At 38.6% G+C, this 144179-nt stretch overlaps 1 protein-coding gene across 2 annotated transcripts; it reads left to right on the top strand.

Moving 5' to 3' along the window:
- The first annotated feature begins 49871 nt into the window (after window positions 1-49871).
- Window positions 49872-119591, top strand: insyn2ab (inhibitory synaptic factor 2Ab). 2 transcript variants are annotated; one of them, XR_010544392.2, is made up of 5 exons: window positions 49872-50286; window positions 69229-70345; window positions 95340-95411; window positions 116816-117290; window positions 117396-119591. XR_010544392.2 is itself a non-coding variant. In XM_065288387.2 (4 exons), the coding sequence occupies exons 2-4, from the start codon at window positions 69234-69236 to the stop codon at window positions 116997-116999; spliced, it is 1368 nt and encodes a 455-aa protein (XP_065144459.1). In that variant the 5' UTR covers window positions 49872-50286; window positions 69229-69233; the 3' UTR covers window positions 117000-119591. The 2 variants fall into 2 exon arrangements, 1 of the variants encoding a protein (XP_065144459.1); XM_065288387.2 differs by having other exon boundaries at window positions 116816-119591.
- The last annotated feature ends 24588 nt before the right edge of the window (window positions 119592-144179 follow it).

Here is a 144179-nt window from a genome sequence, read left to right as displayed (position 1 = left end):
TAATATAGTATAGTTTTATGAATATATAATAATTCATATGCATTCCTATGGGGAGGGGTCATGTAAAACTGTCACTACATTATTTCTATCATCAGATGACCTTAAAATATGAAAACTACATTCTGAGAGCTTTCTAGTGATATATAGTTTGTCATGATTTTTTAGGTTTAGAGTAGGGTTTTAGTGTTATAAATATGTAAAAACAAATTAGACCTACCTGTGGGCCCAAGACCTTTTAGAAACTGACTCTCATTTTGTCATTCCTTTACCAAAATGGTGATGATAAATCAAAACTACATTATTACATTTTTCAAACAATATATAGTTTGTCATGATGGATAAGAATTCACATGAAAAACACTGAATAAATGTAGGCATCCCACTGGCGGGACAGTGACATTTCCCAGGATATAAATGTTTTGAGGAGCACTCAATTACTCTCATTACATAATTTATTTTATAAAACACTGTTGAAATATGTAGGCTTAGACATTTCCAACAGTTTGTTGTGATAGACATAAAATTTACATGAAAAATATTGAAGTAAACTTAGGTGTCTCGCTCACGGGACAGCCCCACTTAATGGGTTAATACATTATATTTTCATTCAAATCAAATGTATCTTTATTATATTAAACCAATGTGTTTTTGTACAACATGGAAAATGTATATTTCTCAAAAGAAACAAAACATCTATTTATTAATGTATAATATTTTAATTGACCTGAAAAGGACAATTTATAATCAAAGAAATGCCAATGGATTTAAGGCACAAACTCAAATTTCACTTATAAATCCAAGCTCCTCACTCATTACATTGTACACCCTGGAAATTTTACATTTATCAAAAAAAATGTTCTGAATGTATAATAGTTTGACCTACAATGAACATTTTATGTCCATCTAATGATGGGCCATAAGCATTTTTTTGAGTGTATATTTAGGCATTTAGCAAATGCTTTTATCCAATTAAAGCAAGGACAACTAACTTTCACATATAATTGAACTTCTGATATGTCCAAAAATTTCTTATTTATTGTTATATGATGCCAATCAAGGTGTGACTTAATGATCATCATTACAATCACGTATTTATGTGTGTAGACTAGAGAGAAGCATGGTGAGATGAGGGCCAGTGGAAGATCATTCACATCTATAATTATAATTATGTGTCTCATTGAGTGGGAGGAAAGCTTGCTGTGATTATATAATTATAAATCAACCATGTCCATAACCCAGGTAGACTGGAAACCAAATAATTTCCTAAAGGAGGTCGCACACCGGGTGAGAAGCACCGTGTCACGCCACGTATCTAAAAATCAAACACATTATTTACTAAGAATGTAAATACTCTGGCGGTGTCTGATGGCGGCTTTCCGCTGTGACTCTAGACGCTTCTTAAATCCCTGCCGCGCCACAGAGTACCACTCACATAGTTTAACAATAAATAACATCTTATTTGTCTCAAATATAACATGCTGCTATCACATTACGTGGTGTGCGACCTCCTTATGTGTTTCTTAAAAGTGATGCCAGTCTTTTGCTGTCATAGTTATATTCAAATCCAAGACCACTGACGGTCATACACATACAAGACATGTAAAAAGTGTCAAAATTATATTATCATACAGATATAATTCACGTTTTATTGTAAATTACCTTTTTTTTTATCAGGCTATATGTTTAGATTCAGTAATTTCACTTGATTTTGTATGGCAGCAGCACAAGGTCCTTTAGCCGTCCTTATAAACCTTACAAGCACCCTGCTGGCAGTCTTTCGCATGTGGGCAATACTACTGACTTATAGTAGTAGATATGAGTCTTTGACAGCCATAAAAATATTAATAAAACTCATTCCCTTCTAAACGACTGCCAACATCCATTTAAAACTTACCATGGCCAGTTTTTATTACAGTCATCTTTCAAAATCGTTAAAAGAAAATCTGTCGAGTCATCTGGTTGCTTTGTGACGATGATAGTTAGAAACATCCAAAACAACCTCTTTGACAAGATGTCTGGCCTGCAGGAGTTCATTTGGGCTGGCAACCCAATCCTTGTGTTCACTGCCCAGCCATGCCCATCCACCCCAAAGAGATTTCGTTCATGTATTGGGTGCTTTGGCTATCAGCCTCGGATGCTTCAGCAAGATCAATATGCTTCTCTCCCTCTGCAAAGTGGAAACCGGTTCAGTTTACTGATTTAGAGCCTGGTTGGTCCCCAAACGCACACACATGCACACATCGGCTCCCTTGGCTCCCTGTTGTTTAGAGATAGTCCTGAAACAACCTCTTTGTGACCCGCTGTCAAGGGCTTTCAGAAGGTGGGGTGCCACCCATTTTCACAGACGAGACTCTAATTACAAAACCTGGGTGCTGAACTCATGGTGCTCAAGTGAATAATAGCCACAATTTGTCTCAATAAATGCCCCTCTGTAATTTGATAACACTGTGTGGGGTGGAAGCAAGAGGAGATATGAAGTGATATTTAGCTCGGATTGAGAGATTGTGATTCTTCACTGTTATTTCACAGTGCAGATCAATCATAAGCACTTAAACTGTTATTATTAGACGCATGTCTCAGAAAAGGTTTCTTTCTGTTATGTTCCTTGTCAAATAGTAACATAGGACTTTTTGAATTGGCTTAAAAAATGATATTAATGTTTCAAATAATAAAAATGCCTGAGAGGGAGAGAGATTTTTTTTGAACCACAAAAATATTTGAAATGAGATGTGCAAAATTTGCCATATTTCTGGTGAGTTCATGTCACATTTCTATTCAGAAAAAATAATTATTTTTAATAAAACGCACTCAATGACCCTTGAATTTAATATTTCAACAATTAATACAACACTTCTGTTGTTTTCCCTCAGTTTTGTCACTTTTGATATATTTATTTATTATTTCTTAACACTATTCCAGCATCTATCTTTATATTCATGGCAAGAAACGGTTAATCTCACAGAAAAACCTCAACACCTAGCTGAAGCTAAATGAATACATGCATGCTAATTTCATCACAATATTGGGGTATTTTTTTATCTTTAACTCTTTCCCCGCCATTGACGAGTTATCTCGTCAATTAAGAGAAAACATTTGCATAAAAAACGTGTTCCTGATGAATTTTTATGTTTATCAGCAATACCGCGATAATTGGTAGAAGGCGCACTTACCCAATTTATAAAAAACCTGAAGCCAAAACATTATTTATTAATTTTAAACTCTGTATGTTTTGATAATCGTTCTATATCTGATCTCTAACAAAATTCCTTAAAAATTGCATTTATTTCAGCTTTTGCTATTTTTTTTATTATTATTGCTAATTATTTTTAAGAAAATATCAATATTTAAGTGTATTTTTATATATCTAAAAATATATAAACATATAAATATATCAAATGAATACTATTAGTAGAGAAAAAATATAGTTTTGTTTGTTTGTTTGTTTGAAAGCAGATGGTCTGTTCCTTCATTTGATATATTTGTATGTTTATATATTTTGAGAAGAAAATTTTCCAGGAAGGCATTTGGGAAACTTCTGTGAAAATCACAAAAAATGGCTGGCGGGGATAAGTTAAATTTGTATTGTGCAGTATACACTCACCTAAAGGATTATTAGGAACACCACACTAATACTGTGTTTGATCCTCTTTTACCTTAAGAACTGCCTTAATTCTACATGGCACTGATTCAACAAGATGCTGAAAGCATTCTTTAGAAATGTTGGCCCATATTGATAGGATAGCATCTTGCAGTTGATGGAGATTTGTGGGATGCACATCCAGGGCACGAAGCTCCCGTTCCACCACATCCCAAAGATGCGCTATTGGGTTGAGATCTGTTGACTGTGGGGGCCATTTTAGTACAGTGAACTCATTGTCATGTTCAAGAAACCAATTTGAAATGATTTGAGCTTTGAGACATGGTGGATTATCCTGCTTGAAGTGGCCATCAGAGGATGGGTACATGGTGGTCATAAAGGGATGGACATGGTCAGAAACAATGCTCAGGTAGGCTGTGGCATGTAAACAATGCCCAATTGCCACTAAGGGGCCTAAAGTGTGCCAAGAATACATCCCCCACACCATTACACCACTACCACCAGCCTGCACAGTAGTAACAAGGCATGATGAATCCACGTTCTCATTCTGTTTACGACAAATTCTGACTCTACCATCTGAATGTTTCAACAGAAATCAGGCAACATTTTTCCAGTCTTCAACTTTCCAATTTTGGTGAGCTCGTGCAAATTGTAGCCTCTTTTTCCTATTTGTAGTGGAGATGTGTGGTACCCGGTGGTGTCTTCTGCTGTTGTAGCCCATCCGCCTCAATGTTGTGCGTGTTGTGGCTTCACAAATGCTTTGCTGCATACCTCGGTTGTAACGAGTGGTTATTTCAGTAAAAAAGTTGCTCTTCTATCAGCTTGAATCAGTCGGCCCATTCTCCTCTGACCTCTAGCATCAACAAGGCATTTTTGCCCACAGGACTGCCGCATACTGGATGTTTTTGCCTTTTCACACCATTCTTTGTAAACCCTAGAAATGGTTGTGCGTGAAAATCCCAGTAACTGAGCAGATTGTGAAATACTCAGACTGGCCCGTCTGGCACCAACAACCATGCCACGCTCAAAATTGCTTAAATCACCTTTCTTTACCATTCTGACATTCAGTTTGGAGTTCAGGAGATTGTCTTGACCAGGACCACACCCCTTAATGCATTGAAGCAACTGGTTGATTAGAAAATTGCATTAATGAGAAATTGAACAGGTGTTCCTAATAATCCTCTAGGTGAGTGTATATTTAAATAAATAATACCCTTTGTGTATTTTGAATGCACCCTCATTTGTCATTTTGGATGAAAGCATGCACTAAATAACAACATGTAAATATATAATAAAAGGAAAATATTTGATTTATGCCAGTGATATTGTACACCCAACACCACAAAATCTGTCCTAATTAATAAAGATTATTAAGTTTCAACACTTTGACCTTGACTGTTCTGATGACCTAATTCATGAGTTCACATAACTGGCAGCTCAAAAAAAAAAAAAAAAAAATTACCAGCATGCATCTGACTCCTGTTGCACTTATGCATGCAGACTTTAATGAGTCATGATATCGGAGTACACAAAGTGTGGGAATTTTTACCCACCTCTCATGCTCCACGGGAATGGCACGCGCTGTATCTGCCATGGTGAAGGAGAACAAGATGAATAATAAGTGGCATCTCTTAATGAGGCCACTGATTACACACAAAGCGCATCATCAATCAACAGGAGCGTTTCTGCTTTAATGGAGCCAGACAAATTCAAAAGGGCTAAAATCAAGAGCTGCTCGACCAAAGGCCCACCCAGCTTTTATTAGCCTCTCTGCAATGTTAATATGAGTTATTTTTGCCATTATACATCCAAATAATTTCAGCAAGAGGAAAAAATTTATAAGCACCAGATTTAGAGAAAATATGCTGAATCTCACAGCAATTCATAACTCATGTGGGATGTGGCTATTAAGTAGGAATTTGTACAATCTAGTTCAGTTTAGTACCATGAAGTTGGGTTTAGGGGTGGGACTTATTAATTATTAATTGTAATACAAATTAGCCATCTTGTAAAATAGTTATGAATTCCTGTGAGATCAGGCTGAAATGTATAGGCTATACAACGGAATACAATACGATACAATGCAATGCAACACAATGCAGTGCAGTGCATGCAATGCAATACAATGCAGTGCAATGCAATGCAATCAATGCAACACACAACATAATAAAATGCACTATAATATAATAACATTTATAAAATGTTACACAATAATTGGATATCTAGTCCAACAAATAAAAAAATAACTATGTGGTGATTTACTACAGCTTTTATTTCTTAAAGTTAACACATTTCTCCTTAAGCTTCTTACAGCTATGGCTGGGACTTAAAAATGTTTCGGGTTCGAAGTGTTACTGTTTGTGTGGATAACAGCACATGCTGGTAATAAACAAGGATGAAAAAGAGATTTGGATAAGTCTTCCATGATCCTTTTTATACGAGGCATTCGATTTCTAATCCTCCGGTACTATTATGCGATATCTGAAAGAAGTAGAAAACACTTCAGCATTGCTCTGGCAACAGTCTCCACGGAGAGCATGGTCTTTAAGTAGCCATTCCTATTCAGTGGATTTAATCTCAATAAGAAGACCTCTGAAAGAACAGCACTGTGGGTTTACATGTACAGCATATGTCTTTAAAGATAACAGCACTAATTAGTATCCATTATACTGAGGCCATTCTCCTTGAATGTAATGATTCACAGAATTCAAGGTTTGTAGGTTTGGTGTTTGTTTTTGAAGTCATATTTCTTTGCTCAGCATGTTAGATATGTTTCTTTATTCACATATAAAAAAGGAAAATATTAGCTTGAAACAAAATCCAATGCCACGTCGAAATTTAGTAAGTTATACAGCTTACTAAACTGTATGAATAGGAAATTGCTGCATGCTGGAGTTTTTTGTCCTGATGCTTGGGTATACGGCTTGACATAACTTAAGGTTGAGACTGACTGACAGTGCATCGATGGCAAGGTATGGGAAATGTTCCTGGGTACTGGTCAGTACATCACAGTATTGATCACTGTGCTGTTTATGGGGATAAGAAACTCAGGGAAGAAGACGCTTAGTCAGCCAGAACATATACAAAAAAAATGAGGTGAAAATGCAGGATGAAACGGTGCACAAAATGTGCATATGGATGCTTTCGCTGCAGTTTAAGGTGTTCTAAGTTAAACAAAGGTAAAGGTATAACAATTCAAATTACACAGACTATATCCCCTCCATGGTCATGTATTACAAATATGTATTTTTAAAATATGTGACCCAGTCTAAATCCAGGTTTAAGGGGATAGTTCGGCCAAAAATGATATTAAACCCATGATTTACTCACCCCCAAGCTTTCCGAGTTGCATATGTCCATTGTTTTTCAGACAAACACATTTTCGGATAATTTAGAAAATGTTTTAGATCTTTCAGTTGATTAAATGTAATGTTACGGGGTCCACCCATAGTCCACGACCTTCAAGTCCAAAAAAGTGCGTCCATCCTTCACAAATTAAATCCAAACGGCTCCAGGATGATAAACAAAGGTCTTCTGAGGGTAATCCACACGGTGTTGTTGTAGAAATATCCATATTTAAAACTTTTTTAATGAAAATAAATACCTTCCGGTAGCCCCGCCATCTTAGTCGCGTCCGCATTCAGGATGAGAGCTTACGCAGCCTACTGAGGCTACTCTGCTGCTGCTCTGTGCCCCCCGCCCTCCGAATTTGTCATACGTCCCTAAGAAAAGTGCGTACACTACGCTAATACTCTCTCCTGAATACAGAGGAGTCTAAGATGGCGGCGCTACCGGAAGGTATTTATTTTCGTTAATAAAGTTTTAAATATGGATATTTCTACAACAACACCGCGCGGATTACCCACAGAAGACCTTTGCTTATCATCCTGGAGCCGTTTGGATTTAATTTGTGAAGGATGGACGCACTTTTTTTGGACTTGAAAGTCATGGACTATGAGTGGACCCCGTAACATTACATTTAATCAACTGAAAGATCTAAAACATTTTATAAAATATCCGAAAATGTGTTTGTCTGAAAAACGATGGACATATGCAACTCGGACAGCTTGGGGGTGAGTAAATCATGGGTTTATTATCATTTTCTGATTGGCTACAAGTGTGTTGTGGTACTCGCCCCGACTTTTTAAAAATCATGCACCACGCCTTTAACTGGGTTTTTACAGACTGGGTCACATACTGGCCACAGCTATTGGGCAGAAAAATATTGGCAGCTGTTCTTCAGTACTGCAGCATATTGCAATGCATAAGACTTTCCAAGTACCTTTATGCATTTGTTTATGTGTTCACAGGAAGAAGAGATATTAAAACGAATGGGAGTTCTCGGAGGATGTCTTTCATAGGAATTGTCATTCTGTAGCCAAGAAAACTTTGTATATCATATCCACTTAGTGGTTCAATAAACAACATTCAGACATAGACACTTTCTCTTCCCCTTCTCTCTCACTCTTTTCATCTATAATGAGGTTTTTCCGATTAAAGCACGGTCCAGTAAAGCTTTCAGGACACTGTAAGTGCATCCAAGGAATAAGAAGCTTATTAAAATGTGATAATGACAATATTCTGCTGGTCACACTGTACTGGAATTTGATGGGTTGATACTTGGTGAAACAAATAAATTAAACCACAGTGAATCACCACTGTTTCTTACATCTTCTTATGTTAATACTTCAAGAAACATTACTAGACTATTGCATTGTAGTTGAATGCATGAAAACATTTTTACTAACATGTGGCTCTGTGTTTATCTTTGAAAACCATTACTCTTTTTTCATATTTGGATGACTGTCATTGGATTGTTAGACCAAGCCTTCTGACAGGAAATGAAACTTTGAGAAGGTTGAACTTAACTTGACCCGCGTCTGTCTCCATGGTGATGAATTCGTACCCTTCCATGGTAACTGAGTTTCCTCAGAGTTTGGAAGTCTTCGGTTGATCCAGAATGGAGATTTACACTCCTGTTTATTTTTCAGTTCAGTACTTTTGTCATCTCACACCATTTTCAGTCTTTATTCTTAAGGTTCCAGTCTTTGGTTTTTCTGGGTCTAGAATAACCCAAGACAGTCATTCAGTAGCATTTATTTTCATTGGCAGACAAACTGCATATCTGCCGCATGACAGCTTGAAAATATGCAGGTCGTAATTCACCATCTTTCCTTTTGGCTCCAAGATGTTTTAAGCCAATCATCTAAGCGGTAAATCCCATGTGACTAATCATTCTAGAGACGCAATGGTTAAAATTTTCAATATGATTAAGGAACTTAAGTGTTCAGATAGTGATCACTTTGGGCCCTATCTTACACCCGGTGCAATGTGATCCCAGGCGCGACTAAAGTGTTTCTTGCTACTTTCAGCACGACGTATTTATCAATGCCATATAGTTTAAATAGCACATGCACATGCTTCCATGTATAAGCGCCCATAGGCGCGCTAGTCAGTAAACCAGGTGTGTTCAGCCGCATTGTTGGTGCGTTGCTATTTTGAGGCAACTGAAACTAAAACCCGGATCAATAGCGCAGTGTTTTTTAGCGCATATTACAAAATAATAGATTACAATGTAAAAGATAATTTTTTGTAATAGTCATTGCATGTATCAGAATTACCTATTTAAAGTAATGACGAATGCAGATCCGTTTCCTCTCTGGAGAAGCGCAACTGTCTTTTAAAGGGAATGGGAGATGAGGCTTTGAATGGTTTATTACACTTTATGCTAAAAACATAGCCATGACTTATTAAGAGAATAGGTGCAAACCTTTTGGACCATGCGCTTGGTGCACAGACTGTTTCTTTCATTTTAGCAAAAGTAAATTTGGACGTACTATGAGTGCACCTGTGCCATGCGCAGGGCCGGCGCTAGCTATAGGCAGAGTAGGCAAATGCCTAGGGCCTCAAGCTTGGAAGGGGGGCCTCCATAACTGCTAAGTCCATGTGTGCTGGTTCGAAAATCACTACTGACAGCATTAAATAAAGTTTTAAGGTGAGTTCAACTTTATGCGGCGCCGCCACTGCAAGAATTAAGTTTGTATTAAAAAAAGTTTGTATTTAAAGTCGAACAGCAAACAAAACTGGCGTTACCTAAAGTAAACTGTCTGTATATCTTGTAAGTCCTCTACACTTTATTTTAGTTGAAAGTAGTTTGTCTGTTTAACTTTCAGTGGCAGCTGATTTGTATGGATATTTAAGGTAGTTTATAAAAAGGTATTGCAATAGTCTGATAGATAACTTTATACTGTATATTGGTTAAGTAAGAGGGAAATTCCTCTTTATACCAAGTTAAAATAAAAAACAATAAAAGTTTTCTAGGAGGTGTTCACCTATAATTTTTTTAAGGTTATGGTCTTTGCAATGTACTGTTGTCTTTTTAATTTTACCTTTTGGAGAAAGCAAAACTGTTATCCTGTGTTATCCCAAAAAGGTGGTGTTTTAAATAAATGTGACTGCCTTAAAATTTTTACCACATGTGGTTTTGCATAATTTATAATTACATTTTAGCATAAAGTAATCAATTTGTTGATAAAACTTAATAAAAAGTAAAAGTAATGGGGAAAAACATGTATATTAGTAATGCTCATCTGATTTCTTACGCAGTAGAAAAACACATTCTCACATTATTCTGAAAATTAGAGGGGTGTGAGGGTAGCCTGGCTCCGCCCTCCTACGTGCTTCCGCTTAATTTTCATTTCGCTTCAGCAGTACGTCTGGGATTTCTCTATAGAGTTTCGTTTTCTGCTGCAAAAATCTGCAGGACCAATCAGCGAACAGATGGGGGTGGCGAGAACGATGACGTTGAGGTCGTGCGTCAGTTTGAGTTGTATTTCAGTAATGGCAGCGGAGAAAGACGTGAGAAAAGCTAATCGGTCCATTGTTGCAAAACTGCAAAAATATACAGAAGTTAAAGCCGGAGCAAGTTTGCTAAGTTTTGTTTGTCTGATTATTCTGACTTGTTGTTTCCGTCCGGTTTCGGTGCATGATATACGTCATGACCACACGTTAGCGATTGGCTTTGGCAGATTCTGAGTGACTCTGGGCAGATCCAATTGTTTTAAACTTCAACAGAGGACCCTCCTTAACGGAAGTAACGCTTTGCAATGGAGTGTGGCCAGACTCTCTGTACAGATGAAATGAATGTACGAGAGTCTGGTTGGACCAGGCTAGTGTGAGGGGCCTCCAACATAAATTTTGCCTAGGGCCTCCAAATATTTAGAACTGGCCCTGGCCATGCGCTTCAGACTGTATGCTTAGATTTTTTAAATAGGGCCCTTTGAGTCCATTTAAGCAAATAAAATTCCTCTAATAGTCAAAGTTCCTAGCCTGGGTGCCAGCCGATCTTAGCCCCGCCCACCACGATTTGAAATACGGGGAAGATCGGTCTGGGGATTCACCGTTGAGGAGCTACTATGCGAATACCAAAACAGGCCGACGAATCAAATTGTGAGGGCGGGCTTTATACGATGATGGACAGATGATCAACAGTAACGTATCAACCACGTCACCAAAGAGCGCGTGTGTTCAATCTGTTTACAATGAAATGGCTGCCGCTGGTGAATTCAGATGTGTGGATTCTGACATTGAGTCTGTTCTAAAAGATATCGACAGAGCATTGATTTAAAAAGAGGAACAGAGAAACGCGAAGGCATTTGTTTATGTTTTCGCCGTCCTTCCTATGGAGGACAAAGTTAAAGAAGCAACTGAAATGGGTATCACAGCGATGCAACTCGGCGTGCACGACGAGATGGATATAATTAGCGGTCGTTGCCAGCTTCTTTTCGGAAGCCTGGAATCGTGACTGCTGAATAAGTGGAGGGACATGCTAGGCTCCGATATTTTTCAAGCCAATGTAATGGGTAGCTATCGCTGGGATGAAGTTCAAATGGTAAGAGATAGTCTTACTGTATGACTTAGTAAATACTTAATGTTGTGATATAAATGAAATGTTGTAAACATAGTAGGTGTTGATGTACCTTCGCTAACTCAGACTTAGTATAATTACAATGATTTAAGTATCATTGTAGCGAAATTACTAGCAGTTCGGTCAGGCTGCTAAAGACGCCATTTCAACATCACACACTCTGTTGCTCTGATTGGTCGTATGTCTATCCAATTGAGTGCAGAGGCATTTTTCGGTTGAGACACGCCTCATAATTTTAGCTCAATGGAGCGGTATCAGACTCAAATTCTGACTAGAATTGAGTATGACAACGTCAGGCTACAAAGTTCCTATATGTCATAAGTAAATATATGCAGAAGAAACTTTTTAAGTATTAATCATGTGTTAAAGCCTGCAGAACAAATGTTAGCATTGCATGGCAATGTTTAAAGTCAAAATAAAATTTGAGAATATTGTGTTTTTTTTTTTTTTACAACAAATGACTTATCTTCGAGCTTCATAGTTTTTCTAAATTCATGTGCCTTCATAATCTTTAATCAAAAATGCAAATTCCTCTCTGCAAAAAATTACTTTCTTACTTTGATTAAGTTTTCAGTAAAAAAATCTAAAAATTCTTAAATTAAGATGTATTTTCTTGATGAGCAAAATGACATAGGAAAACAAGTCTAGTTTTATGACAAATATATAAACTTTAAGTAAATTAGTGCTTAAAAAAAGCAAAAAAAAAAAAAAAAAAAAAAATGGGGTGAGAAAAAATCTAAAAAGAAGTTTTCTTTTTTCTTAAACACTTAATTTAAGCTAAAATTTCTCACCACATTGGCAGATAATTTTGCTTGTTTTAAGCACAAATTCACTTAAAGGGATACTTCACCGATTTAGCATTCAGCTTTGTATCTGTAGAAACCCAGCAGTATTACTGAATGACCATGTTTCCCTCCCTCATTTCCCCCTGAGAGGAGAGATATCTGCATTTTGGTTCTGCAAAAAAGTCCTCCGATGATGTAATATGACGATTTTTGCATCATCGGAGGACTTTTTTGCAGAACCAAAATGCAGATATCTCTCCTCTCAGGGGGAAATGATGGAGGGAAACATGGTCATTCAGTAATACTGCCGGGTTTCTACAGATACAAAGCTGAATGCTAAATCGGTGAAGTATCCCTTTAAATTGTATAGTTATGCCTAAAAACTAGACATATTTTCTTAGGTCATTTTGCTCATCAAGAAAATACATCTTGATTTAAGAATTTTTAGATATTTCTACTGAGAACAAGACAAAAATACTACTCAATTTTTGCAGCGACACCTCACCATGGGGAAAAATAAGACAATCGCTACTTCCATTTCATGGCGAATTTAAGAGTTCTTTTTTGTCAACGCTAACCATAGTGTTGCCATTTGTGTCATTTTCCAAGTATTAGGAATTGGAATGTCTCTGTGGTTGGAAGTCTGAGATATTAAGATGCTGTATAAAAGCAGAGGGAATGGAGAAGCATGCAACAAAGATGACAGGTGTGTGGGAACATTGTGGACCAGGACATGATTGTGTTAAGACCAGAGATGAAACTGGAGATTTGTGTGGGAGTCTGCCAAGAACAAAGACAACATGCATTAAAACAGAAAACTTACGGCTGATGCACACACACACTCACACGTTTGATTTAAAAGCTTGTTTCCTCAAAATGTCCCCACAACGTCAAACATTTACTAGTATTCCTATCTGTGGTATCCCCAAAATGTGATGATTACCAGGTACACATGCTGTCTCATTTCAGAAGGCTGCATCCTTTGCGTCCTCTGGAGGTTGCATCCTCTGAAGAATGCGATATACGAGGAGTCCTCAACCTGGAATTAAATGAGACATCCTTCGTAGGACATACTGACAGAAAAGGTCCACTTGGAAATTGCCGTCATGTTTCTATAGTAGCCCGCGTTTTGTTACTACGTTGTCTCAGACGATCACGTGTTTGTCCTGTGGCGTCTACTGTAGCTTCTCTATGCGTTTCGAAAAGGAGGGGTGAGCTGTGGACTGAGCCAGTGGTTGCAATTCACAGTCTGACCGCTAGATGTCGCTGAAAGTCCCACATTGCACCTTTAATGCAAAAACAAATGTTAACAAATATAATCTCAAAGTAAAATATTAACATTAATACTGCGTGCCATTTATGTTTAATCCAAGCTTAACTTGGAAGTCTGTCAGCCATATGAATAATTTCAGAAGGGAAAATTCTCAATTCATGCTGACGGTTTGCTAAATAAAATAATAAGAGGATTCTAATAAAAACAAGTCAGCATACAGTATGAGGCCCAATATGATCTATATGGCCAGGAAAAGCAAGAAGCATACAGGAATAAAATCACCAAGTTCCTTGATAAAGTTTCAAGAACATGATTGAAAGTGTGCCTTTTCATACAAGTGACTGTATAAAAAGAGTAGCCTGTGTTTAATATTCCAGGTCTGTATGACTCCACACCTTTCCTTCCGCTCTGTTGAGTGCCCATTTCTTATTATGCATATCATTTTGCATCTGAATCCTCTGCCTTTATTAGTATCCTGGGGATAGGACACATCAAAAATACCCTTGCGTCCATCCTCATCAAATATTAGCTCCGAAATAGGACTCAGGACCCTCCAAGGCAGCAACGGCTAGCACCTAACATGAATATTTTTATACTGTATGTAGCACTGTTAGTAATGTACACCTTTGAAACAGGAACTTGTTGAAAAAATGATATGAGTGCTTGCTTTCATCTGTTAATAAAGCTAATTATGAAAAATACCATAACAAAATGATAGCTTTAATGGTCTATTAGGATGATCCATCTCCACTGTAATACCACAGTGTTAGTTATGGGTGATGGGTCATAATGTAGCCTTTTCACTTGTTAACATCTGCTAAAGATAATTATAACGCGCCATCAGACGATGTGCTTGGCTAAGTCAAATATTTCATATACTACTGTATATAATGTATAGCATTTTTTCCTGTTTCTGTGAAGACCTAAATCCCTTAACAGCTGCTTCCATAACAAAATGTTTGCAAAACATCAGATTTGAGCAGCTATGTAATCCATCTAGTTCTCTGGCACTCAGTATGGATGGACCCTGTAGCCAGTATAGCTGTTTGTCTTTCCCTCTGCCACAGTGCGCACGGTTCATTTACTGCCAGCCACCGATCTCACAACCTCACCTTGCATGTGTGGTGTGCAGTGAGCATTTCCATCAGTTTTAACAAAGCTATGTAATGATTTTACCATGTGAGAGCGATTCATACTGGGGTAAATGTATCGAATCTCTCTGTGGGCATACTGACTGCATATTCATTTCATTGTGTGTTAGGGAGATAATTGGCAATTGACTTTGCATTTACTCCTTGGAGCATGGTCTGCAAATAACAATGCCGAGCTTAACCATCCGTAAACACAGAACTTACAAGTAAAAGGCACATTTTATCTCACATGTTTATTTGGCACTGGGTCTTACAGGCTTTTCAGGATTTATGTTAGTTACATTAACTAGCCAACTAGCTAACTAACTAACTAGATCAGGTAGTTCTTTTACACTGATATTAATGTACTGGCTCAAATCTATCTGTCTGATCTCCCTACCTATTCAATCTAGTCAACCACCCACTCACTCACCCACCCACCCACCCAATCCATCCATTCATCATCATAGACATTGCAAGCTTTTTGGCTACTAAGCAACCACCTAGCAACCACAGTCTAACCAGCTAACTAGCTTAGTTAATTCTATTATCTATCTACCTACCTAATCCACCCACCCATACAGTACATCCATCCATCTATCATCCATCATACATAGTAAAAAAATCTAACTAACTAGATTAGGTAGTTCTATTATACTGATATTAATGTACTGGCTCAAATCTATCTGTCTGTCTGTCTGTCTATCTACCTACCTAGTCACCCACCCACCCAATCCATGCATCCATCCATTTATCCCTTCATCATCATAAACATTGCAAGCTCTTTGGCTACTAGGCAACCACCTAGCAACCACACTCTAACTAGCCAACTAGCTAACTAGCTTAGATAATTCTATAGTCTATCTACGCACCCACCGATCCATCCATCCACCCACCCACCCATACATCCATCCATCTATCCACCCACCTAAAAAACATTTTGAAATGAAAAACTATCTAACTAACTAGATTAGGTAGTTCTATTATACTGATGTTAATATCCTGGCTCAAATCTATCTATCTTTCTGTCTATCTATCTACCTATTTAATCACCCATGCATCCATCCATCCATTCATCATCATAGACATTGCAAGCTCTTTGGCTACTAAGCAAGCACCTAGCAACCACACTCTAACTAGCCAACTAGCTAACTAGGTTAGGTAATTCTATTATCTATCTACTTACCTAATCAACCACCCACCCATACATCCATATATCCATCCATCTAACTGACTAGATCAGGTAGTTCTATTATACTGATATTAATGTACTGGCTCAAATCTATCTGTCTGATCTACCTACCTATTCAACCTAGTCAACCACCCACCCAATCATCCATCCATCCATCCATCCATTTATCATCATAGACATTGCAGGCTACTAAGCAACCACCTAGAACCCCACTCAAACTAACCAACTAGCTAACTAGCTTAGGTAATTCTATTGTTCTATTGTAAATGTTTTTTTTTTTTATGAAAAACTATCTAACTTTCAAAACTATCTGTCTGCCTGTGTCTATCTACCTAGTAAACCAGAAATCCATCCATCCATCCATCCATCCATCATCATATACATTGCGAGCTCTTTGGCTAGTAAGCAACCACCTAACAACCACACTCTAACTAGCCAACTAGCTAACTAGATCAGGTACTTCTATTATCCATCTACCAACCTAATCTTTCTGCCTGTCTGTGTCTATCTACCTACCCAGCCAATCACCCACCCACTCAATCTATCCAGCCATTCAGCCATTATTATAGACATTGCAAGCTCTTTGACTACTAAGCGACCACCTACAGTAGCAGCCACACTCTAACTAGCCAACTACCCTGCTGAAAAAAACAGCGTCAAACCAGCATGGACCAGTATGGGAATTATACTGGTCTATGCTGGTTTGATGCTGGTTTAGCTGGTGGTCAGCAGGATACCAGCACCAAAACACAACATATGCTGGTCTTGCTGGTATGACCAGCATGGGATGCTGGTGCTAATGCTGGTTTGGTGCTGGTTTAGCTGGTGCTAATGCTGGTTTGGTGCTGGTTTAGCTGGTGCTAATGCTGGTTTGGTGCTGGGTTAGCTGGTGCTAATGCTGGTGCTTATGCTGGTTTAGCTGGTGTTCACTAGCAAACCAGCACCAAAACACAACATATCCTGGTCTTGCTGGTATGCTGTTTTTTTCAGCTGGGTAGCTAACTAGCTTAGATAATTTTATTATCTATCTACCTACCTAGTCAACTACCCACCCATCAATCCATCATACACTGTAAAAATGTTTTTCATCATCATATACATTGTGAGCTCTTTGGCTACTAAACAACCACCAAGCAACCAGACCACACATACACTCTGAAAACAAACGGTGCTATATAGCACCAAAAGTGGTTCTTTGCTCGTAATCATAGAAGAACCGTTTTTAGTGCCATATAGCACCGGTGAAACACCACTGAATTGTGTAGAACCAAATAGGGGCCATATAGCACCACATATGGTTCTACCAAGGGCGTAGGTTTGATTCTGGCATTGGTGGGGACATAAATAAAATGGTCGCATTGCAAAAACTGTTTATCACCGTTTACTTGACATAAACAACAGACTCAGTATGCACTTTACTCAGTGAGAAAATCACATTGTAACATATATGAATCCATATTTACTTTATAACAATGAAGAATATGCAATTAATATTTAATTCTTAATTTAATTTTGCCAAAAAAATCCCAGTGTTGAAGTTGGTATGTATATCATGCTGTTTCCTGAACAACGTTTATTAACGTTTCTGTAGTTCACATTAAATCTTCTTTTCATTAACAGACAGTTAATCAGTGTGAAAAAATTAGTTTTAAGTTTAAAATGCAACCTTACATTATGTCTACATCTGTGTGATGACCACATTGCAGTAATGTAAAGTATTCAGCAATCATGACATGAATTCATGTTTTTACCATGTTGAGGTTATTTTCTTTCATGGATTAGGGACCCCCTAAATAACCTTGCTACCCCATTTATAAAAGGTTGACACGCGTTTGCAACTCCTCAGGTTAACATGGGATTGTCGTGTATTGGTGAAAACACTGTCCTTGAATCATTATGTGACACAACTTGTTCCGTATTTTGTGAATGAAACAGTTACAGTGGGTATAATAATACTTTCTTCCTCACTTACCTGTTGCCCGAATAATCACGCGCGTCTTGAGTGAACTTTGGCGCGTTGTACAAAGTGAAACCATCCTATCACACGTAGCGAGTAAAGACAAGCCATAAAGTGATGTGATTTAGAGAGGCGGGACTCAAGAAATGCTAATCCAATCATATTAGCAATGTGAGTAGAGAGGCGGGACTAAAGAAATGCAAAGCCAATCATAATAGCGATGTGAGTTACGGAGGCGGGCATTGCAGAGAACGAAAGCTGTTAACCGTTTGTGTACCACATACAGCGTAATTTTTACAAAACGGGATTGCAAAAGATTTCTAATCTCATTTAAATGATTCCTGAAAAAAATATAATTAGTAAAAAATAGAAAACACAAGAATAAGACGGACATCAGTGGTTATATATAAATACAGATTAATTGTTTGGTCGAAATTATTGCTAGGGACAATTCAGTCTTCCCTGAATATTGCTAGGGACATGTCCCTAGCGTCCCACCCTAAATCTACGCCCATGGGTTCTACACAGGTGCTTCACTGGTGCTTCACCGGTGCTATATTGCACTAAAAATGGTTCTTCTATGATTACGAGCAAAGAACCACTTTTGGTGCTATATAGACGGTTTCAGCAGTAACAACATAAACAAGCGGCTGTCGTGGTCCGAACGTAACTTCCGGTAAACTCCGCTAAGAATAAATAACAACAAAGTAATTTAAACTTAGTTTATTTATATTACAAGCAAAAAAATAACACGCAGATTACAACGGAAACCAAAACATTTGTTATTTTCGACGAGGCATTTGTTCAAAAGATCAGTTTAGTAACATTAAAAAAAACGAAACCGGAAGTAATGTTCGGATCCTGACGTATATTGCGTCAGCACAAGTGCGTCTGATGAAACCGTCTATAGCACCGTTTGTTTTTAGAGTGTATACATCTATCTGTCTGTCTGTATTATATAATATCTATCTTTCTAGCTTTATTTGGGGTGGTGCTGGCGCAGTGGATAAGACAATTGCCTTTGGTGTGAGAGACCCGGGTTCGAATCCACTGTGTCACACCATTGTGTCCCTGAGCAAGACACTTAACCCCTAGTTGTTCCAGAGGTGTGTGACCTCGGACATATATAGAATTGTAAGTCGCTTTGGATAAAAGCGTCAGCTAAATGAATAAGTAAGTAAAAATTTGTACAGATTATGCAATTAAACATATCTCTCACTGATTCTTTAGTTTTAAGCAAATGAGACCTTTTATCTGAGGGATTAAAGGTCTGCATATATAGTAGACTATTGTCCTAATACATCAGCATGCGAAGACAGTCGTGAGAATGTTCATAGGTCTCAAATCGCAAGGCTGTTTAGATCCCGGGGTCTGTTGCAACAAAGCTGCCCCTATTAATGTTACTGACATTTCACAAGCTAGCCCATTAGACATGCTAATTGCTTTAGTAAATTAGTTCCTTAGATTTTATTCCCAGTCTTGTTTGCTAACATTCCTCATACACCACTCAATACAGCACAACATTAAATCCCAAATCAGAATCGGAAGATATCCTCTCTGTAAAATTGACAAAAATTTAACCAGCACAGATCTGAGACCATTTTATATGAAATCAATCAGATTGATGCTATACATTAAATCCACTGAAAGCAAGTAAAACACAATGACTCAGCCGAGTTAAGCAAACGATATGTCACATTGATTTCATTTTGAGTAAAGTTCAATTAAAACTGAACGATATTCTTCAGAAACCTTTTCAAATGACTTCTGTGATGCGACAGCAGCTCTGTACAGTTCATTTCTTTTTTCCCCTGGCTCCAAACAGACACAGTTAAAATGATTTGGGATTGTCATTATATGTTTTACCCCCCCCCCCACTTCCCTTCTGCAAACTACACACTGTGTCTCTTGTGAAATCACATTTGCACACATCCTACCTTGTAATTAATCAAACAGTGGTGATATTTATGTTACAACACATTTCTCTCATATACAGTGTGTGCCTGATAAGAAGGATGGATGGCAGGTATCTACAGTATATCTTAAGGAAAAGTGGCATGGTATGTCTTTTTAAATAGCCCGGGTAAAAATAAGCCTTGGAGGAATAACACATCATAATAGCTTTCATAAATAACAACGACAAACATTATGACATACATATTCTTTAACAGATCATTAGCTGATTAATATTCATATATATGTCATGAGACTTTGATTCATATGTTTTTATGTACATGAAGGATCTGTTAATGACTTTTATGTTGATAAAATATGTTGCCACACTTTGTTATCATAAGCTATTATTTGAAATGTCATTCTTGTTCACACAAAACGATGCCTTAGAGGAGTTATTCTTCACTATGCGTGCATGTTCTTATAAATGGTTTCACTCAGGGCGATTCAAACAGGCGACCTAAATGGCTCAGGTGCACTAACAAGATGGCTAAAGATCACAGCCTCTAGCATCAGCAATGTAAAAGCTCATGTTTGTCTCGAGGCCCGAAAATGTTTGAATCACACAAAGGCATAAATAGCTCCAAAATGCAATATCCATTCTTCAAACCTGCTTGTCCTCTGCAAAGTCATGGTAGGCTGGCTTCTATCTTCAGGGTACACTGTAAGCAATTGCCGTAAATTTACAGCCAATTTTCAACACTAAAATACTGTTTTCATGTTAAACAGTTTAGTACTGTAATTAGCAATGCATTGTGGGCTGCTTAAATTGGAGCAACAAGACAGAGGCCCTCAACAGTAAGTTGATGTTTTAAATTACAGGACAATACAGTATTTTCTCGAAAATGCATGTTGACTGGGGAATTTGGAGCACGGTCAGAAGCAATATTAGTTTTATAAATTGAGGCTAGCCTTTTGCTTTTGGTCAATTTTCTTTAAAAAAAATACAGAAGTAATTTGTCATTAACCCCTGGATGGAATTTCGGGAACCATTATTTGGATTGGAGATTTTCCAGAAGAGGACGTACAATTTAGGTGACGTGCTGCACATTCTCAAGTGTTCTTCATCAAATTCATCGGGTCTTGCATCTACAAATGAAACGGTAATTCAAATCTTATTCATATTGCCAAAAATGCTTGATATCAACTGATAGAAGCTTCTCTTGCTAGGGATTTAAACATGTCATTGAACAGTGAGGCTTAGATTTGAATAGCCAAAACAATATTACTTTTGAGTGGTATTTTGTTTAATTTTGGTAAAGTTAGCCGTAGGCTACTTCTGAATTTGAGAAACAACACTTATTAAAAAATTTACTTTATCCAAACCATAGGATTATTTGAACATCGACTATCCAAGATGGTTTTGGTGAGTTTTATTTTGTTTGTGTCGACTTTTAATGAAAAGTGTTTTACAAACAGTTAACAAGAAAATAAAGCTAATTGTAGTTTGGTTAAAGTTGAATAGTCAAGGCTTTGCATTTTTCTTTTTAAACGCCAAATTGGTGTGAAAATATTGTCCTTCTGGACTCTTTGTGAATGCAATGTGTGTACTAGTTTGTGGGAGTACTACTACATATGTAAAAAGAGAGGTGTAAATATTTTTTTGGCTCAAAGGAAGCTACATGTAAGCTACGTGTGACAACATGGAGTTAAAAAGATAAATTGTTACCCTTAAAATTTTGAATGTCAAATCTATTTAGAAGTTTGATTGTAGATACCTCGTTCACGTCTTGGTTACATTCCACCTAGTGTTTACTAATTATTGTCCTTTTTATAAATTTTCTTCTTAAAAATCTTATTATGGTAAGGATAATGTATTTGTTCCCTTCAGGTGTCTGCCACTGCAGCTGACGTTGAGACAACTCTCAGTCTTCCTGCAAGTCCTCGCCTGATACCTGGTAATATACATTTAATTTAGAATCATTGATAGACACATTGTATATTTTATCCATTCATCTTGAGTTTACAAATGTTTACACAAGGTAACAAGTATTTCCATGTTGTTAAGTTTCAAGTGCAACAAGGCAAGTCACAATTAAGGGTTGGATGATCACCTTTAAGGGCTCTGAGGGCATCACACCAACATTTGCAATTGGACTTGCTGCTATGTTTGCAACCTACTACATTTTCAGCCTTCAGTATCAAGATGAGACAGCCTGCCCTCTGGAATTCATTCAGAGGTAAACCCCTTCAATCCCTGCCATCATTATATAGATATATACAATTAAATGAATGTGTTTGTATTTTATGCATAAAATGGAATTAGTACTGTACATTTCAAGCCTCTACACACACACACACACACACACACACACACACACACACACACACAGGGTATAGACTTTATTATAATTCCATTTGATGTCATTAAAGGAATAGTCTACCCTTTTGCCATATTAAACTATGTTATTAATAATTGCTTTTGATTTAGGCACTGCAGTTAAATACACACGTGGCCATACTGAAGAATCTCCTTGACTTTTTAATGGAACTTCATAGATCGGTGAGTATATAATCTTTCTCTCATTTTTTTGACAATCTGGCATTGCAACAATTATACTGGTATTTTTTACTTCATAAGCATTCACTTGGAGTTTATACTTTACATTCGTGATTGTTTAGTTTATTTATGAGTATGATTGTTTTTTGTTCTTTGACAGTGGCAGCACTGGAATAATGCTGCAGAGAGGAACAGCGGCTACTAAAGGGATGATCGTCTCTTCTGGATCCACAAGAACTAAGATGTAAAAACACAAACCTACCTCACAGGACAATTTTAAGAGGTAACCTGCAAGTCTAGCTTGCAGTGGCACATGTGCCTATACGGTTTCATCCTAATTGTTTTTTATGCTCATTATTGATACATCCTGACAAAATGTTCTACTGTACTATAATAGTTTCAAAATGGCCTTAGGTATGTTTTCAAAAGTAAACTATAGGTTATGCCCTTCACATAGGGGCAGTCTCTGACGAGCAATTTAAGAACGTACGTTTATTGCCATAGTCTAAAGCAAGAAACTACTGTTTCTGTTTACTACTAGAAAGCTTTTTCAACATTGTCCAACAGGATTTATTTTCTTTCCTTTTTTGTATTCATGTTGACATTGACATTTCTCTTTGAAATAAAGGTGTTTGATTTGAAAGTTTTTGTTGCTTATTTTGCATAATATTCACAATAATGCATATCTTAAGCAGTTGTCTTTAGCCCTGGGAATTCATTGGGCAAGTTCATGGGAGACTGATATTTTAAATATCAATGAAGAATTTTTAGAGACTAAATTTATGTTATTTCAAAAATGCTGCATATTTCTGTGATTATTTGGAAATTACAATAATATTGTTTAGGTTGTTACTTTAAACCTAAACAATATTATTTTAGTTTCTAAATAAATCACAGAAAAATGCATTTATTTTTTACTGTATTAGACTGTGAAATTATTTAACAGTGTGACTACAGAAGTATTCTGTATTTCTGGTTTACAGACTACTACCGTAAATGAATTTTACATATGAATACTGTAAAAATAACGGTATACTGCTGGCGTCTCTGCTGCCAGCTCTTTACTGTAAATTATATAAATACAGAACAATACAGTTTTTCTGGTTTACAGACTACTACCGTAAAGTCATTTTACGTATAAATACCGTAAAAATAACAGTATACTGCTGGCGTCTCTGCTGCCAGCTCTTTACTGTTATTTTACAGGGAAATTTTTTACAGTGTACATCCTCGATAAATGGGCAGTCTATTGCAGTGCACACACACGCACACAGAAAACTGTCTTAACCAATCAGTTAAAATCAGTGTCTACTATAATTTTGCTACATGGTGACACTTGGTATGTTTTTTCTCCTTCTCTTTAAGTATTCAAGGGCGCATACCTTTATGTCATGACATCCCTAATGGTGTTTTACGTGAAAAAAAATGAAGTTCAAGTTGATAACTGTCAGTGAGGTTAATGTTGTATCTGTCCTCCTCTGTGCTCAGTGTGACAATGTGCTGATTGTAATTGCTAAGCACTAATAACAAGGAGGTGCGACTGTGTAGTATTAATTAACTCTGTGATGCAGATTACAAAGAGACTCTCTCTGCCCCATGAAGCCATTTCTAAGACATTTGTCATATAGCCAATATAACGCAAATGTATTACATTACCACAAATGTATTATATGACTCTCTGACAAACTTGATTCTGATTGGTTCAGAATCGGTGTTATCTGGTAAAAAAACAGATTATTATAGAAACCTGTTTTCATGGGTTTACATCAAGCGGTAACCTTCTGGTCTCTCTCTTTTTTAAACATGATGCGTCACTGGTATTGATATGAATAGGGGAACAGTCAGTATGATCGCTCTAGTCCCACCTTCCAGTAAAAAGAGCCAATCGTCAACATTAAAGGAACGTTCACGTTTTTTTTTTTGAAAATAGGCTCATTTTCCAGCTAGAGTTAAAGTAATAGTCTACCCTTTTGCCATATTAAACTATGTTATTACCTCAACTTAGACGAATTAATACATATCTATCTTTTTTCAACGTGTGCACTGTACAGCGCGTTGTGAATGTGTTAGCATTTAGCCTAGACCCATTTATTCCTATGGTACCAAACAGGGAAGCCACCAAACACTTCCGTGTTTTCCTTATTTAAAGACTGTTACATGAGGAGTTATACCAGTAAGTATAGTGCCACAAAATAAAACTTTTTTTGGTACCATAGGAATGATTGGGGCTAGGCTAAATGCTAACACATTCACAACGCGCTGTACAGTGCATGCATTGAAAAAAGATAGGTATGTATTAATTCATCTAGGTTAAGTTACCCTGCAACGGTACTTCTTCAGAAGCTAGATGCCACCCGAAGGTCAAGGTGGACAGAAGTAGTTCAGTCAATTGACTTCACCCACTCCAGCCGTAAGGCGTGGCGGACAATAAATCAGCTGACAGGTAGAACACCATTGACCTCCCGGTGCCCAATAACAGCAAATGCCATCGCATCCCAGCTCCTTAAGAACAGCTGTTTTCCTGATGCCGATAAGAACTTTGCCCGCACAACCTCACACCAGGTGACTTCCCTGTGTAGAGCAGCTAGTGTGGACGCCAACTTGTCAGGGGAATTCACAATAGCTGAACTCCAGACTGCCTTGAGTAAGACCAAACAAGGGAAAGCACCAGGCCATGATTACATCCACCCCAGGGGCGGATCTAGAAATTTTTTTATGGGGTGGCAAGGGGGTGGCATGAGAACTACAAGGGGTGGCAATAAAGTAAGCGTCCTTGCATGGTTGTCGTGGATACAAGAAATTATATACTGTATATACTATATTCGGTGTATACACTGGACCTCAAATTTTTATAACATAAAAAACGCAACAACAAATGTTCCTATAAGTACCCAAGCGGCTACCTTTAGCATCTCTACTGTAGCACCCTTTGTCTTAATACTAAGTTAATACATACATCTTACCATTATCTAAAAACACTGACTGTAACCATGATGGGCAAAGTTGAACAAAATGGTATAAACACTGTTATATAAATAAAAATAGGTTTGCCTAGTTTATATTAATGTTAAACATATTTGAAAGGCACACATCTCTTTCTCTCATAACCCTCTTCTCTAATCCTTTCACTCACTTGATGATGGATTTATGTCTTTTCACTTCTTTTTAGCTCTTTGCCATCCATATGTTTCTTTCTTTCATGACTTCATCTATTCCTTTCCCTTCCACAACATATTTTTCTGTTTTATTTGTCCCTTCCACTCCCATAGTATTTTATTTTTCTATTCTTTTAGGTTAGAAAAATGGATATCAGCCTTTCTTTTCATAGTATCCTGGAAAATGCAGCATTGAGTTTTGTCTTTCAAGCTTTCTAAACATACACAACACTGAATAGTTTTGTCTCCTTAATGAAGACAAACAAAAACATTAGGCAATATCATAACAAGCGATTTCATATGCACGTATGGAATATTTTGATGGCTGCAGTAGCTAATAAGACATGACGGGCTAACTCTAGAAAGAACTGCTTAAAAGATATTTACTGCTTACACAAACCTGCAGTTCGGTTGTTTTAACTACCAAGCAAGTACCTCAGGCAAGCAACAGTTTAATTTTGTATTTTTATCCTGATGCAACATTTATCTGTAAAATATGACCGTATTCAGTACTCTGATTTGCTGATGTGATGCTCAACTTAATCACTTTAAGACACTAAAGAGAAACCACTAATGTTTTGACAGCATGTGATGATGTTAGGTGCTTTATTAGATCAGAATTACTTTCTAAAGACGTCACGTGAAGAGACTCTTTCTTCATATGCATAAGTTGCACGTCCATAATCATTCTTGCCTTTCACCTCAATGATGGAAAAGTAACGTTTGTGCTTTTTATACTTTGTGTTTGCGCCCGCTACCTTTGTTTTGAGATCGTTGTACTTCCCATCGCTCTGTTGTTGCGGGTTTGTGCGACTCGGAAGGGATGGACTGCAGCGCGAGAACCGGGCTGCATGTGAGTGCCTTGGATGGGGCGATGCATCCTTTCACGACAGTTTCCAAAAGTCTCCAGCAACGCCAGAAAAGATCGCTAGATTTGTCCTAGTCGCTTTTTTAATAAAGTCGCTAAAGGGGTCTAAAAAGTTTGGCAAGTTGGCAAGACTGCGCGGACTTTTTTTACACTGTAAAAGACTTTCTGCTCGGACTGACTGTTCGTGTTGCTTGTGTATGAACTCTGCTGCCTCTGGTTGGCTAACGATTGAAATTAAGCCAATCATCATCATTGTCCCACCCCCTCTAAGACACACACACCAATCATCGTCAGATATGTGTCTCCCACCCCTAAACACACGCAAAGAAAAACTACATTGCCTTTCTGGTTAAAAGAGCCTTCTCGGGTATATATTATATATATTAGGATACAAGCGCTGGGGTGGCATATGGGGTGGCAATGCTTTTATTTAGGGTGGCAACTGCCACCCCGTGCCACCCCAGTAGATCCGCCCCTGATCCACCCTGAGTTTGTGATCCACCAGAGTGCAAGAACATCTGTATGGCTCTGCTCATTCTACTCGACATGCCTTCGGAGGTCCAAGCTCCCGAGGATATGGCGCCGCGCTGCTGTCATAGCCCTTCCAAAACCAAACAAGCCTGCTGAAGACCCCAAATCCTACCGACCCATATCACTGCTCTGCATCCCATTCAAAATCATGGAGAGACTGATCTATACTCGTATCGAGCCAATAGTGGACCCTCAACTCCCACGGGAACAAGCCGGCTTCCGGCGCGGTCGGTCAACGGTTGACCAGGTGACACTGCTCACCCAAGACATTGAGGACAGCTTTCAAGAAAAACAGAAGGCTGGAGTAGTGTTGCTTGATCTCACAGCTGCTTATGATACTGTCTGGCACCGCGGACTCCACCTAAAGCTATTAAAGATCATTCCCGACCGGCACATGGTGAAGTTCATCATTGAGATGGTGACGAACCGCAGCTTCACCTTAAAGACCAGTGACGGTCAATGCAGCAGGCTTAGAAGGCTGAGGAATGGTGTTCCGCAGGGTTCTGTCCTCGCACCGATGTTATTCAATATCTACATCCACGACTTACCAGAAACAACATCCCGGAAATATGGTTACGCTGACGACCTGCCCATTATGACGAGACGACAAACATGGGAGCAGATGCAGGCCAGCCTAAACCAGGACATGGACACCTTGGCAGCCTACCTGCGTGAGTGGCGTTTACAGCTCAGCATCGGCAAGACAGTTGCAGCAGCTTACCATTTGAACAACAGTGAGGCCAGACGGGAACTGGACATATTCGTGAATAACAAGCACCTTGAGTTCCAGCAAGCCCCACGGTACCTTGGCGTACGTCTGGATAGATCTTTAACATTCAAACAACACCTTGAAGAAGTGAAGGCCAAAGTGTCATCAAGGGTCGCAATAATTCGACGCCTCGCTGGTACTAGCTGGGGTGCAACTGCCAAGGTGCTTCGAATATCAACAGTAGCTCTCGTTTTCTCCACAGCTGAATACTGTGCTCCAGCCTGGTGCAGAAGCCCACACGTCAGGAAAGTCGACACTGCCATAAACACTGCCCTTCGGATCATAACTGGTTGTCTGAAATCCACCCCTGTTTACCATCTGCCAATACTAGCGGGAATTGCCCCGGCCGGCCTCCGACGAGAGGCTGCTACCCTCGCTCTTGCAAGGAAAGCCCAAAGATACAACTGGCATATCCTGCACAATACCACCATAACAGCATTGCCACCTCATAGACTGAAGTCCCGCCACCCGTACAACAAGGCGGCACAAGATCTGCTCAGGTCTATCCCTGAGGACCTGTCCACAGAGGCATGGCTCGCGGCAGCCTGGAAGCAGGAGTGGGAGTCAACAGGGCCCTCACGAATCCACCGTTATATCTTTGACCCTGGAGGCGGTCTTGAAGGAGAGGATCTGCCACGCCGGCAATGGACCCTGCTAAACTGCCTGCGAACTGGGGTTGGACGTTACAAAGCATCGATGAGGAAGTGGGGCCTGGAGGACAGTGCAGTGTGTGAGTGCGGGGAGCCAGAGCAGACCGCTGAGCACATAATCACCATCTGTCCATTGTATAAACCACCCTCGGAGGCCGGCCTCTTCGATGTGGGACCTGAGATGAGAACATGGCTGAGTTCTACTGAGCTGGACATTTGATGAGGACACACGAAAGAAGAAGAAGAACGAATCAATCAAAGTGCAGCTTCTCAATACAACCTTTATTTAATTACATTTATCAAACATATCACAGACATATTTGAAATGCAATGTAACATTTCAAACCATTTGTTGGTTTGTTTTGTTCTAAAATATATCAGAACAAGTTAATTAACTAATACTTGGCTACTTATTACTCAGGTACCTATCTAATCGTGCTACACTTTTGCAAGAGGGTACAACAATTCTGCCAGAACAACAATTTACCCATAATACACTGCAGCATCATCAGCCAATGATATGCAAGTCTGTATTGGTTTTATTAATCTGTTACTTTTACGCAACAATGTTATATTGGCTGAACAAATAATTTTGGAGTAAAGTTGACAAGACACAGTCTTTTGTTGAAATTACTAAGTTAAATTAATCATATGCCGTTACTTGTGTTTGTTAAGTAAAGTGAACAAGAAATTATTTAGTAAAACTGACTCCAACCAAGTTCATTTTTTTGAGTGTGTCCCTTTAAAGAATAAAATTCTTTCGGGGAGGGACTTGCGCATGCGCAGTAAAAGACAAGTCCTGGGATGTGTCCCAAATCGCCTACTTCCATACCTTATGTAGGCAAAAAACAGTAGGTCAGGTGAGTAGTCTTCAAAAAACAATAGGCGAAATGAACCTGGATGTCCTACTACTACTGGCAAGATCCCAAAGTGTTCATTTCGATGGACACTTGGCTATCCCGTGACCCCATGGATAGAAGTTATCCAACGAAGAAGAAGATGGAGTGGTGTTGTTTATTAAAAAAAATGCTCGAAAGTGGTAACGCGGCTCTATTAAAATGCCAATACATACTGTTAAACAGCTGTTCCTAGTGTTAAAATCACGCTTATTTAACGTCATTCCAGTTAAAGACTAACTTGTTATGACGATGTATGTCACGTAATGTATCAACATGGGCGGATGTAGTACATCCGAATTCATTTATACTACTATCCATATTAATACTATGTAATACTGTCAGTGGCGTGTTTACCCACCACGCAAACCACGCAATTGCGTGGGGCCTCGCGGGCTTGGGGGGCCCCTACTGGCCACAAGGTGTGGGAAAGTATGTCACGTTTATTCAGACCCCGAATCTAAGGTACGGACAAAGCACGCGTGAGCGAGAGACGTGCGAGTATGCACGTAGAATAATATTTGCGCTCATCCTCGCGAGGGCACATATAGGCTGCTTCATGAGCGAAACTCTATGGGAAAGCGCACCTCTGCTCATCGCGCACAAATGCAGCCACACAAGTGCTGGAATGAGCGCTCGCTCGACTCTCTCTGTGCTCTCGTAACTGCACAACATTCACTCGATGGTCAAGTTTACTTTAAAGACTTTGGGCTTCACCCTTGTGATTGGTGGTTTGGTTTGATGACACGCATCTTTTGTTCCACACTCGCACAGGTATAAACATGATAAAGACACCACGCAGGGGTTTAAATCATGTCGAAAATACATAAATCATATTCTATATCTCATCATTGTCATTAAAATATCATCTTTAGTGTATGTGTAGTCTATATGCTTGTTGTATCTCACAGTAAGTTTGTTTTTGCAATATGAACATAAGAGTTTTATGTGATTCCCATCCATAAATTCAAGCAATAACCAACTAACAATGTTGTTTGCTGGTGTTTGTTAGTTCAGTTTGTTAGATCAGTATGAATCTTAATCTAATGCTTCCTCTTTTTCCTCATTTAGTTTTTTTTTTGTAAGATTTCAGACACTGAAGTTGCAGTTTTAATTACATTGTTTTAAATACATCCTATAATACATTTGCAAGCAAAAGATATATCTGAGAGGGGCGTGAAACATTTTTTTAAACCAAGAATTTTTGTCCTACCAAACTAACAATTTAGTGTTCTTGTAAAAAAATAAACCAGGTTTATATATCTCACTTAAGTCTATATACTGAATATTATTGTTGTGCAATTCAAATGAAAACCCTTGGGCAATTCTGGGGCATGGGGGGCCCCGGTTCTTGGACTTTGCAAAGGGCCACCAAAATGGTAAACACGCCACTGAATACTGTCAATTATCGATCATTGAAAAGGTACTTGATTTTTATTGTTGACTAGTCATTCAAAATCCCTGTTCCAATCAGATTTTGCTTTAGCCGTTTATAACTTTCCCGATTAAACAAAACTGTTTTACGAGTTAACATGACTTTACACATTGACATTGTAAACATTGACTTCCATTAATATGCATGCAAATGCGTCAGACAAGTTCGTGCAGAGATATTTTGCATTTCGCTGCCTAGCAAAGTTCAAGTCTGGTAAACTCAGACCTGTGAATTCGTATAACGTGGAGACTTGTGACCAGTAGAAAACCGGTATGTCACGGTGTGACCTTTCGCTCTACTAAAAAGGTAAAGGTGGACTAAAGCTCCCAGACCAATTTTCACACAATGTCCAAAAAATATTTGCATGCTGAATAACAGTTACTGTGTACATATCACTTTGCAATCTTTCTTCTGACACAAAATAAATAAACACAAATTATTATTTTATTGTACTCATAAGCAATTTTCTAATAAGTGAGATATTGTACAGCCAGCTGGCCATTATTGCAAAACAAACACCTTAAGGGGGATACAGACCTATTCCAACATTTTTTTTTTGTAATTATAGTAGAAGATAAACAAACATAGTATTACATGCATCACCTGTTCAGATGAAATAATGAAGGCATGAAGTATTCCCTCAGCTCAGATCGTCTTTTGCATGAATAAGACAGGTGGGCTATAGAGCAAGCTTCCACCACAGTGCAAATGTTAGCTTTCTGCTCCACAGACACCAGACCAGCCATCAATGAAGATTAATGTTTCAGAATGTGGCCCCAGTCGAAGCTCCCATTACATTCTAGTTTGAAACCAGAATTCTCACTTCTGATAGTAGCAGCACTCATTAAAAAATCATGTGCGCTTCTTTAATTTGTAATCTAAAGCTGAGAAAGCTTCCACAACGTTGAGCCTTGTGACATTTATGTGGGTGTGCGGTGGGTGTTGTAGAAATCAAATTGTCCCTGGCGATGTCATTATGTGACAAGCCGAATCTCTCAGTCCACAAGGGTCAGTTCAGTTCGCTGTCGGGGGAATACGCTCAATGAAGCTGTTCGTTGACTCGTTAAATCTAATTTAAGGACCCGTAATTACGTTCTAACAGACCAGGCAGAAGAAGAACTCCAGGAAATTACCTTATATAAGCCATATTTTTTCCCAGGCAAATTTTTTTGGTAAACACAGGAAACGTGCAAATGAGGATTTCTGAGCTCTGTAATCACAATCTGTACTCCCATTTTCTCTGTAATGTAGTTTGTGTCAATATTGACATAGATTTCTACTGGTCTGTGTGTGTGTGTGTGTGTGTGTGTGTGTGTGTGTGTGTGTGTGTGTGTGTGTGTGTGTGTGTACAGTAGGTGTAGCTCCATACATGGCTCTCTAAAATGCTAGATTCTGATATATACATTTAAAATATAAATATGACTTTTAATGACATATCCGGCATTATATTTACATATGATTAAACCAAATATTTTTATCACGTTAGGTCCTGATCACACTTTCGGGGGTTATTTTTGCGATAACAACCTGCTGGCTATACATTATCCTTTACATAAAAACATGACATTTTGGGTAGTTCTTACTTTAAATAAAAAGACGAATAATCAACCAAGCCATATTTGGATTCGTATTAGTTTTTGAATTATTTGTTTTCGTATTCAAATTATTTGTAATCGTTTTGTCTATTTCCTTATTCGTATTTTAATTATCCCTATTCACATTTATGGTAATGTTGAAAGTCATATCGGCAATCGTACTGTTCAATTAAATTTACCTCCTAATGCACGGTTTACACCAGACGCGATAGAGGCAGCAAGCACGAGTGATTTACATGTTAAGTCAATGCAAAGACGTGATTAGGCATCCTGTGGTGCGGTACGCGCAAATTGAGCGTTGCCACAGGAAACGCACGAGTTGAAAAATCTGAACTTCACGTTAACCAATCAGGACCTTGCTGTAGTAGTGACGTGATTACAGGAAGCGAGCGGAGTCTCAGTGGAGTCGCAGAAGCCCCTCCAATGATGCGAATTTCTGCATGAATGTCTCGAATGACTAGAATTTCACACGCGACTTTCACGCACAAATAAAGCGAGTAAACTCAAATGTTCAAGCGTCCACCGCGGTTGGTGTGAATGCACCATATGACCCGAGCTTTGGTTTGGCTTTTATTTCTAGATTTCTTCCAGCTATTTGGGGTTAGGAAGAACCAATAAATATATATAATTTATATATAAAAATATTTTTCTGTGAACATGAAGCAGTGTAATTATCCACATTTGTGTACAACAGGTTGCAGTTACACATAATTATACAATTATGGTGCAAACAACAAAAAATTTGTCCACCTATGTGGACACACCAGGTCTTAGGAGGTTAAATTAAATTCGGTCACACTTTATTTTACGGTATCACTGTAACAGTGTAATTATACATTTAAGTACTAAGTAATAATCATTAATAACATGTACTTACTATAGGGTTGGGGTTAGGATTAGGGGTTGGTTTAGGGTTAGTTGCATGTAATTATGCATAATTAACTGTTATTACTATAATAATTACATGTAATATGTGTAACAAAGACACCGTAAAATAAAGTGTTACCTTAAATTTTATATATATATATATATATATATATATATATATATATATATATATATATATATATATATATATATATATATATATATAGCACTTTTCACAATTGTTTATTTGTTCCTAAGCAGCTTTACATAAAAAACAAGAGAAAATAGAATTCATATAATTCATACAGAATTAAAAAAAATTTATCCGTACTAGTGAGCGGAGTAATATAGCAATGTATATTTAACATAATGTCATTCCAAGTTAGGCTAATGTCAAAAAAACCCTGTGGGAAAGTCCTGGGAAGAAAAAAATCCTTAGAAGAGAGCCAGATATTATGGAGCCCCTAAGGGAACATGGAGCAAAAATTAAATAAAGTTTCATTTTGCGTGCGCACGTAAAACTATCGCGTTTAGTTTCACGTGGGCACGCTAAACTAAACGTAAAAAAAATTCTGCACATGAAGGTTTCGCGTGAGCACATGAAACTAAAGTTTAGATTTTTTTACTCCAATGTCACCTTAGGGGCTCGGTAATATATAGCTGACCCTATAGAGAATATACTATATGTTGAGTACTATATTATAAAAATGTATGTGAATTAAAAGTTTTAATAATTGAAAATTAAATAAAAGTTAAGTAATTGGCTGGTTATAATTATAAATATAAATAATTTATAATAATACATAACAATAAATGATTAAATAATACTTTAATATTTATTAAGAATTAAACATATAAAGGGAAGCGGAGTCGCAGAAGCCCCTCCCATGACGCAAATTTCTGCGTGAATGTCTCGAATGACTAGAATTTCCATGCGACTTTCACGCACAAATGAAGCGAGTAAACTCAAATGTTCAAGCGTCCAATTACTCGCGAATAGCATGTTTTTCCCACCTCTACCGCGGTTGGTGTGAATGCACCATAAGACCCGAGCTTTGGTTTGGCTTGCATTTTAGATTTCTTCCAGCTGTTTGGGGTTAGGTAGAACCAATAAATATATATAATTTATATATAGAAATATTTTTCATCATCAGAAATGTACACATTTATATTTAAGTGAAATAATTGTAATGTGTCATTAATGAGTGTTTCTCTCATTTACTGATGTTTTAGAAAATTGAATAAATGCATTAACCACACTTATATATTTTACCAATACTTTACCTTACTACTACTGTAAGTACTGTACATATAATAATATCACATTACAGATGCATTCCACTGATGTATGTTTTTTTTTTTGCTGTGCCACAATGAAAGCAATAAATCCAGAATCATACTTCTTTACAAATGTTGACCAGGCCTTTGCTTGTGCCTCAGGCTATGCTGTCTTCAAAAAGGAAGAAATATAAACGTTTCAGTTTAAAAAGAATAAAAGTGATAAATGGTCATACATTATTTATCCCCATTAACCACAAAATGACTTAATCCACATGAAAAAAACTGCACTGGCAATACTCAGACAAAAAAGGATATACGTTCTTACATCTCTGTAATGTCGTATACAGTCAGAGAGAACAGACACGCCAGTCTTATTTGCTCTGTTTAGTGACAAAGAGGCATTGACAGCATTGAAACTCTCTTCAGGAGTCCTGCCTTTACAGCAAATACTTCTTATGTCGCAAGATCTGTAAGATGCTGTCATGTCCTGCCAACACGCATCAGTGCTCAGTGTATATCTGCAGGAACAACCCACAGAACAAGTGTTACAGTATGTTAAACAGACATATACTTACAGCAGTTTATATCTTTACATTATTCCCATTGGTCGCTGATGTGCTAAGGATATCCTAATTTAAAGGGGACATTTCACAAGACATTTTTTAAGATGTCAAATTTATCTTTGGTGTAACCAGAGCACAGTTCTAGCTCAAAATACAATATAGATCATTTATTACAGCATGTTAAAATTGCCACTTTGTAGGTGTGAGCAAAAATGTGCCGTTTTTGGGTGTATCTTATTAAATGCAAATGAGTTGATCTCTGCAATAAATGCATTGTAAGTCACTTTGGATGCGAGTTTTAAGATGATGATTATTTGTTATTTGGGCTGACTGGTAATGTCGGTCTGTTGCAAAATTACTTACAGAGTTCTGTGTGTTCTTTTTGATTTAGAAAGGGTCAGATAATAACCAGGGGTTTGTGGCAAAATGACACTGAAATATTACAAAGTGTGCAATTCAGTGTAACCTGGTATTTCATTTATATTTTATTGTAGGCACCTCTAGTTGTGGGTTTATCGTCTCTGTAGACGCACAGTGACCTGCGGCTGTCAGATTAGTTCTGTGTTCCTCGTCTCAGAGGCAACTGCCGTTGTACATGTACTGTAGCTAATATGAAGTGTTTTCTGAAGAAAAAAATCAGTTTTGAGAACACTGAAGCAGATGAAATCGGTCCCGACAACAGTGATCATATTAAAATCGACTCATGGTAAACACTAGAGAGCTGTATGCTCTATCACGGTGGCTCCTGGAGGACACTACATTTTGGATGCCTTCTGACAAATTCATTTCAGGTTTTGGACTAGGAAGGTGATTCGGGGTGACATCGAAATACTGTTGGGGGTCGGCTAAGGTTGAGAACCACTGATCTTAACTGATTTAATTTGTATTCCAGCAGGAGTGTTATGATGTTACATCTTGTGCAATATTTTAAACAAATGCCTGCATTAAAGTAAAAATGAAAATTACTCAAGGTCAAATGGTTAATGTCAAAGTGCAAAGTGAATCGGAACTACTGAATGTGTTTAAAAGCCTCTGATTGATTGAAGTTAGATAGCAGCATTTTGACTAAAAGTGTTTTTAAGATAAAGATGTAATGCAATATTATTTAAAGAAAAGAAAAATGGTCTGTTCTCTCTCCAAAGAAAATAGGACATTAATCATGATTATTTTGTTGGACTGTGAGGCATGTTGAACAAAGGCTTCTACAAAATTATAAAAAATGATTGTAATGGCCTTTGATAGAGGAAGGTCAGCCCCTGCCTTTTCAAATTGTCTTCACAGAGTCAAAGTTAAATTCAATTGTCAGAGTCACTGCATAAAAGATTGAGTTTTTACTGTTTAATGACTTTCAGACCGGTAAAAGTCAGTCAACTAAATTCAGAATGACTCTAATCATAGACTCGGTGGCGCACAGATAGGATATTTAAGTTGACCCCACTTCTCTCAGCAGGTTTTGCAAATAATGACTTAAATCCATCATTTGTCATTTCAGATATAAGCCTCAATGATTGAAAGCTGAAGGGGGGGGGGGTTATCCAGTACACTGCAAAAAAACTTTCTTACTTAGTATTTGTGTCTTGTTTTCAGTAGAAATATCTAAAAATAGTATTTTCTTGATGAGCAAAATGACCTAAGAAAATAAGTTTAGTTTTTTTTGACAAAAAAAAATATACAATTTAAGTGAAATTGTGGTTTAAACAGGCAAAAATATCTGCCAGTGGGGTGAGAAGTAAGTGTTAAAGGGATAGTTCGGCCAAAAATGATATTAAACCCATGATTAACTCACCCCCAATTGAGTTGCATATGTCCATCGTTTTTCAGACAAACACATTTTCAGATATTTTAGAAAATGTTTTAGATCTTTCAGTTGATTAAATGTAATGTTACGGGGTCCACGACCTTCAAGTCCAAAAAAAGTGCGTCCATCCTTCACAAAATAAATCCAAACAGCTCCAGGATGATAAACAAAGGTCTTCTGAGGGTAATCCGCGTGGTGTTGTTGTAGAAATATCCATATTTAAAACTTTAATAACGTAAATAACTACCTTCCGGTAGCGCCGCCATGCATCTTAGACTCCTCTGTATTCAGGAGAGAGTATGAGCGTAGTGTACGCACTTTTCTTAGTAACGAATGACAAATTCGGAGGGCAGGGGCAGAGCAGCAGCAGAGTAACCTTTTTTGTCTAAAAACTTGATTTATTTTTTTTAGGTTAGAAAATACATCTTGATTTAAGAATTTTTAGATATTTGTACTGAAAACAAGACAAAAATACTAAGAAAGTCATTTTTTGATTGGGAGGTTGTATGTTCAAACCTCACAAGGGTTAATCTTATCATCACTGTTTCTTTGAACAGGACATTTAACCCAATGTAGTAATGAAATAACTTTTAAGCATTATATTTTGAGCATTTTTTTATTTTAAATAGTGCTTTTAGCACCATCATATTTATTTAAAGGTGCAATGTGGTACTTTTAGAAAAATATTTTGACATAATGCAGTTTAAAATACACAACTACACTCACCTAAAGGATCATTAGGAGCACCATACTAATACTGTGTTTGACTCCCTTTCGCCTTCAGAACTGCTTTAATTCTACATGGCATTGACTGAACAAGGTGCTGAAAGCATTCTTTAGAAATGTTGTCCCATATTGATAGGATAGCATCTTGCAGTTGATGGAGATTTGTGGGATGCACATCCAGGGCACAAAGTTCCCGTTCCACCACATCCAAAAGATGCTCTATTGGGTTGAGTTCTGGTGACTGTGGGGGCCATTTTAGTACAGTGAACTCATTGTCATGTCCAAAAAAACATTTTGAAATGATTTGAACTTTGTGACATAGGCATTATCCTGCTGGAAGTAGCCATCAGAGGATGGGTTCATGGTGGTCATAAAGGGATGGACATGGTCAGAAACAATGCTCAGGTAGGCCGTGGCATTTAAACAATGCCCAATTGGCACTAAGAGGCCTAAAGTGTGCCAAGAAAACATCCCCCACACCATTACACCACCACCACCAGCCTGCACAGTGGTAACAAGGCATGATGGATCCATGTTCTCATTCTGTTTACACCAAATTCTGACTCTACCATCTGAATGTCTCAACAGAAATCGAGACTTTTTAGACCAGGCAACATTTTTCCAGTCTTCAACTGTCCAATTTTGGTGAGCGCATGCAAATTGTAGCCTCTTTTTCCTATTCATAGTGGAGATGAGTGGTACCCGGTGGGGTCTTCTGCTGTTGTAGCCCATCCGCCTCAAGGTTGTGCGTGTTGTGGCTTCACAAATGCTTTGCTGCATACCTTGGTTGTAACGAGTGGTTATTTCAGTCAAAGTTGCTTTTCTATCAGCTTGAATCAGTCGGCCCATTTCCCTTAACTGGTGATATGTGACTGAAACAATGTGGTATTAGAACCTGTTTTGGCCATTCAGTCAAAGGTTCTTCGAAGAACTATTTTCCTTACATTGTAATATTTAAAACTAAAAATTGTAACAGCAAAATTAGGATGTTAAAGGTGCAGTGTGTAAATTTTAGCAGCATTTAATGGTGAGGTTGCGAATTGCAACCAACGGCTCAGTCCACTCCTCACCCATCGCTTGTAAAACGCATAGAGAAGCTACGGTAGCCGCCAAACGAAAACATGTCATCGCCAAAGACAACTTAGCAAAAAAAGTTTGGATTCTGTAGAAAAATAGCGGCACAAAATGGCAACTTCCACGTAAGGGGACCCTCTGTGTATGTAGATAAAAACGTCTCATTCTAAGATAATAAAAACATAACGGTTCATTAACAAAAGGTCTTTATCTCCCCTAATAATATAGTTTTATAGTATATTATTTTGCATTTCTGTCAAGAGATTCTTCTAAAGATTACACACTGCACCTTTAAAGGCTCTTTACGGAAGCATTCAGCCAAAAATAATTTTTCTATAGCATTTTGAAGCACCTTCATTTTTAAGAGTGCTGTTTTTTATTGTAACAGAAAATCAGGTGACATTTTTTTGCTTTTCGGTATAATGATTTGCATTATAATTAATAATTGACTTTTATAATAAAAACTCCTAGAGGCATTTGCAACTGCAGTAGACAAAAGGTGTTACAATCATTTCTTTCTCCCTACATGTTTGTAAAGACTTTTAAAAGAAAATATTACCAATTTAGTGATAAAAATGCCTGCAATCATTGAAGTGCATGACGGCAAATTGCATTAACTAACTTGACTACCAAACCCTTTCCATCAAACATGTCCCCATCAAAGTCCAATTCGATTCTGCTTACAAAAGCAAGATGTTAGTCAGTAGATTGCATTGGACCTGCCCTGCACTGTACAGATGTAACTCTGATGTGTCCATATCCCTCCAAGGAAGATTTCGGCGTTCAGCTGATAACAAGGGTGGGTTAACGATTAAAGTGTGCTCAGTTGTGCAGTAACCATCTGTGTCTAAGCAGGCATGTGATCCCTGTCATCATGGTAAAAAATCAGCATGTTTAGATACAATGGTACAATGAGATTGGATTACTGTAGGCAGGGGGCAGCAATGCTTCAGTAGATGTAAAATGTTCATTTTGGGCAAAACACCTGCATTGTTTTTTTAATCACGCATGCTTCTCTGAGAGCTGTGCTGAAATCGTGAGCATTAGAAAAGGTTTAAAAACTCACTGGTGATGGTGTTAATCAAAGTCAATCTGTATTGCACCACGCTCCACAAAGCCTGAAGAACATTCAATGTCCCCAATCCCTTAACATCTGCATAGAAATCCCTCTGTGAAGATGTATAAGACTGTATAATCTAAGCATTTGTCATAGAAAACACATGCGAACTATTAATTCTGCATTAAAATATATCTATTACGGATGCACTGATATATTATTTACCTTACCGTGGCATAACATGAGTGATTAGATTTCGCACAGACCCGTGAAGCTCATTTTGCATAAAAATTTTCATTCAAAATATCTATTTTTGCATATGAAAAATTTTGTATTTATCAACTGTAGGTAATAAATAGACATGCCAGTGAATGCTGGAAGTGGTTTTGAATACAGTATTAGCATTAATGACATTAACCAAAGCATAGTAAAAACCCTTACTATTATTATGAAAATATAGTAATGCAGCAGGCACATAATCATTAAAGTCTTTAGGAAATACGAACGAGCATTATGAAAGTAATGAGCAGAGGGTGATCTGGTTCTGTAACAATAGGAGAAAGCCCAGAGGACTGTGAAAGGGGATCAAGCAGTGAAAGTGACTCGTGAGGAGAACGCGGGAGAATGAGCTCACGGCCTCAAGCCAGGAAAGACAGAGAGGATTTCCCCCCTCTCTTCTGTTCACCCTGCTGAGTAATAGAGCTCAGTGGTGCATCTCTGCAAACATCTCACCGCTGTCTTCACTGGTATCCATGATCACGCCTAAGGGCCTGTTCGGATCGTCCTTAAAACAACCAGAAGGGAATTTCACCCTGACAATGAATTCATTGTGTTCTTCTCTTGTCGTTTTTTCTATTCCATTGAAAAATAATCTGTACATTTACCAATTAAAGAAAATAAACCAGTAGAGAAATCGCAGTTATGTAATAGGAACTTATAATGTCATTTTTACTATGGGGCATGAATATATGTGACAGAAGCTACCACAACACCAACAGAATGACAGTGACAAGTCACAGATATTAAAAAAGACAAAAAATAAGTAAATAATAAGTAAATAAGTTGTACAAATATTTAAAAATAAACAATATACAAATAGACAATATGTATGCATGCTATACAATGGAGAAAATGTAATATAATAAGAAGATTAGACAAATAGTGTGCACAGTTTAAATAAGTAATATTGATATTGCACATGTTTATTCCACATGTTCAACATTATGTTTGTTGCTACATTATTCTGAGTGTTTTATGGGTGATTCTCACGAAATCCAGATTTAGAAGGTGTCCAGCATCAGAATTTTTAAAAAGCCCTTGAAGCCAATTATTTTTAGAGGATATAAAATATTTCGTATAGAATTATTTACATTTTTTAGATTATCATTATCAAAAATTATCATTACCGCAACATGATTTTACATTAATTATATGCATTTACAAACTAATTTTTCGGTAATGAGAACTAAAAAGTTGTCTAGGTACTAAGACAACCAAATTTTCAACTTTTATCTGGAGAGAAAAAATAAGAACTGTTTACCTGGTAGCCATCTTGAGTGTCACAGTCAATTATGTCCCCTCTTTTTTTTGAAAATGTTAGTTCCTCGAGGGCTTAAACAATGATTGAAAATTGTTGCGGAGGATGAGAAAATTGGTCTTGGACACATTTATATTCTTTATTATTGTCACTACATTTACCAATGATCACCAAATACCACATGTTTCTTTAATGTAAATGTTTATAGTATAACATGCACTGAAGCTTTAAACCTTTTTTGATTTTTTAATGATAAATATTTCCATGTCAAAGAACCCAAATCCAGTCATGGACACGTTGCGGTAATGAAAATTTTCCCCTTAAATGTGAAAAAAAAACTACAAAATTGGTTTGTATGATGTCATTTGAAATAATGTGCAAAATAGTACATGAAGAGATGTTTATTACTGTATGCTTCTTATTTTGATACTCTTACTTCGCATTTACTTTTTTATCAAAATGTTTCATGACACCTCATAAGTCTATTTTCGAGAGAATCACCCTTATATGAACTTACACTAAGGCTAAGTTTATCCTTTGAATTAAATTTACATAAACACTTTCAAAAATATTCACGTTTACACAGATCCGTAAACATGACTAAAACACTGTATTTTGTGCGACTGGCCAGTAGATGGCAATGTTACTTTGTAAAGAAACACTGTGCACACATATATTCAACAAATAATCAAGACATCAAATTGCATCAAGCAGTTGTGTTTAAACGGACGATGAAGTAGGTTTTTTACTTCAAGAGGCCCTGGATACAGTGGCAATATTTTGTAAACTTTATTGGAGAAGTTTTAATAAACTCAATATCCTGTGCCTCACAAACACAATCACTGTAGACCGTCAGTAGCCGGTTTACATGGACAATTGTAATCAGTTTTAAATGTTCAATCCAAATGAAAATGCTCCATGTTAACATCTCAATCGGAATAAAAAAGCCAAACCGATTAAAGGGGTGGTTTATACATTTTGTAATCCCCTTAAAAGGATATGTAAACACTTGATCAGATTGATAACTGGGACACTCTGTTCATGTGCAATCTACTTCTTCTTTTCTTTTTTAATTCCAGTTGGCAAATCCACTGAACTCTTTCCTCGCCATTGACAAGTTAAAGAGAAAACACTCTCCTGCCAATGACAAATTTTTCTGGCAATCTATATTTCCGCTATTGTCCACCAGGTGACGCTCTTACCCAACTTAAAAACCCGGAAGCAACCCCTCAGGTCAAACTGTAAGAACTCTGTGTATGTTTTGATAATCGCTCTGAATCTGATCTCTATCAAAAGTCCTTCACAAAAATGCAATTATCTCAACTTTGTGCTTAAAATTTGGTATTTTAGAAGAAACCTCTTTTATTTGATATATTGTATGTTTATATATTTAAAGAAGAACATTTTCTGGAAGGCATAAAAAATGCTGGCGCTGGCTGGCAACTTAAAAAAAAACGTTGGCAGGGAAAGAGTTAAAAGAGCATTTCCGCCACCTACTGGACTTGAGTGTGGAGCATATGCGCATGTTCAAAGACGTAGAATTGGCGTTATGACATAAAGAACGCAAGCTTAATGTCTTGTCATTCTTACATTTTCCTAATCTCCTTTTTCAATCATCTGTAAAGTGATATGAGAGAGCGTTGTGCAGTCAGTCCATGATTTATACTCTGATCCACAAACGTGTATGTTTGGACTCGCTCACGCGGCGGTCTCTGCAGCACCGCTTAAAGTCAAACACGCTTTTTGGGCACACATGAATAGGTATTTTTGCTGCTGCTTGATAATCAGAATGCCACAAAGCTCCGTTTTTTTTATTTTAATTTATTATGACCTGAAATAGATGTGATTTTAGGAGGGTGGCTTGTATGCGAATCTTGAAACAGCGCAAAACTATATTTATGTAATGTTCGCATGTCAAACTATCAAATCTGATTTAAAGCTTGTGCTAATTAAACACGCACATCAATCTGATCACATTATTAAGTGTTCATGTAAACGCCATGATGGGATTTATTAATCAGAATGATTTAATTACGATTGAATCAAAAGGTGTCCATGCAAATGTCGCTAATGACAATTCTCATAGCAATTTGTGGCTAATTTGCATTAATTTGTACAACCACATTCATACATGATGTCACCATCATTGCAGATTTGCATTTTTGTAGTTTACATGTAAAAGACATGGAGTGTTTTCAGAAACTTGCACTTTGAAATTTGCACACTTTTAACCACCAAAAACCTAAGTTTGAGAAAAATAAGTTTTAGAAAATCCTTGTAGGCCATATTTTAAAAAGTGTGGAGTCATGATGTCTCCCTTCACAAATCATTTTTGTGTGTATTTAAAGTCTAAGCTGTGCTTGTGCATTGAAAAAATCGCTTAGGTTACTCATGTAACCCCGGTTCCCTGAAATAACGGGAACGAAGCATTGCGTCAGTTTGCTGACGCTATGGGGGAAACTCCTGTTTACTCCGTGATTGAAGCCTATTGGTTAACGTCTGTAGAAAATACAGACCAATGACGTTTGAGCCCGCGCGGGGGCGTGGCACACGTCCCTATATAAGCCGGTGAAATACGTCAAGAGCTCATTATTATTCGACTGAAGCGCGCAGCCGAATAACACTCGCTGCGTAGACGTTTGTAGCACGGCCAGCGACGCAATGCTTCGTTCCCGTTATTTCAGGGAACCGGGGTTACATGAGTAACCTAAGCGTTCCCTTTCAATACGGTTCACTTCGCATTGCGTCAGTTTGCTGACGCTATGGGGGAACGTAATCCCATCCCGCCGTGCATACACAACGGACTGAGGTGCCCTTACCGGAGAGACACTGCATGTGGCCCTAACCCAGTATATACATAGCTCTAGCGAGCGCAAGTGTAAGCACCATATATGAGACAGTAATACGCATACAGTGAAGTTTCTAAACGCACCATGATGCATATACAATAGAGCACGAGACGGCGGGTTCCCTGAGCGCGCCGCGAGCTGTGCATGATTTATTAATAGGTAGCCATGACGGTGAGCTAGCAACGCACCGTGAAGGCATACAGAAACGCAATCGCGTGAATCATTAAGCCGATAAGACCTGTGCTTGTAAGGCAGGGACATCCAGGCTATAAAATCTGACAAACGTAGACGGCGAGGACCAGCCGGCCGCGTTACAAATGTCAACGATAGAAATCCCCGTAGACCAAGCCCAAGATGAAGCCATACCCCTCGTGGAGTGAGCTTTTAAACCAACTGGACAATGTTCATTCAGGGAGGCGTAAGCCAAAGCAATGGCTTCGACGATCCATTTAGATAGCCTCTGTTTAGTGAGCGGCATACCTAAGGAATGTTGTGCGAAGCTTACGAACAGCTGATCTGACTTGCGGTATGAGGCAGAACGGTCCGTGTATATTCTTAACGCTCTGACGGGGCAGAGCGTGTTCGGGGTTTGTTCGCCGTCCGCCGTTGGAAGGGCGAGAAGTGAAACCACCTGAACTCTAAATGGCGTGGTCAAAACTTTAGGAATGTATCCCGCTCTCGGTCTAAGGATCACTTTGCTATCGTTAGGACCGAATTCCAGACACGACGGGTCAATTGAAAACGCGTGTAAATCGCCCACTCGTTTAACCGATGCCAACGCCAGGAGGAGAGCGGTTTTAAACGAGAGAGCGCGCAGGTCAGCCTGCTCGAGGGGCTCGAAAGGGGGACCGCGCAGCGCTTTCAGGACCGTGGACAGATCCCAAGACGGGACCGTGTTAGGTCGCGGTGGGTGTAGTCTGCGAGCGCCTCTGAGGAATTTAATGATTAGATCATGTTTTCCCACGGTGCGACCGGCGATAAGGGCGTGATTCGCCGTTATCGCCGCCACATACACTTTAAGCGTCGAGGGCGCGCGACCGCTGTCCAGCATTTCCTGCAGAAAGGAGAGAATATGCTCCACTTCACAGGTGTTTGGGTTTAAGTCTTTCGTCGTGCACCAATCAGAAAAAATAGACCACTTTTGAGCGTAAAGGCGCCTGGTAGATGGGGCCCTAGCTTCAGTTAGAGTATTTAACACTCGTCCTGAAAGGCGTGAAGGTTGCCGTTCAGAGACCAAACGTGTAGATTCCATAGCTCCGGCTGTGGATGCCATATCGCCCCTCTCGCCTGAGATAGGAGGTCTTTCCTCAGCGGTACTGGCCATGGTGCTGATGTTTTCAGCTGCCATAGGTCGGGGAGCCACGGTTGATTGTGCCAAAACGGAGCGACCAGAATTATCGCGCATTTCGTCTCTCTTATCCTCTGAAGGACCTGTGGTAACAGGGCCACCGGAGGAAAAGCATACAGAAGACACGCCGGCCATGCTTGCGACAGGGCATCGTGATGTCTCGAGAAGAAGATCGGGCAATGCGCGTTCTCGTCTGATGCAAACAGATCGATCTCCGCCCGGCCGAAGACGGTCCATATTCTCTCGACCGTCTGAGGATGCAGTCTCCATTCTCCCGGCGGCGGACCGTTGCGCGAGAGAATGTCTGCACCCGTATTGGCTACACCCGGTACGTGAGTCGCTTTTAACGAACGTACGTTCGCGTGAGCCCATAATAAAAGCCGTTTCGCCAGCCTGGATAGGGAGCGAGATCTCAGCCCTCCTTGGTGGTTTATGAACGAAACCACCGTCATACTGTCCGACCGCACTAGAACGTGTTGATGTTGGAGTTTCGGTCGAAAGTGTCGTAGCGCTAAGATAACCGCCCACATCTCGAGGTGGTTGATATGTAGCTGAGACAACTGGTTGTTCCACGCACCGAAGGCGAGCTCGCCGTCGCAGTGAGCGCCCCAACCCGTCGCAGACGCATCCGTAGTCACCACTTTCCTCCTGCTCACGGAGCCGAGCTCCGTGCCCGAGAGGAAAAGGTGAGGGGATGTCCATATCGAAAGCGCTTTCACGCAGCTGTACGTGATTTTGATTAATAAGCGGCCCGACAACCAAGCACGGGGCGGAACTTTCGCTTTCAACCAAAACTGAAGCGGCCTCATGAACAGCATTCCCAACGGTATTAGTGGGGATGCTGCTGCCATCAGACCCAGCATTTTCTGGAATCGTTTGAGAGGGAGATGTGAACCCGCTTTGAACGATGCCGCCTCGCGTCTGACCGTGAGCGCGCGTTCCTGTGTAAGCCATGCCCGCATCTTTAATGAGTCGAGCGTCGTGCCTAAGAACGTGATTCGCTGCGTGGGGGTGAGCAAACTCTTCTGGAGGTTGATTTTGAACCCCAAATTCTCCAAATGCTGGAGTACAACGGTCTTGTGCGCAGTAATTTCCCTCTCTGACTGTGCCAGAATAAGCCAATCGTCGAGGTAATTCAATATGCGGATGCCGCTCTGTCTGAGAGGGGCGAGAGCCGCATCCGCACATTTGGTAAATGTGCGTGGTGCCAGAGATAATCCGAAGGGCAGAACTTTGTACTGGTATGCTGTCCCGTCGAACGCGAATCTTAGGAACGGCCTGTGACGTGGCGCTATCGGAATGTGAAAGTAAGCGTCTTTCAGATCCACTGATATGAACCAATCGCCCGGTCGAATTAACGCCATGATTCGTCTGGCTGTAAGCATTTTGAACGGCCGTTTGGCAAGAGCGCGATTCAAAACGCGTAGATCCAATATCGGTCTGAGGCCGCCGTCTTTCTTTGGAACGAGAAAATAACGACTGTAAAAGCCTGATTCGCTTTGATCCGCCGGGACCGTCTCTATCGCGTCTTTTAGTAATAAAGAACGCACCTCTTCCCTGAGGATCTGTATACGATCGTCTGGGACAGTGGTGTAGAGAACGCCGCGAAACCGGGGTGGTCTCCGGGCGAATTGAAGTGAATAACCGTGTTGGATTACGTTTAGAATCCAGCCCGGCATACCGGGGGTGGATTGCCAAACGTGAAATTTGACGGCGAGCGTCGATATGCTTATGGACGTTAAGCCGTGTGTGTGTGTTTGTGTGTACAGAGGAGGAAATTTGCTCTTTTTGTGAAAAGGTAAAAATTTGTGTTTCGCTGTTACAGCGAGGGTGTGTCCAGCGCCCGAGGGGACTGAAACACGCAGAACTTTCGAGGGCGGGCCGGCCGAAGCGGGACCAGAGCCTCTTTTCCTCCTCAGACTCTCTTCAGGGAGGCGGTGCCGGCGTCGGGTCCAGCGTAATCCTAGGACGGGGACCGCGGCGTCGAGGCGGGCCAGCCGGTCGTGCAGGACGCTGGCGCTTGACCTCCGGTTCAGCTCTCGGCTGGGGCTGAGCTGGTGCTGGCTTAGGGCGTTGAGTTGGCGGCGGTTTTGGGCGGCCGGTCTCAGACGCTGAGGCAGATCGTTTCGGTAGAAAATGCCGCATAGCCTGCGACGATTTCTGTGCCTCAGTGAAGCGCTGGGTGAACCCCTCCACAGCGGAGCCGAAGAGCCCCGACGGTGACACGGGCGAGTCAAGAAGGGCAACCCGGTCCGTGTCCTTGATTTCCGTCAAGTTCAGCCACAGATGTCTCTCCAGAACAACCAGGCTGGCCATGGCTCTTCCTACAGCCTGAGTGGCGACTTTAGTGGCGCGAAGGGCCAGATCAGTCGCGCTGCGCAGGTTTTGAAAGGTCGATGGGTCCGGACCTGACTCGTCCATGTCACGGAGGAGTTTTGCCTGGTATACCTGCAGTACCGCCATCGTATGGAGAGCGGATGCAGCGTGTCCGTCGGCGGCGTAGGATTTCGACGCCAGGGTCGATGTCAGGCGACAGGGCTTCGACGGATGGTTCAACTTAGCCCTCCATCCGCCGGCTGAAGACGGGCAGAGATGGGCGGCGACAGTTTCCTCGAGCGGCGGCATCTTAGAGTAGCCGTGTTCGTCGGCGCCGTCCACTACGGAGAGGACGTGGGAGACGGCGCTCTGAGCTCGGGTGGAGTGGGGAGCACGCCAGGATTTGGTGAGCTCCTGGTGAACCTCAGGGAAAAACGGCGCCTGCCGTTGGCGGGATGATTGACGGCGCCCGGGCTGCAGAAACCACTCGTCCAACCGGCTGAGTTGAGGCTCTGACGGCGGCGACCACTTGATATTGAGCTCCGCCGTAGCTTGCGTCAAGATGCGGATGAGCTCAGAGTCGTGAGGACGCGACTCGGTAGGTTCATCGGCGGCGGCTGCGTGGGCGTCGTCATCCGAAGCCGCCCAATCCTCCAACTCCTCAGAGGATGACATCATCTCCAAGTTGTCACCGGACCCAAAGGAAACCATGCCGCTAGCACTCGGCAGGGGGCGTAAGTCCTCACGGGCGAAGGTGACAGGATGACGGCGGGGAGACAGAGCACGCGGGGGATGAGCCGGCGTGGACTCGGTCTCAGGGTGTCTTCCAGCTTCACGGCTCCGCTGCTGTTTAGGCGGGAGAGCACGGGAAGCCTTCCGTTTAAAGATATCGAGGCGGGAGCGCAGCACCGCGATAGGAAGGAGCTCGCAGTGGGCGCAGCCCGCCTCAGTGAGTACGGCCTCGGCGTGGGCAGGACCCAGACAGATGACGCACTCTTTGTGGAAATCCTCCACGGGCAAAGGGGCTCGGCAGGAGCCGCAATGCCGAAGCGACATTATCTCAACGCGCTTCTGCTCTTTTAGATACTCTTGTAGGCTCACCGGAAAGCGGCAGGGGAACACGCTGGTGTGTTGTAGTCCGCTGCAGTGCTTGGATCGACGGCGAGTAAGGGCTTCTTCTTCGGAGCAGCGAGAAGGTTCGCGCTGAAGGAGAAAAGTAATGAGCTCTTGACGTATTTCACCGGCTTATATAGGGACGTGTGCCACGCCCCCGCGCGGGCTCAAACGTCATTGGTCTGTATTTTCTACAGACGTTAACCAATAGGCTTCAATCACGGAGTAAACAGGAGTTTCCCCCATAGCGTCAGCAAACTGACGCAATGCGAAGTGAACCGTATTGAAAGGGAACTTCATATATTTCTTGCTGAATTATGAAAAATACTCTCAGAGAACGGTTTCATTTTACTTTAATAACAGACAATGGCCTGAGGCACAAGGTGGAGAAGATCCTTCTCTCAGGTACCTGCGGAGTCTAATCCCTAATCTCTGTGGCATAGGGAGACATGGGGTATACACTTCTTACACACCCTTTAATGAGAACAACCTAATTTTTGCTGCTAGTTTATAGTTTTTTTCATCGAAAGACACGTTTATAAATCTATGAGCGTATTAAGCAACACTTTTAGCTATTGCAAAGTAATCAGAATCTGTAAAGCAATCTAGCATTTTTGTAAGCAAAAGAAAATGTTGAGCATGTATGCAAGATGCTGTAGTTGTTTGTTTGTGTGCGTGTGTGAGCATGAACAAGATTGATTTAGGCCTAGAAGAATTCTGGTAATTATAAAACAGTGTTGACTCGTTAATTACCAATCCAATTACAGTTCCTTACATTTTATTTTTCCCACTCACATTGTAATCAAGCAATCTAACCAACCCTTCCTCATTTAAATCATGTCAACTTGTAAGGAGGTGTAATCAGTCTGATAATACACAGGCCAACCAATTAAAATGGAGACGAATTATTACATCTCATCTTTTGAAATCCCTAACCAACCCTTTTGATTACATAACGTGTGCATACTGTATGTCTTTCCTGCTGTGCTGTGGAATGACAAAAAAACTTTAACCCTAAACACCCCCTCCCCTTGCGCTTTTGTTTTCTTCTTTCTCTCATTTTGTGTCCCAAAACTCTACCCCTCCCTTTCTCTTTCATCCCTCTCTTATCACGCACACCCTTGCAAACACACCGGGTCTGCAGCAGCATCATCATATGCGCGCTTCGTGCCAACTCCGCGTGTGTGCGCGCGCGCTCACGCATGTCTCTCTCCACGATGTGAGAAATCAAGTGGGACACAGCGAAGCTCACTGGAATCTGATCTCTTAAGCCTCCTTGTGGTGGATTTCAATCTGACGCACTAAACGCAGTGGATGTGCAACACGGCGAGAACCCAGCGCGTGCGCGTGTGCGCGTCTGAAGGGTGTCTGCTCGCTGCAGCTCCGGCGTCCCTCACTGCTGCGCGTCTGGCAAAGCTGCCTCGCATGGCTCCCCTGTGCGCGCTCCTCACGGGTGCGCTGCTGAAGAAGCGGATATGTCTCATCGCCACCGGAGACTGACGGTCTCACTGCCTTCCTCTCCTCCTCTGATGGTTCTCTTAGGGTGAGTGTGCCCTCCATCCAGCACCTATGGATATTTTGTCATCAAAAACTGGACGGAAAGGTGTGCTTGTGCATTGCAATGTGCTGGAAAGCTGGAGGTTTCCTTAAAATTCTGGACTGGCTGATGGTTACTTACAGTACTGTACTTGGGCTGAGTGAGTGAGCCTGGTTTGAATTACACAAGATAATATAATTAATATCTCTGGTCTGTAGACCAATATATTTGGGATTTATATGGTTTATAAGTTTAAAACTATTTCATTGTCTGCTATTCAATTAATAAACTAATATTTTTTACGGATAGAGAAGCAAATTCAGGCTGATGGATTGCACGTTTTGGTTTTGACAGTCTTTTTGAAGCTTTAAATAACCTATATGAAAGCTTCATAAGACCCGAAATCAGGAACATTGATATTGCTAGGCGTAAAGGCAATTTGATATCTTTTGGCTCACTGGATGTCCTTCGTGGGTGAGACCTTTCTCTCCCACACCTAAACAGGCACAGCAAAAATATGTGTTTACGATTAGATGCTTGGACCGAAATGTATGTAGCTTGGTGCATTCGAAGTGCCGTAAAAAATATGTGAACACGTTGGTAAAAATAATGCATTAATGTCATTGATAATAACCCTGTATAGTAGTAAAATAAGCATTTAATAGTAGGCCTAGCTATTTTATTTTATGTAAAGCTCCTGTCCAGGTATCATACAGAGAACTTGACATTACATGAGGTATCTCTTTAAGTCATTAGATCTCTTTTGTGATGTGAGAGAGAGAGAGAGAGAGAGAGAGAGAGAGAGAGAGAGAGAGAGAGAGAGAGAGAGAGAGAGAGAGAGTGAGAGAGAGAGAGAGAGAGAGAGAGAGAGAGAGAGAGAGAGAGAGAGAGAGAGAATATATTTCCACCATGTCACATTCTGGGATTCAACTCTTGTCCCCATTCTGAGAATCTGAGAATCTTATATTTTACTATGAATCAAAAACTAATTTAGTCTTCAGTGCTCATGTAAAAAAATCCATATCATCTTTCGTTGAGTAAAATGATACCTTCAAGTCCAACTTCCATCATTCATTCACCGTGATTCTCCATTAGATGTGCTCCACCTATAAAGTCACCTGTTGAGAGGAGCAGTGAGGTGCGCTACATCCTGCATCATATTCGATTTTACCATTTTCCTCCAACATCCACTGCACTCCACATTCTCACTTAATTCAGAATGAAGGCATTTATTTTAGGGCTTCTTTATTCTTGTTGGGATTTTTTTTTTTTTTTCTTGTGGTTGAATAATTCATAAATGAAAGGGTTAAACTCCCCCACATCCAGTACTTACAGGGTTTAGTAACATCACCTCAGTATAAATCACAAATCCAAAAGGGGATTCCTTTTCAGTTATTTAATGCTGTGGCTTGTTATTAGGATTAGTGCCAAATTTCTTATTCAAATCTTTTCATGTAAAGCTCTGGTAATGGTTGTTGGAGCTCACTGTACCTCCATACGTGACTTGCTGATAAGTCTGTTGTACGGTTATGAAATGCAGCTTTTCTGTGTTAGCCTGGAGCATTATAGCTGACTCTGACCCAGCAGTTGTTGAAAGACAGCAAATGCTAGGGTACAGACTAAGATACTCACATATTCAAATCACATATTCATATCTGTTTTTTTAGGACGTTAGCGGTTTTTATATTGTAAGTGCTGAGTGGTTAGTTGTAACACAGCGTTACAATTAACCCCGCTGCGTCAAAATATTTTCAAGCCCACCAAAAAAGTTGCTAAGAGCTGTAGACATATTTCAAAATGATGCTATGTTTAGCAACACGACATTGATTAATATGACATAACATTGGATTTGGTATCTTACACACCCAACTTAGAAACTGAAGAAAAAAAACATACTTACTTGCCACCAAAACACTCGTTCATAAATAACTCTGGAAAAACATAAAACATTTCCAATAATTTGCAGGAGATCGTCTTTTGGCAGCGTGAAAAAAATATCGGAAAAACAAAACGCTCAACCTTGTGCAACAATGTAAACAGTCCGTGTTAAAACTAACCCTGCGTTAGTCTTTGCCCCGCGCACCTTTGGCTGACACAAACCTGATATTGTCCTATAAAAATCACAAAAATTAAGTTTAAATGATAATTGCTGGACCCCCTGCGGTATCCCCATTTTAGACCCCTGATGATGTTTTAGGGGTTGTCCAAAATTTGCAGCAGGAAGTAACCCCTGAAAAGTTAATTGACAATGAAAGCTGGCAATTTTAGATGACATGAGCAACAGTAGTTTGGCAATGTAACTAAGTTGATGCATTGTGGTGACTACCAATTGCTTTGCAGACTCACTTGTAATAACATGGTTTGAAATAAATACTTTGTAGGGTTGGGTTAATCTACATATCATACCTAATTTGCACAATTTACAAAAAGAAATAAATAAAATTTTGGTTTTTGATGTGAACTTCAGAAATTCCCATTTGTTATGCATTTACTTTTGCTTCAATGACAGCATTTACTGGAGTTGGCACAGACTCCACAAGTTTGTGCAAAACCTGATGATCCATGTTATACTAGCGTGATGTGAAAATGTGAGCATCTGGTGTGCTTGAATAAAATCAAGGAAATCTGACCTTTTGTATAACGGAGCTGCACGATCAATGTCACAAATCAGCGATCTAGTCTGAATATCTGAAATACTTTATCTAATATAACATTTCTTTATTTTACATAATCCTAAATCATCAATGTAATATTTAAATTCAAATTCTAACTTTAATGACCCACTGTATATTTATACATATATTTATATATTTCTGCATTTGGCAGATGCTTTTATGCAAAGCGACTTACAGTGCATTACCAGCTATAAATTTTTATCAATATTTGTTTTCCGTGGGTCTGAACCCATGATCTTTTGCGCAAATACCACTGAGCTACACAGGAAAATATCTTTAAAAAACTGTAAAGCTACCACCTAAAAAATTTGCATTCGTCTTTTCCCTTTAATAAGGCAAACATATTTGCTAGACAGCAGTCTGAGGACGCTCGGTCTCCCAGCGAGCAACCTTTCAATGACTCATAACTTTTCACTGTACAGCAGCGTTAGTGTTTTTGGGGTGCAGGCTGTGCAGCCATGTGGTGACAACATAAGGCTATGCTAGCAAAAGAAAACCATTGGATTGTTTTCCATGCTAAAGTTTCAGCCTACAGCTTAGAGGGCTCAAAGCCCGATGCGCAATAAAACAGAGATTAGAGCTCCCTCAATATTAATGACTGGAACACCACATACAGTTTTGGATTATAATAAAGGGAAGATGTAGGAAAGGATAAACAGGATCATTGTAACATTGGCTAGGATTTATTTGATGATATTCATAGCATAATTGTACTGTACTGTACCTTTTTATTGTGTACACAATTACTGTGGTTTCCTTATTTATGTTACATTAAAACATGTATTTAAAAATATAATAATTATTCACCAGACTTGAACTTTAATACGCAGCGAAATGCGAAATATCTTCGCCCAAGCTTGCGTTTCCGATCTGATGCATTCGCATACGTGAAAAAGTAAAAGTCAGTGGAATGAAAAGTGTAGTGTGGGCGCTCCTTAAGTCGTCAAGCTGACGTCATCAGAGAAGGATTGCAAGTAAATTTTGATTAAAGTTTATGAGGGCAAAACAATTATTTGTTTATAATAAACAATGCAATTTACCATAAAAAAAAGAATTGTCAGTTTTGTTTCATGAGGACTACGCATTTAATTTCTTATAAATAATGACAAAGTTCAGACGTGACAAACCAGAACAGAAACAGGTCGGCCTTTAATCCCTATGAACCCCAATGCTAATTAACGTCTCACACAAATATGTCACATCGTGACGTCTGTGACATTTCAAACAATATTGTAGTACAAAGTGATCAACTCTTCTTCAAAGGGACGTAATGAAATATGTCAGGTTAGTGCGTTATCAATAGAGCAACAGACAGGGAGGCCTGAGGACCCCAGCATGATTTAGCAGCGAGACAGGTGCTGTATGATTTAACAGACAGTCTGTTTTATCTATGGCATTGGCAGCTAGCGCATGTTATTACTAACCTGATTTCTGTTACATCTCTTACATAGACATTTTGGTGCTTTGAAAGTTTGCTGATATTATACTTATAGTATTTCATAAGAAATAATAATAAGAATGTAGAGGAAAAATTTAAATTTGATTGAATATTAATAGGGCAACAAAACTCCTGCCTAAGGAGTCCAGGCAAAAGTCTCATAATCTAATTATGAGATTAGGATCATCAAAGTTTGATTTCATACTGATTCCAATCTTTCACATGACCTTACTCCGTCAATAGAAAACTTTTATATGACAAGACATTAATTAGTTACTGTAACACTTTACTTGAAGGGGTGTTCATAAGACTGACATGGCGCCTTCATAAACATGACATAACACCAGTGTTGTATAAATTACTAGAAAGCAATACTTGAGTAAAAGTACAAGTATTGTACAAGAAAAAGACTTTGGTAGAAGTGAAAGTTGTCTTTTAAAATATTACTCAAGTAAAAGTCTTAAAGTATCTGATATATACTGTACTTAAGTATCAAAAGTAATTTTCTGATATTTAATGTACTTAAGTATTTGAAGTAAAAGTAAAACGTTTTTTTTTTTTTATTTAAAGCAAACGGTTAGAACTTTGATTGTGAACTTTATTGTGGCTTTCTTATAGTAAAGCATATTCAGGGTTCCCATTATCTTATTAATCTCAATCATCAAATAAAAATCTGTTTTTTCCAGGACTTCTCAGGCACAATTCTCTTAAAGCGGAAGTCCACCCTAAAACAACATTATGCTCCAACACTATATTTCATGCCATATATGTAGTTGATTGTGCTGCCATCAAATGTACTAACTCCATATAAAAAATTAAAGCTTTTAACTGCTACAGTAACGGTGATTTGACGCGTCATCAAATCACCGGAAGAAAAATGCACGACTACATTAATTCTGAATGTTCTAAATGGGGGCGGGTCTTGAGGCGAGATGATTGACAGTAGATGATAACGTTTTTGATTGACAGCTGCACAGGAGCTAACGTTAGCTTGCTTTGCTCGTGTTTATAATAACAACAACATGATAATAACTTTCTACGTAGTATGTTTACCGTAGTTACACAAAACAAGCAACAACTAAGCCAAATGATGTTTTAGATATTTTAACAATTTTACATTACCTGAGTCCGCGGAAAAACTGGGCTGAAAACAGTACTCAAAATCTTCCTGACGAAAGTGCTGGCTGCATATTCAAAGTAGTGTAGTGGTGGGTCAGCTGAGGGTCGCGTTGATGTCAACAATAAAAACTCCCGGTGGCCTGAATTTGTTGTCCTTACATCCACATACTGCACAGGTTCTAGTCATCTTTTATCGAGGGCTTTGGTGATTTCCCCCTCAGAGACGGTTAAAGCGGAGTTACTCTTTGGATGGGTTCGTCTGCCGGCTAACTTTAAGTTGACTTGAGTTGATTTGAGAGCTAGTTGAGCGGTAAAAGAAGTTATTAGGCTTGTTCAACTTCATGTGGCGTTGCAAGAATCGACAGCGGGATGACGTCAAAGTACCGCGAGAGCGATTCGCGAAATCATACCCAGATAGCAGTCAGTTCTGGCCCGATTCTGGCTTTTTTCCGCCAGTGTCGGCTGAAAGCCGGACAGATTTTTAGTGTATGCGCCAGAACTGGCCCAGATGAGGAAATAGTATATCAGTAAACACTATTTATAGCTGTTGGCCCGAGTGTAAGCATACTCAGCTGAAGTCCGGGTCTACTAAAGTAGTGTCTCAGTGTAATCGGGCCGAATCTGGCATTGTGTAGTTGGACCGACTACATTGCATTGTGCCTGGACCAATTATGGTTTGATATGATACTGCCAAGATGTGTATGATGTCAGAAATTCAGTATGTGGCCCGATGCCAGTGCAACTGACACATGCCAGTTGTAACGCTGTTTGGCGGCAATTTAAAAATGTTTATGCTTCAGACGGACAGTATACAGTACACGGCCCGATTCCGTGATGTGGCAATCAGCCCTCTAGCTGTTGAACGGCAACATCACGACTGCTGTTATGATTTGAATCAAGCAGAGCACAAAGCTGAGCTCCCGTTCGACACAGACACCATCATCAATAACTGGTAAGTCACTGATTTAGTTTTTATATGTTAAAAATGCATGATAACAATGAAAAGGAATTGTTTGGTACATATTCAAAACCGTGAATTTTCCTGCACATTTAGCCAGCTATCACGTTAGCTTAAATATTGTTGTTAGTAAGCTGAATCCATTTAGAAAGATGTAAATAACCAGTTGTCGTCCTCGTGCAGGTTAACAGGTTTTTAATAATCAAGCAGAGAATTCAGACACACGTTCATGTCTTCATAAAAAGGAGCAGTACACACAACCTTATTTGAGCTAAAGTAGTTAAGAAGTTAAAGAGCACCCTGCTGAAAAATCCAGCATCAAACCAGCATGGGAATTATGCTGGTCTTTGCTGGTGGTCACCAGCATAACAGCACCAAAACACAACATATGCTGTGGCTTGCTGGTATGACCAGCATGGGATGCTGGTGCTAATGCTGGTTTGGTGATGGTGCTGGTTTGAGTCTGTTTTAGCTGGTGTTCACTAGCAAACCAGCACCAAAACACAACATATGCTGGTCTTGCTGGTATGCTGTTTTTTCAGCAGGGTACATATTTTCAGATTCACGAATTTACACACCCTTTGATGTGTAAGTGTTAGAGACATGTGAACGATGTGCAAATGTACAAAACCCTACACTGTAAAAAATTATCTGTAATTATGCAGCTGGTTGCCAGTAACTTACTGTAGAAGTTAAAGACTGAAAATGTTTCATGTTCATTTAACTTGAACAAACTGTTGCCAGTAAAAAACATAAATGTAAAATCTACAGTAAGTTACTGGCAGCTAGTTGCCAGTAATACCCAGTAATACTGTAATTTCTACAGAAATTTTTTACAGTGTAAGTAAACAATGACGCCAGTTATCTTCTTCAAATTAAATCTCTGTTCTTTGACTTCAACAAACACACAACAGTTTACTTCTATGGATTGCACACAACTTTTCTTAAATTAGCACACAAAAAAATAGCACGCATCACCTCTTTGATATAAGCAATCAACTACTGTATGACCTGTGTCCTGTATGAAACTATGATATTGAACTATTAAGACTATAAATCTGTTTCAGGTTAACTGGTTGGGGCTTATTGGCGGGACAGATGTACGAGACTGCACATGGAAGAGGGCGACTGACAACTCCCTGGCTTAAAACCTCAACTGGATGGAAAAGACCTCCAACTCAGAGAGGTAGTGATTGGTAAATATATCTGTTAATTATTTGTTAATAAAAATTAGACATTTCTTTTTAATATGCTCATTAAATGTTAAAGATTTCACAATGACAATATGGATTATTTATTTTAAAGATGCAGTTCGGAGAAGGTCCCTTACAGTTGTGGAGGGGACAATGAAGAGGTGGCTCGATCGAGAGGGTGGGTGCAAGAGACAACTTTAGCAAAAGAAAAGCAGTTAGTGTTAGCGCCTGTGTTTGTGTCTGCAAAGGAGAATGTTTTGTTCTGTAAAAAGAGTGGTGGTGTTTTGGTTAAATGTGTTTAACTTGTTTTAATTACTTGGTTTGTGTGTGAGAGGTGTGTGTGCGGGTGGGTTGGTATTTGTGGTTTATGGGGAATAGTGTATAATGACATGTTTAATATGCTATAAACATGCTTTACAGGGACACAATACTAAGTGATACTTTTTCATAGATTAAAGACTTCCAACTGATTTTTGTCATGGTTGGGCTTAGGGACTGGGGTAAGTTAAGGCAATAGAATATACAGTTTGTACAGTATAAAATGCATTGTGTCTATGAAATTGTCCCGGTAAACCACATATGCCAACGTGTGTGTGAGAGAGAATTTATTTCTTTAAATGTTTATTAATTTGTTGTCTCGCTGTAATTGCTTAAGGGGATAGTTCACCCCAAAATTGCAATTTTATCATAAATCACTTCCCCTCTGTCGTTCTAAACCAACAAGTGCTTAGATTGTCTTTAGAACACGTTTTTAGATATTTTTGATGAAAACTGGGAGGCTTCTGTCCGTCCCATTGATTTCAGTTAGTTTTACAATCCGTTTCACAGAAAAGAATGAAAGACATTGCCAAAAAGTTCAGTGTTCCATCAGTATTTCAATGAGATTTTTTTTCAACAGTTTGTTCTTCTCCTTGGTCGTTCAAAGCCTGTTAACGACCAGACTACGGCGCATCATGCTGACGTCACCTGCTGCTGACGTCACCTGCTGCTGACGTCACCTGCTGACGTAGTTGCCAGCGTACAGACAGAATAGGCTGCCAAGTAATTTTACATTTATTTGGGCTGTTTAAGTGTTGTTACAATGTTTGCATTATGCTTAAAAAAAAACATTGTTAACCACATCAGCAAGTGACGTGAGCTGCAGGTGATGTCAGCAGCATCGCCGTAGTCTGGTCTTGAATACACTTTCAACAACTAAGGAGGAGAACAAATTGTTGAAATCGTTCATTTTATTTTCTTTTTGCACAAAGTGTTCTTGTCACTTCATAATATTATTATTAAACTACTAATGGAACATGGACCTTTTTGGCGATGTCTTTCATTCTTTTCTGGGAAACGGATTGTGAGACTAACTTAAGTCAATGGGACAGACAAAAGCCTCCTGGTTTTCATAATAAAATTCTAAAAATGTATTCTGAAGACAATCGGAGCACTTGGTTGTTTAGAACGACACAGGGGTAAGTGGTTTATGAGAAAATTATAATTTTAAGGGTGAACTATCCCTTTAAATTGTTTATAAAGTGGGTTATGTGCTTGTAAAATGTGTTGTGTAAGAGATATATGTCTGTTTGTATTTGTTGGGTTTTTGTAAAGTGTACTGAATTTGTTAAGAATTTATATGTTCAAAATTACAATGTATTTGGTTAATTGTTGGTACATGTTAAAACATGTTCATATTTATGTATTTGTTAACTGTTAATTCACATTAATGTGATGTGTGTATTTTTTTAATAAAAGGCTCTTAATCTTCTTAAATGGGTGTATTTTTCTTGAAAAATAAAAAATATACAATATTTACCAGTTTCTGGGCCACATCTGGCCCAGGGACCATGCAGATGTTGTCGGCCATATAAAACAAAGGGTCTGGGCCAGACCTGGGCCAAATAAGCAATTTAAGTCACTTTACAGTGTGCTAGCCAGACCTGGGCCAAATAAACAATTTAGGTCACTTTACAGTGTGCTGGCCAAATCTGGGCCAAGTCAGTATGTAAGATCTATTTTACAGGGTGTGGGCCACAACTGGCCCAGATTTAATAGTTTGATCCAATTTTTAGTGTGTGGACCAGTTCTGGGCCGGGGACCCAGCCAGAACTGGGCCAGAACTCAAGCACATATGTGGCCCAGTGGTGGGCCAGGCAGATTTTGCTATCTGGGTACGGAGGAGTTTGCTTTTAAATCCCTTTCGCGGAACCTTGACGTCATCCAGCTGTCGGTTCCTGCGGCGCCGCATGAAGTCAAACAAACCTGACGACTGCATCGAACAGTGGTTAGTGGGTGGAGCTAATGACTCAGTTTCGCGCAGTGCATTCTGGTTAATTGTGTCCATTAAAGACCGTTACGAAAATTCCGCTTCAACACACTATCAATCTAATAATCGAAATCGTGCAAATTTATTTATTTTTCCTCATGTATAATGCAAAGTGGACATAAATTACCTGTGATAAACAGGCTAAAATGTCTAGATTGGACTTCCCCTTTAAGTTCAAAGAGCAAACAACATATTTTTAGAGCTGACATCAAATAAAAAAGCAGAAATTTCACTTTTGTATGAACTTCAGGTAAAAATGAAAAATAAATAATAACTTATTTCTTTCAAAACATGAGCATATTTTTGAAAAAAGTGGAGTACTCCTTTAAGTTAGCTGCTCTACTAAGAAAAAAATGCCAACTCGTTGTGTGGCAATGAAAGCACTGTGACTTTGATCAACAATGCAAGCGTACATTCATAATGTATAACATTAGCACAACATTATCCTCTAACCACTGAGTTTTGAATTAATTAACATAAAAGGAAATCTCAAGTTTGACAAAACGTATGATGCTTTTAAAGACGTGAATACAGTCCTTAACACTTTCTTTCTAACCTGCCACTGATAGCAGTTTTTAAAAAATATTTCTCAATCTAACATTAGCCTACCGGAGGGAATATTCGTCCGGCAGTTATGCTATAATGTTACCATAAACAGTTAAGCATGTTTCAGTTTAGAGTTCTCTCTGAATTAAATAAAATCAGCGGTGTAACGTTAACGTTGACGTTTATTAAACCATCACATTAGACAGATAATTATCTAATACGGCTTATGATACTGTTATATCACATTGACATTGTGGCTTTACTTAATAACTATTACTTTAACATACCTTGATGTGATTCTTCAGGTTGGACGGGGAGTTTTTAAATGACAAAATGTAAGTGATTTTCGGTAGGCATACTTTATTCGGTAATCGGGAATCTTTAATTCCAATGTACAAAAACATTTCTTACAAATACGTCCACGGGTGTATAACGTTAGCTTTCTCACCCTGTTCATCGTCGGGGTGGTCGATTACGATAACGGGAGGTCCTCCGATAGGTGCTTTCATTGCAGTTTTGCTTCCTCATCCTTTGGCAATACTACGCTAAAATAGAGTGTGCGTGAAATAGAGTGTACGGAGCGTGCGTCTGATTTTATTTTGTAGTAACGAGTAACGAATATGCTTAGTGGAAATATATCGGAGTAAAAGTATACATTTTATCTAGAAAATGTAGTGGAGTAAAAGTGAAAGTTGACATAAATTTAAATAGCGAAGTAAAGTACAGATACGTGAAATTTCTACTTATGTACAGTAACGAAGTATTTTTACTTCGTTACATTACAACACTGCATAACACGTGTCATGAACATGAAGGAGATTTTATGCACATTTATGACAACTGTCATTAAGTGTCATTTGTTCAATTATGTCCTTTTTAATGCAAAGATGACATTGTTTGAGATTTCTTTGTTATGTCAACTTGACATTCAGCAATACATCATAACTTGTCATAAATGTGTCATAAACATGACATAGCAGAATAATTATCAAACTTAAGAAACTACCTAGCTTGTTGGCTTAACATTACATTAAACTGTCATTAAAATGTCATTAAGTGTTAATACTATGTCAAATAATTTTAAATACAACAGACACGTCAAAATATTATACTTCACTTTATGTATGTGCACAATTACATGAAAAACTGACCACTACCAGAACTTGTTCTTCCTCACACAGAGGGTTCTGAAATTTTCTGACATAGCAGATAAAACTAAACATTGAATTAATTTAATTTAATGTAATTAACATTGCAGCGATATGAACCACACACGGCATGGCATAACCCATAATTAAATTCATTTAATTTGGGGTGAATTGGTCTCCAAATGCCATAAAATATAATTTTATCAATTTTTATTATTATAATTTTTATTATTTGATGGTTGATTTTGTTTGTAAAACACATGGAGGAAACTTAAAAAAAACATTATGAACTGAGGAATATTCATGACATTGTTATAAATTTATTTGACAGTGTATTAACACTTTATGACAAATTTAATGACAAATAATATTTGTACCACTGTAGTTGAGGTCAAGAAAAATATTCATAATGCTGTTATAAAACTATATGACAGAATATAAACACTTAATGACATTTTAATGACAAATTCAATTTGTATCACTGGTAAAAAGTGGTCAGTTATGTTGTCTTGGTAATGTCAAGTTGTCATAACAAAGACATCTCAAACAAGTCATCTATGCATTAAAAATACATAATTGAACGAATGACACTTAATGACAGTTGTCATAAACATGCATAAAATCTCCTTCATGTTAATAGCACGTGTCATATCATGATTATGAATGTTTCCTGTCAGTCTTATGAACACCCCTTCAAGTAAAGTGTTACCATTAGTTACTTCAACAAACAGTGTTATGCTTTATTTATTTTTAATCATATTTGCCATCTTCAAAACCTCTCGAATTTTTCAATAAGAAATGCTGCATTATTTTGCTTTTAGTATTTGTGGAATAAACAATCTTGATTTTGAAAGTACAATATTGCTACAAACACATTTCACAAAATAATGTCTATTGCGCATTGGAGAATCTACACTTTCTCATTCTCTGTCTACCCTGAACATGCACGCACACACACGCACGCACGCACGCACGCACACACACATTTAAAAAAAATTATTGCAGTGGTGATATTCCGCATTTTCTTCCTCAGCATGCGTAATGTATGAACCATTGTAAAATAGTATTGTTTACATTGTATTGTAAGATTCTAGCCTACAATCTCCACATTTAAGTCTCAATAATAAAAAAATAATTATGTTTTACAATCACTTCCTGTTATTTCTAAACATTAACACCATTATACAGCTAAACATTACAGTGTGTCATTCACAGATCATGCATCATTTGCATTACAAAGCATGAATAATATTTGTACGTTTAACACAACAGCTGAACACAAATCATAAAAAAGCTCCCGACACAACACGCAGAACAATAAAATCAGCCTGTGAATCTTTGTAATGTAAAACGGGATACTAATTACATCACTTTGGTGTAAAAGTCCAGTCAGCCCACAAATCCACGGGCAATCTTATTACCCACTGAAATCACAAGATTAGGAAAGATGTTTTAGGAAAATACCTGATGTAACTGTCCTCCACTTTTGAGGGTTTCGAAATTTAATATCAGTTTGTGTTCTAAGTTGATAGCATGTAACACAAAAACTAAGGTCTGAAACAAAGTATCGGAAAATGATTACCAACAATACTGTAAATGTAAATGTAATATATACCGTAAGAAGATTAAAAAATAGATAAATAAGTAAATAAAATTGCTTGTGATTTCTCTCCTCTTCCAAAGGAAGAGCATTGCAATCTCCATCCTATAAGTGCCTCCTGCTGCCAGAACTATCAATTTCAAGGCATGGCAGAATAGTATTGTGTGTTCAATTATTAAATAAACACATTGAAAAACATATAAAAATGACACAAAGTCCTTGTGTTTAAAGTATTTTCTTTCACCAGCCATTTTCAATAGGACCAGTGGGTCTGTTTGAACCAACATCCTGCTGAAGTACATGCGGGGAATTAAGAGGATTACTTTTGCAATTTTAGATTCAATGCATTACTCATAATCCTGGGGTTGACATAGCCAAATTGTCAGGGTCGAAGGGGGACCTCTGTGTGTGGCGAGAGAGAGAGAAAAAGAGCGAGAGAGAGAGACACAGAGACACAGAGGCAGGGACTATAAGAGCACAGACTCTGCTCCATCTGCCTAATGTGTAACCAAAAGTAATGTTTGAGGTTGCTATCATCATTAAATTCATCACATATAGTCATAATTTGAATATTTCTCGTCCCATAGGGCACTCACCAAAAGTTATTTTTGACTGAGGTAGATACTGTATGTGATGACTATAATGATGATAGCAACCTCAAACATTATTACAACTAGAAATTGCAGGACTTTCTGATATTGAGTACGTTTACATGCACAGAATAAGCGGATAACTATCAAAAATCTGCTTATTATAGAAAACTGTTTTCATGCGTTTACATGCAAATCAATAAGCCGGCTATGCAGTCAACTGCGTTTACATGGGACTTTGAGAATTATCAGTTTTCTCGCAGGCATTGACGTCACCACATATAGTACATAATAGTCGATCAAAAAGCAGACGGCATATCTGTCTTAAGCTATATTGTTGTATCTCTTCTCGTGTCTGCAGAACCTGTAAATGTAACATAAGCTTCTATTTTAACAGTTTCTCTGCCAACTGCTTTAGTCGAGCGGAGACTTTTATGCATTACTTTGCACTTACTACCGCGTGTGACGTTTATCTTTCATACGCGGAGACATGCGCACATGGACAAAACTGTGAGAAAGCCGGTTAAGGTGTTTACATGCCACGCGAAATCGGCGTAATGAGCAAAAAACTACCTGTGCCGATCGGTTTTTGCTTACGCCATTTATGGGCTTTCCCCGATTAAAGAAAACCGTTTTACGCGTTTACATGACCCCACGTGTTATCAGTTTATTAAGCATAATCGGCATAAGACTGTGCATGTAAACGCATTCATTGATTATGAGTAATACCTCAGTCAAATGCTCAATTTTTTTGTTTTACATGAATAGTTGACCCTAAATAGTCTCATTTAGCAGCAAAGCCCTATTCAGTTTTTTCTATGGAAAATACATGTATATAGTGACCTTGTGAAATAAAAGGCTTAAAGGCTTCTGCTAAAGCGTGGATTTTTTTGGATAAACGAAATGAGGCATTAAACAAAAATGCATTAATAGGATAATAATTAACACAACATTAAAACGTGATTAAAATGAGTTCCCCCTATAAAACAATTCAGTAAAATAAATAAATTAATTTTTAACCATACACTAAAGTGAAGAACATTTTAGTTGTAAAACTTACAGTTTTAGGTGTTACCAATTGAGGTACACTGTAAAAAGTGAAAAATTACTTAAATTGGTAACACCTAAAAAAGTACTATAAGTGAAAAATGTAAGTAAAAAAATTTAGATGTTACCAATTGAAATAATTTTTTTAATTGATCCAACTTTTAACAGTGCTAATTTTTTAAAGATCACCTATTTCATTGTTAAAAAACTTTATTTTCCACATACCGTAGATTTTTGTAGCTCCAGATTTCACTCTCTTCCTGACCCCTCGTTCAGACAGCCAGCGATGTTATCGCTGTGTGTCGCCCGTCTCTTTCAATGAGGCGTTTCTAAATCTGCTTGTCATAAACAAATGAGTACCATCCACGTGAACTCCACTGCTTTGTTCTCATTGGTAGTCGCTCCCGAAATTCGCTCGACATTTGCATAAAGTTAAACTTTGCGTAACTTTCTCGCGTCGCTGGACACGCCCATACGGTCACCAACGGTCACTTTCGCTCGTGTTGCCGAAAGTCGCCCGGTTTCCGTTGAAATGAATGAGATCGCGCCGCTCTGCTACTGCTGGTCGCTGGCTGTCTGAATGGGGCAGGAAATGCATGGATTTGAAAAGCTCTGTGTCCCTGATTAGCCAGCTAATTTGTACATTGTGATTGGCCTGAATACCTCCGACGTCAGCCGGAAATGTGACGCTCCTTACCATGTTTGAAAGATTCGCTCACGATGCAATGCTAACAGGAGTTAACTTACAGGCTGTGAGTCCGAAGTGGGAGGAATTATGATAATGTCGGTCTTGTCTACATCAACAATCCCAGGAAGTAATATGTTGCCTACAATCTGTGTGTTTGTTGTAGTCCAAGAAAAGAGATTTAAGCTGTAGATGATAACTTGCATCATCGTTTACATTGGAGTATGTACCTTTTGCATATCATTAACATGTACAAATACACACTTACATAGGAAATTTAGAAACATAAATCAGACAATAGGTGCTCTTTAAGAAGATTTTTACAGTGTGTAACCTAACAATCATAACAAAAAAATCCAGTCTTACTTTGATACATGTACTGGGGGTCCCTGCTCCTCCTGTCTAACCATTAAGAAGTCCTTAGTTGAATAATGTTGAAGACCTCTACGCCAAATCCATACATCTCATGCACTATATATTTCAAGTTTTCTGAAGAGAGAGCTGATCAGGGTCTCTGGTTTCAGTGAATAAGGCCTAAATTCCAATCTTATTTTTACAAAGAACCATTGTACAGCTTCAGAAGCCTTTGAATATAGTGCACAAAATGGATGGGCTAACAAGCAGCACTTTTATGGTTCTTTGTGGAGAAAGACATGGTCACTGAAGTATCATTGCATAATTTATAAAGTTGCTTTAAAATTATCTTGTGTAAATATATCCGAATGAATGAATTTTCATTTTGAGTTGAACTATTCCTAAAAGAGTTTAATCATTTCTGTCTGCTTTTAAAACCACTGCAAAGATGTTTCAAACCAAATTCCCTGAATACCAGTGACTACTTATAATAAATGGCTGAGAGATTGTTTTTAATCCTGATCATAGTTGCAATCCAGTTGGCAGTTACAAGACACACAGGTGAGCCACAACCATGTGGATTTAATTAAATTACAGAATCAATGAATCAATCAGCCATCACCATCTGTTTAAGGACAGATGGTGCTATAAATCAGAAATTGGAGGGAGTGCAGATGCTGTTTAGGATCTTCTGATTTTTGCCATGTGTGATACAATACAATTTTGACACAGGTGATTGTAATGTTTAACAAACTTTAATCTGAAAATGCACAAAGTACACAGTGCAATATTACTCCAAAGTATAGACTTGTGGGGGGTTCATTATTTCGAGATGCAAAATCAAGCAGATTGAATTGTTTGAGGGCCGGTTCAATGACTGAAGGATGATGAGTCTTATCACTGTCAGCTCTGTCGACCACCGATAAGCTTGCGGAGTAAATCCCGCACAGCGAAAGACACCATGGCCGCCTAAGGGATGACAAGGTGTCTGCTGGCATTCTTCCCTGTTACTGTGTCTGCCAGATATTGCACTGATTAATGAAGACGATGGACTAAAGCTGGGTGAAATTAATATGGCGCAGAATAAAAACTGTCTTGGCACTATGTTTGTCTAAACGGTATTTACAACTGATACAAAGTGTGAAATTTATAATACTAACACTTAGTGATCTGAGATTGAAATCATAATTAGTTTTACTATTGATCTTATGTAGGGTTGGGAAGTTAAAGACAGGATTATAGATGTAAAGGTTGTGTGCAGTTTGCTAAGCAGAGATGCTAAGAGCAATGTGACTTGAAAAAAAAAGGCAACAACAATTCGGACATATATGGGTGATTCTCACGAAAATTCAGCATCAGTTTCTTTTAAAAAGCCTTTGAAGCCATTTTTTTCACATGTAAGATTAAGGTCTGAACTTACTATAACCATTATTTTCAAAAATATTTCCTATAAAATTATTTACATTTTTTAGATGATCATTATCAAAAATTATCATTACTGCAACATGATATGCATTTACAAACTCATTTTTCGGTAATGAGAACTAAAGAGTTGTCTAGGTACAATGACAAACAAAATTTCAACTTTTATCCAGAGAGAAAAATAAGAACTGCGTACCTGGTAGCCATCTTGAGTGTCACAGTCAATTATTTCCCTTCCAACAATTTTTTTTTGAAAATGTTAGTTCCTCGAGGGCTTAAACAATGATTGAAAATTGTTGCGGAGGATGAAATCTTTCTTGGACACATTTATACTCCATATTATTGTCTCTACATTTATCAATGATCACCAAACACCACGTTTCTTTACCTTAAATCTTTATAATATAACATGCACTGAAGCTTTTTATGTTTTTTTATTTTTTTTTTAAATGTCAAACCCAAATCCAGTCACAGACACGTTGCGGTAATGAAAATTTTCCCCTTAAATGTGGAAAAAACAGCAAATTTGGTTTTTATGATGTCATTTGAAATCATGTGCAAAATAGAACATGAAGAGATGTTTGTAACTGTATGCTTCTTATTTTGATACTCTTACTTTGCATTTACTTTTTTTATCAAAATGTTTCATGACACCTCATAAATCTACTTTCGCGAGAATCACCCATATATGGACTGAAATATCACACATTTGCAACTACATACAGTAGCAATGCCCTGGCCACCATCCATGACACCATAGAAATATGGCATTGGGTTTTAGATGGGTGAGCAGCATTTCGATTTTTTAGCAAAGATTACAAAAAATGGTGTTTGTCATCATACAATCAAATACTGTATTAGTTAAAATAGGAAGCCCTTATCTAATCATTTATGGCACATCAAAGCATCAACCATTTTTGGTACACACACTATCCATTGGTAACACTTTAAGGTTGTATTACAGTGACATTAGTTTATTTCTTTATTCTTCACGCCATTCCAGCATCTATGGTTATATTTATGGTACACATGCGCAAGTACTTGTAAAAAACTGCTCGCGCTGTTTTAAAAACTCCATTTGGTCGAAGTCTGGAGCCTTTGCCCCCTTATTGCCTGGTGCCCCAGGGCACTCGCCCAATCCCGTCTATGGATAATCCGGCCCTGATTTTAGCAAATGCATTAACTAATGATTTAGAAATGTTTTATTTATATATTGTTCTTTTTTATTTATATATAAATAGAATATGTAAATGTTTCTTAAATACATGACTGTTTGTGTATTTATATATACTGTATACAATAATTACACACTCACAAACTCATATGTTATGCAAAATTTTTTTTTTATTTTGTATCTACATTAATCTATGCCCAGCAATATTGTTTACAGTAAATTTACATGAGCAACATAATCTCTTTTAATCTACACTGATTTTACTGTTTCAAATGTATTTTTGATGTTAGACATGTTTAAAATGTATTTCTCTCAATGTCTCTTGCTATCCTGTGTTTCTGTATTTGCCATAAAGAATTTAGTTGTACTTTATACTGTATCTGTCTATTCAAACGCCCCATTCCAGTCTGTGCTTTAGCCTCCATCTCACATATACTGGCAGTCTCATTAGAGAGACGAGGGTTAGTTGTAATGGGAAATTTTGAATGCAGGTCGCTCAGTGTCAGCTGTGACTTTCATTGCTAAACAAAACACACACGCACACAAAAAACAAGCTTTGACTGCCAGGATGTTCTGCTCTGAGGAAAAGACAAAACTAGGCCATCTGTGTTTGAGTTGCAATCACTGGTATTTTATTATGTGTAAACGCTCTCTCTCTCTCTCTCTCTTTCTGTCTCTCTCTCTGTGACAGGAGTTATGGTCAGTAAGGAGGCAGGTCGGTGCACTCTGTCAAGCTCAGAGTCCGATTCGGAGTCTGGAGGTCCCTCGCTGGCAGGAGAAAGTGGCGGTCGAGGGGACACGGTACGGAAGCGGAACAAAGCCCTGCAGGTGCGTTTCAAAGACATCTGCGATGCTCAAAATGAGGCCGCCCATCGAGGTGCAAGAGATCGGTCGGTTTCCTGCAAGGTCATCCACAGACGGTACATGACCATGCCTGCACGCAGGTCCATCCCCAACGTCACCAAAAGCACAGGCGTGCAAACCTCTCCCGACCTGAAAAAACGCTATCAGACTTTCCCCTTTGAACGCAAAAAGTCAAATGTCATTAAACACACCGCTCTAGTGGAAAACCACCCGGATCAGAATAATGGGTTTTTGGGTAGTGTGAAGGGGGGAGAGGAGCGGGTGAAGTGCGACGGAAGGGTGCAGCAGACCAGAGTGCTACTCCACAGCACACCACAGTGTGGTACCGCTTCGGACTTATCCACTGGACCGGACTGTTCGGATGGAAAGCTGTGCCCTGATCCGGCATGTCCGGGCGGAGATACGGATACAGCTTTGGACTCGAGGAGTGAGGGCGCCAACCTAGGGAGCGGGGCCAAGCACAAAGGATTATCCGGTGAGAGTGAGATAGAGGCCCGCCAGCAGTCCAACTGTGCCAAGGGTGCCTCCTCTACCACAGATCAACCTCTGCAGGTCAGAGGTGACTGTTCCAAGATTTCTGGCCCTATTGCATGGACATCTTTGACACAAGTGGAATGCCTGGAGAGTCCCTCAGGAAGCTGCAAACGCAAAAAAGACGCTACACTGGTAAACGGCTTGCAAGCACGGACTCAGGCTTCGTCTCATTCGGCCAGTTGTGCTTCCCAGGCTCACATACAAGCCCACTGTCGTAGTACTCCGAATTTGGGTACCACGGCATCCCAGCAGGGCTCAGGGGGGCAGCTGATTGCTCTCCCCGGGGCAGATGGAAATGTAAAAGCCAGGCTTGAAGCCATGGAGGCTCTGATCAGTTCTAGCCAAGAAACCATCAAAGTGCTGCTGGGAGTCATACAGGAGCTGGAAAGAGGAGAAGCACAACGTGAGGGGTAAGGCATGGTTTATATAAAAGAAACTAATTTACACAGATATTATGTTTATGGAACTGTATAGTTTTAGTCTATTGCGTTTTGATATGAGAGGTGTTGCTGGATATATTTACCGTACTGTTAAAAAGTCTTAGGCCACCAAAGCCATTGGGTTTGGTCACCACTGACCATATATAATTATTATCTCTTTATTAGAATATACAACAAGAAAATACAGACATTTTTTATGCAGAACAGAAGAAAACAAAATAAAATGATAAGCTTAAGGAACCTGCAGGCCCTCTTAAAGGGGACATATCATGAAAATCTTGAAACATGAACATTATCATGTTTAAGTGCTATAATTGGGTCCCCAGTGCTTCTATCAACCTAGAAAATGTGAAAAAGATCAACCCAGTAACTAATAAAAAATAGGTAATTGAAATTTGGCTCCCCTTGTGATGTCAGAAGGGGATAATACCGCCCCTTAATCTGCACTATCCAACCACCGCACTGCCATTTAGGGCAGAGATCAGCTCATTTGCATTTTAAAAGACACACACAAAACGGCACACTTTTGAGCTAAAACTTCACATATGTCCTCTGGGGACACCAAAGACTTATTTGACATCTTAAAAAAGTTTGTTTTGTGAAATGTCCCCTTTAAACCTATATGACATGAAATCCTAATTTTTAATTCTGATCTAATGACTTCAGTCTCCTTAAAAGGCTTTAAGATGTGCTTAGTGACAAGATTGGTCACACTAAAAACTAACTTTTGCCAGAAGTCATAATTTTGTTCTTCAAATTTTTTTTTTGTGTACATATTTCCTGTATTTTATGTTTTTATCTTAATAAAATGAGTGAAAAATAAATATGGATGGTCATTAAAACTTAATGGTAAAACAACAAAGATGGTGGTGGCCGAAGTCTTTTGCACAGTAGGTGAAGTGTGGGGTAAGTTGTCACATTAATTTATACCATTGTGATGTATGGTGCTCAGTAAATGTTAGACAGTGTGAAAGTGTGACAACTTACCCAGCTCTCCCCTACTGTATATGGCTATAAAAAGTTACTGAATTTTCCACTGTAAATAGTGCGGAAAATATAAAAAATAAAATTTACTAAAACTTAAATAAGTACTTTTTACTAAATAAGTTTAAATGGGATATTAACAAAATGTGCCACAAAGTAACAATAAAAAAGGAACAACATGCACCCTCCGACAATTATAATAAAATAACCTTGTCCAAACTTTTTATTATATAGTCACCACTAGCCTGAAAGTATGTTATTGTGTTTCTGTTTTGTTTAATTGCCCTATAAAAATATGATGATATTGAAATTTTTAATTTGTAGGACATTTACAAAAATATTCAGTGTGCTTTTAACTAGCTGTTTAAAAACCAACATGAGTAAAATATTGGCATCACACAGTTTTGTCATTGTACCAAAATTTCACTAGTAAGTACCAATTCCAAAAAAAAATCCTCTGCTGTGTCAAATTAGAAGACCCCACCATGTCCTTGTTATCCCAATAAAAGTAATTAAAGCATTAACTAGTAAATAAAGTTTTAGCAAAGCTGTACTTATACCAGCAGTTGGGTTAAAACAACCCAGCATTGAGTCAAGGTGTGTTTTGTCCAATATTTACCCATTATGGGTCAAAAATAACCCAGCCATGTTTGGAGTGTACCTTTGAGGTACAAAAGTGTACTTTTTGACAACTTTTGTATACCTTCCTGTACTGTTTTTTTCTGAGAGTTTACCAAAAATACTGATACACTAATGGTTAGGCCATTTAAATTACTTGTATTATTGTCAGTGTGATGTAAAGAGCTACTCAAAGCTTTAAAAATATTATTTGTGCTTGAGTTTTACACTTCATTTACCAGACAAGGTCACAAAGACTGCGAAAACCATTGCTTAAATGATCAATCATCCCGGATTTATGAGAAAAGACAGGAGCAAAGTTCACCAGCGAATCTATTCAATTTCAGAAGCTTGAATATGTTTACATTTTACTGTATTTATGGTCTGAATAACCTACAGTATAGCTTTAAAACTGGCACCATGCACAACATACCCATTTACTGTAAGAACCATATCTATCGCAAGTGACAAAATCAGGGTTATTGCAATGGTTGGATTGACTGTTTAAATTAGACCCTGAGAGGCAAATGAGGTGAAAAGATGCTTTAAAGCTTGTTGAAAGCCTCTCACAGACAGCACAGGGACACTTCAATGTCACATGTCAACCCACATTCACAGTACCTGATGCTGTCCACAGATGTGAAGCTAACCTCACTTCCCCTTTGACAGCCAGCCCGATAAGAGGAAGAACTCGATACAGTCAGTGCTCCTCATGTATAATAATGCCTCTCCATTAACTAGACGTCTCTGATCGAGATGCTGGACGGTTCAGAAGTGCCTTACTCAGCATTCGTCTGGACGTGATGGTTTATAAGCAACTATTAATCCCTGGTATAGATCCAAAATTGTGGGAGTTAAGCAACATTTATGTGTTCATGAGTATTTTCAGAATTATAATATAATATAGTGATGTCCCGATCAAAATGTTTGTACTCCTGATCCGATCAAGTCCTGAATCAATTCTTTGTGATATGCTCACATTGCAGACATTACAACCATCTCCAACACTCTCAGAAAAAATTTACAAAAGCTGTCACTGGGACGGTCCCTTTAAAAAAGGTCCTAATATGTACCATTTTGGTACAGATGTGTACCTCTGAGGTACCAATATGCATCTTTTACGTACAAAAGTGTACTTTTTGAAAAGTTACCGCCCCAGTGACAACGTTTGTACCTTCTTGTACCTTTATTTGTGAGAGTTTATTAACACAAAGTAAACAATTAAATTAAGTTTTCAGTCACAACGTGTGCTTTTTGTTTATGACGCTGTATGGCAGCTGATATAAATAAATGATTGTGCCCATACCTACAGCAAATACTATTCAGTTTTAAAATGCCTTGATCACCTGATATTGATCTTTGTGATTGGCTCCGGACATCTCTAATATAATATAATACAGTGGGGAGAAATAACAGTTAAGCCACTATATCTGTGTAAAAGTATTCCTGTTTTATTTATTAACCACCTGGTGTTTAACCAGGTGCTAAAATGCTGAAATAGAGTATTTGGATAAAGCAATTTTTATTCTTGTCATTGCAGACTGCACTGCATGATCTCCTTTCTACACTATTAAAATAAAAAGATGCACTCTTAGAATGCATGTGTTAAAAACAACACAACAATACACTCATCTCTGTGTTATTATTGAAACAACACATTTTGTGTTACTTTTAACACAACTTGTGTTTTATTTGAACACAAAATCAACATAAATTGACACAAGGGGCCCTATCTTGCACCCAGCGCAATTGACTTTGTCAGTGACGCATGTATCATTCGTATTTTGCACCGGCGCACAGCGCGTTTTTCCCTCCACAGACGCATGTCGGCAAACTAGGGAATGAACTTGCGCTCCCTGGGCGGTTCAGCGCAAAAAAAGGAGGCGTGTTCCGGCGCAAACCATCCCTGATGCTATTCTGCAGTTTCAAAAAACAATTGCGCCACTGACCAGAAAAAAAAAGTTTTGGGCCCTATTTTAACGATCTAAGCGCATTGTCTAAAGCGCACAGCGCAACGTCTAAATGGGCGTGTCCGAATCCACTTTTGCTAATTTAACGACGGAAAAAATGGTTTTTGCGCCGAGCGCATGGTCGAAAAGGGTAGGTCCTATTATAATGGGAGTATTTTGGGCGTAATGTGCAGTAAACCAATGAGAGTCACAGCTCTCATCCCCTTTAAAAGCCAGTTGCTCTGGCGCTATGTCTAATCCCTATTTATGTGACGGACTTTGTAAACTGAAAAACTAAGCGGAGGAAGAAGATCCCCAGTTTAAGATTAATGTTAAATAATTATGTTGTTTTTTCACTTGTATTGAAATTGTTATTTTTTTATTAAAACCTTTAAAACCCGTTTTCTTTTAGTCATGGAAGTAAAAAAGCAGGCTTTTAATTGCTTTAAATGTATGGCTATCCAATATCACCAAAAAATAATTTACAAGTATGTAAGATAAGGTTTGTACTCTAAAAATACTTTATTTGTAACAAACAGGATATAAAGAATTTACAAACGGCTCTCCTCACGTTTCAGCACTTTGGACAGCGTTTTTTTTAGCAAAGAGTTTTTTTAAGCATTACTTAAAAATGTTTCTCATCTCACCATATCCACAGGTACAGAGTCATCATATACAATAAATCCGTGAGGTAGCATAAAAAAAAAACATTTAAAAACAGACGCATTTGTTCAAAGCAAAGCATTTATTTACTTACCAGGCTGCAGGTGAAGCAGCTCTTTGTGCCTTCTAACGTCTCATAATTAGTCCTCATTTATGTCCAAGAGACTCAATAATAATCTTTTACATTTCAATCCTTTAATCTTTCATATTTAAAAGCATTTTTGTGCTGCTGAGCATTCATGTACCTTGTGATAAGCAAACCCGCGTTGTCCTCCCGTGTATAGGCGCATTTTACTAATGCGCTCTTTAAATAACATAAAACACATTGCGCCATTGACTTTAGACTTTAGACCAGGTTTTTGTTGGTCAATGGCGTAGTCTATTTTAGTTGCCTCAAAATAGCAACGCGCCAACAATGCGCCTGAACACAACTCGTTTTCAGACCAGAACGCCCATGGGCGCAAAAGGGGGCGCAAATGCATTTGCTATTTAAACAACGCGGCGCTAAACGTGAAAATTAGGGTGGAAACTAGCGAAAGACACTTGCGTCGCGCATTGCCGGGTGTAAGATAGAGCCCTTAAAGTCAGTGGCGCGTTGCGCGTTGTTCATTATGCTATTTTAAGGGCGCATGCTTGAACATAATGTATAGGGTGCACAACGCGCATACACTTTGCTTATCTAATCTACACAGATGCAACAGTTATTTTTGCAAATCATAAATTGTTACACTAAAAAATATTAATACACGAGATAAGGGAAATCATAGTGGTGAGCATTGTGGTGATAGTTTTTATTTATTGTGTGGCTGCGTTCAAAAATTCTCATGCAAATAACATAAGTTTGTTGTGTGGCTGTATTACGTTTATTTTATGTAAATAATAATTAAAATGTTTTCATAAGAAACCTTAATGTATATGAACTTGATTTGTAAGAGTACTTTGGGGTTGGACCTTGCTTGCATTTCTTGGGTCCGATTTCAAAGCCCCCAAACCCTTTCAGCGGTGAGGGTGGACGCAGCTCTGCTGGCGGCAGGTCCTGAGGCAGATCCACCTCCCGTTACACGGCGTGTCCGATTTATGCTGGCAAGCTTGGGATTCCCCATCTCCTGACATCATTGTAGCGCTTGGCTTCTCTGTCTTTGACTGCTCTTACAAGAACGTCGGTCTCCTCGGCTGTGAACCGCTCCTGACGTGCGCCTGGTAAATCCGTCATAATAATAGCAACCCGCCATGGAACTTGCGCCCTTGCGTTTAAAGGGAATGTTGGATAGCGTTCTGATTGGTTTATTTGACGTTACGCCCAAACCACACCTATGAATAATGAACCTACTTCAGACCAACCTCTTATTGATTTTCGTCCGGCGCAAGAGTTATTTCTCACGCCGGGAAAATAGCAACAGCGCCCAAGATCCGCCCACAAACTCACTTGCGCGTTGCGCTTCGCACTTGCGTTTCAGATCGTTAAAATAGGGCCTATATGTGTTAAAAGCTTAACGCAAAAAGATGTGTAAAAAATGAACACATCCTTTTTAAGAGTGTGCTTCATAATGTCATAGAAGAACCGTTTTTTTGCTCAATGGTTCCATAAAGAACCTTACCATCCAAAGTAGAGGTCTTCACGGGTCCACTTAGATCCGAAAACCCGAGGTCCAACCCGAGACCGGAGGTGGTTCGGGTCTAAAGGTTTCACATGTGCCTTTGACACAAGTCGGGTATAATAATAGCGGCAAATTATTCATGCCCCTTGCGCGAATTTGAGTAAAAAGTGATTTGGGTCATTTCGGGTCGGGTACATTTCTTTGGACCCGAGAAGACCTCTAATTCAAAGAACCTTTATGTTTCACATTATAAAATGAAAATAAATGGTTCTTTAAAGGGACCATTTAACATGTCCGCCCAAAAAAAATAAATTCATACTCCACACTCCAAACAGACGGGGCCGTATACCTCCAGAAAAGTGAGTTGGTCTATTTTAATTTAGCAGCTGCAAATTTAGTAGCATATATCAAGTTTGATTTACATTAGCAACTAAGTTATCATTAGTCACAAAAAAAACCATTCGGTCTCATTAAAATTGCAATGTTTTCCGCTACGTTTCGTGCGTCCATTTGGTGTTCATTATAATCGAAGACATTTCAAGCTTCTTAGCTAATGTTACATTTTAGCCTCAGTTTGGTAGATAACGGGTGAAAACCGGATCGGATCCGTGGGTAGAGCTAACTATTAAACGCTAACAGCTAAGGATGCGCAATAATTTGCATGCGATAGTCATTGCGCTTCTCATCAGTGAAGCCGGTTTCTTGATTAAAAGTGAAACGCCATCAGCTGCTTTCAGATGGAGCCACATTTACTGCACAAAGCCGTAGTTCATGTACAAGCTGAGCATAGGTTATCGCAATGCCTATTATAAGTGAACTTCTAGCGAAATACTAAAAGCATCTTACTTACCAATCGAAAAGAAATGTTGTCATTTCGGAGTCGAACCTCATTTCTTTCATGTCCATTAGTTGTCTCCGGCGATGAAAAGCAGTACCAGTATTTACTCTGGTTCGGTTACTTTATTTATCATATTTTATTTGTGATTCCGAGCGCGTTGTTCCCTGCAGCAAATGTTTGTGGTAGTGGTAAATGTCTCTTGCTTTAGCCATTCTTCCGCTCTCTTCCCTGAACTGAAATACGTCCGAAACCCCTATTGCAAGGCAGGAAGGCATCAAGGCATGTCCGAATCCATGGCTGTCCGAATTGCATTTCTCTGAGCTGCTTTCATGAATCTTAAGCCAACAAGTCAGCTGCCATAGTTTTCGGACGCAGCGGTAGTAGTAGAGGGCTGTACTCCCACACATGCGACTTATTCGTGTATTGCAGTTTGGCTGGCGGTTATGTGCGTGGCCCGTATACCGCCTCCCATGGTTGAAACTGGTATTACAACACCAGTCGGGCTGTAGCTAGTAATTTAGCATGCTAATTCAGATTGATATTTCTGCAGCACTATACCTTGTCATTTTTTTAATGACACCTTTGCCCTTATTTCTTCTCATTCTTTTGATGCGTGTAGCAAATTTTTTAAAATCTTTTACCTCAATTATTACAAATGGCACCTTTAAAGACCCTTAGAGTGAAAGGTTATTTTTGAAACCAAAAAATGGCATTGGCTTTTAAACACCTTAATTTTTATTGTATGCAAACCGGCATGTTTTTCAAATCCCACAACCAGAAACAGATTTTAATTAGAACGAGATGTTTTATTATATTTTCTATTGATCTTAGTGGCAGTAATTCATCAAAGATGGTTTAGGCAAGCACACTTCTGAATTTAAAACAGCGACTGGATTGTAATGGTGGAGGGATGCTGTACAGTCCCAGTAAAATTCCCTGAACAGTGCAGTCTCTGCATCCTATACAACTTTTAGAAAGATGGGAAATTGTGCCATGCAAATTGCATGCAACACATTTTTCAGATGTGGCCTATTTGTGCCATTAACTGATGTGCATAACTCTTACTAAATAAGTTGTAAATCAGCACAGGCAGTTGAAAGCCTCGTTAGAAATAAGGTTTTAGCTCTGGAGAATTATTCAATTGACTGTACAATCACTGAGATATAAAGCAGATTTTAGATTCGGAATTCATCTGTTTTTTGTGGTATTGTTCAGTTTTTAGATGTTTTATTCAACAGCTGTAACGTTTCAACAAATACTTGAGTATCTTTTCATTGTAGTTAACAGGGCTGCACAACTTGGCCCAAAAGCATTTTAGGTGTTAAATTGCAGTGTAATATCCATTTAAACGGATAGTTTTTCCCAATTTTTTTGTTTGTTTGGAAAATTCAGTCATCCTCATGTTAATCTGAATATGTATGAGTTTCTTTATTCTGTTGAACACACAAGACGATATTTTGATAAATGATGATAACCACACAGTTGGCGGTTCTCATTGACTTCCATAGTTGGAAAAACAAATACAGAAGTCAATGGGTACCGTCAACTGCACTGTAGAAAAAGGTCAAGTTTTTGTTTTACTTTAACTTAAGAAATAAAGTTAAATAATTTCAACTTTTTATATAAGTTATGTCAACTCATTGCTAGTCAAAAACTTAAAATAGTAGGTTTAATTGACTTGCATAACCAATTTGATTAAAAGGGCCATGTCACAAGACTTTTTAAGATATAGAATAAATATAAGTACAAATGTGAAGTTTTAGCTCAAAATACCATATAGATAATTTATTATAACATGTTAAAATTGACACTTTGTAGGTGCGAGTAAAAATGTGCCGTTTTGGGTGTGTCTTTTAAAATGAAAATTAGCTGATGAAATTCAAACACTGATCAGAATAATGGTGGTTTGTTGCAATTGAAACTTAATGCTGTCAATTATTTTCTCTCTCTCTCTCTCTCTCTCTTTTTCTCCCCACTAAAGGGGAAATTGTAAGGGGAACAAAATTACCTCTTTTTTCACATGCTTGCAGAGAATGGTTTACCAAAACGCTTAGGTTACTCATGTAACCCCGGTTCCCTGAAATAACGGGAACGAAGCATTGCGTCAGTTTGCTGACGCTATGGGGGAAACTCCTGTTTACTCCGTGATTGAAGCCTATTGGTTAACGTCTGTAGAAAATACAGACCAATGACGTTTGAGCCCGCGCGGGGGCGTGGCACACGTCCCTATATAAGCCGGTGAAATACGTCAAGAGCTCATTATTATTCGACTGAAGCGCGCAGCCGAATAACACTCGCTGCGTAGACGTTTGTAGCACGGCCAGCGACGCAATGCTTCGTTCCCGTTATTTCAGGGAACCGGGGTTACATGAGTAACCTAAGCGTTCCCTTTCAATACGGTTCACTTCGCATTGCGTCAGTTTGCTGACGCTATGGGGGAACGTAATCCCATCCCGCCGTGCATACACAACGGACTGAGGTGCCCTTACCGGAGAGACACTGCATGTGGCCCTAACCCAGTATATACATAGCTCTAGCGAGCGCAAGTGTAAGCACCATATATGAGACAGTAATACGCATACAGTGAAGTTTCTAAACGCACCATGATGCATATACAATAGAGCACGAGACGGCGGGTTCCCTGAGCGCGCCGCGAGCTGTGCATGATTTATTAATAGGTAGCCATGACGGTGAGCTAGCAACGCACCGTGAAGGCATACAGAAACGCAATCGCGTGAATCATTAAGCCGATAAGACCTGTGCTTGTAAGGCAGGGACATCCAGGCTATAAAATCTGACAAACGTAGACGGCGAGGACCAGCCGGCCGCGTTACAAATGTCAACGATAGAAATCCCCGTAGACCAAGCCCAAGATGAAGCCATACCCCTCGTGGAGTGAGCTTTTAAACCAACTGGACAATGTTCATTCAGGGAGGCGTAAGCCAAAGCAATGGCTTCGACGATCCATTTAGATAGCCTCTGTTTAGTGAGCGGCATACCTAAGGAATGTTGTGCGAAGCTTACGAACAGCTGATCTGACTTGCGGTATGAGGCAGAACGGTCCGTGTATATTCTTAACGCTCTGACGGGGCAGAGCGTGTTCGGGGTTTGTTCGCCGTCCGCCGTTGGAAGGGCGAGAAGTGAAACCACCTGAACTCTAAATGGCGTGGTCAAAACTTTAGGAATGTATCCCGCTCTCGGTCTAAGGATCACTTTGCTATCGTTAGGACCGAATTCCAGACACGACGGGTCAATTGAAAACGCGTGTAAATCGCCCACTCGTTTAACCGATGCCAACGCCAGGAGGAGAGCGGTTTTAAACGAGAGAGCGCGCAGGTCAGCCTGCTCGAGGGGCTCGAAAGGGGGACCGCGCAGCGCTTTCAGGACCGTGGACAGATCCCAAGACGGGACCGTGTTAGGTCGCGGTGGGTGTAGTCTGCGAGCGCCTCTGAGGAATTTAATGATTAGATCATGTTTTCCCACGGTGCGACCGGCGATAAGGGCGTGATTCGCCGTTATCGCCGCCACATACACTTTAAGCGTCGAGGGCGCGCGACCGCTGTCCAGCATTTCCTGCAGAAAGGAGAGAATATGCTCCACTTCACAGGTGTTTGGGTTTAAGTCTTTCGTCGTGCACCAATCAGAAAAAATAGACCACTTTTGAGCGTAAAGGCGCCTGGTAGATGGGGCCCTAGCTTCAGTTAGAGTATTTAACACTCGTCCTGAAAGGCGTGAAGGTTGCCGTTCAGAGACCAAACGTGTAGATTCCATAGCTCCGGCTGTGGATGCCATATCGCCCCTCTCGCCTGAGATAGGAGGTCTTTCCTCAGCGGTACTGGCCATGGTGCTGATGTTTTCAGCTGCCATAGGTCGGGGAGCCACGGTTGATTGTGCCAAAACGGAGCGACCAGAATTATCGCGCATTTCGTCTCTCTTATCCTCTGAAGGACCTGTGGTAACAGGGCCACCGGAGGAAAAGCATACAGAAGACACGCCGGCCATGCTTGCGACAGGGCATCGTGATGTCTCGAGAAGAAGATCGGGCAATGCGCGTTCTCGTCTGATGCAAACAGATCGATCTCCGCCCGGCCGAAGACGGTCCATATTCTCTCGACCGTCTGAGGATGCAGTCTCCATTCTCCCGGCGGCGGACCGTTGCGCGAGAGAATGTCTGCACCCGTATTGGCTACACCCGGTACGTGAGTCGCTTTTAACGAACGTACGTTCGCGTGAGCCCATAATAAAAGCCGTTTCGCCAGCCTGGATAGGGAGCGAGATCTCAGCCCTCCTTGGTGGTTTATGAACGAAACCACCGTCATACTGTCCGACCGCACTAGAACGTGTTGATGTTGGAGTTTCGGTCGAAAGTGTCGTAGCGCTAAGATAACCGCCCACATCTCGAGGTGGTTGATATGTAGCTGAGACAACTGGTTGTTCCACGCACCGAAGGCGAGCTCGCCGTCGCAGTGAGCGCCCCAACCCGTCGCAGACGCATCCGTAGTCACCACTTTCCTCCTGCTCACGGAGCCGAGCTCCGTGCCCGAGAGGAAAAGGTGAGGGGATGTCCATATCGAAAGCGCTTTCACGCAGCTGTACGTGATTTTGATTAATAAGCGGCCCGACAACCAAGCACGGGGCGGAACTTTCGCTTTCAACCAAAACTGAAGCGGCCTCATGAACAGCATTCCCAACGGTATTAGTGGGGATGCTGCTGCCATCAGACCCAGCATTTTCTGGAATCGTTTGAGAGGGAGATGTGAACCCGCTTTGAACGATGCCGCCTCGCGTCTGACCGTGAGCGCGCGTTCCTGTGTAAGCCATGCCCGCATCTTTAATGAGTCGAGCGTCGTGCCTAAGAACGTGATTCGCTGCGTGGGGGTGAGCAAACTCTTCTGGAGGTTGATTTTGAACCCCAAATTCTCCAAATGCTGGAGTACAACGGTCTTGTGCGCAGTAATTTCCCTCTCTGACTGTGCCAGAATAAGCCAATCGTCGAGGTAATTCAATATGCGGATGCCGCTCTGTCTGAGAGGGGCGAGAGCCGCATCCGCACATTTGGTAAATGTGCGTGGTGCCAGAGATAATCCGAAGGGCAGAACTTTGTACTGGTATGCTGTCCCGTCGAACGCGAATCTTAGGAACGGCCTGTGACGTGGCGCTATCGGAATGTGAAAGTAAGCGTCTTTCAGATCCACTGATATGAACCAATCGCCCGGTCGAATTAACGCCATGATTCGTCTGGCTGTAAGCATTTTGAACGGCCGTTTGGCAAGAGCGCGATTCAAAACGCGTAGATCCAATATCGGTCTGAGGCCGCCGTCTTTCTTTGGAACGAGAAAATAACGACTGTAAAAGCCTGATTCGCTTTGATCCGCCGGGACCGTCTCTATCGCGTCTTTTAGTAATAAAGAACGCACCTCTTCCCTGAGGATCTGTATACGATCGTCTGGGACAGTGGTGTAGAGAACGCCGCGAAACCGGGGTGGTCTCCGGGCGAATTGAAGTGAATAACCGTGTTGGATTACGTTTAGAATCCAGCCCGGCATACCGGGGGTGGATTGCCAAACGTGAAATTTGACGGCGAGCGTCGATATGCTTATGGACGTTAAGCCGTGTGTGTGTGTTTGTGTGTACAGAGGAGGAAATTTGCTCTTTTTGTGAAAAGGTAAAAATTTGTGTTTCGCTGTTACAGCGAGGGTGTGTCCAGCGCCCGAGGGGACTGAAACACGCAGAACTTTCGAGGGCGGGCCGGCCGAAGCGGGACCAGAGCCTCTTTTCCTCCTCAGACTCTCTTCAGGGAGGCGGTGCCGGCGTCGGGTCCAGCGTAATCCTAGGACGGGGACCGCGGCGTCGAGGCGGGCCAGCCGGTCGTGCAGGACGCTGGCGCTTGACCTCCGGTTCAGCTCTCGGCTGGGGCTGAGCTGGTGCTGGCTTAGGGCGTTGAGTTGGCGGCGGTTTTGGGCGGCCGGTCTCAGACGCTGAGGCAGATCGTTTCGGTAGAAAATGCCGCATAGCCTGCGACGATTTCTGTGCCTCAGTGAAGCGCTGGGTGAACCCCTCCACAGCGGAGCCGAAGAGCCCCGACGGTGACACGGGCGAGTCAAGAAGGGCAACCCGGTCCGTGTCCTTGATTTCCGTCAAGTTCAGCCACAGATGTCTCTCCAGAACAACCAGGCTGGCCATGGCTCTTCCTACAGCCTGAGTGGCGACTTTAGTGGCGCGAAGGGCCAGATCAGTCGCGCTGCGCAGGTTTTGAAAGGTCGATGGGTCCGGACCTGACTCGTCCATGTCACGGAGGAGTTTTGCCTGGTATACCTGCAGTACCGCCATCGTATGGAGAGCGGATGCAGCGTGTCCGTCGGCGGCGTAGGATTTCGACGCCAGGGTCGATGTCAGGCGACAGGGCTTCGACGGATGGTTCAACTTAGCCCTCCATCCGCCGGCTGAAGACGGGCAGAGATGGGCGGCGACAGTTTCCTCGAGCGGCGGCATCTTAGAGTAGCCGTGTTCGTCGGCGCCGTCCACTACGGAGAGGACGTGGGAGACGGCGCTCTGAGCTCGGGTGGAGTGGGGAGCACGCCAGGATTTGGTGAGCTCCTGGTGAACCTCAGGGAAAAACGGCGCCTGCCGTTGGCGGGATGATTGACGGCGCCCGGGCTGCAGAAACCACTCGTCCAACCGGCTGAGTTGAGGCTCTGACGGCGGCGACCACTTGATATTGAGCTCCGCCGTAGCTTGCGTCAAGATGCGGATGAGCTCAGAGTCGTGAGGACGCGACTCGGTAGGTTCATCGGCGGCGGCTGCGTGGGCGTCGTCATCCGAAGCCGCCCAATCCTCCAACTCCTCAGAGGATGACATCATCTCCAAGTTGTCACCGGACCCAAAGGAAACCATGCCGCTAGCACTCGGCAGGGGGCGTAAGTCCTCACGGGCGAAGGTGACAGGATGACGGCGGGGAGACAGAGCACGCGGGGGATGAGCCGGCGTGGACTCGGTCTCAGGGTGTCTTCCAGCTTCACGGCTCCGCTGCTGTTTAGGCGGGAGAGCACGGGAAGCCTTCCGTTTAAAGATATCGAGGCGGGAGCGCAGCACCGCGATAGGAAGGAGCTCGCAGTGGGCGCAGCCCGCCTCAGTGAGTACGGCCTCGGCGTGGGCAGGACCCAGACAGATGACGCACTCTTTGTGGAAATCCTCCACGGGCAAAGGGGCTCGGCAGGAGCCGCAATGCCGAAGCGACATTATCTCAACGCGCTTCTGCTCTTTTAGATACTCTTGTAGGCTCACCGGAAAGCGGCAGGGGAACACGCTGGTGTGTTGTAGTCCGCTGCAGTGCTTGGATCGACGGCGAGTAAGGGCTTCTTCTTCGGAGCAGCGAGAAGGTTCGCGCTGAAGGAGAAAAGTAATGAGCTCTTGACGTATTTCACCGGCTTATATAGGGACGTGTGCCACGCCCCCGCGCGGGCTCAAACGTCATTGGTCTGTATTTTCTACAGACGTTAACCAATAGGCTTCAATCACGGAGTAAACAGGAGTTTCCCCCATAGCGTCAGCAAACTGACGCAATGCGAAGTGAACCGTATTGAAAGGGAACTAAGTTACTGGGTCGATCTTTTTCACATTTCTAGGTTGATAGAAGCACTGGGAACCCAAGCATAGCACTTTAACATGAAAAAAGTCAGATTTTCATGCCATGGCCCCTTTAAACTTGCATGCAGCATTACAACAGTGTGTACAGTGTTCCTTTATTTATCAAAATATATTCTTGTGTGTTCAGCAGAAGAAAGAAACTCATACAGGTTTAGAACAACATGACAGTGAGTAAATGATGACAGATTTTTAATTTTTGGGTAAACACTATCTAACTAGCTGCATTTCCATAACCATTTAAATTGTATAAATGGAAATAGCGAATTGAAAATGCCCCCAATGGAAAACGTAAATTTTGCAAAAACTCCTATGCATCACCAAAAATGTTTTACACTCGTGTGAGGTGTTTTTTCCCTGGAAAATCCGAAAAAGGAATATATTGCGAAACTGCAATGGAAATGCAATATATGACATTTACACGTCACCTGATGTGCGTAAACGTCACATGATAATTCTTTAAAATATAGCATGCTATGTCTATTTGGAGGACAAGACAGAAGAGGTGAACTGACAAACGTATGACATGTAATGGATAATGTGGAGGAAAGTGTGATCAGGACCCGACGCGAAGCGGAGGGTCTTGTATCACACTGAAGGGGCTTATTTCCCGATAACTACCGGCTGCCTCTACATTATCCCGCTTATTACACGGCTACTTGTCACATAAGAAAAAAACGGACATGAATATGAATTTGAAACATTTTATTGGCATATTTGTTTTAAATTAACATTTTTATCCTTCCGCGAAACTTTGCACAGATGCATAAAATGATCGTAATACCTTATTAAGATCCTCTGCTTCATAGTTGTCTGTCTCCATTTTTTCTCTTTTAGCCAGTCTTTGAGAAGTTTTAATGACCATTCTGTATTTTTTTGTGTGTTGGCTTCGTAGCTGTCATGCTCTATTTTGTCAAGTTCAGTCTCAGTAAGCTGTCTGTGTCTTGTCGTGGTTGTCCAGTGTTTGTCACAAGATGGCGCCAAACAGTAATCTTTATTGATCTTTATTGGCGCGGAGCGATTTCAATCGTACAAGTAGTACCGGCTATGCGTTATTACTTTGGAGCGGTTATTATTTGAAAAGAACGAACCTGCAAATGTCTCAACTGACCAATCAGAATCAAGCATGCCAGAGAGCCGTGTAATAAGAAAATATAGTGAGATCAGTTCGGGAGTAGAATGTGCTGTATGCTTTCGAGTCGCTCTAGCGGTATTTTGAAGTTATACGCATATCGGTCTGCGCCGCGTTGTATGAAGTCCAACACACAAGTTGCAATGGTTTTCAGAATGACTTATCGTGAAGACAATAAAATATGGTTTTAGTGGCATAACATTGGTTAAATGGAAACCCTGTCATTTCGCAACAGTGTCTATTAACATTTTCAAAAAATACCGCAAATAAGTTTTGTGCAAATCTTTAATGGAAACACATTTAGTGATATTAAGAATAAACAATAAATTATTCATGATTTAAACAGTATTTTTATATTCATGCTTTGCACGTGCTCTGTCCTTTAAAATTTGTGTTCACTTTTGTTCCGCTCAGTCGCATCGACATTGACTTTTTTATACCCTGTCTACTTACTGTAGTACAGGACATAACAGACGGCTGCTTGTTTACTTAAAAGCATTCAGTGATGCTAGCTATGCATATAATCAAATCACAACCTAAACCTTGTATACATATACAGTGAGCTATAGCCATACAATCTTACATATACAGCAAAGGTGCTAAAAGCATTTTTGGTTTGCTACAGAACCTTTAGGTCACTTTAGCAAACACTTCTTACCTTTTAATAGCCTCTAAAACCATGCACAAATAACCTGTTGTGCAACAGAAAGGTTTTGCGGATGTTTAAGGTTCTTTATAAAACCATACAGCCATTTTATATACAGTATCAGTTTCTGTATGTGACCCATCCAGTACCCTGGTGTCTTTTAAATCCTAAACTAATGTATAAAATGCTTCTGTCCACATATTCTGCTACTTAACATCATCCAATTTGACATTGCCCATTTAGTTAGTAGACACCTCACAAACACCAGATGGATGGATTATATCCACCCCCTTAAAAATTCCTGGAAATGTGCCTAACTGGTCACTTTATGGCTTTGGAGTTGATATAGAAACCCTCAGCACTGACTGTCCTTCAGGCATTGCACTGAGCAGGTAATGGCCCCAAAGCCTAACCAACAGTCTAAGGAGCTCTTTCTAATCCTGAGTCAGGAGTGAGAAAAGCAGACCGTATTTTCCGAACACAAAACCAGCCTCAATTAGCATCGCCTCATCAGGCATGCCTTTCATCTTCCAAAGAAAACGTGCACCCATCTTCCACAATGAGTATGTGGGTTATTATCAGAGGTAGGACGTCTGTCCATTCGCTCCCACATGCTAGGTGTCATCAGAGCAGCAGAGCTCAGAAACGATGAGTGGGCACATGAAAGCTCAGCTGGTCTCCCAGGGTTAAACCATCCACGGCCAGGGGTTTGATGTTCCTCACTGTCTGAGAGCAGAGCTTTTAATTCAAACAAAGCGTCTGTATGCTGCTGACAGCAAGGGTGGGCAGAGCATAAAGTGCCAAGCACTCAGGAGCCTGGCATGGATGTACACCAGAGGTACAGACCTTAGGTGTTCAACCAGCTTTTAGTGCTGATGGATGGTGTGGTGTGCCTGGTAGGGTTAGGTGGCTTGCAGGTAACAGTTTGCAACTTACTACAAATCCACTATTGAATACTAGTAGGCTATCTGTGCAAAATGTATTACAATTACATTTATGCATTTTGCAGACCTTTTTAAAGTGTTTATATTTATTATTTGTATTCTTTAATATTCAAATCCTACCAGTTGTTCATTATTTATGCATTTGCCAAATTTAATCCAAAACTACTTACGGTGTACTGATCTATTTTCATGAACTTATTGCAACTTTAAAACTGTAAATGTTTTTTTTCTATAGCATTTCCTATTTTAAGGGAGGCATTAAATAAAGTTTTTGTTTGCTTTGGCTTTGCTAATGTTTCCAATTAAAACATCACTTTCTCCAGAAGCGTTTTCACACATTTTGTTCTTTTAGCTAAGGCTCATCATTATATTAGAAGATGGCAGGCTTATCCTCATGCATCGCTTTCCAAAGACAGTTGGTGATGTTTTCAAATAGAGAGCCAGCCACCTGAATTTCTTTTAAATCATTATCACGACTGGCTCATTAGTGTGTCAATGACTATCCAGACTGAAAACAGATTGCCGGCGTCTGGAAAACAATGGGATTGTGCCTGCTTTGCTGTGGGCTATTTGAATTCCTAAACCTTCCTAATGCATTTCCTTACCTTGACAACACAATTAAGCAACAATCAATAAGACTAGCGAACAAACCCACAACCCTACAAATTAAAATTTGCTGTGTAACTTGCACCGCATTGTTTGTGTTACGCTAGGGTGACCGCATTTTAGTTTTCAAAAAAGAGAACTGTGGGGGCATGAGGCAGACGGACACAGTGTGTTTAAAAAATATATTTGATGTGCTTTTTCATGGGTGTTATCTCGCTGGAGATATACAAGGAGTGAAGACTTTTTACAGCAGATGTGAAAGCGTCTGTATTGCTCCTGCATCACATTACCATAAACTGCTTTATATTAAAGAACTACACAGATTCAGATGTCATCTATCAATGCACACTTTGAAGTTCGCAAAATTGTGTGGCTAGTTGCAAAAAGAGTGATTTTACTTCTACAAGAAATCTGACTTTTACCTGGAAAACAATTTAATGAAGGAGAAAATTGTATACATTAACGAATATAAGTTATTTCTAGATACCACCATTAAAAGAATTTAGGAGTGGGCTTTTTGTCTTGAGTCAGTAAGCAACTATTAAGCAATGCCCTTTGCAACCACCCACAATGGCTTAGCAAATGCATGGCAAAACCCTAACACTGTATAGGCAATTTTTGCATGGAAAATCCCTCATATATTTACATAAAATATATTTTCTGTAAATTTGACTCTCTATATTTTTTATCAATAATTAGTATGGTCAATTCATAAACAATTTACATTTGTTTTATCTGGTTAAATAAAGGGAAAATAAATAAAAATAAAATCTCAAGAATGTGTCTAATAAACTTTACGGGCCCTATCATACACCCGGTGCAATGCAGCGTTTTCTTTTCAGCACATCACCTTTATCATTTTCATTTCCAGAATCACGTTGTTTAAATATCAAATGCATTTGCGCCCATTTGTTCGCCCATGGGCATGCTGGTCTAAAAACAAGGTGTGTTCAGGTGCATTGTTGGCGCGTTGCTATTTTGAGGCAACTAAAATAGACTACGCTGTATTGACAAACTAAAACCTGGTCTAAAGTCAATGGCACAATTCTGTTTTTGTTATTTAAAGAGCGTGTTAGTAATATGCGAATATAAATGGGATAAAAACGCACGTTTGCTTATTACACACATGGACAGCTCACAAACGTTTTTAAATATAAAAATTAAAGGATTAAAATGTAAAAAAACTTTTATTGAGTCTCTCGAACAAATGAGAACTGATTATGAGACGTTAGAAGGCGTAAAGAGCTGCTTCAACAGTAACCTGGTAGGCAATTGAATGTTTTGCTTTAAACAAATGCAAATATTGCATTTATTTTTAAAGGTGACATAGAATGATTGAACGGGGTATTTATCCTTGTTCTGTGATGTGACATGTAGACAATTTTTTTTTGTTTGGGTCTGTAATGCCTTAGAAGCTTCCTAAAAACCTCTCTCAGATAGGTGGGGGATTTTAAACAAGTGGTTTTGCACCTATTTGGCTCCCCCTACTGGCTTAATTTGCAATCTCATTACTGATTGGCTGACTTTGCTGCCACTCAAAAAATGTAGCCAATTATTTTAAAGTGGAGTGGCAGTTAGATACCTGTGATGTCATAAGCATCAGTTTTTCAGATAGGGAAGTTTTCTGGCTGACATTTCTATGAGACTGAAATGTATACATTTCTAGCACTTTTTGAATGTTCGTAGACTACCATTATTCAACAAAGACAAGGTAAAAATTTTTTTCATTCTTTGTCCCCTTTAAATGTTTTTTTAAATGCTACCCCACGGATTTATTGTATATGATGACTTTGTACCTCTGGATATGGTGCGAGAACCTTTTTTAAGTAATGCTTTTCAAAACACACAACGCTGTCCGAGTGGTGAAACGTTTCGGCTCTCCATACGTTTGTAACAAATAAAGTATTTTCATGTAGATATCCATACATTTACAGCAATTAAAAGCCTGCTATTTTTACCTTCATGACTGAAAGAAATGACTTTTAAAGAGAACCAAAGGTTTTAATAAAAATAAAAAAATTAATACAAATATAAACAATGCAATTTTTTAACACCAATCTTAAACTGGTGGTCTTCTTCCTCCGTTTAGTTTTTCAGTTTACAAATTCCGTCATCTAAATAGGGAATCGGCATGGCGCGAGCGCAACTGGCATTTAAAGGGGATCAGAGACAAATCTCTCATTGGTTTATTTGCACGTTACGCCTAAAACACACCCATTACTCATTACGAGAATAGAAACAACCCTTTTAGATGGTGCCCTAGGCGCACAAACCATTTAGCCTTGCTCCGCCCTCCTACGTGCTTCCGCTTAATTTTCATTTCGCTTCAGCAGTACGTCTGGGATGGCTCTATAGAGTTTCGTTTTCTCCTGCAAAAATCTGCAGGACCAATCAGCGAACAGATGGGGGTGGCTAAGAACGATGACGTTGAGGTCGTGCGTCAGTTTGAGTTGTAGTTCAGTAATGGCAGCGGAGAAAGACGTGAGAAAAGCTATTCGGTCCGTTGTTGCAAAACTGCCGAATATACAGAAGTTAAAGCCAGAGCAAGAACCAGGTTTGCTAAGTTTTGTTTGTCTGATTATTCTGACTTGTTGTTTCCGTCCGGTTTCGGTGCATGATATACGTCACGACCACACGTTAGCGATTGGCTTTGGCAGATCCTGAGTAACTCTGGGCAGATCCAATAGTTTTAAACTTCAACAATGGACCCTCCTTAACGGAAGTAATGCTTTGCAATGGAGCGTGGCCAGACTCTCTGTACAAATGAAATGAATGTATGAGAGTCTGGTTGGACCAGGCTACAAACCATTTATACTGTCATTAAATTAGAAAAAGGGGATTCGGACATACCCTTTTAGCTTGTGCGCCATGTGCTTAAGACCATGCGCTTAAATTGTTAAAATAGGGCCCTATATCTTTAGTACACAGTAAAAAGTGAAAAGTTGGATCAACTTAAAATTTCACTTAATAATATTTGTTTTGGGTATTACCAATTTAAGTATTTTTTTTAAAGTTGATCCTTTTTTACGGTATATATTATAAACCAAGTCATATCTTAATTTCATTAGTATCAGTATGTCTTAATAGCATACCAGTTGCATATTTACACCATAAAGACACATTAATACATGATTATAAACTGAGTAACGTGAGACGTCTCTGCTGTCAGTGTCAGTTTTTTACAATTTTTCCAGCAACATAGTAATGTGTCATTCAGGCTCTCTCAGGGCACAACTCCAGTTAGAGGGCAGATTGTGTCTTTCAACAGAGCTGAGGTCTGCAATAACTAAGATCCAGTTCCCACGGACAAAGCACAGCACTCATGTGTAATTCAGTGACGGGCATACCCACATTTAACAATATAAGATGAACTGAAATATATACATAATATTACTGTACAGTCCACTTTTACACTCCTTTTATAAATGTGTATGATAAGAATCATGTGACTCAGCAACCCAACTAAATCAATTCATTTCATGCACAATGTCGGTCAGTTGCAATCCTTTAAGCTTCAAGCTTAGTAGGCAAGTTACAGTCAAGCTACTTCTGTGAAAATAGTTACATTGCAAATAATTATAATACTTTTAGTATTTGTGACCAGTCACGGAAAGTGATCTGGGGCATTTTGAGTTATTCACAGATTCTGAAAGTGCAGTTTCTGAGCTTTCCAACAATGTGTAACACATGAAAATCTGATAAGATTTGGAGAAGTTGTGGCCATTTTAATATAACACATTCAAGAAAGAGAATGCTGAGAAATTTGAGAAAGAAGAGTTAACACTTTTCCCAGCCTGGAGAGACAATAGGGCTCATTTACATCTCATTTATCTAAGCCATACCCCCTGTAAAGCCGTTTTGAGAGACAGATGTTCTAGCATCATATGTAGTATTTTGTGAAAGAAGTCTGTATGACAACATGCAAAAATAAACATAACTTTTTACCTTTGTGGGGATCACAAGTCGAATCCAGTCTGTTTCAGATGTGTGAATCATCCAATGATCTTTTTGTCCACAAATGCATATTATCCGTGAAATATAGATATATAGTCTATTGTTTACATCAGATTTCACATGACCGTATGGTAATAGAATATAATATACAATCTGAGGACTATTTACATCGTAACATTTAAGGGTATATGAGATTACACTCCGTTAAACACATGAACCCGCCTTCAAAGTTTGTATTTAAAATAGGGAGGTAGTATAATAGATAATCCAAACAGCGCCGTCGAAAACGTGACGTCCTTTGGAGATGTTACCAATCGCTCGCTCGTTCCTCCAATGTTCCAGCCAATGACTTCATGGAAAATATTTATAGACAAAACATGTAGCCAATTTTTGTGTTGTTTTCAAATATTCTTAAATCAAGATATGTTTACTTAAGTAGCCTAAGGTGACCAAAGACCTTAGATTAGGACTTAAAGTTTATTTTTCTTATTCCGTTGGCAATTTTTATTTTTGTTTTAAGCATAATCTCACCTTATTTGTATAATTTTGTTTAAAAAACAAAATACAGTATCTTATGTCATTTTGTTTCTCAAGTAAATATATGAGAAGCTCAGAAAGCTTAATATACTGATTCCTAAACGTAGGAACCCGTATGCACACCTGACAGATCTTGCGTTTATTCTTGGAGTCACCTTGACCACCGTTAGTCCCCTGTTCTCCTGCTACTCTAAGTTATGCTTGCCCTTCCTAATCTTTTATCTTATGGGCTTCTACCATGATGAAGGGTTCAATCATTCAATTCACATTTTTTTTCAGATCGCTCTTGACATGCAGTGCTGTGTTTCTGAGATGTTTGGGTAAAAATATCATTTTTTCAAGCCCATAAAGCAGTATACAGCTTAGCACATCTTGTGTCCCCTCCTACTGCATGGCTGCAGCAATTCGTAGCTTTTCCTTCAGTCCTCTGTGTTTGCAGATAATGTGTGTGTAGCAGTTTCCCTGTAAACTCCTCGGCAACGTCAGATCGAACTGAGCGCAGAATATCAATGACCATCCTGACACTCGAGAGCTCAGAGGGATAAAGTGATCCAATTAGGCCTTCATTAAGGTTTAATGAAAATGCATAACTGCGTGGCTACCGGGTACGGCCCTCGTATCATCTCTGGAGGATTGCGAGGCATGTGTCACAGTGTCACATCAGCTCACAAATAATATATCAAAACCACTTGAAGTGTGCCAGCCTAGTGCATGATCCATCATTCCCTTGTACATACATTAATGCCACTACAGCCCAAGGGCCACAATTGAACAGTGGATAGAAACAGGGAATTCAATGCTGGTGTCTTCCATCATTGAAATTTGAGGCATAGGGCAAAATGAAGCAATGAGTCCTGTATTACGGTGACTTTATTGTGGTGGTTACGGGGTGATTTTCAACAAGGCAGAATAGCAATATGATAAAAGATAACTCTATTTATAAGAATCACAATAAACAATTCTTCCACTAAGTTAGTCATTAGTCTGTTTGCCGCTTATGGTAACAATTAATGTAGCAAATTGGCTTATTGATAAAGAGTTAATCTGATGTCACAGGTGAAATCATCGATGTGCATTCACCTTATCAAATATTTCATAGTGGCTTTTAATGAATCAAATCTCATCTTATCAGATTTTTATACCAGAATTAGCTGCTTTATAATAGAAGATTTAAAGTTGATTCAGATTTGCATATGAAGAAAGAAAATATGTCTAGTTATTAGATCAAAAATATCAAATTTTAGTAATTTTGTGCATAAAACAAGCAAAGAAATTTGCCAATGGGGTAAGCAAGTTTTTAAGAAAAAAGTTCAAGATTTTTTGCTTACCCCATTGGCAGATTTTTTTGCTTGTTTTATGCACAAAATAACTAAAATTTGATATTTTTGATCTAATAACTAGACATACTTTCTTGGGTCGTTTTGTTCATCAAGAAAAAGCATCTTAATTTAAGAATATTACATATTTGTGCTTAAAACAAGAAAGTCATTTTTGCAGTGCAGTATCTCAGAGGTACTTTGGTACTGTACCAAAAAGTGCATGTTAGTAGCTCAGAGGTACATATTGGTACCAAAAAGTGCATGTTAGCACAAAGGTACATACTGCACTGAAAAAAAAATGATTTTCAAGAAAAAAAAATCTTAGTATTTTTGTCTTGTTTTCAGTAAAAATATCTAAAAATTCTTAAATCAAGATGCCTTTTCTTGATGAACAAAACGACCCAAGAAAATATGTCTAGTTATTAGATCAAAAATATCGAATTTTAGTAATTTTGTGCATAAAACAAGCAAAACAATCTGCCAATGGTGTAAGCAAGTGTTTAAGAAAAAAGTTCACGATTTTTTGCTTACCCCATTGGCAGATTTTTTTGCTTGTTTTATGCACAAAATCACTAAAATTTGATATTTTTGATCTAATAACTAGACATATTTTCTTGGTTGTTTTGATCATCAAGAAAAAGCATCTTAATTTAAGAATTTTTAGATATTTTTACAAAAATACTAACTAAGAAAGTCATTTTTGCAGTGCATACCTCAGAGGTACTTTGGTACTGTACCAAAAAGTGCATGTTGATAGCTCAGAGGTACATATTGGTACCAAAAAGTGCATGTTAGCACAAAGGTACATACTGCACTGCAAAAAATGATTTTCAAGAAAAAAAAATCTTAGTATTTTTGTCTTGTTTTCAGTAAAAATATCTAAAAATTCTTAAATTAAGATGCTTCTTCTTGATGAGCAAAACGACCCAAGAAAATAAGTCTAGTTTTTAGACCAAAAATATCAAATTTAAGTGATTTTGTGCATAAAACAAGCAAGTAAATCTGCCAACTGGGTATTGAATTTTTCTTGAATTTAGTGTTTAAGAAAAATTTTCTAGATTGTTTGCTTACCCCATTGGCAGATATTTTTGTTTGTTTTAAGCACAAATTTACTTAAATTGTATAATTTTGTCTACAAACAAGACTTATTTTCTTAAGTCATTTTGCTCATCACGAAAATACATCTTGATTTAAGAACTTTTAGATATTTCTACTGAAAACAAGACAAAAATACTAAGAAAGTTTTTTTTGCAGTGCAATGAGTGCATATTTGTACCTTAATCTAAATATTAGCACCTCAGAGATACATATTGGTACCAAAGAGTGCATATTAGTAAATCAAAGGTACACACTTGTACCACATATACTGTATACATATAAAGTTCCTACATATTTCCTTTTTAAAGGGTACTGCACCAGCTTGTGACCATTTTGGAGCATTTTTCTGCCAATGTGTTTTTATTTTAATATTAAGCTCTGAGTTGTTCTGTTGTTTTTGTGCGCTATATTTATCAGTCGTTGTTTCTCCACAGACTGTCATATCGAACTGGGCAAGATACAGCCAACTGTGACACATGTCGTAACAGTGCCTGCATCATATACAGGTGAGTCTTTGCCTAAAAACAATATCTAAAGACATCTTAGTCTGTGATCTACTGTAGGCTGGAATCCACACCCTTTTTGAAATGCTTTGTGTACACTACAGTACGTTTTGAATTGCACATATGCTAGAAAATTGACTAATCCGCTCTATTTTTTCAAGAGGATCTTTGCATACTAAAGCCAATATGTCCTCAACAAACATTTTTGTGAGATCATACTGTCAATTGGTCAAAGCTTTGAAGAACCAAATCCTTGCTGTTAGCCTGATCTGCTCCAACAATGAGAATTTTCAGGGGTAGAAATGAAAAATATTCTGACTGCATCGGTTGCTTTATTGCCCGCAAACATATGAATTTACCTGACCACATGAAAAATCCACTTGGAGAACTGAAATTCATTTAATTAAATGCTTGTATAGGAATGCAGATTATGTCAGGTACATAATGCATGATTCTCATAACAACTATTCCTTCCAAAATAAATGGAATTGGAGTTAATTATTTTGTTCTTAAAAGCAATATATTTAAATGGTTTTGGAGTTAAAGAGCTTGTTGACTTTAAAGGCAGTGCTTTGAAAGTATAAGTGCTTTCATTTGCTTGAAAAATAGTGGGTCACATTACTCTTTTTCTCTCTTTTAAACACACACACGCATTTGTGTGTGTAATTGTGAGATCTGAAATGAAAACGAGAAACGTTAAGTGCTATTTAGAAATATATTGTATTAAAAGCTGTTTTGCAGCTAGTGGCATGCATTTACTTACTGGTTATGACATCATGGTGTGGTGATGGCTTAGCTTATGAATATTAATTAGGTTATGCTGATGTTAGGTTGTGCTGATGTTTTTGAGGGGCAATATTTAAAAATTGAATGAATTTCAGAAGCTTTATACCTTTTTGATGGCATAGTATAAAAACATATGGACAGATTTCCTAACAGTTTGCACCAGCCATTAAAAAAATTACTATAAGGATTTACTTAAGACATGCAGTGAAGAATAACGCTGAAAAAGTGTGAACATATTATTACAACGTTTTGCATATGCATTTTTTCTCTTTTAGACACAATATTAAAGGTGAATAGTATTTAAATGAATCACACCTTTTAAACAGAACACACCGCTGGGTAAAAATTGACCCAATACAATTGGGTCATTTTTAACCCAACATGTGTTCTGTTTAATATTTACCCATTATGGGTCAAAAATAACCCACCCATTGCAAATAACCCAGCTGTTGCCAGTGCACAATGCAATACTTACATTAACGCTTGTCAATTTAATAGTATTTCTATTATTTAACACCAAATAAAAGTATGTCTTAAATTGTGTTGGGCATTATGGAAATAAGATGTTGTGCCTGTGTTCTTAAAATGGGAAGGCATACAGATTCATTGAAATTTGGTGATTTATGTGGAAATCTGTTAAACTTTCTCTGTGTGTATATATATACTTCAGTTGAGCTTATTCAACCATGCAACCCAAAATGCAGCAGACCTAACTTACATGCACGCATAGTACAACTAGTAATTTCAGGCCTCCTGAATTCAATCATCTATGGTCCACTTCGATTTTTTCAGATCTGGGCTCCTGGAATTGTACGGTGACCCTGCAGACGCAAATTCGCACGTGCAAACGTATTCACCAATGTTTATTTTTCAGCAATATGCCCGCACAACATTTTGCCTAGAAAGCGTTTTTGCATTAATTTATTTACACATTGAAATCAAATGCAGTGACATGTACATACCGCAAGTGTTTGCCATCTATCATCAGATAAATGCGGCACTTCACCGCCTACGAGACAGCCCTGGAATACATTTACCTGGGTCAGAAAAGAAATCAAAAATATGCAATTCAATTTACACAGTGAGGAAGTCAAATCACACACACACACACACATATGTGAACTACATGAGCGTGTCAGCACTCATTGAACACAAGCCCACAGGCATAAAGCTACTAGTAAAAATAAAACACATTGTCAATTTCAAATGTGAGCACAGGCATGGATAGTTATTGGTTGACTAAGGATATAAGTGTGAAAAAATTAAGAAAGAGTTCACTTAACAAAAAAAAATTATATTTACCCTTAGGTCAATCAAAACCTGTATGACACAAAAGGCCATGCATTTAAATACTTTACAATTAAGGATGCTATACACCATTGGTTACTATGGGGTGGTTTCCCAGACAAGGATTAGACTAGGCTAAAATAAACGAGAGCTGTCCAAACTGAAAACAACTTGCACTGACATATAGAGAATGAGAGATGGAATGTATATTAGTGAGGATGATGTGGTTGTCATAGTTACCATGAAGATATGGTGAAGAGGGGAGAGATGCTTTGGTTGGGGCTCATGAATCAAAGCAGTCTGTGTGTGTGTGTGTGTGTGTGTGTGTGTGTGTGTGTGTGTGTGTGTGTGTGTGTGTGTGTGTGTGTGTGTGTGTGTGTGTGTGTGTGTGTGTGTGTGTGTGTGTGTGTGTGTGTGTGTGTGCGTGTACCTGGTAATTATCACGTTGTGGGGACCAATTGTCCCCACAAAGATAGGAATACCAGTATTTTTGTGACCTTGTGGGGACATTTTGATGTCCCCATGAGGAAACAAGCTTATAAATCAAACAAGATGATGTTTATTGAAAATCTAAGGTACAAGAAAGGTTTTTGTGATGGTTGGGGTTAGGGAATGGGGTAGGTAAGCGGAATAGAATATACAGTTTGTACAGTATAAAACGTCTATTTACAGTACGTTCCCACAAAACATGGAAACCAGAATATGTGTGTGTGTGTGTGTGTGTGTGTGTGTGTGTGTGTGTGTGTGTGTGTGTGTGTGTGTGTGTGTGTGTGTGTGTGTGTGTGTGTGTGTGTGTGTGTGCAGTTACGTAGGTACTATACAGTAACTTTATTCTATGTCCTCCAAAGTTAAGTGCTCATTTAATGGACTCTTTATGACCCATAAAGGCTTATACGGGGTTAAAATAGATCCCAGCATGGTATGTGATAGAGCTCACGCTATTACTCCATCTCAACTCTCTCAAAGCAACAGAGAAGGGACAGATAAATGCTTCTAGCAAACAACCAACTGGTTAGCTGCGGCATACTGCACCACTAGGTTCTTTTAAACAATGACACATCCTTGACTCAAACTTTATAACACATATTATGAGTTGATTTTTTTCATCCAGGCCTCCAAACATCAGCATGAATAAAATGTTGCAGTTATCATTATGCAGACCAGGGCCTGGTTCCCCGATAATGCTCACTCTTAGCGCGCTAAGAAGACTCAAAACAGATATATCTTACCAAAGTTGTTTATGTTCCTAAGTGTGTTCCCCGAAGTGTCCCTTAGAAAGCTTCTTAACACGCTGCCTCTAAGTTCGACTTAACAATGGCCCAAGTGAAGGTGCTGAATTATTTGCGATCGATGCACACGTACATTAATTTTCCACTTCACGCGAAGGTGCATAACGACATTAAGAAAGACAAATTGTTCTATGCAAATGAAACATTGCTTAAATTATTCCATTAACATTTATTTTAAGTTATCCGTAAAATATAGACTATTAATTAAATTATCAAATTGTCAGTAATATGGGTAGACGAACCGGATATCCCTCGCTAATCATCCACCCTCCTTATCCTGTTGTGCCACTTGTGCCACTTCTTGAAATGGGTTTAACAACTTTTAAAAAATATGTAATACACTTTTATACTAATGGTAAGGTACTTTACAATCAGAATTGATTGACAAGCAGCTGCAGCTATTTCTGTTTAATCCTGTATTGCTTGCGATTGGTTAATGTTTTCAATAAAAATCTATCTACAATCAACAGAGAGAGAGAGAGTTAGATACAGAATATGGTCTGAGAAGATCCAGCAGCTCCATAATGAGTTGTCTTGGGAGGCGATTTATATTTTTATTTAGCCATGTCAGGCAAAATGTCAAAAGGGTTTAAGGCCCAATCCCATTTCCCTGTCTTACCCCTTCCCCTTACCCAACCAAGTGTTGCCGAATAAAAAAATTGGCATGGACTAAACGGTTACGCGGCCGGTGTTGTGTCAAAATCTGTTCCCCCGTGTTTGGCTTAGGATAGTGATTATTCTTTTTATACATTGAAAGTTTTAATGGCTACTGAGATGTATGTGTGCATTTATGTAATGTATCTTTATTGTTCGTAAGTTGATTATTTTTACATTATGAATCATATTTAAATGTATAATATATATTTATTATGTATGCAAACATAAATTTTTAAAACAAACAGTATAAAGTAGTTTTTTAAAGTAGTAGACTCTGTAAAAATTTGGGGAACTCAGAAAGGAGAAACAATTTTGATTTATTGGCTTGGTTTTTGCTTTTGTGAAATAAAACATTATCATATTATAAAAAGGATTAATTTTCTATTCATTAGACAACTGGCCTTAATCTGGGCTTTATCAGTGTGATGTCACATTGATAAGAGAATCAAAACAGCAAGTTTAATGAGACTGCTTTGGTTTAATGGGGATTTTTTTCATTGTACAGTGACAATGGGTTTCACGCATTGCCAACACACATTTACAGTATGTCCAAATGTGGATTTTGCATATTAGGTGGCCTTTAATTCTTGATAGATTGTATAATAAGCACGATAAGCAATGATAGCAACATGACCTTTTCTGGAGTCTTGGTTAGTTTATGCATGCTTCCAAGCAGGGCATGAAATTAACACCCGACCACGCGCCAAATGCGGGTGGATTTTGCAATTGGCGGGTAACACTGTCAATCTACCAGCCACATTGGCGGGTAGCCAATGCGAATCAGTGATGCGCGGGTCATTGTAGAAACAACCCACTCCGACATTTTCCACTAACCCGCCCCGCCCGCAATTGTTCAAAATAGTTTTTAAACTCGACCGACTGACCGCGGCCTGAATATCATTAAAATATTTTTGGATGACTCGTAACCGGCACCCGCTCATTTCTTATCAACCTGCGCATATCACCGATGCAAATTGAGTGATTCATTGAGAGGATGCGACTGTTTCGCAACGTTCATGCGATTGAGAAGATGAGGCACTTCTCTGACTACGTTTGGATGTGCGAGTAAGTATTAAACTGTTGGTGACATGGGATGAGAATGCAATGCTGACATATGCTACTGTACAATCACAGTTGCACAGATGTGTAGTGCTGCTGTAATGGATCAGAACTCTTGATGTGTAAACTTTAGAGAGAGTTGCGCTACTATGCCTTATACTGTAGTACATTAACATACATTTTGCGAATATAGTAATGAAAAACAACGTATGTGCGGCGTTTATGTGCGCAGTTTGTGCCCCCTCTGTCTCTGTGTGCGTGCGCGGGTTTAAGGGGACTCAATAGGGCACATCGGAGAGACGCGTTCCCAAAAGCATGCGTACATAAAATCTTTCTGCTCTTGACAGGGCACATATAAATAAAATGATCTCAACAGTATTCATTTTCTAATAAAACATTTCTTTATGTCTTAAGTGTATGTATAGAGAGTCAAAAACTAGTCTGTGCTGGTCTTAAAGAGACAGTAACCTCAATTAACCTACTTAAGTCTGTGTCATTAATGTTAATCAAACAACCTAAGACAAAGAGAAATTCACTTTTGTAGCTCTGAAAAAAATTATATTTAATTCATACAATAAAGACAGTGTTATAATTCACTATTCGGGCAAAAAAAAAAAAAAAAAACTGGCTGGTAAAAAGTCTCTGTGGCAGGTGGATTTCTAAATCCACCTGCCACAGTGGCTGGTGGTCAAAAAAGTTAACTTCAGGCCCTGCTTCCAAGACATTGCCAGATTGAATTAGCTCAGTTTAGCTGAAATTGTTTGTGCTTTGGTTTACAGTCATTTCTCACGGAAATTGCTTCAAAAACACTAATCAAATGCCCCATGAAGCAGACCATATGGCAAAACAGGGATTTTCCTTACTGAACAACATAATTTACTGAATATTCATTTTAAAGCAGAACATGTGCACTATTTAAAAAAGACCTTCTGTAACCTAAAGAATAAAGAACATCATAGGTTTGATTTATGATAATAAAACCGCCGACATGAGTATATAATGTAAAACAAATCTATTGATAGCCATACACTTGCAAAACAAATGGCAGCATTGCATAGCATGATCAAAGAAGATTGTAAAACAAAATTATTGGGCCATTTGCATCTTGCATAAGATGTGACAATGACAAAATAGTATCATCATGTCCAGTGTAACATTGCTGCAACTGTACATGTCAAAGCAGCCCATGCACTTCTGTATATTTTTACATTCTCATGCCAGCAGGAAAGCCAGCAATGTGTGATTTTTTTTTCCCTTGGACACATACTAAGACATATAGTGGCATAGTGGACAGCCTGACCCGTGGCCTCTGTCCTCATGGTGAGCTGACAGGCATGACTCATTCATCAGAAATAGGAAAAAATAACCATTGCAGTTTTGAAAGAGCAGCAACCATCAGACTCCAACAGAACTCCCTACAACTATAGTTTCCATGTACCGTCCGACTTCATTTATTTAGTGTCACAGCCTGGCTGGTATCCATTTTTTGCAATGCCATTCTTGTTTTAAGGTTTAAAAAAATGGCTTATTAATGGTGCCAAATACATTTGTGCTGATGTGCTTTGATTTGTCTCTGTGGGAAGAACAGGGACTGTTGTTACACTTTTTGTTTGCAGTGTCTATAACTCAGAGTGCCTGAAACATTATTCACATTTTTATCGGCTACAAAGTACTGTTGAAAGGTACTTTTCATTCTTGTTTAAATTAGTGTCAAGTACAAAATGTGCCATTGGTACATGTCTGCACATATGGGCACACTAAAAAAACGATTTCAGCAAATGCCTTGAGCAAATGCGAAGAATTTTTCAAACAAATGCAGGTTAACAATTTGTCTATTGTGGCACTAGTTAGTAGTCGTTCTTCGGAAACCCTCACCATGTCCACACCGGATGCGGGCGACATGAGGCGATGTGACAAAAGACAATATAACCTATTCAAATCAGCAATGCAGGCTACACTTGATGCGACACAACGTAATTTGACAAATCCCCGACAGTAAACTGATTGTAATGGGATTTACTGCCTTTGCCGTGTCCCACAGCTCGCATCTGGTGAAGAGATAGTATATATGTTTAGCTTCAGTGGATTTTACAATATTAAATACTTAATTAAAAAAGAACCTTCCGACCAAGCAATTGGAATATTGTGGTATTTTTTCACAAATGCAACATGATCTCACGGCAAGTCGTGTTATAGTCACAAAAATTTTTATTAATTTATTTGTGTCCATGGCACGAAATTCAGCTTTTTTTGCCTTGAGCACGAATGTCTTTTTCGTGTTACTCAGCACGAATTTCTATAAATAGTTTCTCGTGTCCGTGGGACGACTTTGTCTTTCATGTTATTTTATGTATTGTTTTCTCATAGTTTTTCCCTATTTTAAAATCATTGTTGCTGGGGATTGGGGTTAGATTTGGGGTTTGGATGTAATTTTATGTATTGGTTTCTAAATTTTTTCTTCCGCTTTTAAAACTATTCTTGCCTGGAGTTGGGGTTGGAGTTGGGGTTAGAGTTGGGGTTTGGGTTAGGATGTCTAAAAATGTAACAAAAAGTGATTCTAACCCCAACCCCAAGCGACAATGGTACGAAAGTATGAAAAACAATTAGAAAACAACACAGAAAATGCCAGGAAAAGAAAGTCATGCCATGGACACGAAAATCTATTTATAGAAATTCGTGCGAGTGACATGTAAAAGACATTTGTGCTCAAGGCACGAAAAAAGCTGAATTTCGTGCCATGGACACAAATAAATGAATCAAAATTTTCGTGACTATAACACGACTTTCAGTGAGATCAGTCCATCCAAATGAGTTATCTGTGAACTGAAAAACACAAATATCCTCCCCTCCTCGAAATGATCTCTATTGACTTCAGGTCACGAGGAATGGTGGTAGGGTGGGACCCGGGAAAGATCGCAGCGATTAGCAAATTGAAACATGACTTTCAACGGTTCAATCAATTCTCCATGGACAAATTCAAAATGTTTCACTCGAATATAGGTCACGACGGGGAAAATTAGACAAATGCTACTTCCATTTCATTGTCAGTGTTGGGGAAGTTACTTTTAAAAGTAATGCATTACAATATTAAGTTACTCCCAAAAAAAGTAACTTATTGTGTTAGTTGCTTACGTTACTTTTTAGTTACTTTTGTGTTACTTTTTCTTAGCTAAGGCTTGATCTCTTTCACGCCTTGCAGGTGTTTTTCATGGCTGAAAAGTTCTGCATTCAGAAATTGCATATTTCATCACAAAAATGTCGACCTCTGGCCTGCCATCTCAGTTTCTGACTCGAATTGTTCCCACACAGGTGTTTAGGCATGAAGTGCATACTTCTAAGCGACTACGTTCAGTTTAATTCAGTAGATAATTTTTTAAATCTAATTAAACTCAAAAGTAGCTTGCATTACTTTTTTAAAAAAGTAACTCAAATATTAACGTGTACATTTAAAAAGTAATGCGTTACTTTACTCGTTACTCCAGAAAAGTAATATTATTATGTAATGCGTTACCCCCAACACTGTTCATTGTGACTTTAACTCTTTCACCGCCATTGACGAGATATCTCGTAAATTAGGAGAAAACGCTTCCCCGCCAATGACGAGATTTTCCGTATTTCTGCAATACCGCTATTATCCACCAGGTGGAACTTTTTCTGTAACTTTTTAAACCCGGAAGTATTGCCCAATGGCAAGTGAGTGCATGTCCGTGTCTGTTTTAAAGATCGCTCTGAATGGGATCTCTATGAAAAGTCCGTCACAAAAATGGAATTATCTCTGCTTTTTGCTCAAAATGTGGTGTTTTTGCAGACACCTACCCATATTCAAAATCTGATTACAAAAGAACCACTGAAGGTAGGATGAAATTTTTTAGTTTGAAAGCAGAGGGTCTGTTCTTTCAATTGGTATATCGTATGTTTATATATTTAAAGAAGAACATTTTCTGGAAGGCATTAAACTTTGGTGAAAATCATGAAAAACGCTGGCGCTGGCTGGCAACTTTTTAAAAAAACGCAGGCGGTGAAAGAGTTAAAAGACGTCTAGGCTAAAAATGGAAAAGTAAACAAATGTAAAAATTTAATAAATGTCTAACCATAGGCCAAAAATAAATGAAATAAAACAAATAAATAAATAACCAAATTAAATAAAACAAATAAATAAATAACCAAGTAAAATAAAAAGCAAACAACTTGTTATCAGTGTTGACTTTGCTTACACATGATGCAGCATTATACATATCACAAGTTTTTTTTGGCAAATACTAAATTATAGTGTATTTTTTGGCTAGAAGTGGGTTAGATGGTGAACTATCGACTGTTGCTTGATGGGTTCTGCCATTCAACATCCATTAATGTATTATGGCCTTTTTTACTATGTTCCCTTAAAATAGTTTTAATGTCCTGCAAAATCTTTATTTTTCTACACAGAGACAATTTCTGCTGTTCTGAGCGTGGTCTTGTACAAAAATGATTTCATGCGTGTAGCAAATTTCTAATTTATTAAACAAATGATGTTACCATTACACTTCCTGGTCTCCCCACAAGGTATATTACATTACTTTATTTAGTTTTCAAACAGATTACTGTAAGTGTCCTACGTGCATGAATTATTAAGATGTGGTGTAATGCAGATATTCTCCTCTCGCTCTCAAAGGCCGCAGTATTTCTCATTATAAGCACAGAGTCAGTTTCTATTAAGTATTTATGGACCAAGAATACACAGAGTAAATCTTACGCTTCGTACAAGCTCCAGACAGTTTTTAAAAGCGTAGGTCTCTCTCTCTCTCTTTCCCACTCCTTGCACATCGTCTGAGCCTAACACCCTAGCAGCTCTTTGAAATGCATCTAATCACAAAGAGAAAAAGAGGAAGCTAGAACTTTCCTAAACCGTGAAAGTGAGCACATTTGTGCTTTGTGGATGCCAGAGCTTACTTTGCTGAACATTTCCTGCGTTAATGAGCAGGCCAGTTCCTCGCCGCTAAACAGGGAAGAGGAAACCGAAGACAAGAGGAAGTCTGATTGCCAGAATTCTCATTTCTGCCTTGGGAGTGGGCAGAGAGGAAGCGCTGATTGAAATGCCCGACTCCGCTGCAGCTCCCTTGGTGCATTTCAGGGCTGAAAGTACAACTCTTCGATCAGACAAATTACACGGAGCTGTCCTTCAGCATCTTCTACTGCCCATGTGGCAGCATGTGAATCCCTGCAAATGGACACAAATGGGTCACGCGCTGGCAGCGGGGAGGGCAAAGCAGGCCGCTTTGAATTAAAGATGGCACAGATACTAGCAATGTGCACGGTGGAGATGGACAGCGGGGCCGCTCAAACAACAATTACGGGCAGGGTTTGATAATAATCCACTTTCTTCTGTAAAGCCCTGAGAAGTGATCCTGCTGATCTTTCACTCTGACCTTCATTCAGTCTGTTGAAGACCCGTAGGCCCTCTTCTGAAATCAATTGCCATCTGCACTCATAGCCGAACATAATATTTGACAATGTTGCGCTTTGTCAAGAAGCTTTGCTTTGTGGTCAAGAGGTTGAGGTTTTCGTTTAGAAGGGGAAAACGGAACTAGTTTTACAGTTTTTACTCCGGCAAATGTTTTTCACTGTGGTTTTCTTTGTGAAAGTGTTTCTGTTTTGGAAAAAAAAGTAATTTAAACACAAATTAAAAAAGGTTTAAAGGGTAACATACAAAAATAGTTCAAGAAGTTGATATAAAAAACTATATAAAAGTCCAAAATCCGCTCCATGCATGGGTGTCGGAAGCAAATGAAAAGTGGGTGGGTCCCCACATAACCCCCCCCCCCCTGAAAAATACATTTACTGCAATAGATGACATTTTCATGTTTCCTTTTAATTAGCCTGAACATTTGCGATTATTAAATTAAAGACAGTAGCCTATTGCGGTCGAAATTCTGGTAATAGCCCTTTAAATATTTTGCAAATAATGACAGATGTCATGTTTCATTTATCTTTCTCTGTGTCATTTTTTTTCTCTACTCTGCTGACAGTAGGCTACAATGTTTATTTTTTATTTTGAGGAAATAAAAGGTAAGAAAAACGAATGAAGGTAAACTGATACAACTTTTGTATACCTTTTTTATTTGTTATACCCAATCTCATATAAATATGAGATTCTGGAAATGAGATCACGTTATTTTATGGTATCCGTCGGGAAACAATGCTGTCATAAGAGTTTGAGCATGTATACTTCGAAACACAATCGATTAAACAGAGGTATGACTTTATTAATTATCTGCAAATGTACCTCGCAAATAATAACAATACGTGAAGACGTTCATATCGCAAATGAAAAGTAATTGGCTTCTGTAAAAAAAACTTGAAAATTATCCAGCGATTGTGCCATAATCAAAATAATCTATTTTACAGCAGTAATAATATTTTAACGAGTAGCCTACACTTTTAACGTTTGAAAGGAACCACATTTAGTGCTGTGTTAATTATCATTAAAAGCAAAACGGGAGTCTCTGTGCCTCCGCGACAGACGCAATTCTTCTGGCATCTCTCCTCATCATCTCCTCTTTTTTTCTTCTGTGTCTTGAACTTGGGGCTCGAGTCCGAAGGTTCGAGCTGCCTTTAAGAACAGCAAGCTAAGTTCGTTTACCGTTAATTATTAAGACTAAATGGGCAGGCAAACTCGTGAAACAATGAAAATAAAATAATCCGCTATAATATGGTTTTACACGTCTATAGAAAATATACTATAAATAAAGAAGTTATTAATTTTCCTAATGCATGGTTGTTTGACATTTACTTCTGTTTAAAACGTTATTCATTTGGCAAATTAGGTTTTTCAGCACTATGTTTGAACAGCAACTCAGCGTCCACTCATCCCCGCGAATTATGTTTAAAAGCTGAAACGGGTCTGCGGTGTAAAAAAAGCAAAGGTTAGGGATCCCTGCTTTAGTGGAATGGATTTGGACTAACAGCGCTTTGATAAGTGAACAGACAAATGCGCTAAATTAGAGAAAAAGTGGGTGGGTCCATTATCATTGGTCTTAAAAAGTGGGTGGGTCCTGTCCCACCCACGTATAATGTTTCCGACGCCCATGGCTCCATGGCAGTGTAAAACTTCATGATTAGGGAGCTGTCAATCCAAATCTTGATAAGAGTAAAGCACGGTTAAGTCCCACCCGCACGAGAGCTTTGTGCCAGAATAGTGAACGTAAACTTGTGAAGCATTAACAAAAACTCTGGCAGTGAATAAATAAACCTTGATTTGCTAAAAACGTTGCTTAAAAAAGGCTTTATAGACCCTTTTACAGCCCACGTGATCAAATAGTCTGCGTGCACATTCTGGCAACAGAAGTGGTGTTACTGTATTCCCCATTGGTTCTAATGTGTTAGCAACTCAGAAAGTTTATTAAAATGGTTTCCCAGCATCTAAATGTCTGGTTGTTGCGTTTGCTTGCACTAATATAATATACTAATGTACGTATATGTGTATCTGGCCACTTTATATTTGGCCATCTTCTAACGTCTTCTATCCACTCCACTATAGTACACGGATCTGGTAGCTGTGTTGAAAAAGTTGATAAAGTTAACTTTTTAAAATTACTTTCTCTGTCTGTGTTGCTTCACTGCTGATTCTTGCCATACTTCCATTGCAAAAAAGGGTGCATACGTTGCCACGTCATCATTGTGTACAAACAGTAAAAGGGTCTATAAGACTGACATAACACATTCATAATCATGACATGACATGTGCCTTGCACATGAAGGAGATTTTATGTACGTTTATGAAACTGTCATTAAATGTCATTCGTTTAGTTATGTAATTTTTAATGCAAAGTTAACATTGTTTGAGATGTCTTTGTTATGACAACTTGACATTACCAAGATAACATAACTTTTTACCAGTGATACTAATAGAATTTGTCATTAAAATTTCATTTAGTGTTAATACTTTGTCATATAGTTTTATAACAGCGTAATGAATATTTTTCTTGACCTCAACTACAGTGGTACAAATATAATTTGTCATTAAAATGTCATTAAGTGTTAATCCTCTGTCAAATAGTTTTATAAAAACATCATGAATATTCTTCAGTTCATGTTTTTTAATAAATTTCCTCTATGTGTTTACCAAATTAAATTAATAATTCAATAATAATAATAATAATAATAATTAAAATTGATAAAATTATATTTTATTGCTTTTGAAGAAAATTAATAAAAAATTATTGGAAACAGTACAATAATGGGTTAAGCCATGCAGCGTTGGGTCCATATCGCTGCAAAGTTAATAACATTAAATTAAATTAATTAAAGGTTTTGTAAATAAAAGTTAAGTATTTTGCCGTGTCTGTTGCATTTTGTTAAGATATAAAAAAAAATTTGACAGAGTATTAACACTTAGATGACATTTAAAGGACAGTTTAATGTGTTAACCCATAAAGCTAGGTAGTTCACGTTTGATAATTATTCTGCTATGTCATGTTTACGAGATTTATGAAAAGTTATGTTGTATTGGTTTATGTCAAGTTGTCATAAGAAAGACAATCTTTGCATTAAAAATGACATAAATGAACAAATTACACTTAATGACTGTTGTCATAAATGTGCATAAAATCTCTTTCATGTTCATGATACGTGTCATGTCACGATTATGAAGGTGTCATGTCAGTCTTATGAACACCCCTTTAGGTAAAGTGTTACCGATTGTGGTTGATTTAAAATCCATCTTTCATTTTTGCCTTTCAGTTTATTATTTTCATTTTCAGAGTGTTTTTCTTTAATCTCATTTCATATTTTTGTTTGTTTCTTGAAAGTTTGCATTCATTTTTCTTGGCACAAAACTAAATGTGTCAATGACGGATAACTTTTCTGTATCATATCCTGAAACTAGCTTACTGTAGTAAGTCCCTGTGAATAATCTTAAAGTTACTGTGATTAAATATATATTCTACATGTAGCCCAATGACTAAGTTTACGTGTGTGATTACAAAAAGGCAGTGAAGCAAATAATTGAGCAAGTACCCTGACCACTTATATTTAACAACAGGGAGTTAACATTCACCTTTCTCTATACCGACAATGTTTATTCAAATCAATTTCCAATAACATTCCTGGGAATTTACAACCAGCGCACCCAGGAATGAGATTTCTGTTTTCATTTTCAAATCCGCATGTCACTCCAAACCTGTACAACTTTCTTTACGTGTAATACAAAAGGGGATGCAGAATGGCTGAGTTGTTCTTTCTAAAATAACAAAAGAAAAAAATAAACAATCGAAATGACTAAAAATGTAATTAATGGCAAAAGTCATGGGCGAGGCTAGCCCCTTTTTAGGGGTGCTATAGCACCCCTAAAAAGGAGCTCAGCACCCCTAAAACTTGGGGCAAGAAATTTATTTATTCTAAAATGTTCGTTCGTCTTTGACCAGGTTAAATAATGTCCAAAACATACTCCGTAGTTTGTGGTTTAAAATGTATAATAAGGTAGAAAATGAAAACCTCCCCCCTTAGCAAATGGTGTCATCCTCTTCTACTTCTCTGTACCTGCATCGCCCCGTCCGTCATTCAGCGCGAAACACACGCAGAGTGAGAATCAGTTAAAAGTGTTGTGATGCAACTTTTTTGTTCAAATCTTACAAAATGTTTACGTTATGTTTATAATGAGCGAGTACATCACGAATCAATCTTTCAAGCCGTGTTTTTGTCTTATAATGAATCACCATGGTACACGTATAATAAGTGTTTATTTTCGGATTATTTTAGTCCGGCGGGTACCCGCGCGCTGCGGAGTAGCACAGTACCTGGGTGACTCGTCCATAGACTTAAACGGAGAGAAGTAGCGCCGGTTACAATGTTCTTCCGCAAGACGCATGCAGTTTTGTGCGTCTCAGTGGGAAAGTTGCATACGTGTGTCTCCGTTGTTAAAGTTTATTGTATGATTTATCGTTAATTTGAGACTCATTTTAACAATCGGGAGTCATGTAAACATGACATCACGTGCGTCTTTTCTGGTCAGTCGTCATGAAAACATGGCGTTTGGAACAGAGTGAAAACAAACTACATATCACTGTATACCACAAGTAGCCTACCGGTAAGTTATGTGTGAAATCATTACCTGTCTGACTATCAAACTAGACAATAAATATTTTTTAGTTTGTCACATGTAGACTAATATGAAGGGGATAACGTTTTTAACCCTTAGTGCAGGAGTCACAAGTGTTTTGTTTTAGACATATAGTAAAGGTAATGGTTCAATTAAAGGACTGTTAAAAGAAAAGCTGCAAATTAACAAACTATTAATAAACCTACCATATAGGCATAAAAGTTATAAATTAGGAGATTTGACATTTTGATAAAGGCTTAAAACGATACACTGTATATTCACATAAAACCATACCCACACTGCTGGTGTAGCCCACCTTTTGTCCTGAGACTTTAATATGGCATTAATGGCAAAAATGTGCTAGCTCACCATTAATTAGAAATAAAAAGGTTGGCAAAAAAAATGCATCTGAAAACTCATCAGATTGATGCTTTAAAATATGTTATTTAAAAAAAAATTCTAAGCGGGAGCATGCTCCCGGACCCTAGAGGGGTAATATTCTTCTCATCTTTTTCACCCCTGACCCATTTTCATGCCTGAAAGGTCTCCAAAAAAATCTTTATTTTGGAGTTAGTAGAACCAATGTTAAAATGATAGCTATTTAACAATAGACATATTATTGGTTTCTGTAGGAAAAAAGAGAGGGTGGTGGCAGCGGAGCTCATTGGGTGCTCAGCACCCCTAAAGCTCTAACCCTAGATTCGCCTCTGGCAAAAGTAGAATAATAAATATTCTAAAATATTTACAAATAATAATGTAAGGTCTCTGTGTTTAGGGTTTTGACATTTATTTTGGTATCATGTTGTAGTACAGTGCCCTGTGTCCAGCACTGTGTCCGAAATTGTGTACTGTGACAGGATGTACTGAATTAGATAAAGTACCTACTGCTTGATTGTTAAAACAGTAAGATCTATATGTGACCACAGGCCACAAAATAAGTCATAAGTAGCACGTTGCAATAGCCAACAGTACATCAAAATTATCGATTTTGTATGCCAAGAATCATTAGGAAATTAAAGGATTAGGCCATTTTCTTAAAAAAAATCCAGATAAAGTACTCACAACCATCTCATCCAAAATGTTGATGTATTTCTTCGTTCAGTCGAGAAGAAATATTGTTTTTTGAGGAAAACATTCCAAGATTTTTTATAATTTTAATGGACTTTAATGGACACCAACACATAAGTTTTAATGCAGTTTAAAATGGCAATTTCAAGGGACTTTTAAACGATCCCAAACAAGGCATGAAGTTCTTATCTAGCGAAACAATTGTCATTTTTGAAAAAAAAGCACTTTTAAACCACAACTTCTTGTCTATCTCCAGTCCTGTGACGCGCCAGCGCAACCTCACGTAATTGCTTAATGCCATGGAAAGGTCACATGTCACATTTGCAGACCATTTTAAACAATAAACTGACACAAAGACATTAATTAGTATCATTCGACATACAACAACGTCGGAACGGTCCTCTTTCTTCACACTTGTAAACACTGGGGCGTAGTTTCGCATACGTCATCCATGACCTCTTGATGTGATGACGTATTGCGTGAGGTCGCGCTGGGGCATCACAGGACCGGAGATAGATAAGAAGTTGTAGTTTAAAAGTGCATATTTTTTATTTTTTTGTCAAAAATGACAATCGTTTCTCTAGTTAAGACCCTTATGCCTCGTTTGGGATCATTTAGAGTCCTTTGAAACTGCAATTTTAAACTGCAATAAAACTGTTATGTGTTGGGGTCCATTAAAGTCCATTAAAATGAGAAAAATCTTGGAATGTTTTCCTCAAAAATCATAATTTCTTCTCGACTGAACAAAGAAAGACATCAACATTTTGGATGACATGGTGGTGAGTAAATTATCTGGACTTTTTTTAAGAAAATTGACTAATCCTTTAACTTCAAGTAAAGATCATGTTCTATGAAGATATATTTCCTTCTGTAAATATATGCAAAATTATTTATCATCATTCTTCATTCGGACACATTTTAAAGGCGATTTTCTCATACTGTATTTACAAATGTGTGCGGTTTCATGTTCGGTTTATGTTTCATATTCCTGTTCATCATTTACGTTGAAGGATTATCACCTTAGATTTATTATTTAGTCAAATCTGCATTTCTTAAAGTAGTCATCACCACTCAGAGCTGGGTTTGTAAATTCTTCCTGTCCAACCACAGCTGTTTACTGTGCATTGTTCACCCATACGTGTATATGAGGTAAATGTTCGGGTTTTCCCTGTGATTAATTACAGAAAGTTGTTTGGCTCAACCCGGTGCAGAGACACGATGCTGCCCCATTCTCTCTCTCTCTTTTTCCATCTGAAAGTGCCGCAGACAATCGCACAAGTTCTGTAAATGGACAAACCGAACGCTGCAGCAACTAAATATATCATTCCTAAGAAAAGTTTTTCTGATAGTTTGTGAAAATCCAGGACAGGCTTGAAAATGAAATACAGATATATTTGTGAGATTTGTGTGGTGCGCTCGCAATTAGTGTATACTTGGAAAATGATGCCATAAAAACGACTGTAAATTAGAATGCTCAGTGTATAATGTCCTTGGCTTGGGGTTTCTTAAACAGTATTTACATTTTTATGCATTTGGAGAAAGCCTTCATCCAAACCAACATGGTTCAAGCTCTATATTTTTTTATGGTTAAGCCATCATAATAGTCAAACGAAGACTTTGGGGGTCAAACATACTCGGGTACGGAACGGTATATGCATAGTGTGAGTATGCTCTAAATGCATACTGTCCCGGTACTGCATAAGGATTCCTTTCTTGTTTAACAAAACAATCACCACTGTAAGGTCAGATAAATATAATCAACTCCCTAGCAATTTGGCTAGAGAGACTTATTTGCACAAATCTATTATAAATACTATAAATGGATGGAGCTGATGAGCCAAAACATTGATTTCCAATATTCTCATTTGTAGTGTAGGAGAGTAAAAAACGGGACAGTTTAAAGTAAGTGGTATGACCTGTGGAGATCCGTCTCTGTGTTCTTCATACTGCTGAGTCAAAGAGGTCGGCCCTGCTGCTTTGTAAATGATTTCATTAAGATCAGATTAAAGCTGCCTGTGACAGTTAATCTGGGAGTTTAGCCACTGCAGTGACAGATGAGCGTCGTGGGATTATGAGGAAATACTAGGTCAGCTGGATATGCCAGGACAATCACACACATACACACTCAAAATGAGACTGTGCCGGACAGTTTAGTTATAATGTGACAGGTAAAGAATGAGGTGATTTGAGGTCAGCATTTGCTAGAGAACAGCAGGAAAAAGTCAATTTTAACATGAAATGACATTTTCATGTAACATTTGATTTTATCCATCAGGAATTTGTGTTTTATTTTACTAAAAAATAAAATAAATAGTAACATTATTTGGCTATTGGTTAAAACTATAGACTGTAAAAAAATATGGACGTAGTGTCCGTGACGTCACCCATGTGAAGAGCTTTTCTGAAGCCAATATTTGGCTGGGCTTGCCGTCGCCATCTTGGCAGCTCGTCGCCGTGCATCACTCGCAGATAACCGAAAATTGGTAAAGAGGCCGAAGCTGGGAGGTCTGGTTGCTGAAACCACGCCCGCCTAGCTTGATGGCAGTGACAGTTCACCCATCACTCAAGTGGCCACGCCCTTAATCTTTACCCACCATTGAGTTATCTAGTCATTTTAGAGAAAACACTTCCCTGCCAATGACGAGTTTTTACAACAAAAGTTCCGCTATCATCCACCAGGATAATGCTCCACTCTTACCCAACTTATAAAACACATAAGCATCCAGTAAGGCCAAAAATAGTTTAAACTCTGTGTATGTTTTGCTTATCGCTCTGAATCTGATCTCTAATTAAAGTAATTTACAAAAATCCAATTATCTCAGCTTTTTGCTCAAAATGTTGTATTTTTAAAGAAACCTACCCATATCTGTACGGAGCCCCTAAGGGGACATGGAGCAAAACTTAAATAAAGTTTAGTTTCATGTGCTCACGTGAAACTATCGCGTAAGCACGTGAAACTATCGCTCACAAGCACGCGATAGTTTCACGCGAGCACGCGATAGTTTCACGCGAGCACGCGATAGTTTCACGCGAGCACGCGATAGTTTCACGCGAAACTAAACTTAAAAAAAAAAAATCTGCACATGAAGGTTTTGCGTGAGCACATGAAAGTTTCACGTGAGCACATAAAAGTTTCACGTGAGCACATAAAACTAAACTTTAGATTTTTTTACTCCAATGTCACCTTAGGGGCTCGGTATATCTGAGAGGTGATAAAAAGAGAATAAATGAAGATAGGATGAAAGTTTTTTGTTTGTTTGTTTTAATGCAGAGGGTCTGTTCGTTCATTTGATATATTGTATGTTTATGTAGTTAAAGAAGAACATTTTCTGGAAAGCATTCAACTTTTGTAAAAATAATAAAAAATTCTGGTGCTGGCTGGCAACTAAAAAAAATACACTGGCAAGAAAGAGTTAATTATGCATAACTTTAAGGTTTACTATAATTGAAACGGATGAGTTAAGGGAAAATTTACCTATATAGACAAGGGCTGTCAAAAGATTAATCACGATTAATCGCATACAAATTAAAAGTTTGTTTTTGCATAATATATGTGTTTGCACTGTGTGTAACTATTTTGCATATATATATATATATATATATATATATATATATATATATATATATATATATATATATATATATATATATATATATATATATATATATATATATATATATATATATATATATATATATATATATATATATATATATATATAAAAGACAAATATTGTAAAAATATTTATTTATTTATATATATAATATAAAATATATCAATTGATATATTGATATATTTTATATTATGTATAAATAAAGAAAATATTTTTATAACATTTGTCTTAAATGTATACATGTATGTGTGTGTTTATATTTACATAATAATTACAAACAATAAACACACAAATATATTATGCAAACACAAACTTTTATTTTGTATACGATTAATCGCGACTAATCTTTTGACAACTGTAATACAGACCAAAATCACTTTTTGTACTAGGCTGTAAACATATTTTTTTCTGCTGTAAAGTTGGGCATTTTACAGGAAAACACCACCGTTTTTCAACGTTTTACTATGTTCTTACCTCAACTTAGATTAATTAATACATACCTAGCTTTTTTCAATGCGTGCCCTTTTAATCTTTGTACAGCACCTGTGTTAGCATTTAGCCTAGCCCCATTCATTCCTATGGCTCCAAATAAACGTTTTATTTTGTGCCACCATACTTACTCGTGTAACTACTCATGTAACTAGTCTTTAAATAGGGAAAACATGGAAGTGTTTGGTGGTTTTTAAATTCATCCATGTTTGGAGCCATAGGAATGAATGGGGCTAGGCTAAATGCTAACACATTCACAAGGTGCTGTACTTTACTAGATTAAAAGTGCACGCATTGAGAAAAGATAGGTATGTTATAATTCGTCTAAGTTGAGGTAAGAAAATAGTAAAATATTGAAAAACGGTGGTGTTTTCCTTTAACATGGGGTCTATTGACTCCGCCTCTAGCAGCCTGTCAATGAATTGCAGTTTAAGTCACTTTTACGTTGACTTCATCAGAATGATCGGAAGGTTGCCCCTCGGTTAAAACTGGCCAGTAGCCTGAAGCCTGCACAGCATGTCCTGTTTGATAAACCCGCAGTAATTAACAAAACACCCAACCCATTATCCGACAGCAGCATTAACGTTTGACATAAAGACCACAACCCAAAACCGCAAATAGTGCTGTCATTAGAACGTTTTTACAGTCTTCAGACAAAGCGTGAACACAAATAAGCACATGACCATTTCAAAACAGGTAGAGAATAAAGTGGAAATGGTCTTGGATTTTAGTCCCACAGTCAGCCCATGCCTACTGACTGCAAATGACACGTTAATATTATTCCAGCCGTTACATCAAATATTAGTGGTTCACCCACCCACATGCAGGACTCTGGCCTGAGGGTCTACATTGATGTAGATAATGTCAATGCAAAGTCATTTGAGAGGAAAAGTTATTTTCTGATAGAAACCTATAAATTATGTATAAATGTTGTCTATTTTGATTTTGTGCTGTCCAATACAACTAATTTATATCTATTATTTAAGTCAGGCACTTTTGTCTAATCTGTCTGTATGACTTAACTCTTGTTTAGATCTCAATAAGTGAATCATCAATAAAATGCTGCTGTTTTTTCTCTTTTAGTGTGGAACTGGATTTTAAACTTCAAGAGGATAAACTCCAGCCCTTAATAAAGAGACTGTGTCCTCTTGAAGAGCCGTCCTATCCCTCTCTGCCTTACACACATGAAGTGTTCACCTCCACACCCAAACGCAAAACCAAGACTGAGTCCAAGAAGCATGCTCGCTGGAAACTCTGGTTCCTCTAACGTACGGCTAGGATTTTGTTTGAATTTGGGAACCCTGCCTCATCAGACCACAACAGCAAGCAAATTCAAGTGGATTTCTGCTTTGCTATGGATAAATACCCTGTATGGTGAAATACTAACAGCTTTCTGCTGTATTGGAACATACGTCATGGGCTCCATTGAGCGACTGAGAATTGTTTTCTTGTCATAATCCTCTGATAAACCCTGCTGTGTTTGGGAACTGCTGTGTTTCAATATCACGTTTTTCTAAAGGATTACACAATGGTCCTTAAGTTTAGACAAGTTAGTAAGGTAAGAGAGTAAGGGTGCGATATGTTTGTCTTTGTTTAATACTCACGTATGTTTAACTCAGAGATTTCTCTTTCTCCTCTCTACATTTATCTCTTTTTACTTTAGGGTCTTTGCAGAGGCGACATGAAACTTCAAAGCTATTCTAGTTTGCCACAAAGATACTTTGGAGGCATCTATTACATCAAAGGCATCTAATCAGTAAAGCACAAACTTTTAAGAATTAAAGTGTAGATTTGATACCTTTTTTGAGATCATAGCTCTTTCTTTCTTTCTTTCTTTCTTTCTTTCTTTCTTTCTTTCTTTCTTACTTTCTTGCTTTCTGTCCATATCTCCCTTAAAGGGATAGTTCACAAAAAAAATGAAAATTCTGTCATCATTTTCTTATCCTCATGTTGTTCTAAACCTGTATGAATTTCTTTTAATTGATGAACACATAAGAAGATATTTTGTATCTTCACAGTTGATTGTAACCATTGACGTCCATAGTAGGAAAAAAATGAAGGGTTTGGTTCCAAACGCAATAAATCCATTTGAACTAATTTCGGTAAAAATGTGTTTTCTATACCAAGAAAGTGACAAGATGAAAATTTATTTTAGAAAATTTCACGTAGCATCTTTAGGTTATAATAAGATAAAAATGCCATCCAAGTATTATTTTGTGTTTGTTTGTTTGTTGATCAAGACGTAAAAAGTAGATGAGCAAAACTAGGATTCTGTGTGTATTCAAAGCGCCAACATTGTTGTTTACAATGGGTGGAATGGTGCACTGTGATTGGTTGAGCGGATTTATTGAATTTTTCAGAGAAAGAGGACTGGCGTTTATCGTGTTTTGGAAAAAAGGGAGAAAAGACGTCAGATTAACACGGCGGATATCGGATTTTGCGTATAATTCAGAATTTATTTTTAATACTGATCTCATAAAATAGTGATTTTGGCAGTAACAAATTTTTTACAATGACGTTTATCGCGTTTTGGAACCAAACTCTTTAAATATTATGTGACGTATTGTGATAAATGATAAGGAATATATTATGATAAATGATGGTATGCACAAAGTATCGTGTGCTTACCATCATTTATCAAAATATGTTCTTTTGTGTTCATCAAAAAAAAGAAATTCATACAGATTTATAACAACATGAGGATGAGAAAATGCTGACAGAATTAAAATTTTTGGGTAAACTATCCATTTAAGGCCATTCTTCAATTCTAGAAAGAAAGGGTTAAAATGAATAAACTTGATTATTATTCAATAACAGAATAAAGAGATTATATCTAATGAGTGAATGCAGTATCAGTTGACTGCATGCACTAATAATCTATGACTTTGTAGACATATTTTTCCTGGAAAATGTTAAGGATGCACAATTAGTTTGTAAGAAATGGTTTGGTTGTAAATGTATGAATGAAATTGGTGTTCTCAAAAAAGATGAAAAACATTATTTATTAATGAAAATACTGTGATTGTCTTTAGATTTATATATCAAATAATACTCCACAAACATTTTTGCAATACCATTTTTTGGAAAACAGAAGTATTTACAACAATTGTCAATTTTAAATCGGAGCTATTCAGCTCTGAAATGTTTTAGAGAATACAACACTGTATTTACAACCCAAGCGTGAAAACTAAGTAAATTCCAGCTCAATTTTTCATCAACTCTGTCGTTTGGACTTAATACCATAAGTCTGTAAAATTGCACCAGACTGGTTAAACAAATTGTGTTTCATACGACAGTGTTATGTTGAAGAAACGCAAGAACACAGTATAACATATCTAGGCACCACTTTGTTCCATCTTATCATTAAATTTTCAATATGATGGCAGTCAATCACTGAAATCTTGTGCTTGTTTACCCACTTAAATCATATTTATTAAATGATCACAACAAGTTTGGGAATTTAATAATGCAGGTTACATACAGAGGGCTATGTACAGTATATACAAATAGTGCTTAGCATATATTTAGCTTAGATATTCAGACATTAGCTTCAATACACTCACTTTTACAACAGTGCCAAATGCTTTATTTAGTTAGTATTCCAAGAAACCTCGTACATAACTAAAGGATATTTTGGGAATTTATATATATAATTTTAAAAAATAATAATGTATTCAGTCTCACCTCACAATATCTTCTTTCTTATACAAACTTCTTGTTTATTCGGACCACACCTGAATAACTTATTCTTGTAGCATAAACACCAATGCATCGTTATATCCTGAGAAAGTGCAATTGATTTATATTGTGCAATATTACATTTTATACAGTTTCTACCCACGGGGCATTTACAATAAAGAAACAGATGCAAAATATTGTGACTCGCCTGTTCCAATGAAAGTTCTTTAGAGTAAGACCAAAGGAGTGGGGATTGGGGAGACACGCAAGGCGTATTGCGCTGGTGATACGGAAATGACTGAACAGTGCTTTGAAGGGGACTCAGCTGGATGATGAGACGGTTGAAACATTTCTCTCTCTAAAATTGAATGGCTTCTGCTCTGGCACACAACACAGAAATGACCCGTGATTGGACGGCATCCAGCAAAACACCTGCTGCCAAGATATTGTCAGTCACAATGACTCGAGGGATAAAAGAAATGTTTCTTTATCGAAATATTACTAATATAAATATTGCTTACGTAATGACCCAGCACAAACATATGACGTCAACTGAATATCTCCCGAATTGCTTAGCCTTTTCTCTGATCACACAGCTTTATTTTAGCATTGATAAGAGCCTAACTTTAGCTCATGAGCTCATCATCACGGCAGAAATGACTCTGAAAAGCAGAGGTGTAAAGTACTTGAGTAATTTTACTTGATTACTGTACTTAAGTATTATTTTTGGGGATTTTTACTTTACTTGAGTACAAATAAAAATCAGTACTTTTACTTTTACTTGATTACATTTTTTAAAGAAAAAAAGTACTTTTTACTCCTTACAATTTTATTTAAAGTCAAAAAGTACTTCTATTTTAGAGATCTATTTTTGCTTGCTCTGTCAAACCAATTGAATTGCGCTGATGGTCAGTTTAATTGAAATGTTATTTATTCTGGAGCCTTTGGACCACACTGAGGAATTGGCCAACAGTTCATCTAATGATGAAGATTTTTTGCTTCTTTGAAACCGACAACACATGAAGTGTGACACGTTTTCTGCTGTTAGCAGCCTCTCCATCAAGACTAATACCTTGTTCACACTGTCAGTCCAAATTTTGGTGCATATCTAATTTGACAGACTCACTGTCCACATTGTGTTTGACAACTGTTCAGATCCGATCTGTGCATCCTGTAGCCGTTTTCCGGATTATCTGCACTGTTTCTATGGCAATGACGTCGCGCTGGCATGACAATCTGCCTCGACGTCTGACGTGTTTTATGTGACGTGACAGCATGACGTAACCGAAAAGCTACACAAATGCGATCAGGATGGTAGGACTGAAATGGATTTCAAACCACCTCTGAATGTAGCCTGAAACGGATTAGAAAAACAGATTTCATGTGGTTTTTAGCCGTTCACCGTTCTAAATGTGATTGGATTCCTATGGGATATGCACCAAAATCAGATTTGGACTTAAAGTGTGAACAAGGTCTAATACACCTTATCCTGCATCGGCTTCCTGTGAGAAGCTGGATAGAGCTTGAAATTTAAGTTAAGTTCGAGGTTTTACAATTTTGAGTAGCATGTTGCATACTAAAATTCATTGTCATTGTCACGGATCTCCGCATTTTTCTGTCTGTACCACAGACTTTCTTTTCCGTGTCAGTTTCACGTATTGGTTACTCAATTGGTTTTCCTATTTTCTTACCATTTTCCCGTGAGTTTGGGGTTAGAACGACTTTCTGTAACATAAAATGACATCCAAACCCAACTCCTAACCCTAATGTCAGGCGACAAGTATGGAAAAAATTGGATAAACCAATAGTTAAAGTGACATCCTAACCCAAAGCCCAAATCTAACCCCAAAGCCCAAATCTAACCCCAAACCCACGCGAAAATGGTTTACAAATAGGAAAAACAATTGAGTAATCAATACGTGAAACTGACATGGAAAAGAAAGTCCGTGGTACAGACACGGAAAAATGCAGAGATCCGTGACAATGACACGGATAAATGAGCAAAAAATTCTGTGACTATACCACTGAACTTTGTGAGATCATGTTGGAAATTATGTAGTAGTCTTATAGTTTGATAATGAAATACAATTAAATACAAACAGTTGTAAAGGATAAAACCTTGTATGTGATTGATTGACTTCATGTTTTTAGAGATTGAAAGCTTAAACATTAATCTCTCATTTTCCTTCTTCCGGTTACTTTTACTTTTTTTAATACTCAAGTACAATTTTAATGTGGTACTTTTTTACTTTTACTCAAGTATAATTCTGGCCAGATACTTTTACTTTTAATTGAGTAAAATTTACACTCAGTACTTGTACTTTCACTTGAGTAAAATTTTTGAGTACTTTTTACACCTCTGCTGAAAAGTAATTGCGGTCTTCTTGCAATTTCAGCGCCACTTTCAGAATAGATTCACAATTTTAGAAATGTTGATTACATTACAAAACACACTGGCATGGAGGGTAACACAAATTCTAGTCATGGTACCCCATACATATTTTTGCTGAATTTAATAGAATATATAAACATTTTGTTCATTTTTTTAATATTTAAATATTGATGCACACTCTCAGAAAAAAGTAAAAATTTTGTTACTGGGACGATACCTTTAAAAAATGTCCTCGTATATACACCATTTTGGTACAGATACGTACCATTGAGGAACCAGTATGAACCAAACATTTAAGGTACCAAAATGTACCTTTTAGTTACAAAAGTGTACTTTTTGATAAGGTACTTCCCCAGTAAAAAGGTTGCACCAGTGAAAAGGCTTGCACCTTCTTGTACCTTTTATTCCGAGAGTGCACACAAACTCATTAATAAATTATATATGAATGAATTATTTTCATAAAAATATTCGGTAACACTTTACTTGAAGGGGTGTTCATAATCATGACTTATTACACGGCTCTCTGGAATGCTTGATTCTGATTGGTCAGTTGAGACATTTGCAGGTTCGTTCTTTTCAAATAATAACCGCTCCAAAATAATAACGCATAGCCGGACTACTTGCACGAGTAAAATCGCTCCACGCCAATAAAGATCAATGAAGATTACTGTCTGTTTGGCGCCATCTTGTGACAAACACTCGACAACCACGACAAGACACAGACAGCTTACTGAGACTGAACTTGACAAAATAGAGCATGACAGCTACGAAGCCAACACACAAAAAAATACAGAATGGGCATTAAAACTTCTCAAAGACTGGTTAAAGAGAAAAAAATGGAGACAAGTATGAAGCAGAGGATCTTAATAAGGTATTACGATCATTTTATGCATCTGTGCAAAGTTTCGCGGAAGGATAAAAATGTTAATTTAAAACAAATATGCCAATAAAATGTTTCAAATTCATATTCATGTCCAGTTTTTTTTCTTATGTGACAAGTAGCCGTGTAATAAGCGCGATAATGTAGAGGCAGCCGGTAGTTATTGGGAAATAAGCCCCTTCAGTGTGATACAAGACCCTCCGCTTCGCGTCGGGTCCTGATCACACTGTCTGGGCTTATTTCCCAATAACTACCGGCTGCCTCTACATTATCCCTTACATGAAACGTCCCATGAACATGAAGGAGATTTTATTCATGTTTATGACAACTGTAACAACAAGTGTCATTCGCTCAGTTATGCCATTTTTAATGCAAAAATGACATTTTTTGAGATGTCTTTGTTATGACAACTTGACATTAATCAATACATTATAACTTATATATATAATAAAATATATAAAATATTATAAAATGTAATTAAGTGTTAATACTCTATCAAATAGTTTTATACTGCGTCATGCCTATTCTCCAGTTCATAATGTTTTTTTTAAGTTTGCTCCAGGTGTTTAAGAAATAAAATCAATCATTAAACAATAATAATAATAATAATAACAATAACAATAATAATAATTAAAATTGATAAAATTATATTTTATTGCATTTGGGTTAGGGTTCACCTAAAATTAAATGAAAACAGTACGATAATGGGTTAAAGAGATAGTTCGGCCAAAAATGATATTTAATCCATGATTTACTCACCCCAAAGCAGTCCGAGATGCATGTCCCTCATTTTTTAGATGAACACATTTTCAGTTATTTTAGAAAATGTCTTAGATCTTTCAGTTAATCAAATGTAAAGTTACGGGGTCCACGTCCTTCAAGTCCAAGAAATGTGCATCCATCCTTTACAAAATAAATCCAAACGGCTCCATGATGATAAACAAAGGCCTTCTGAGGGTAATCCGTTTTGTTGTAGAAATATCCACATTTAAAACTTTATAAACGAAAATAACTAGCTTCTGGTAACGAAGTAATCTTAGTCGCATCCGCATTCAAGAAGAAAGCGTACACAGTTTTCGGAGGTTTCTCTGCCCCCGCCCTCCGCATTTGTCATACGTCACTAAGAAAAGTGCGTACACTACGCTGATACTCTCTCCTGAATACAGAGGAGACTAAGGGGCTGTTTACACTTGGTATTAAGATGTGTTTTCATCGATCGGATCACAAGTGGACGAGAGAGACACATCACGTTTACACCTGGTATTTAAATCCGTCTCTTTTGTTCACTTTCGACAGCTTCTGTCCTGAATACTATGAGGGGGTGGTCTGTGAGACGGTGGACGAGTCTCTCTGCTGTCATTCAAACGCGAGAGGGAGTATTTATGAGTTTATATGGACGCAAACTAATATTATGTCGGAATCTGCTGCTTGTTTAGCAAGTAAACATACTGAACAGTGTTTTGTACGTGTATATGTATATATATGTTAGAACTTTCTCTGAATTTTCAGCGCGATTGAAACAGGATCGCGCAACTTTCACACGCCTTCAAAACGAAACTACAGAGATCAGCCGCTTTCGTTTTATCAATGAAAGGCTAAAAATTGCACTGTTCACCGCGAGTTCATGGCAGAAGTCAGAAAAGACGTAAAACTTGAGTTTAGTACCTCAGATTAGATAAATGGGTGGAGGGAAGGCGGTCGCGTTTGGCTGTTTGAACACATTCAACCACATGTGCGTTTACACTACAAAACCAATCCGATCGAAAGGGGTTTCGACTACCTCTGAATGTGGTTGAAAGTGGTCGAAAGTGGACGAGCTCAAAACGTTTTGAACACCGTTTACACCTGGCATTAACATCGTCCACTTGTGATCCATTCGATGAAAACGCATGTTAATGCCAAGTGTAAACGTCTTCTGAGATGGCGGCGTTATTGGAAGCTAGTTATTTTTGTTAATAAAGTTTTAAATATGGATATTTCTACAACAACACCGAGTGGATAACCCTCAAAATACCTTTGTTTATCATCCTGGAGCTGTTTGGATTTCTTTGGGGAAGTATATATGCACATTTTTTGGACTTGAAGGACGTGGACCCTATAACTTTACTTTTTACCGGCTGGAAGATATAAGACATTTTCTAAAATAACTGAAAAATTATGAACATGTGCATCTCGGACGGCTTCGGGGTGAGTAAATCACCCAAACTATCCCTTTAATCCACGCAGAGTTGGGTCCATATCACTGGAAAACAGTTAATTACATTAAATCAGAAATTTTCAGAACCCTCTGTGTGTATTGTGCAGATACATAAAGTTAAGTATAATCTTTTGACAATTCTGTTGCATTTTGTTAAGGTATTTAAAATTATTTGACATAGTATTAACACTTTTTGACATTTTAATGACAAGTTCAATTTGTACCACTGTACAGTAGCTGAGGTCAAGAAAAATATTCATAATGCTGTTATAAAACTTTTTGACAGAGTGTTAACACTTAATGACATTTAAATGACAGTTTAATGTAATGTTAACCAATAAAGCTAGGTTTGATAATTATTCTGCTACTCAAACAATGTCATCTTTGCATTAAAAATGACACAATTGAACCAAATGACATTTAATGACAGTTGTCATAAATGTCCATATGTCATAAATGATTATGAAGTTGTCATGTCAGTCTATGTGCACCCCTTCAAGTAAAGTGTTACCAAATATTATTTTACCTCCTAACCAAAACTGAAAGCAAGGGTGTGTGTGTACAGTACTTTAAAATATATTACCAGTGAACCGAAGGTGAACTACTGTAGGTCTTATTTTATAGCCTAGGGTTTATGTTGAATGGTATACAGCATATGGAATGAATGTAATTTGCTGCATACGCTTTGAACGCCTCCTGTGTCCAACGAAATCCATATTTTGCCACTGGCATTTAAAAAAAAACTTTTAGCTGTGAAAAATTGTCCAGCACTTTTCTCATGAACTCAAAATAACTATACTATCGCCATAGAATACCAACGATCTCCATATAGCTGCTACTGTATAACTTTCTGCCCTCCAAACAATAGCGGACAAGCATAAAATGCTGAATTTTAAGCTCTGATCTTGACATTTTGCAATGCAACGCACAAAGGCAGTTCAAACCTTTATGTGAAATGCCAAGAAACGCTTTACATTTGGGATCTTGAGTGGAATTGAAAAAAGTAGCTGTTCTCGCATTTGTTATGAACCTAGAAGTAGAGCTGTCTGCCATACAGAGAGATCACTTTAACATGAGGTGATTTCATTGTCACCTTATAATTGTCTTAAAGCAGAGAAATAAAAGAAGGGGAAAAGCAAACAAAATATATGCAGTATACAATACAATAATAGGGTGCTAGAAAGAGGCTGAACGTTTCATACCGTGAAGGGCTCAAACTGCATCCATTAATAAATTAAGCCTCTGCATTAGGAGTAATTGCTAGAGAAAAGAACAGCACAAAAAAATCAGCGAAATCCAGATGGGGTTTGGACAACCAGTTTGGGCTAAATTTTAATCTGCTGCATGTGATGCTTTAAAAATTCAAGGCCTCCCAAGAGCTCATTAATAAATGATAGAAGACTGGAGCTTAGCAGGGCTTTAAAAGTAAGCAGCCGGGGTCCGTGCCCTCAACCCTTCAAATGTTTATGAGGACACTCAGACACAGCAGTGGACTTAACAAGGGCTGTAGAACTTCTGTGACAACAGACGGTTGAGGAGCTTTAATGGAAATTATAGCCGGAGGTTAATGTGTGCAAGAATCAAAAGCTGGTTGGGAAATGTTTACTCAGCATCCACGTCAGCTGGCCCTGTACGGATCTCCGAAGCATTATGCCTTAAGTGTGAATTTTGTGATTGATCTAAATACGACCTGTCTGTTTTTCTCCAGATCATGTTTTACAGTGCTGAAACTTGGGGGTAACTGGAGAGAGTCAGGAAAGTACATTTTACAAAATGTTCTCGTGCACAGGGCATGAAATTAACACCCGACCACGCGCCAAATGCGGGTGGATTTTGCAATTGGCGGGTAACACTGTCAATCTACCAGCCACATTGGCGGGTGGCCAATGCGAATCAGTGATGCGCGGGTCAATGTATAAACAACACACTCCCAACCGACATTTTCAACTAACCCGCCCCGCCCGCAATTGTTCAAAATAGTTTTTAAACTCGACCGACTGACCGCGGCCTGAATATCATTAAAATATTTTTGGATGACTCGTTACCGGCACCCGCTCATTTCTTATCAACCTGCGCATATCACCGATGCAAATTAAGTGATTCATTGAGAGGATGCGACTGCTGTTTCGCAACGTTCATGCGATTGGAAAGAAGATGAGGCACTTCTCGGACTACGTTTGGATGTGCGAGTAAGTATTAAACTGTTGGTGAGATGGGATGAGAATGTAATGCTGACATAGGCTACAGTACAATCACAGTTGCACAGATGTGTAGTGCTGTGACGGATCAGAACTCTTGATGTGTAAACTTTAGAGAGAGTTGCGCTACTATGCCTTATATTGTAGTACATTAACATACATTTTGCGAATATAGTAATGAAAAACAACGTATGTGCGGCGTTTATGTGCGCAGTTTGTGCCCCCTCTGTCTCTGTGTGCGTGCGCGGGTTTAAAGGGACTCAATAGGGCACATCGGCGAGACGCGTTCCTAAAAGCATGCGTACATAAAATCTTTCTATTCTTGACAGGGCACATATAAACAAAATGATCTCAACAGTATTCATTTTCTAATAAAACATTTCTTTATGTCTTAAGTGTATGTATAGAGAGTCAAAAACCAGTCTGTGCTGGTCTTAAAGAGACAGTAACCTCAATTAACCTACTTAAGTCTGTGTCATTAATGTTAATCAAACAACCTAAGACAAAGAGAAATTCACTTTTGTAGCTCTGAAAAAAAATTATATTTAATTCATACAATAAAGACAGTGTTATTATTCACTATTTGGGCAAAAAAAAAAACTGGCTGGTAAAAAGTCTCTGTGGCAGGTGGATTTCTAAATCCACCTGCCACAGTGGCTGGTGGTCAAAAAAGTTAACTTCAGGCCCTGCTCGTGCATATGGCTTGTTGTCAAGAATGCTGTCCCACTTGAAAGAAAATCCAAATATTGGGTTTAAATAAACCTATGCTGGGTTGTTTTAACCTGTTCTGTGCGTGTGAAGAAGGAGTAGGCAGGAGACTCTGCGATAACTTAAAATAATAAACTTCAATTAAAAACAAAAAGGAGCATGCAAACTGGAACGAACACACATTAATGGAGAAAAGACAACAATAGGAATGCCAGAGAGAGCTTATATCTGATGACAGTTTCATTTCTGAATGAAACACCTACTTTTCAATATCCAATCAAAGCACGATGAAAAACACAAGCCACGCCCACTATTTTCCTAGCTCAATATTCTGTTTCACTTGAAAAAACGTCACAACACAGAACTTCCAGTTCACGGGGACTTTGATTTAATCTTTTATTTACATGTCTCCAATCCCAAGGCAACACAGTGCAAGATGCATTTTGAGTGTCCTTACAGTGCCAGGGCGGTGACACACTGCGACAATAAGACTGCGTAGGACAATAAGAGAGTGCAGGAATAATGTAATAGGCTGCTAGTGGCTATAGTGACCTCGACCAAAATGTTAAATCAGAGGAGCAGTTCAATAAAATCCTCTTGCATTTAAAATGTGGCCCGCTGTGTCAGGCAAAGAGCATAATAGGCTAACATGAAATGCAGACACAGTACAACAGAGCGAGAATGAAACGAAAGTTAAAGTCATATGAGAAAGTGAGGAACATAATACTGATGTTTATAAAGCTATTGGTTTTCCCCTTTGACCATACTGTGTTTATTTACAGTTAGCCATCAACAGCTTGGTTCTTGCTTTCAAACCTGTAATAGCCTCTGAAAGTCTCCATGGACATTGAAGTCTGTACAATTTCACACCGTGGTGCCCCACAAGCACTAGAAAGCAGGGGTCGGGAGATTTCTGTTTGATTTAGAGCTGTAGAATTGGTCCCACAAAACAGACGAAAAAACAGAGCCAAACTTTTTAGCTGCAGTTCAGGCAGGGATCAGCCCGATCTGAAGGCCCAGGGCGCAGGTCTAAGCCTGAAAGATAATGCATGAATAATGCATGCCAAGCGTGTGCAGGAGCAAGGAGGACAGCTCATGTGGTATCTATCACTCTTTGCTCAGTAAAGTGGAGGTTTCCTTTTGTGACAAAGACTGAATTTTCATGCTGGTTATGGTTTAATTGATGCTGGTGAATGGGTGGTGAGTTGCTGTAAAATAAATCTTATTTTGATGAGTTGAAGTAATGTAAAAACATGTAAAAGTTTAAAATAGTATGTCGAAATGACTTCTAAAGTAGGAGATGGTTATTGGTTTATATATATATAAAGCATTTTTATCAGTAAGGGGATTTCTAAGTGGGCTATTGACACAAAATTTCCACCAGATGTAGATATCAAGCCAAATATTGAATTCATACAAAGAAGTCAGAACATTTAAGTATACAAGTTGAATCATAATAAAAAAAGTGAAATGACACCAGGAATAAGTATTGAACACACTTTTATGTAATACTTTGTAGAAAAGCCTTTTTTTTGGTGTTTACCTGTACAACTTCTAGTCGCCTCTTGTATGGAGAGACCAGCCGTTTGCATTGCTCAGGAGTGATTCTGGCCCATTCTTCCACACAAATGGTCTTTAAATCTCGAAGGTTCCTCGGGCCTCTTTTATGAACTCTGATCTTCAGTTCTCTCACTGGGCCTTTCAAGCAACTTAATTTTCTTTCTTTGAAACCACTTCATTGTTTCCTTGGCCCTGTGTTTGGGATCATTGTCTTGCTAAAATGTCCACCCACTTTTCATTTTAAGTTTTCTGGTAGATGGCAGCAGATTTTTATCCAGAATGTCTTTGTACATTTCTCCATTTATCCTGCCTTCAATAATATGAAGTCTGCCAGTACCCCTTGCTGAAAAGCAGCCCCAAACCATGATGCTTCCACCCCCAAACTTAACTGTTGGTATGGTGTTTTTGGGGTGGTGGGCAATGCCATTTATTGACTGAAAAGTAATATAGTACTATAGTCTCCCAATAATCCACAGGCTTCTCCAAATTATCTTTCACAAACTTTAACTGAGCCTCAACATGCTTTTTGTTCAGCGATGGACTCTTGCTTGGTGAGCGTGCCTGGATGCCATGGCGTTTCAGTGCATTGCTTATAGTTTTCTTTGAAACAACAGTACCTGCTGATGCAAGGTCTTCCTGAAGTTCTGCCCGAGTGGTTCTTGGTTCTTGGAGAACTCTCCTGATTATTCTTTGGACTCCTCGGACAGGGATCTTACGTGGAACACCTGATCGTGGCCGGTTTGTGGTGAAGTGATGCTCTTTCCATTTCCGGATAATGGCCCCACATTGTTCACAGGAACATTCAGCATTCTGAAAATGCGCCTATAACATTCCCATCAAAATGCTTTTCAACAATAAGATTACGAAGATCTTAAGAGAGTTCTTTGTTTTACTCATCATGAAGTCTTTACTGTGTGCCTCCTGGGTAATGAGAAGCCTTTATAGGCCATCAATTAGGACTAAAGCAGCTGATATCAATTAGTGCTGATAGGGGGCAGGGTTTCTCTCTTTAAATACTGACAGATTTCAGGTGATCTCCTGGCTTTCTATGCCATTTTGCACCTTGTTTTCTTAATATGCTCAATACTTATTCCCTGTGTCATTTTACTTTATTTATTATGACTCAACTTGTATACTTAAATGCCTAACGTGTAAACTGTAGGGTTTGAATGCTTATATCTTCTGTATAAGAATATTGTAAAATTTTGGACCATACCAGTTTATATTTTTTCTTAGGCCTAATGTATTTATACTAAAAGGAAAAAAAGTTTAATTTTTAATTTCATCGGGGCTTTAAAAAGCGATATAATTAAATATAACGCATTCATGCATATTTAACATAACACGAAAGTGAAACTGGATAAATGCCTTTGTTTAATATGTTTATAATGGTTTTTACTTGTCTTCAAATAAGTTACAACGCGTTAAATGAGAAAGAAACTGCTGCGCTGTGCAGGAGGAAGTGCTGCATTTGCGTGATTAGCACAATTCAGTGATTGGCCCATGCCTACTGTATATCGCCATCCAAAACTTCATTTGTGGCACAGCAACGTGTCGTAAATCATCACTAAGACTGACACTTAAGATTTATTAGGACTGACATGCTTGATAAATAACTTTTAAGTGCAGCTTTGAGCCAAGAACATTGTTCTTAGTAATTCTCTTGGCCCTGATCTACAGTATGTTTAACCAAAATCGCTCAATAAAGCGAACTGTACAAAAACATATGATTATTATAAAAACAATAATTAAACCCTAACCCTAACCCCAACGTCACAGAGGCAAAAGCCAAACGTACAAAAACATACACATGAATATGCATTTCCCAGCTAGGAAAAAATATAAGAAGTGCCACGAGATTGCGTTGGACAGAAATACTACAAAACAGTTTAAGTTCATTTTATTAAAAATCTGCAAGAAGTGCAGAGGCTAAGAAATGTCTTGTAAATCTTAAATAAACTTTCCTGGTTTTTCTCAACCCTCATATGATGAGAAGGAGCCTGGCCACTTCATGTGGTCGATAAGTGACCATTAAGAGCCAGATCTCACTATATGATGGATAGGCAGTATGGATCAATACGCTCTGGGTTAGAGCTATCGCAACACAAGAACAGTAAGATAAAGCCTGTTCCCAGAGAGAAAAAAAGGATGTTTAACACAACAGACTGATGGCTGCACTCCTATGGGTCTAAACCCTTATATGGCTGTACCTGTGATCCTGCTTTAATTATTGAATGCGGATTTCCAAAAGCTTAGTAATCATACTCTTTTATAAAAGCCATGACAGTTAATTTCATTCATGACTCGCTGTATCTCCCCCCTTGAATTTGATCATCTGGACAGGAAATTACATCTCCAATATGTGAATGCCACTTGGGAAATTGGGTTTAAGGAATTATTTGTAAATCTGCTACCTGCCAGAAATAAAAAAATCTTATTTGATTCATTAATATTTTCATGGTGAGATGAATATGTTTAATTCCAAAGAAAAATAAAGCTATAGTTAATTCCCAGACAACAGACGATTTCATGCCGGATCTGCACCAGATCCAGGCCGAAATCAGCTGATCCAGTGCAAATCCGGTGCAGCTCCGGCCTGGAGTCATCTGCTGTCTGGGAAGATTGTATCACCTCTAACAGGTTCAGGTCAAACACAAAGAAAGACAAAAGATCAGGGTCAAAGTTCAGAGGTCAAATGGGACATATTTTCCTCTGGAAATGAGTTCCCCTGTGCAGGTTATTCGATATAGGAGGTTGAGCAGATACTCTCTCCGTTCCTGCAGCCGTGTCCCTACAGATATATTATTCTCTGTAAACTCACTGTTTGACATGTCCTACGGTGAGGATGCTGGGAGCTCTGCAGCATTAGCTGGAGCTTGAGTACCTAATGAAATATTACCAGTCTCCATTCTTACAATCTGCTATTCTTATGCCTATAAAACGTTTTATATAAAAACAGTGAGAAAAAGGCAGGATCTTTATTCATTTAGAGCATTTATACCATAAATGTTTGACGTGTGGAGCATACTAAGTTGCTACAGATGGATTAAAGAAAAGACAGATTTATGGGCTTTACAAGTACTTTAGACACATCATTTAAAATCATGAAACAGACACCCTGCAAGATCAAAGCATTTAAGCAACTGGAAGAGAAAGACAGTGTCGTATACCTGGAGTAGGGTGACCACCTGCTAATAAGCCCAAGGGGGGACAAGGCGTGTGTTTCTGAGGGACAATGTGGGACACTCCCTGGCCCGGCGTTGCACCCGACCCACGGGCCAACTTATTGATAGTGGTTTACCCATTTCTAGCACATAACACCTTACACTACAAAAAACTTAATTTCTAGAAAAAAAATCTTGTATTTTTGTCTTGTTTTCAGTAAAAATATCTAAAAAATCTTAAATGAAGATGCTTTTTCTTGATGAGCAAAACGACCCAAGAAAATAAGTCTAGTTTGTAGACAAAAAAAAAATCTAATTTGTGCACAAAACAAAAAAATCTGCCAATGGGGTAAGCAAAAGAATCTTTTATCATTTTTCTAAAACACTAAATTCAAGATTTCTTCCTTGTTTTATGCACAAAATCACTTAATTTGAAATGTTTGGTCTATAAACTAGACTTATTTTCTTGGGTCGTTTTGCTCCTTAAGAAAAAGCATCTTAATTTAAGAATTTTTAGATATTTTTACTGAAAACAAGGCAAAAATACCAAGACATTTTTTTCTTGAAAATCATTTTTTGCAGTGTACATGGCATATTAATAATGCCCTATTACCCTAAACATTATGTATGCTCATGAATAGGCCAACCAATGTGTATTTTTTAAATAAAGATTCATAATATTTTGAACATTCAATGATTGACAGATGCACTTTCACTTACGATTTACTTTAGCTATTTAATTTATTTTTCATTATAATTTATTCACTTTATATACATTATAATATAAAATTATAGAATTAACAGGAATTGAAGTTGCTCAACAACACAGAAACAGTTAAAAAAAGTCTTAACTCACAACTCCAGGGGTTCACGGAACGAGAAGAGGGAGGAAGGATGGTGAACTTGCATGTTAGTAAAGGGAGGAAGGATGGTGAACTTGCATGTTAGTAAAGGCAGGCGCAGGAAAAAAACCTTTAGAACTTTCAGCCACAAATATTTATTTTCCCAGTCTTTCTTGTACCCACACCTTCTCTTTTTAATCGATGATGGCGGTGCAGAGTCAAACTCAGTCTCTTTTTCGAATTGGAAAGCGCACACCTAAAAGTTATGCACATGCGTGGCTGCATGCAGACTGCGCTGTCATGACAACAACAAAAAGTTGACAACAACCTAGTCAGCAGTTCAGCTGAGGGGCAACAGTAGCGTGCGAGTAGCGAGTGGCGAGCGAGCCTGAACTGTCTAGTAATGTTCGTTTGGCTGCCTGGGGCTCAAGGATATAGAGCGACCAACTTTTTTTTAAGCAAGCATTGATTATGCGTGACACGGTCTCAACGCAAGGCTTGTCTGAAGCGTGGCCAACAGCCAATCACAGTGGCCGCAATACATGCTCCCGCTTCCATAAACGTAAATGGCTGTCTCAGTCTAGGTTATTTGCATAAGGCAATCTGATTGGCTGACGCACGCGTTGCCAATTGAAAAGTTGAGAAATTTTCAACTTCTACCGCAAGCAACGTTTGTTACAGTGTTACACTTACGGCGCGTGTGAATGTACCGTAACACGACTTTTCATGAGATCAGTCTGTCACACACTCCTGTACCCGCGTTTTCATTACCCCTTAAATTGCGCAAATGAAATACGAATTGAAAATGCGCCCAATGGAAACACGGCAATTTCGCATGAACTCCTATAACAAAAAAAGTTTTTATGTCGCAATAGAAATGGAATGATATTCCATTTTTCCAGATTTACAGGTCAGCTGACATGTGTAAAATCACATGTTCTTTCTTTAAATATGGCGTGGTAGAAGAGGTTCGACTTTATTATAGGGTCATTAATGGGTTGTCTTGATTTTTACAAAATAAGATGTGATCCTGGATCAAAGTTTTAATCAAAGAAACTCTACCCTTAACTCAAACCCTAACCATTTTACCCCTCAAATAGTGTGAAATAATAGTTTGAGAATATTTTTTTTAAAGCCCCTGACCCAATTCTAAATCTAACAATCTGTCCATTCCTACAGAAACCAGCATAAGGCGCATTTTTAGAGTTTACATTTATTTCAGACAGAAATCTTATTGATTAGTTTATTGCGAAATTGCCAGCACGAGAAGTGGACCACCCTAATTTATGTTTTTGTGATTTATAGGGGGTCCCTCAATGCTTATAGGAGGTCTGGGACCACCCCAGCCCCCCCTCAATTTGAACACAGGACAAAAATTAACATCACAATACAGCGAGAGTGATTCGGCAGTCGAATGCTCTGTTTTTAGTACCATTACGTAAGATTAATAAATGCAGACGTTTTATTGATTCTGACACAAATTTGCCTTTTTATATCTTCCCGATTTATATACATAATGTTTTTCGAATGTATAAACTATTAGTTATTCAAGCACAGAAAATACGTTATTGAGAAAAAATACACATTGCTTTCTCTCTTTCTCTTTTCTAAGATCAGTCATAACAGTGATTTCTGTGCATTTGCAATAGCTGAGTTTGTATGTGTTCTCCAGACCAATGTCTTTCTTAGTTCACTTTCGGAAAAATTTATCCATTTTCATAAGCTTAAAAATGCTTGAAAAACAAACAGTGTCCTGTTCAGAGTCATCACAGCGAGTAGAACAATGAAAACTGGTCTTTCTCATTACAAGTGATATCAAGAGACTTGCCATTACCAAGACAACGGAGCACAAGGGACCTTGTTGGCACTTACAGCGGGAGAGAGAGCGAGACCTAGTAAGTATGAAGTATGAACTTTTTAAAGAGGCCTGCAAACACATCGTTTAACACAACCAGCCTACAATCCCCAGAGAGGGGTCAAAAGCAGGAACACGAGGAGGACATCACAGGCCTCTGCTCACTCAATGAGGCTTTTACGTTTCCACGGCAATATCAGTCATTTCCCAGATGCTCAAAAGGAATGGAGTGCTGTAGTGAAGGTGAATAGCCATGTGTGAGATAAAGATGAAGAAAAATAGAGTGGATTCTGACTGTGAGCGGAGCGAGTGATGGAGGACGGGAAAAATGAGATTGCAAGAAAGCAATATAGGTTGAAAGAAGAGAGTGCTAAAAACTCAATTTTAAAACAGGAGAAGGTTTGCCTGTTAATGCTCATAGTACTGGTGATGAACTGAAAATGATGGTCTAACTTGTTATCATTCACTCTCCCATCATTTATTGCGGTACGAGTGGCTCATTTACTGATATTGATGTTCTGCCATTATGAAAAAAACTTTACAGCCTGAGCTCAGCTTATACTAAAAACAATTTAAAGTTTTACGGTTTCTAAAAAGAGCCGGAAAGATGTACAATAAGTAGAAATGCATGTTTTAGGTGAATATTTTGACACTTTTATACTCTATCCAATCTCAGATTGCAGAGAATTGCTCGGTTGCTTTAAAGAGCACCTATTGTCCTATTCACGTTTTAAAATGTTCCTTTGGTGTGTAAGTGTGTATTAGTACATGTTTACGATATGCAAAAGGTAAAACCTCAAAATAAATGATGACGCGAGTTATCATCTCCAATGTAACTCTCTTTTCTTGGACTACAACAAACACATGGATTGTAGGCAACAGTTTACTTCCTGGAATTGGTGATGTAGTAAAGGCCGACATTATCATAATTCCTCCTGCTTCGGGCTCATAGCCTGTAAGTTAACTCCTGTTAGCATTGCATTGTAAGCGAATCTTTCAAACATGTTAAGGAGCGTCACATTTCCGGCTGACGTCAGAGGTATTCAGGCCAATCACAATGTATAGAATAGCTGGCCAATCAGGGACACAGAGCTTTTCAAATCTGTGCGTTTCAGGAAGAGAGTGAAATCTGGAGCTACAAAAATGTACGGTATGTGAAAAAAAAAGGGGGTTTTAACCGTAAACCACGCAAACACATTGTATTATACACAATACACAAAATAAAGTTGTTTTTTAGCAATTGAAATAGGTGCTCTTTAAGAATCATCACCAGTATAGCAACATTGCCTCAAAAAGGTCGGATTATCTGTTTTGCCCAGCCAATAGCAGAGAGAGGAACTGTTCAGGAAATATTTTTGAACATTCATAAATATATACACCGCTCTGTATAGTTTCCATCTATTAAATGTCTTTTTTTCGTATCTCTTCTTCTATTTGACTCTCTCTGCCTGTTTTTCTTTTCTTTTTCAAATTCACACAGCACTAAGCACAGGTTGTGATTAACCCCATATGCCCAGTCTCCTGGTTGAGTGAGTCATATAGGGGAAAGTAAATAAAGTATGAGCCAGGCGTATCTACTCTAGGTCCACTGTGCGTGACCTATTATAGCGTGACCCAGTGGCTCTCCATCAGTCCTGATGGATCCAACTGGAGTGCTCCTTACCTGGAGACCCACGCACACACACAGATGTTCAATCTTTCTTTTCCGTGATCACATTCAACCTAGGAAGATAAAGGTGTTGAGAAATCCCTTTCACTGCAAATATCTCTTTACTCTCATTAGGAACCTTACCCAGAGGCACAGCGTACTTAAAAACTGGTAGACTTCGCCTTGGATTTTAAGGTCTTGGCAGCAGGTTTCATTAATTTAATGTACGTAACAAAGTTTTACTTTAATAAATAGGACTGGGATCTGGAGAGCTTATCCTGGACTGGAGGAAAAGAAAACGTGAACAAATTCCTTTTGTGATTCATTCCAGCTAAGCCAAGATTCGCACCATTTTTATGTACTATGAAACAAGCCATAACGGAATGAATTATCACCAAAATTGCCATTGTCCTTCAACTAATGACTGAGGAACATCTGCCAAAATGTACATTACACAAAACCAACTTACATTGTCAAGAATGCAGGAATTGGAATGTTCATACTAAATAATGGACGGTGGCTTGTGGACATTTAGTCCAGACTCCCTCATGCATGTTAAACAGTCTAATTTAACGTTTCTTGGATGTCACTCCAACTTTTATTACATTTAACAGACCCCCAGCAAGCAATAGCCATCATTTCACCGTTTAGATTAACTATAGACCCACTATAAAGTAGTCCAGCTATGAGGAATCCACTTCTTGCCAAAATAAACTTGAATTTGGTTACATGTCATTTTTGCCAAAATAACTTGCGAGCTGGATGATATTGGTAAATGGACAACATTTATGTGCTTTAACGGATCCATGGCCATCCAGTTGTCTTACATTCACCCATTCACTCACCGACGGCGGTGTCAGCAATGCAAGGCGCCATCCAGCTTGTCGGAAGCAGCTGGGATTAGGTGTCTTGCTCAAGGACACCTTGACACTTGGTCAGGTGGAGCCAGAGATTGAACCACCAACCTTCCGGTTTGTAGACAACCTACATGAACCACTGAGCCACTGCCGCCCCATCGTGTAAGCAAAGTCAACAATGATTAGAAGGTGTTTGGTCTCATTTATTTCATTTTATTTATTATTGGGCTATGGTTAAATGCCTACTAAAGTTTCCAGTGGCGGCCGGTGACACTTCCGAGGGGCGCGAATTCAGAATATGTGTTTGGAGTGTCATGTGTGTGGCTCATCATTAGGGCTGTGATGATGCATCGCATTTCCTATTAAAATAACTGTCTGAAATTGATTCAGAATCACAAGGCTCTGATTCTGTGTTTCATGCACAGCTTGTGCGTGTACTACGACCCGATCAGTAAGAAGTCCTTTTCAATCTAAAATCACTATGAGTATGAGTCGTTTATGACGTGCATTTAAAAATGCAACACTTGTCAAACCCAAGCATTCAAAATATTCTTTATTATCATGAAAATACCTGAAACTATTTGAAGAACAGCGATATAAATATGCTAGGCATTTCCTGGAATAGCGTTTGTAATGATACTTTTTTTGCGGCACAATTGGAGTTTCTGCACGAGAGCGCCCTCTGGCTTTTGGATGTGGCAGCATTTAATTTAAATTCATTCATTGAGAAACTGTGCATTTGCACGATTAATCGTCCCAGCCCTACTCGTCATGCCAAAATATGTGTTCGGTGCGTCATGTAAATCTATGTGCGTTATGCGTTATGTCATGTGCCTTCTGTACACGTGTCGAAAGTGTTTATGATAAAAGAGACATTCAAGTTTACAAAATACTCACAAAACACTAACTTAACACTAAACTCAGATTACACATGTGATTAAGTGAGTTTCTGGCAAATGCGAGCGTCTCTTTTATGATAAACCATTTTGATGCATGTGAAGCAGGCTCTTATTTTGACTAGACGCATGATGCACATAGGTTCACATGACGTGCCGAACACATATTTTGACATGACAACCCACATAAATGTTGGGCTTAATACGTGTTTTGACGAGCTTTGCATCGTGCGAACTGTTAAACCAACATAGTTTTAAACGACGGATGTACAACAAAGTTGCCATGTTTTCGGGAAATAGTCGTGACTAGCTAGTTACTTTCTCCAACTATGCATCGTGCCATGGTGGATCAGCAGCGACTTGCGTTGTTGTTCGGGAAACACAACTCTGGAAAGAAATGACTGGTGTGGAGCAGGTGTCTTGAGTCTTGACAGCAATAAGGTCATAAGTGGCGACTGAATTACAGTCTTGAACATGGCTACTATCAGAGATGTGAATGGCAGGTCATTGTCCACTGTGACATCAATGTTCTTGGCTTTCTCTGTGGGCTAGATTAGTTAGTTGTCTGTAGAAATGTCGGGGTCTAAGATGGCGGCGCTACCAAAAAATAGTTATTTACGTTAATAAAGTTTTAAATATGGATATTTCTCCAACAACACCGCGTGGATTATCCCCTTAGAAGACCTTTGTTTATCATCCTGCAGCCCTTTGAATGTATTTTGTGAAGGATGGACGCACTTTTTTGGACTTGAAGGTCGTGGACCCCGTAACATTACATTTAATCAACTGAAAGATCTAAAACATTTTCTAAAATATCCGAAAATGTGTTTGTCTGAAAAACGATGGATATATGCAACTCGGACAGCTTGGGGGTGAGTAAATCATGGGTTTAATATCATTTTTGGCCGAACTATCCCTTTAAAACTTTTTTGTTTTACTTGTTTATTTTATTGTATTTTACTTGTTGATATATTTTATCATTGTTTAAAATGTTAACATGCATAAAAGAAATAAAAATATGTAACACATAAATATAAGAATTAAGGCTATTAATAGAATGTGCTTTGGTGGGCAACACACAGACTCCTTGCGGGCAACCTGGTGCCCATTGTTGGAGATGACTGCTCTACATTATAAAGCAGTAACAGTTTGTAAAGTTTGTTGGAGATGCATAATAAATTCAGTGTATTGAGAGGCACACACACAATCCTGTAATAAATGTTGGAATGATGTCACCATTTTTACATATTTGCATTTTGTTGCATTTGATAAGTTGCGTTTTTAGGACCCTAAAACAGTGTTGCCATATCAACGAACAGCCAAATCATGTGCTATTTTGTAAACGCCCCCTCAGATTGAAAAGTTTTAGACTTCAGATTGTCAGCATCAAGACTAAACTTGTTTTTCACCAGTGCAGTGAACTCTTGTTAGAGCTCATTTCTCGGGATGTGCCCCTGTCAACCTATCAAGGGCCACAGGAGGACCCAGGGCCACCATGCCTCCTAGCAGATCTGTTCTCTTTCGGGAACAAGAGAGAGAGAGATGTCTTTAATAAATCACAGTATGGTTTTTCAATCAGTATGTTTTCATTCATGCAGAAAATTCCTAACCAAGGTGTGCAGATTATCTTAACATCCATCTATATGGTGAGAAACATGGTGCACCTGATTAAATGACAATAGTGGTGAAACAAACATGAACCGTCAAAGTGTTCGATCAACCAACATTTTCTCTAAACATTTTACAGGTTATAAAATTTGTAGGCACAAGGAGAGCTTTATACCAGGTGTGATTGTAGGCCTGTATACATTCTTTTGCTCATCCTAATGGCTAAGTGGCCACAAAGAGTTGGATGCACTTTAACGGTTTGTTTACTGGTGATAAGCAAGATGCTAATTAGTAGGTAATCTGAGCAGAAGTGGCGTAATAAATTTAGCAGCACGGGTTCGAGACGCTGTCGCGGTTAGCAGCGACTGCCATCTGAAAGAAAAATGACCCTCTTGGCTCCAATGTGATGCCAGCAAACTTCTGTTTGTTTGTTTGTTTGTGCGTGTGTTGTGAGCATATCCACAAATGTTTTTACCCACTGCTTAAAAGATTTGAGGAAAATTAAGCACTTTCCATTTCCAGCCCCCCTCAAGCAACCGAGTGCTCAGGGGTGGGCGGTACTCCCCTTTGCCGTTCCCCAAGATCAATTTTTAATTTACTGACAGTTCAACTAATAACAAATCCAATTACACAGCGTCCGCCTCCAAATAGACTTATTGGAGCTTCTCAGTGATTTTAGCGCAAGAGAGGGACTAGCGTGGTTAGACAGGATAGTGGAGTTTTTTCTTCCTTGTGTGATGAAAGCGAGCTGTTTACTTATTAACATACAGAGGGGGGACGTGTGTGAAACAGGAGAGAGAGGAAGTGAAGGTAGGAAGAGACAATTGAGAGGTTGCTTGAGATAAACCTAAAGGTCAAATCACAACCGTGCATCATAACAATGTCAAAACAAAGCTATTTTGTCCACATGCTGAGTCGTCAAGCTCCAGTCTCTTCAATAATGAACAGTGGCAGCTGGTACGCATTTTTTGTGGGGTGCAACACCCTGAAAAGCATTTAGCGGGACTTTTGAACTGCACCATAGTAAATATTAAGGTATACTAGAGTATTTTTACAGACAATGTAGTATGTAGCCCAGGAGATGCGTTGCATGTTATTGCAATATGTATGCGTTAAATAAACTATGCTTTGCAAGGCTGTGCATTCGACTGTGCTCATATGTAGTGTGAATGTAAAAAAACAGACTATACTCTGGGCTTAAGAAAACCATCTCTCTGCACTGTCCATTTCTTGAATCATAAAGTGTTGGGGGGCTAATTTGTATTCCACTGATGGGTAGTGCCAGATACGTAGTTTGAGGTCAAACACATCTTACCTTGATTCAATCTACAGCAAACATCAGTCAGGATCAAGTCATTAAATACCAATATAAAGAAAACAAAACAATAGCTTTGTTTTAGTAATAAAGCAGGTAGGACTCAAAACCGTCCACCGGTGCCAGAGGATCATCTATCATCAGCAGGGGAGTCATCCATCAGAACAACAGAACTGTCTTTATGCCAGTCAGATGCTCACATCTACACATTACAAACCCATTATCCATTATGAATGCTCTTCAAAAGATTATTAATAGAGCAAATGGTACCTCTGCTATTAATCACGTCCGGTCCGTGGCCCCTAGCAGCTCAAACGTGGCTCCCTGAGTCATTTACATCCTTATCAAAATCAAATAGTCAGACTGTAAGAATATAAAGCACCTGCTAATAATGGCTTGAACTTCCCCTATTGGAAATTAATCAAAGTTCATGTCTATAACGCAAGAGGTGCTATTGGTTAGCAGTTAATCATAATGGGATCTGGGATTGGAAAAGACAGAATATCTAGATTCTAGAAGATCCAAAAATGTTGTTTCTTAATATGATTAATATTTTTTTCTGTATGTACAATCTTCAAAATTAAGGTGCTACACTTTTAAAGGTGATTTACAAGGCCATAGAAGAATAATTGTTGTCTGTATGGTTCTATAGATGTTTTTTTCGGACGCACGTGATACACGTCTGGATCCGAACCTTACTTCCGGTTTCGTTTTTTTAATGGTCTGACTAGTTGCTAAACTGATCTCTTGAACAAATGCCTCGTCGAAAATAACAAATGTTTTGGTTTCCTAGGTAATCTATGTGTTGTTTTGTTTGCTTGTTATATAAATAAACTATGTTTAAAGAATTTGTTGTTATTTATTATTAGCGGAGTTTACCGGAAGTTACGTGCGGACCGCGACAGCGGCTTGTTTATGTTGTTACCGCTGAAACGGTCTATAAAGGACATTGAACAGCCATATAATCTTTCAGTTTCACAAAAGGATATTTTTTAGTGGAAAAAAGGTTATTTTGTAGCACATTTGCTTAAAAGATTATATAAACCTTTCGTTTTTTCAAAGAACAACTTTTCTTACATTTTCATAGTTTGTAAACCGTTTATCCACTAAAAAGAGCAGAAATATGCAACAAAAATGCTCTGTGGATGTCGTTGGCGACAGGAAATGGGCATTAATGGTCACTGTTGCTTATGTTGCCAAAAGTCGCCAAGCTTTCGTTGAAATGAACGGCGATGCGTTGTTCTGCTGTTGCTAGTTGCTGACTATGAGCAGCTTAAGAGTGACTCAACGAAGTTAAGAAATTTTTTCAGCAAATGATGAGCGACTTTCTGGAACAACAACCAATAAGAGTAAAGTAGGCTTCACTGTAAAAAATTAGATCACAAATTACATCAAATCAACATATATTTTTATGTTTCTTTAACTTAACAAATTAAGTTTAACAATTGTAACTTATGTCAATTCAAATCTTAAAAAGGTACACTGTAAAAAATATTTTTTACATCTCAGATGTACAAGTTTTTTCAACTTACTGTTATTTATCTTGGCAAGAGATGAGTTGCTACAGCAATAAAATGACTTTAAATGAAAAGAAAAAGACTTAATTAAACAATGTTTTATAAGTTATAACAACTCATCTCTAGTCAAGATAAATAGTAAGTAAAAATGACTTGTTAATCCGAGATGATTAAACAGATTTTTTTACAGTGTAGTGTGTGTGTATATATATATATCACTGATGTGCGGGTTGATCCAAAATCAGCGAGTGCCTGTGGTCACCCACGGTTACGCACGGTTAGTCATCCAAGAATATTTTTAATGATATTCAGGTATTTTAAACAATTACTACTTTAAAAAAATGCAGGTCAGGTAGAGGGTTGGGTACTTTTATTTTGCGGTCCGAGTTGCGGGCGGGTTAGTTGAAAACGTTGTCGGTATACATGTATACATATTATTTTATTTTTTTAAAGTTTAATTAACTCAAAATTTTAAGGCAACCAGGTAACTTACTTTTTTAACTCTTTATTACAGTGTAGAATTAGAAATTCCTAACAGCCTCATTGAAAGAGACAGGTGACACATTATAGTCTCTTTCACTTTTAAAGTCTTTACTGGTAATTTACTGGTAAATTGCAGTTAACAAGTCATGTGTGAACAGAACCTTTCTGGTAAATCAGTGCTGCCAATTTACCAGTATTAGAGGTTGTAAGGTTACCAGTAATTTACCGGTAAGCACTATGTGTGGACAAAAAATACAGATTATCGGCATTTTGAACAGATGACGTCAGACTACTCTGACTTGGGCCAATCATAACGTTTTGATACAGATGCCGCGTTTACCCCCCTACTGTTTACGGATGTTTCCACACACACGCTGCTTAAAAGTCGGGCACACAAAAGTTACATCCACATTTCTTCACCAAAGTTGTTTAAAACGGCTTACCATCTCTTTGCCGAATTGTTGACGTCCTTATCACACCCTCTGTGAAGCCTAATGTGCAAACAGTACTGTTGTTTAAGCACAGATTTCATTTGAATTCGCCTAATGCAATGTCGTTTGGTCACAAGCAACTTTGCGACCATTAGAGTTTGCCACATATGTGAAAAAAAACTAAATACGGACCGTGGATATGAAGTCATAACCCACAA

The sequence above is a fragment of the Paramisgurnus dabryanus genome, chromosome 17, assembly GCF_030506205.2.
Source record: "Paramisgurnus dabryanus chromosome 17, PD_genome_1.1, whole genome shotgun sequence".
Lineage (NCBI taxonomy): Eukaryota > Metazoa > Chordata > Actinopteri > Cypriniformes > Cobitidae > Paramisgurnus > Paramisgurnus dabryanus.
Note: the sequence above shows the minus strand (reverse complement) of the source record. Positions and strands in the feature narration are given on the sequence as shown.

Coding starts and splice junctions, on each gene's coding strand:
- insyn2ab (XM_065288387.2), top strand. CDS start 69,234: ATGGTCAGTAAGGAGGCAGGTCGGTGCACTCTGTCAAGCTCAGAGTCC. Junction 70,346..95,339: donor GGAGAAGCACAACGTGAGGG/GTAAGGCATGGT, acceptor GTTTCTCCACAG/ACTGTCATATCGAACTGGGC. Junction 95,412..116,815: donor AGTGCCTGCATCATATACAG/GTGAGTCTTTGC, acceptor TTTCTCTTTTAG/TGTGGAACTGGATTTTAAAC.